This window comes from Acipenser ruthenus, chromosome 22 (genome assembly GCF_902713425.1).
Source record: "Acipenser ruthenus chromosome 22, fAciRut3.2 maternal haplotype, whole genome shotgun sequence".
Lineage (NCBI taxonomy): Eukaryota > Metazoa > Chordata > Actinopteri > Acipenseriformes > Acipenseridae > Acipenser > Acipenser ruthenus.
Genome location: NC_081210.1, coordinates 8,871 through 138,984, shown reverse-complemented (window position 1 = coordinate 138,984; position 130,114 = coordinate 8,871). Strand labels below are relative to the sequence as shown.

Here is a 130,114-nt window from a genome sequence, read left to right as displayed (position 1 = left end):
CAAACTGCATTGGGCAGCGTGTTTCCAGTGTGAGGCGATGATGAGGACGGTGATGGTGAGGATGATGCTGGCAGCGAGTTGTGGGTTAGTTACTAAATCTGTAAGGAATTTGCACTTTAGATCCTTGAAACAGTAAAACTAGAAGAAAACACACATTGCACAAACTATTTTCTGATCCTTTAATAAAAAAGAAAATTCAGACCACACATATATTGCAAGCTAAATAAAACACAAGACTAGATAACTTAGTATGATTGTCTGTAGGTCTTATTAATACTTTGTATTTTATTAAAATAATGGTTGCTAGTAATACAACATGTCAGAGCACTTGATATATGCAATAAATGCAAATGTGCAATATCACCAACAATGTGCAATGTTTATTTTGTCATTCAGTGACCTTGTTTTGAATCCATCTGTGATGCAATTGATTGAAACATCATAACAAACCGCCCTCAATGTGTTTTAAAGGACACACAGGCAACAGGTCAAGTATGAAATAGCGATTCTCGTTGGTTCCTCGTTGGTTCCTTGTTGGATTCCTGCTGGTTCCTCGTTGGTTTCTTGTTGGTTTCTCGCTGGTTCCTCGTTGGTTTCTCGTTGGTTCCTCGTTGGTTCCTCGCTGGTTCCTCGTTGGTTTCTCGTTGGTTCCTCGTTGGTTCCTTGTTGGAATCCTGCTGGTTCCTCGTTGGTTTCTCGCTGGTTCCTCGTTGGTTCCTCGTTGGTTTCTCGTTGGTTTCTCGTTGGTTCCTCGTTGGTTTCTTGTTGGTTTCTCGTTGGTTCCTCGTTAGTTTCTTGTTGGTTTCTCGCTGGTTCCTCGTTGGTTTCTCGTTGGTTTCTCGCTGGTTCCTCGTTGGTTTCTCGTTGGTTCCTCGTTAGTTTCTTGTTGGTTTCTCGTTGGTTCCTCGTTGGTTTCTTGTTGGTTTCTCGCTGGTTCCTCGTTGGTTTCTCGTTGGTTCCTCGTTGGTTCCTCGTTAGTTTCTTGTTGGTTTCTCGCTGGTTCCTCGTTGGTTTCTCGTTGGTTCCTTGTTGGATTCCTGCTGGTTCCTCGTTGGTTCCTCGTTGGTTTCTTGTTGGTTTCTCGCTGGTTCCTCATTGGTTCCTCGTTGGTTTCTCGTTGGTTTCTCGTTGGATTCTTGCTGGTTCCTCGTTGGTTCCTCGTTGGTTCCTCGTTGGTTTCTCGTTGGTTTCTCGTTGGATTCTTGCTGGTTCCTCGTTGGTTTCTCGTTGGTTTCTCGTTGGTTCCTCGTTGGTTCCTTGTTGGTTTCTCGTTGGTTCCTCGTTGGTTCCTCGTTGGTTTCTCGTTGGTTTCTCGTTGGATTCTTGCTGGTTCCTCGTTGGTTTCTTGTTGGTTTCTCGTTGGTTCCTCGTTGGTTCCTCGTTGGTTTCTCGTTGGTTTCTCGTTGGATTCTTGTTGGTTTCTCGCTGGTTCCTCGTTGGTTTCTCGTTGGTTCCTCGTTGGTTCCTCGTTGGATTCTTGTTGGTTTCTCGCTGGTTCCTCATTGGTTCCTCGTTGGTTCCTCGTTGGTTCCTCGTTGGATTCTTGCTGGTTCCTCGTTGGTTTCTTGCTGCACATTTCTGATACTTGAATCGAAGCACAGGTTTCTTTTTGTTGTTTGTTTTTCTTTGACACTTAACTTGAACAGACAATGTTGGTGCATATTTTTGGATTAAAAGCTCAATTTTGCATTTAATGGAATATCAGTTGCCAGCAGTTGCTATTTGCAGCCTCTTCTAGTCTTACAATGAAGCGAGCTGCTGACATAGTTGCTTCGTGTAAAGTCTTCTGTCGTTGGGATTCCTTCATCGTGTTCTTTTGCTTGTTTAGATGATAGCAATTCAGTGATCAGATCCTCCTTGCTGCGTGTCCTTCTCTCTCTTAATGGCTCCAGATGGAGAAGCCCTTGTTGTTTGCTGGTGATTATGGCTTTGGGGACAAATAAAACAAGAATGAAAGAATTAAAACTGCTGTTATCATGAAGTGTTTGCTGCACAGCTAAGCTTTCACACTGGAACGGAAACAACTGATCAGTCAACACACAGCATCTAAAGCAGTTGTTTACAGGCGCAGTGTACTTCCTGAGGGCCACACTCCAGATTCATGTTTAAACGGGAGCTGTGCCTTGAGAGGTGTGGTTTGTGTGCTCAGCAGTCATGACATCACAGTGATGCGTACACTGACTGATTCACCCCTAACAGAAAGTGTAGAGTTGTAGCACGGACTACAGGAGCTATGTGTGCCAGCTGTGTGAGTTCATCTGACGACATGCCTGTCCTTGAGAGGACTGACTTCCACCTCTCATACACGCAATGTTATTCATAGCAGTGCAGTGGGCCTGCGGGAATATTTCCATGCTGCTTTACTCCAGCACATGCTTTGCCAGGCTTGACCTATCAAGGGTAAACTGCAGTATGTGGAGCTGTATTTCCATTAATAAGAAGAGCTCCTCTTCTGTCATGAGGGCTGACAGTTCAGCACTAAGCACTGCTAACTATCTGCATGCATCTGCTCATCCATGCATGTTTACAATGGAGAGGATTGGAGTGAGTCACTAACAGCACTCTGCATTGCAATTCAGAGCCATACCTACACATCTAGATATTACACTTGTAACAGGATGCAAGCACTTCCACAAAATGATACAGAAGGAGAAGCTATAATTGCACCTCACAACATAAACTCATCTCTCTGCTCCACCCCGTAGAGCTGCACTGGAGGTACCGGGAGGGAGACTCTCAAGATAAACTCATCTCTCTGCTCCACCCCGTAGAGCTGCACTGGAGGTACCGGGAGGGAGACTCTCAAGATAAACTCATCTCTCTGCTCCACCCCGTAGAGCTGCACTGGAGGTACCGGGAGGGAGACTCTCAAGATAAACTCATCTCTCTGCTCCACCCCGTAGAGCTGCACTGGAGGTACCGGGAGGGAGACTCTCAAGATAAACTCATCTCTCTGCTCCACCCCGTAGAGCTGCACTGGAGGTACCGGGAGGGAGACTCTCAAGATAAACTCATCTCTCTGCTCCACCCCGTAGAGCTGCACTGGAGGTACCGGGAGGGAGACTCTCAAGATAAACTCATCTCTCTGCTCCACCCCGTAGAGCTGCACTGGAGGTACCGGGAGGGAGACTCTCAAGATAAACTCATCTCTCTGCTCCACCCCGTAGAGCTGCACTGGAGGTACCGGGAGGGAGACTCTCAAGATAAACTCATCTCTCTGCTCCACCCCGTAGAGCTGCACTGGAGGTACCGGGAGGGAGACTCTCAAGATAAACTCATCTCTCTGCTCCACCCCGTAGAGCTGCACTGGAGGTACCGGGAGGGAGACTCTCAAGATAAACTCATCTCTCTGCTCCACCCCGTAGAGCTGCACTGGAGGTACCGGGAGGGAGACTCTCAAGATAAACTCATCTCTCTGCTCCACCCCGTAGAGCTGCACTGGAGGTACCGGGAGGGAGACTCTCAAGATAAACTCATCTCTCTGCTCCACCCCGTAGAGCTGCATTGGAGGTACCGGGAGGGAGACTCTCAAGATAAACTCATCTCTCTGCTCCACCCCGTAGAGCTGCACTGGAGGTACCGGGAGGGAATGCGCTCTGCATACCTGCTCTGTGGAAGAGTTGAGGGCCTCAGTCTCCACTGTTGTCAATTCGGCACCTTTCGTGAGCACTAAATACATGACAGAAAATACACGAAAAAGTACAAATAAAACATCTTCTGTTTGAGGATACTATCAATTTAGCCACATTAGACACATTTTTAAAAAGTCATCTGCATATCTAATAAGAGACTCTTATTATGTTACGATGTAGAAACATGCTCAATGCAGCTCTCAAACCAGGCTAGCAACTGTTGCTGTACGAACACTCTTTTTAACCTGTGATAAACTCCACTTGCTTATTTATTGGATGGATCTTTTTTCAAAGCTACTGTAAGTACCGGATGTCACTTCACTTACTCAGCAAAGTACTTGGTCTCTTCTGGGGTGCTGCATTCCTCCCAGCCATTCGGTAACACTGAAAACAAAACCAGAAGCTGGTTCCTTTCTGGTCATTTCATTTTTCACACCCATATGAGACAGCACTCAAACACAATCCAAACTAGAACACCTACATCACACTGTGTACATTAAACACCCAGTGTTGCTCTGCAAATAAACCTGAGTGCTCATTGCACAGGCCCCTCCCTTTGAGAGCTCCTGCGCAGAGTCAGGACATCCTCACGCTGTGCCTGTGCAGCTGTACTCTGCAGTGGTCTCTGTCCTGGCTGCTATCACTACTCACTGTGGCTGGTGCTGAGGGAGCACGCACACTCCACCAGCTCCTTCACCTCTGCAACCCACAGGCCTGTCGGGTCAGCAGCGGCCCCTGCCTTCGAGTCCGGTAACTGCTTCCTCAGCCTTTAAAAACACAGAGGCACGTGTTCATGTTTGATTTATTTACTGGTACTGCCATCCTCCATCCGAAAACACGTGTACAGCTCTAATCTGGTTCTTTAAGCTTGAAGAACAATTCTGTCTTAATGGTAATATATAGAGAGCATCGTATAGGACGCTGCATGATTGATCACGAGTGACTAATCACTTATATCTGACGCTCACAGCACTGCAGACTGCATTGACTGTATATGGTTAAATAGGAATTATTATGCAGTGCAGCTAATCCTAATGTGACGTGATACAAGTCACCTGATACAAGGCATCTGATACAAAGAGATTTGGGACAGCTGTGTCCTTCAGTATAAAGTGTATTCTGATTCACATCAGTATAAAGTGTATTCTAATGCTTTCATATTAACAATGGCTGAAGCACATACCCGTTTTCTGGTGTTAATAGACTGAAGGATGTCAGGACTCTGTGGACATTCTGGGAAGGAGAAAGACGCAGTTTGAACTTTCTCACTTTTATCAAACACATTTGTTCAGCATAATGCTTCTTCCTCTCCACTGGAAAACAGGCAATGCACTCTTTTCAAGCTTCCCTGACTGCAGACATGAATTTGCAGCTGAAATGGTTCACTGTGCTGCAGATGCAGTGATGCAAACTCATACCAGCGTATTAACTACCACATGCATTCACATTCCTATTTGTTTCCTGATACAGTACTAATGAAAACAGGAACATCTATACTTTTTACGACACACCTTTGCATGCTTCCAGTTTAAGATTCTGATAGAAGCTGCTGCCTGCTTTATCTAACTGCATCCAGACAGCAGTAACAATGACCCTCTCGCACCTGAGCAAATACCAGCAGCTTCTTGTTGGAGATCTCAAGATGTTTTCTCGTGAGTTCAGATTTCCTGAGCTGGCAGTCAATGGCAGAAAGCCTTCTTTTGAGTTCCAGCACATCCTCCTAGTAAAGTAGCAGAAATGTGGAACAAAGCAGCCCATAGCAAACACAGCGGACACAGCATCAGCACATGCAGTCATTATTAAAGCACCACTCCAATGAGTCTGCATTTCACATTGATTAAGAGGTGCAAACCCCAACTACAAAGCCATATTCATGTTGTGCTTCTGCCATTTCTCAATACGTAGTGTTCTTGACCTTCACTTTTGTATTGGGGCTGCTTGCTGTCTTGAATGTGTTCAGTACCAGGGTGGATATCCACAGCATGAGGAACAGCGCCCCCGGTATAGAGGCAGTGCGCCTCAGCTGACCAGGTCCTGCCATTGCAGACCATCGATATGCTGAATACATAAGTACTTACTTTTGTGGCTTCGCTGCCCTTGGTGTGCTTTGTCCCTTCCAGTTGGGTTTTCAGATCCCTGATCTCAGCCTCCAGAAGCTGGATCACATCCTCGTAGTCCTGCTCTGCACTCTGGGTCTGCCGCTGCACCACCTCGGCCACCTGCAGCTTGCTTCTCAGGATCTTGTTCTCCGCAAACGAAGCCGACGCGTTCTGTAATCAGGGAGATCATTAACATTGAATTAGCATCGCGGTGCCAGCTCTGCCTCACCTTCTCTGTTTAACAGGGTGGGCATCCCCATCAGCCTGGTATCCGTCTCGAGTCAGTCTGACTGTCAGGCTCTCTCTGCTGCTGTTGTAGGGTTACTGTTAAAGGAAGCGAGCCTATTCCTATATGGATCAGGGATAGCCTTATGAAAGTTGACTTTAGTTAAAGCATAGCAATGTGTAATAGTGACATCACAGTAAAGCACATGTCAGCATTGTAAAGCCCAGAGAGGTAGAATGCATAGAATAACAAATAGGAAAAGTGTGGGAAAAATGCTAAATTACTGTGCACATTTTTAATTGAACTGTGTTGTAATGCAAACAGTTCTGGATCTCAGAAGACTTCTAGAATGAGTGTCCTTCCTGTGAACCCTACACTCTCTCATACTGACTGTGACTTCTAGAATGACTGTCCTTGCTGTGAACCCTACACTCTCTCACACTGACTGTGACTTCTAGAATGAGTGTCCTTGCTGTGAACCCTACACTCTCTCACACTGACTGTGACTTCTAGAATGAGTGTCTTTGCTGTGAACCCTACACTCTCTCATATTGACTGTGGGGCATTTCGAAGGGCGCTGGCTCAGGACTGGTTCCTGAATGAAGGCTTGTTTATTGTCAGGCACCTGATTGCTTTTCTGCAGCTCCTCCTCCAGAGTCTTCTTGCTGTTCTGTGTGTCTCTCAGTAGAGTCTGTGGAACAGACAGGAAACGTCACCAAGGTTGCTTTACAAGCCAGTGGTGTAGGAATGGACATCCATTTTAACTGCACACATTACCTGATACAAGTGCCTTATACATCATACTGAAGGGGCGCCTCTGATGTTGCAATGTTAAAATAAGTATATCCCCTTCAGCCACTGTGTATCTAATTTATAAACCATATACTGTATGTGTCCTTTCAGAGTTTTGACAGGGCAACATATCAAACTCCACAGAGTTCACACAGACTGTTTTAACATTTCTAAACATTCAAATAAGAAATGGTGACTGAAGGGGATATGCTGCATGTGATTGTATCAGGTGCCTGTTCCATATGAGGGATTCATGAAGCGTTTCCACAAACCCAGCCGGTTCCATCACTGACCTGTAACTGTTTCACCTGCTGCTGCAGAAGCATCACCTCAGACTGGAAGCGCTCCAGCTCCTCCGTGTTGTACCCACTCACCGAGTCACACGTCTGCAGAGCGAAGCAGGAGATAGTTACAATATTAAACCCCTTTAATTGTACCAAACACACGTTCCACAACACACAGAGCACACTGTGGCACCATTGCTAGAGCACAAGTCTGGATCCAAAGTCTTGCATCCAACTCTCTTATGAAATATGAACTAGTAATATGGTCACATCAAGTGATACAATCCAGACCAACTCCAAGAACTGAGAACCAAGACCTCCAGGGAGGCCCAGTCTGGACTCTGCAGTGATCCAGGGAGGGCCAGCCTGGGCTCTGCAGTGATCCAGGGAGGGCCAGCCTGGGCTCTGCAGTGATCCAGTGAGGGCCAGCCTGGGCTCTGCAGTGATCCAGGGAGGGCCAGCCTGGGCTCTGCAGTGATCCAGGGAGGCCCAGTCTGGACTCTGCAGTGATCCAGGGAGGGCCAGCCTGGGCTCTGCAGTGATCCAGGGAGGGCCAGCCTGGGCTCTGCAGTGATCCAGGGAGGGCCAGCCTGGGCTCTGCAGTGATCCAGGGAGGGCCAGCCTGGGCTCTGCAGTGATCCAGGGAGGGCCAGCCTGGGCTCTGCAGTGATCCAGGGAGGGCCAGCCTGGGCTCTGCAGTGATCCAGGCTGGAATAGGGAGTGGAACGTGTGTGAGCTCGCACAGTATTAATAGACTGCAATGCAGGCCTGGTTACTTACAGGGGAATGGAATGCAGATGTATCCATTAAGCTGGCTGCCTCGTGATAAGAGAACATGAAAGGGTCCGAGCCCAGACCCGCTTCCTCCAGCTTGTCATGCAGAACATCCTGGGCTGCCTCCACGAAATCTGAGAAACACAAGGGTGGAGTCCTGAGAGATTCAGACACACGCTCGGACTGGCAAACACAGTACAGTTCATCTCAGTTCTTTCTAGGGGTTTTCACAGGTGTAAGGAATGGACAGGACACTCTGAATGTCCATCTAATCACTAACAGAACTGCTCTGAAGAAGGCTGAATGCTAGTTAATGTCTTCACATCTTCACATAGTACGAATATCTATGCTTGTTATCAGGAATGAATCGTCCAACCTATCTGTTTGGAATATCTATTTTATCTGGGATGGTTAGTGTCAGGATTGCGTGAATCAGTTAGTTAGATGTTTGAATGCTTCTCTGATTCCAGCAGTAAGCTGCTTGCTTTCTCATTCCTCCATGAAAACACAATACAGCTCTTTATTTATACCACAGAGTTGAAGCTCTCTGCTGCTGCAGAGTCTCTTATCTTGTAATTGGTCCCTAAAGCATCATGCTCTGAAATGAAACTGCAGACATGCAACCTTACATCCTCCTGACCCTCGTCCTCAGGAACGCTTGCTAGTCTCTTTTAGCACATGGGGAGCCCCTGGGTTACAGCTCTGTGATCTTAAACTAACAGGACACAACACACAGAAGCAGCCTCACCTCCATACGACACAGTCCCTTGTGGATCCACAGTGAGGCTCTGAAGCAGCTTTCTCCTCTTCTCTTCAGGGACATCGAGCCCCAGGTACATCAGCGCCTGCAACAAGCAAACCCATTGAATACATTTCATACAGGAGCACACTGCACTGAGAAACACACTGAATACATTTCATACAGGAGCACACTGCACTGAGAAACACACTGAATACATTTCATACAGGAGCACACTGCACTGAGAAACACACTGAATACATTTCATACAGGAGCACACTGCACTGAGAAACACACTGAATACATTTCATACAGGAGCACACTGCACTGAGAAACACACTGAATACATTTCATACAGGAGCACACTGCACTGAGAAACACACTGAATACATTTCATACAGGAGCACACTGCACTGAGAAACACACTGAATACATTTCATACAGGAGCACACTGCACTGAGAAACACACTGAATACATTTCATACAGGAGCACACTGCACTGAGAAACACACTGAATACATTTCATACAGGAGCACACTGCACTGAGAAACAAACACACTGAATACATTTCATACAGGAGCACACTGCACTGAGAAACAAACACACTGAATACATTTCATACAGGAGCACACTGCACTGAGAAACAAACACACTGAATACATTTCATACAGGAGCACACTGCACTGAGAAACACACTGAATACATTTCATACAGGAGCACACTGCACTGAGAAACACACTGAATACATTTCATACAGGAGCACACTGCACTGAGAAACAAACACACTGAATACATTTCATACAGGAGCACACTGCACTGAGAAACACACTGAATACATTTCATACAGGAGCACACTGCACTGAGAAACACACTGAATACATTTCATACAGGAGCACACTGCACTGAGAAACAAACACACTGAATACATTTCATACAGGAGCACACTGCACTGAGAAACACACTGAATACATTTCATACAGGAGCACACTGCACTGAGAAACACACTGAATACATTTCATACAGGAGCACACTGCACTGAGAAACACACTGAATACATTTCATACAGGAGCACACTGCACTGAGAAACAAACACACTGAATACATTTCATACAGGAGCACACTGCACTGAGAAACACACTGAATACATTTCATACAGGAGCACACTGCACTGAGAAACACACTGAATACATTTCATACAGGAGCACACTGCACTGAGAAACAAACACACTGAATACATTTCATACAGGAGCACACTGCACTGAGAAACACACTGAATACATTTCATACAGGAGCACACTGCACTGAGAAACAAACACACTGAATACATTTCATACAGGAGCACACTGCACTGAGAAACACACTGAATACATTTCATACAGGAGCACACTGCACTGAGAAACACACTGAATACATTTCATACAGGAGCACACTGCACTGAGAAACACACTGAATACATTTCATACAGGAGCACACTGCACTGAGAAACACAATGAATACCTTGGCACTTCAGTCCAGGTTTTTGTTCCTTCATTATCTAATAAATGCAACCAATTGACCCACTGACTGGGTCCTGAAGCACCTAATCATTTATCTGCACCCATTAAACCTGTGATGGAACTGCAGTACCAGTTAGACCTCCCTTATAAAAGCATAGCGAAGTGTAATAAAGCATAGGGACAATATAAGCACTGTAAAGCCCAGGGAGGTATGCTAAATCATTTTAGAAAAACATGCAAACCATGATAAACACTATAATACAGCAATGGGAAAAGCCTGATTAACCTGAAAAATGGCCGTGCAAACGTAGCGTGGTAAAATGCTATAAAGGCTGTTTAATCACAATTAATTTAGAACATGTCCACATGGTGGCAGCAGAGCTCACGCATTTGAAAAATTAAAATGAAGGAGCTGTGTGATGCTTAATGAAGGAGCTGTGTGATGCTTAATGAAGGAGCTCTGTGATGCTTAATGAAGGAGCTGTGTGATGCTTAATGAAGGAGCTGTGTGATGCTTAATGAAGGAGCTGTGTTGGACATTTAGAACTGGCCTCCTGATCGTTCTTTTTCTTTCTAACTCTAAAGTCGAGGGGTGTTTTTTGTTTTCTTGGTTTTTTTTCCGCGTGAGGGCTCAGTTGAGACAGCGCTCTAGTTCCGCAGGTTTACCGTCTCTTCCTCTGAATATACTCTGCAGGGTGTTTGCAGGCAGCATTAAAACACTCCTCTCCTCCACGACACAATCCTATCAATGAGCCGGTAGATTAGGGTCACGCATGGGATTAGTGGGATCAGATTAAACAAGAGATTTGTGAAGCCAGCACACAAGCCCGGAGAGGGAGGTGCTTCATTCAGAACAGAATAGAGACCCAGCCCTTGACGTCAGTGCCATCCAATTCACTACCTGCTTTGGGAATCTGAAGCTCAACTGTTCAATCAGGATAGAAAATACATTTACGGAATGATATTAACAAAACTGCTGAAGCTTTTAGATCTCGACCAGTTTACCAACTCCAGTTTCTCTGACTTCAGTCTGACATGCGGGTCCAGTGACACTTTCTGTTTACTTCCAGAGGCAGCTTTGGAATTCAGTGATGTGGCGGATCCTGTACAAAATGAGAAATATCATTCTAGACGTATTACCATGGACACAAGTCAGTGCTGTACCAGTACTCTGTGAAATATCATTCTAGACGTGTTACCATGGACACAAGGCAGTGCTGTACCAGTACTCTGTGAAATATCATTCTAGACGTGTTACCATGGACACAAGGCAGTGCTGTACCATTACTCTGTGAAATATCATTCTAGACGTGTTACCATGGACACAAGGCAGTGCTGTACCAGTACTCTGTGAAATATCATTCTAGACGTGTTACCATGGACACAAGGCAGTGCTGTACCAGTACTCTGTGAAATATCATTCTAGACGTGTTACCATGGACACAAGGCAGTGCTGTACCAGTACTCTGTGAAATATCATTCTAGACGTGTTACCATGGACACAAGGCAGTGCTGTACCAGTACTCTGTGAAATATCATTCTTGACGTGTTACCATGGACACAAGGCAGTGCTGTACCAGTACTCTGTGAAATATCATTCTAGACGTGTTACCATGGACACAAGGCAGTGCTGTACCAGTACTCTGAAATATCATTCTAGGCATGTTCTAAAGAAGGGGTTACCATTGACATTGATACTAATAACCCTAATAATAACCCTGCTTGTGCGATCCCATCTCTGTGGAGAAACAGCTTCTTTCAATTGAATGAAATTGAGAAGGATCAAAACTACTACAACACAAAGCAGCCTGTTTTAAAAAAGCACATAATCTCTCTTAAGAGAACAATGACCAGGATAATCTGTTTGTCCTCAAGTGCATCTCAATGCTCCCACCAGAGACACATGTGTTCCAGTACCACTGAAAGGCAGAGTCCACTACATTATCCTGCGCCTTCCAGGAAACTCATGCAAAGGTAAAGTGATGGGAATACAAAGTGCACAGCTCGAAGAATGAACAAATGGTTCTTTATTTCAATGCAAGAACAGTTCAAGGGCAAGTTAGTACCATTTACCTCAGTTCCAATCTGGATTAGCCAGTGACGCACACACACAAGCACGTACTCTCTCTCTCTCCCACTCTCTCTCCCTCTCTCTCTCTCATGCACTCTCTCTCTCCCTCTCTCACACACTCTCTCTCTCCCTCTCCCTCTCTCTCTGTCTCTCTCTCACACTGTATCTCTCACACACTTTATCTCTCCCTCTCTCACACACTCTCTCTCCCTCTCCCTCTCTCTCTGTCTCTCTCCCTCTAGAGATCTTTCAAGGCTTATGAAAGGATCCAATTTGTTTCCAAGCACAACAACACATTGAAACATTTCTTTAGCTGTTGGATCAATGTCTTTATTTACCTGATGCTGTGAGCTCTGGAGGGCAGATATCAGGGGATGCTGAGGGTAAAGGCACTGGCACTGGCTCTTCCTGTCTTTTCTGGAAAGTGAAGAGAGTTGGGGTCTCAGCAGAGTGTATTACATTAGAGACAGCCATGTGTACCTGGCTGTTTCTGGGCTCGTGAGTACAGGGTGAGTGTGGGTGTGTGCGTACCTCAGGGGACCTCACATGCACCTTTAACCTGCCCGCGCCGTGCCCGTCCCCTGCACAGCACTGCGCTCCGCTGGGCACCGAGCTGCTCGCTGGACAGGACTCCTTCCCAGGGATGAACGCGATCTCCACCGTGCCTTCCTGCCTACACATGGACACACAGCATGGATTCCTGTAGTTTATTTAAAGCCTCAGCTGATGGATTTCTGTTTTGGCATAATATGTGTGTATGAAATATTCCTAAGATAGTGTGCAACTTCCTTGCAGTTAGGACAAGGTGTACAGACACTGTAATAAAGTCTATAGAAAACATTACTAACCCTGTTTTAAAATGACAAGATTCACTATTTTTGTGGCACAAATGGCTCTGTAAGAAGCACAAATAGTATCACATGTTTATCATTCAACTGCTGCATTTGTATTTTAGCGTGATTGTATTTTAACACTTAAACCCAAGTTATCATAATTCACTGGTTAACTGAAGGGCAGCTTTGAATACACAAAGGCACACTATACAGAGCGGCTGGCACACAACGGGACTTCTTTCACTCTTCAGTAATTAGGATCTGCAGATGCTGTAATTATGACAGCGATGACCTTGTGGGGAAATACCTGAACTTGGCTTTGTTAAGGGTACCCTTGGCCTCCTCGTGTGTCACACCTATCAAAGACTCCTTATTGATCGCAATTAACTGGTCTCCGGGTCTGAGTCTGCCATCCTGGAAAAATAAATCAAAACAAGACCTCACCAAACAGGGCTGTGACTCTTAAATGGTTTTTGCTATTTTAAAGGGGGACGTTCTGGATGCAAAGCCTGGTTACCCTGTGGCAGTCCCCCCCGGACAGGACGTCCTGTATGAACACCGCGGGTCCGTCAGGCCTGTTCGAGCCTCCGCCGATGGCAATGCCGAATCCTGAAGCCCTCGGGATGGAGATGAGCTGAATCAGGCCTTCACCAGGGTGACTGGAAAGAAACACACAGACCAGCGTTCAGAGAGAGGAGACTGAGAATCACACCTTCACCAGAGTGACTGACAGAGCGCAGTAAGGGTCCAGAGCTCTGAGACTGCAGACAGCAGCACTGTACCTGACAGAGCGCAGTAAGGGTCCAGAGCTCTGAGACTGCACACAGCAGCACTGTACCTGACAGAGCGCAGTAAGGGTCCAGAGCTCTGAGACTGCACACAGCAGCACTGTACCTGACAGAGCGCAGTAAGGGTCCAGAGCTCTGAGACTGCACACAGCAGCACTGTACCTGACAGAGCGCAGTAAGGGTCCAGAGCTCTGAGACTGCACACAGCAGCACTGTACCTGACAGAGCGCAGTAAGGGTCCAGAGCTCTGAGACTGCACACAGCAGCACTGTACCTGACAGAGCGCAGTAAGGGTCCAGAGCTTCCATTGTAAGCACTATGACAGCCAGCCGGACTCAGCAGCAGAGGACTCTGGGAGCGTGACGAGGACCCTGATGAGGTGCTGTGTAAATATCTACCTGACAGAGAAACAAAAAAAAAAATGTGAATAACCGGGGTTCCGGACTGACCTGATTTAATAAATCAAAACACAAGAGCCTCTTCACAATCAAACACTGTGCAACACACTGCATATAACAAGAGCCTCTTCACAATCAAACACTGCAACACACTGCATATAACAAGAGCCTCTTCACAATCAAACACTGCAACACACTGCATATAACAAGAGCCTCTTCACAATCAAACACTGCAACACACTGCATATAACAAGAGCCTCTTCACAATCAAACACTGTGCAACACACTGCATATAACAAGAGCCTCTTCACAATCAAACACTGTGCAACACACTGCATATAACAAGAACCTCTTCACAATCAAACACTGTGCAACACACTGCATATAACAAGAGCCTCTTCACAATCAAACACTGCAACACACTGCATATAACAAGAGCCTCTTCACAACCAAACACTGTGCAACACACTGCATATAACAAGAGCCTCTTCACAATCAAACACTGTGCAACACACTGCTTATAACAAGAGCCTCTTCACAATCAAACACTGTGCAACACACTGCATATAACAAGAGCCTCTTCACAATCAAACACTGTGCAACACACTGCATATAACAAGAGCCTCTTCGCAATCAAACACTGTGCAACACACTGCTTATAACAAGAGCCTCTTCACAATCAAACACTGTGCAACACACTGCATATAACAAGAGCCTCTTCACAATCAAACACTGTGCAACACACTGCATATAACAAGAGCCTCTTCGCAATCAAACACTGTGCAACACACTGCGTATAACAGATTCATGCACCTTGACCTGGTGGTAGAGACCTCTTCCCTTTTGAATGTAAACTCCTTGCACCAGCTGTCACACGTTATAAAGATCACATTTTGGGAGTGTGTGTAAACCTGTAAAGACCTGTTGGCTGGATCGAGTGGATTCTGGCACAGCAGACACCCAGCCCAGGGTCCCTGAACCTGGGGACTGGGTTCGATCCTCAGTTACTAGGAAAGCTGCACATACTGTAGATGATGTGTTTACAGGACAAGCACTTACTGCCACTGTGCTGGCTAGGGGAGCTCCTTGCAGAGCCTGTACCGCTGCTGGAGCTGGACTTCTCAAGCAGTTCAGCAAACTCCCTCCTGTCAAAAGCAACAAACCCACATTACTCTGAGAAATCCTCTTATAGTACAGTTTAATGTTGCAATCCTGCACCAAACGCATCTGCACCGCCAATAAACCCGCAAAACCCCACATAAGATGCCTTGAATGGACTAGACTTACGTTACCTGCACAGAACTAGTCCAACTGATTAGTGTTGCTTCATTTATTCTCTCAATCTGAAAACAGCATTTAGGTGATTAGAACGTTTTAAAAGGTCGAGGAGTCACAGAGATGAGATTGGAATGGCTGGAGAGATTAGCCGGGGAGAAGTGGAAATATGACAGAAGAAAGCAAGTCCTGTTCCTGGGCTTGTTCACATTCAGCATTGCAACTGGACCAAAACAATGGAACAGGAACTTTCAAGCAACTTGTACAGAAGCATGGTAGAAACCCATTAAACAATACAGAGAGACGATGGCAGTGAGCACCACTTCGCTTGGGGGCCTCTCCCTGCTCACTCTCACTCCTCCCACATGGGGATGGATATCTTGACTTGTGCTTAACCAACAATTTTACATCATTTGAGCTGCAAACACATGTTTGCTTCTGCATGTTTTTTTTTAATTCGACCCTTATCATATATCTAAAGTACAAGGTTATACAAGCTATTGAGATTCATTTGGAGGCAGTGTTCATGAATATATTATCTGCCTCTCCTCAGTCAGGGGAGCTGGCACAGCTGTTCCCAGGCACCGTTGTAAAGGTATTTGTATCTATTGGAAGGTATTGTTGTAAAGCTAATGGACAGCTGGCCTGATCCACTGTTTTGGGAGGCTGCCCAGTTCCTGAAGCACATTACAAGCTTTCAGATACATTATAAAATGACGACACAAACATTGTTTAAAAGACAAAACGAAAACACTATATATAAAAATATGATAACTAACAGAAGAGTATTGCTATTCAATCATTTGAACATCTGCAACATGGTCTCATCTGTAAATAAATACTGCTTATGAAATGGGTGCATCTTATCCAATATGATACTATGCTGCTGACCAGAGGGTGCAGGAGCTGGGTCTGAGAGCACTGCTCAAGCTCAACTAGGACAAAATAAATACCCTACAACGCTGCTGAATGCAACAGAAGCAAGGGCTGGCTTGGGTGGCAACAGAGAGCATGCAACAGGGATTGCTTTTATTTCCGTTTATGTAGGTCAACAAAGGTGAAGTTAGGCTAAGAGTATTACTGAGTGTATTAGCGTTGTGTTCGGAAGAGGTCATATAGGGCCAGTGATTGGGTCAGTACAGGACAGTGCATTGAATCCTCAATGGTTTTCTGAAGTGCTACAGTGGTGCTACGGTAGGGCATTCATTGGAAATCCACTGTGCAATACAGACAGTGTCCTAATTCATTACAGTTTCAATGACAAAGAGAATGCCGGCTTAGTGCCTCTCAAGCATATTCTTCAGAATCCACTGTATTTTCTGCATTGAGGTTCATTCATGGTGTCACTGAGTAATACAGCTCTACTGCTGCAAGAGCACGGGCACAGCAGAGCGGCACGTTCCAAGAGACGTCACCAAGTTCCCTTCTGTCTTTTCAATGTACCCATCAGCCTTTGACTGCTCTCAGACCCACTCTCCTGCCCTTACAGTGAGCAGGAACTATCTGCCGATTCTTCATTATTCATGCTTTTGGGTGCCCTACATTTACTCCACCTTCATTCTGCTATCAACGTGTGTTGCCATCTAGCCTGACCTCCTAAAGGAGCAGCTTGCTCCAGAGACTAAGAATAAAGTGGTTGCATTCAATCTCATGAGTTCATTACAGGACAGGGGAAACTTGGCATACCTTTGATTCTGGTTGAATTAACAGCAAAGCGACCTGTAATTGTGACCCCCACCTGGAGAGCAGCTAAGAGAATCACATCTGTTGCTGTTTTGTGATTGGTGCAAACAAGCCTGTCACCACGGATACCCCAAGTTTCCATGAAACTACAGATCAGAAGCATTGGCTCAAACCTGGAAACAAACCAACTGGCCTGGATTGCCTCTGATTACATCACATCAAACCTCCGGGTTACTGATGGATCCAATCTCAATGGGAATGTACCTGACCATCCCACGTGCCATCAAAGACAAGGGTTAACATTAGAGCCATCGTAACACTAAAACTAGTTCAATAGTTCTATATAGTTCCCTCTTAAATAGTATAGTCTACCCCATTCTATACTGTATTTGCAGTCTGCTTACAAAGAAGTAGGGACACAAATGAATGGCAAATAATGTTCTGTGATAAAAACTTCTTTAATTAAACTGCAATAACAGAGGCCACTCATCCCCTGGAGATTGACTCTTCACCAGCACAGGGAACCGTTTCTATGAATGATACCAGTGTCTTAATAAACTGCTACCATTTCTCCTGCTGAACTTTCCCACGTAAAAACATGCTTCCAGCTTCCTAGTTCCTCAGCTTGCATTTGTGCCCTCCAGTCCTCCAGGGGCAGCCTTATCTGCACCATGTGGGGTCTTTACCAAGCTTCATGGTCCAAATGCCAGATAAAGGGACCGAATGAACATTAATAATGCTCAGCACATCATGCCATAATATTCCTAGAAGAGCCTGCTTCCTTTGAGAAGATGCTTTTCTTATCCGGTCCCTGGGGAAGCAGAGTCACACAAACAAGCCAGCTTACCTTGCCTCATCATCCCTCGCTATGAGAAGGCGCATGTGATTGGAAGCAGACGCTGACCTGAGGATGTCCACCGCCCTAGAAAATAGAAACAGCAGCAGGATTTATCTTCTGATGCAGAATTCACGTACATCAGGGTGTACACAACTCTTAAAGGCAATTTGTAAAGGCATGTTTTCTCACACGATCGTGACTTGTAAACAGTGAGAATACATGCACTGGTCTTTACCTGTCGCTTGTTACTCCTATTAAGCGTTCCCCGTTCACTTCTAAGATCTGGTCCCCAGGCTGAAGACGTCCTGCAAGGGTCCACAGACAAATTAAAGAGAGCTCTGCTGGAGATGCTAGCACAGACCCATTAAAGAGAGCTCTGCTGGCGATGCTAGCACATAGACACATTAAAGAGAGCTCTGCTGGCAATGCTAGCACAGAGACACATTAAAGAGAGCTCTGCTGGAGATGCTAGCACAGACCCATTAAAGAGAGCTCTGCTGGAGATGCTAGCACAGACCCATTAAAGAGAGCTCTGCTGGAGATGCTAGCACAGACCCATTAAAGAGAGCTCTGCTGGAGATGCTAGCACAGACCCATTAAAGAGAGCTCTGCTGGAGATGCTAGCACAGTAGCGCCACGTGGATTTAAATATTTAAGACTGCTTACCGTCACTCGAAGCAAGGCCACCAGGTAGGATTCTTTTGACAAACACTCCGTATTCCTCGCCAGTTAATTCCTTTACTCCTCCAATAACTTTAATTCCTAAAACAGGCAAGAAAAACAATAGACACTGGATTTGTTGTGTGAGGAGAGACGTGAAGAATGAATGAGTTCAGAGGCTGCCCATGTCTGTGGGTGCTGATCCCCGCGCCCCCGGGTTACAATTCTTTACATGGCTGAACCCGCCTGACCTCTACAAACCCATGATACCATCGCTTTATTTATTTATTTTCATTCAGGGCTTACCTATGGGGATTAGGGATTAATGCCAGGGCTAAGAGTTTGTGTTGCAGTTTGTAATCAAAATGAAAGCGATTAAAGATTGCATACTCTCGCACAAGGAACTCTGACCCCATCCCAGCAGTGAAGCACTGCAGGCAGCACTCAGGTTTTAGTCCGTGACTCTTCAAGTGTACAGCCATTTTTTCTTGCATCTCTTTTACCTCCATAAATGCTTCATTGCAGCCACTGTCTTCTTTGTCAAACGGGCTGACACACGTTTTTCATGTTGACCCTGTCTTTAAATGCTGCCCTCTTTCTCATGAGGTCATGCAAGTTCCAAGGTGCATCGTACTAATACAGTCTGCCAGGCCCCTGATGGGGTTTCTGAATCATTAACTTCCTCCCTGAGTGACCAGTCATGTGTTGACGGCTCCTGCTTTATTTCAGGCGACAGCCATCTTTTTAAATTTCCTTCCCATCAATCACTTCTATCTTTATCTCCAGATATGACCTGCTTCTGCTTCTCCCAGTGGCAGCCTGTCCCAGTTCAGAGTGTCCAAACCAGTGGCAGCCTGTCCCAGTTCAGAGTGTCCAAACCAGTGACAGCCTGTCCCTGTTTAGAGTGTCCAAACCAGTGGCAGCCTGTCCCAGTTCAGAGTGTCCAAACCAGTGGCAGCCTGTCCCAGTTCAGAGTGTTCAAACCAGTGGCAGCCTGTCCCAGTTCAGAGTGTCCAAACCAGTGGCAGCCTGTCCCAGTTCAGAGTGTCCAAACCAGTGGCAGCCTGCTCCAGGTCAGGGTTTCCCGGGTCTCATTTTGAAATCTGCATTTCATTCATTCAAATCCAAAGACAGAATGACCGGTTGAAACTCACAGTTCTAAATGACACCATCGTGTTGCTAAGGAGAAGCAGAGTTTGACCCCTTAATATATATAGTTACCCTTGTATATAAATAGAATCCTCCTGCAAAGAGCAGGAGTGCTCCGGGTCTCTCCCGGGTTATTCAGATCTCCTCCTTTCAGGAATAACTGCAACACTTCATGAACTTCACTTTGTTTAACTAGGAACATTCATTGTGTGTCCTCTATATACACAACTAGTGTAAAACAATATTCATAGATTCTAAAAACCTACCCAGTCCATTCTCACAGTCTGTGAAGTCCATGGAATGCGCAGCGCGGTCTGCACCGTATGGACCCATGAGAGTCCTGAATAAACAAACAGAAAGGGAAGCACAGAGGTCACATTAATAACGGGGAGGAGGAGGAGAGTGGATTATAAATTCTTTGAAAATAGAAAGGCAAATGGGAGCTTCATGAATAATGAAGACTGTGACTTGGCTGCGCATTTGTTAGTAACTCAAATCCCACAGAAAGTGGGCTTGATGAATATTTCACTGTGTATTGCTGGGGGAGGTCCAACAATCATTTTTCTGTTACCCATAGAAAAGGCATTGAAGAGATGTGCCAGAACATGTCATCCCCCCACATCTCCCTGTGAGAATACATGTATAATGAGCCATATCTATTGAGATATATCTATCATAAGCATCAGCAGTATTTTATTCAGCAATGCCACACTTAGTGCTTTCAATTCTTTCAATACGTTGCTAATTTACTCATTATCAATGTCACCCAGAAATTGATTTTTTTTAATGAATTCTGCAAGGAGTTTATATGATGATTTTAAAAATGAACAGTAAGCTTTCATCAGCTCTGCTCAACACCCTGCTGTGCTTCGTTCCCCAGTAATGTTGTTGAAGCTGACACCCTGGGATCCTTAAAGAAGCTGCTTGATGAAATTCTGGGATCAATAAGCTACTAACAAACAAACGAGCAAGATGGGCTGAATGGCCTCCTCTCGTTTGTAAACTTTCTTATGTTCTTATGTTCTTATGTTCTTATAGGTCTGCTAAGCCTCAGAGAGTCATTACTGCACATGCAATGTGTGTGTGTGTGTTTGTGCTTGTGTATGCGTGTGTGCGTACTGGATGTGACAGAAACAGACAGCGTAGACGACAGGCTCTGTATTATCTTAGATTTCTAGATTCAGATTCTCAGTCACTGCAGATGTTTGGTTTGCAGGGGCTTCACTTATCAAGTAAGTCTTCATCCTCACAAGGAACAGTCTCAAAACTGAGGTCTCTGCGAGTCCTTTTACTGACACATGCAATCTCTGCCCTCCATGGGTCTCAATACTTTATTGACAGTGTTATGGCAGGTACTTGCATTCGCTGTATTCAGGAGGCATTTTATAAATCTAACTTCTCCCCGAGCTGTTTTAATAAACATTCTCTTTAATCATCGATCAAGCATTCACTTAACTGAAAGAAGAAAGAAGCAGCTCTGATGTAACGTTGATAACAGATTATAAACTTCTCCAGCACACAGAACACGAGTGGAGATGCTTCAACAGCACTAGCTTTCACACAAGGACATCAATGTATATTGTGATGCTATATTACACTATACAACAAAAACAACCTGTTCAATTAAATCAACAGACTGATGGAGCAGCCCTTCACACTGTGGAATAATACACATGCCATTACCCAATTCTCTTACAGCATGCACAGAGCTGTGTGAATCTGTGCAGCAAATACCCCGTGCCAACAAAGAGACCATCATGCAGTATTCTGCAGCCCTGACAAGACTACAGGGCTGGATCTCAAACACCCTGAACACGACATCAAGACAAAGCTTTATTCCCACATTACCTGCTAATGATGACAGCTCCTTTATACATCACAGAAAACGTTGGCATGTTGTTTTGCCTTCTTACCACCCAGCCACGGCAAGTATCTGCCTTTCCCCGCTGCCTCAGCGCCACACAGAGCTTCCAGCAGCAAGCAGACACATGATCCTCTCTTACGGCTGTTTAATTCCCCTCTCTATTAACAGATCATCCAAAACATTGCTAACTTTGCTGACAGATGATCTCTTATGCAAGTATAGTTACAATGCAGGCAGATGCTTTTGGATTTAAAAAGGCAAGGAAAGGGAGTGCACCCAGACTGCAAACAGGAAAGTATTCACACCGGCCCTTTATGTAGCGGGGTGGTCCTGTGGCTGTCCCACTGAAACCACGATGCAGCTCAGAGCCCAGCTGTCCTTGTGATAATGAAGGGCTGGTTGTGTAGTGCTGCAGGGTCTGGATTACAAATCTGAAGCACCTGCCATAACACTGTCAACAGGGTGTATGGGCCACCACCATGGGTGACTGCGATGGAAGTGAACCAGCTTGGCAGTGAGTCTGCAGGCTGTTTGAGTTGCTCTGGAGGGATGCTGTGCATTCTGAAATGCACTTCAGATCCCAGGGATTGAAATCTGAACCAAAATGTGTTTTACACAATCACAATCATGGGACTGTTCTACATGAAACCACAAGGGGCCTGCCTGCTTGCCCGCCCACCTGCCTGCCTGCCTGCCTGCCTGACTGCCTGCCTGCCTGCCTGTCTGCCTCCCTGCCTGCCTGCCTGCCTGCCTGCCTCCCTGCCTCCCTGCCTCCCTGCCTGCCTGCCTGACTGCCTGCCTGCCTGTCTGCCTCCCTGCCTGCCTGCCTGCCTCCCTGCCTCCCTGCCTCCCTGCCTGCCTGCCTGCCTCCCTGCCTGCCTCCCTGCCTGTCTGCCTCCCTGCCTGCCTGCCTGCCTCCCTGCCTCCCTGCCTCCCTGCCTCCCTGCCTGCCTCCCTGCCTGCCTGCCTCCCTGCCTGCCTGCAGCAAAGCAGCAAACTCTTCCTCTGCCTCTCAAACTCCCCCAAAACAAAGACTGCTTGAGAATACAGACCAGGCTGTAGACACCACCAGCTCAAGAGTTTCCAATCCTTTTTCTGAGCTCAACACAAACGGCACGCATCTTAAATGCAGACATTACATTTCAGTAAAGCAGATTATGAAATGTGCTGTTTGAGACGTGGGAGTGACGTCTCTCTCTGACCTTGCACTGCAGGAAGATAGCACAGTGGTCAGCTTCATGCACAGATACAAAGCCCTTGTGCATCTTCTGGACTTTAATAGCAGGATAGACAGTATTTAATGAAATACTTCCATTAGGAATTGTGTTTATTGGTACAGTACCTTCCAGTAGTGTGGTGCAGAATGAACCCTGACTCAGCCCTGTTTATTCTACCTTGACTCCTGCCATGCTCGCTATTCTCAGTATAATCAATCACTAGATGGCATTACGATATGTAATCAAACAAACAAGACTGACCCTGAAGTCAATTGTTTTCAGTCTCTTTGTGATTAGAGAGTAAATATCTAAATAAGGGAGGGCTGAAGCTAGGGCAAAATCAAAATGATTTTCTGCCATCCTGTTGCCGTAGCAACTGTCACTCGCATCAGAACTTTAATCACCAAATCTGCACAGTGAGCTGTTATCAGATTATAGGATAATCTGGGACATACCGGAATACCACAACAGCAACTCACTCCAGTCCAGTGGGAACCCTGCAAACAACCCCCTCAATAGGTGCTTAAGACAGGAGCTCGCTGGCCAGGGTCTGTGTCACTGCTGCTGCTGGGAAGGATCAGGGCTGCTCCATTAAGTATGAGAGCTATGTGAGCCGCATGTATCACAGAAACCAGCAGGCTTTGTGTCAAGAGAGGTCAGGGAAAAGCACAGGCTTGTTCTCAGACCCTCCACTCCCAAGCCTGGCAAGATGGATCAGGTTAAAGCAACAAACATGCCAGCAAAGTGAGAATTCACAACCCCTAAATAAAATTCTAATTTTCAGAGAGATGCAGAGTGGGCATGAAACTTATTGAGTGAGTGTTCTGCACATTTCCATTATCATCCACAAGCCTGTGCACTGTATCTGAAGTTAGCAGGGATCCCACAACGCTTAAACACTGAAGCTCCTGCCATCCCATCGACTGTAAATCAATGAAGTGCTCAGAGTGGGATTCTACACTCGATCTCATCTACTGTAAATCAATCAAGTGCTCAGAGTGGGATTCTGCTTCTGCTCCTCCTCAGACAGCTATTGAATTTCCAACCTGCTTGTCAAGTCAAATGAAAGAACCTTGGGGCTGCATTGCCTTCCTCACATGTATATAGGATTATTGTCTCTGCATGCACCAAGCTGGGTGTAGTTTAGTAAAAGTATGCCATTGCTGTTTGCATTTTGCAACTTCATAAATAACTTAAGAGAGTTGGTATGCGTCTGTTAATTCAGAGCCGCTACACCTAGCAGTTTAATAAAGAAGAACCATGCTTCAGTTCTTACAAAGCATCAGTTATTTGGGACAATGTCCCTAATCCCCACCCACTCCCTTTGATAAGGCAGACTAAACAGCTGGTAGGTGGGTGGAGGAAGTCAGGGAACATTAAAGCAAAAAAACACTAATATAGGTCAAGTTCAAGATCAGGGGAAGGTCATTCAAGACAAGTCCATTAGGAGCAGTGGCTGGAATATGAGACAAGTCTGTTAGGAGCCGTGGCTGGAATATGAGACAAGTCCATCAGGAGTCGTGGCTGGAATATGAGACAAGTCCATCAGGAGTCGTGGCTGGAATATGAGACAAGTCTGTTAGGAGCCGTGGCTGGAATATGAGACAAGTCCATCAGGAGTCGTGGCTGGAATATGAGACAAGTCCGTTAGGAGCCGTGGCCGGACTATGAGACAAGTCTATTGGGAGCCGTGGCTGGAATATGAGACAAGTCTGTTAGGAGCCGTGACTGGACTATGTCCCCTGAACTATAGTGTTAGCCTTTACACAACAAAACCGAAGATTTATATTTAACTTATAAAACACACTGTGCAAGCAGAGTCCAGAAAAATATTCTGTTAGCTTATACTGTTAATAAAACAAAACTAGCAGGTAATATTTTGGAAGGGATACTGAGATGGGCAGTGTCCAATGCTTGCAGTCCTGTCAGTAAAAGTATATTTTGTGAATTACTGTACAAGTAAAAATGATACATGTTTTAGAATAACAAAGCGTTTTCAGAGCATTGCACCATATGTTAGCCTAAGGCCCTGATAAAGCCCTGAGTTCAGCTTCCTATAATTGAGTTTCTTAGAATAACAACTGGCAGAACAATGTCTGCTGGCAACAGAAGCCAGTTTATAATGTCTATAATGCCATGTTTTCCACAGATGAGGATCTACGTCCTCAAGATGTTGTTCCTCTTCATTTAACAGAAGAAAATACTAGCAGTACTGAGTCAAGGCATTCTATTCCAGGATCACTTCCAAGTTTAGATTGAATTCAGCCTCATCTGAAAAAAATCTTTAAAGTCTGCCATTCAATGATTACAATGGGAAAGTCATGTATCTCGTCCAGAAGGAAATGTCTGACTGCAATGCAAACGCAATTACATTTCAGTAGTAGGGTTTCCTATTATAATATATGCTGTATCCCAGTCCAGTGCACCCTTAATAGAACACATTACTGTGTATATTGGAACACTTTGTAGGTGAAAAAGCAGTATGCTCAATTTCTATTACTATAGCAATAAAGCAACGTGTTTCTGATAACCAAATGAGCAGCTTTACCACTTAACCAGCTGAACTGATCCAACTCCTTATGAGTTATTACATGGATAAGAAGCTTAAAGTTAAACTATTTAAAAACAGGCAAAATCCCTTATGTATACACTGCTTAGAGTGGCTGCTTACACTGATAACAACAACAACAACAACATAATAATAATAATAATAATAATAATAATAATAATAATAATAATAATAATAATAATAATAATAATAATCATCATGATAATAATGATAATAATAATCATCATCATGATAATAATAATAATAATAATAATAATAATAATAATAATAATAATAATAATAATATACGGTATACTATGTTCTGTAAAAAAACAGTATTTCCACGAAACGTGGCGTGTTATCCTATCGTAACAAAATATCTGAAAAGTATTTTTGGAAATAAAAAAAAAAAAAGTTAAGAGGTCTTAGTAATAAAACTCAGGAACCGACAGTCTAATATCGTATGTAACTTGTGGCGCTGTGGCGACCTCAACCATTGTCTCAAGATGCAATAATGCCTCGATTCTTCATCAACAGCGCCCACACGTTTCATTCTATCATCGTTCAGTAATTGGAAGATGCGCACGGCATTGATTTGTTTTGTGAGTCTTCTTGCAGAGAAGATAGATATTCTTTTATTTTTGGTTAACTGAGCGTTTGGCAACACATAATGTTTCTTTATAAACAAGTATTTGCCTACAGTACGATACATGCCTTTATACAGAGTAAACTGGAAAGTCAGATGTTTAAGAATGAAGCCGAATTCTTCAGATTTCAACACATACTGTATTAGGGTTATTTTAATAGTTTGAGGGTGTACTTTGTCTAGTGTACCATTACAGTGTAAAGAATATAAATACTGAAATGAGTTGAACTGCATCAGTTGCAAGAGATTTCTGTTTATTTTTTACTGTGCATGTCCCGCTATGAAAGGATCGGTGATAATGAGGCGCCTGATAAGAGCAGCAAAGTCGCAGATAGTTTGTAAAAGCGTGTCAGTTTGCAGGACGTACAGCGCTAAACATTCACATTCGTGCTGAGTGAATGCGTAGAAATAAAGAAGACGCTGAAATGCGCATCTTACCAGTAAATGAGCGAGAGTCCGTCAAAGCGCTCAAGCAGCCTGCCCGGAGGTCTCAGACAGGACATCAGATCCAAAAATCAGATGTGTCAGAAAATATTACTACAGCAAAACTCTCAGGAAACAAAAGCCGTGATTCCTCAATCATTAAAAAATGATTTATTTAAATATTATCTGCGACGTCTTGGGCTCACTCCACGGGGCGCTGATTCAGAGAACGCGTCAGCACACATTCAGCATCGAATTGCTAGGAAGAGATTTGAACCGATGAGACTGAAGCCACGTTTCTAATCTGTCAGACACGTGATTCTGTCCTGACCGTCTGTTTTTGCACAGCTCATACTTCATTCATCATTGTTATTATTTTATGTCTAGCATGGTCAGATAATTCACTAAGCATTGAGACCTGATGGTGTGGTGTGGTTTATCTGCAAGCCGCCCTGTCGCCGTGCTGGCCAGCCCTGTGTACAGTCGCCTCGCCCTGCTGACCAGCCCTGTGTACGGTCGCCTCGCCCTGCTGACCAGCCCTGTGTACGGTCGCCTCGCCGTGCTGGCCAGCCCTGTGTACGGTCGCCTCGCCGTGCTGGCCAGCCCTGTGTACAGTCGCCTCGCCCTGCTGGCCAGCCCTGTGTACAGTCGCCTCGCCCTGCTGGCCAGCCCTGTGTACAGTCGCCCCGCCCTGCTGGCCAGCCCTGTGTACAGTCGCCCCGCCGTGCTGGCCAGCCCTGTGTACGGTCGCCTCGCCCTGCTGGCCAGCCCTGTGTACAGTCGCCTCGCCGTGCTGGCCAGCCCTGTGTACAGTCGCCTCGCCGTGCTGCCCAGCCCTGTGTACAGTCGCCTCGCCGTGCTGGCCAGCCCTGTGTACAGTCGCCCCGCCGTGCTGGCCAGCCCTGTGTACAGTCGCCCCGCCGTGCTGGCCAGCCCTGTGTACTGTCGACTGCTTGGTGTGTGCTTGTCGGTGCTGGTATTGTAAGAAACAGACGTATTAAAACTGTGCGTAACAATCCCAGTTGCTTGTACAAGCGGTACTAAAGCCCTTGTACTTCATGTGCGTAAGTGGAAACCCACAGGGTTATAGCAGGTATCCTATTTCACTGGCGCTCTGCAGTCACATTGGGTGCTGTTGTATACATTTCAGCCAGATGCTTATTTGGCGAGCAAGTGCCCCACTGGATGCAGGTGCAAGTCCAGTTAAGCCTGATTACCTTTACTAAGGTGCTTCCATAAAGACAGGTCCAGACAGCCAGCACAGGGCCCCTGAAAAGCAGAAGCCTTCCGACTCTCCAAACTCCAAAAGTCTGTTTTAACCCGACTCTAATCCCGAACGTTGTTTCCCGATAGGTGGAATGGGTGCAATTTACAAAAAGGTGTCGGAATAACTATTCATTATTTAAATGAGAAACATATATGTTAATGAGCAAATGACAGTTTTTACGTAATTTCAGGATTTCAATCCATGGACAGGTGGGATTGAAAGGTGAAAAGCGGAGAAAACAAAACAGGCGCGTGTTTCAGGAGATACAGAGAGAGAAGATGCATTTAATGGAACACAATAATACAGTACAGAGAGAAAAAGAAAGAGCTCGTTTTAATGTCATTTTCTAAATGTGTGTTCTGATAATAATAATAATAATAATAATAATAATAATAATAATAATAATAATAATAATAATAATAATAATAATAATAATAATGTATTCTTTATAGTTTCATGAACCCGGTTGCACTTTATGAAAATGATAAACACTTGCGTTTATAAGGATATCATAAGAATGATATGCTGCGCGTAATGCTGGCAATGCAAGACCTGCATCCTCTAAGTCTGTCACACAAATGCAATAATATCGCAGCTTTATCCACGCGATATACGAGTTGTAGCACGCGTTCTGCTGCAAGGTTCAAACAGATGGCTGTTTGACGATACACCCGCGGGTATACCTTCAGCGTCACCAGCGATTGCATACGGGAATTTATTTTAACACAGAGCCCGTTTGAAATATGTTCCCACCTCCTTAGTACTCCCTGAAACAGGCGGAAAATAGATGGAAAATACGCAACCACCTCCTCAACCCTTTAGATTTTGCAAAGGGGGTCATTTGCATAACATTGCTCATACTGTCGGAAGTGGGGTTGTGCCACTGTTCGCATCCTTCCTGGACATTTTAGATTTTTGCTCAGAACACGAAGAACAGTCGGGAAGTTAAACACGGCCACAAACGCCCGACAGGGAAAAGCTTTGATATCACCGTGTAACAATTTTTTTTTTTTTTGGTTCCTGGGTAGTAAGTGTTATTTCCTAATTGCTTATGCCTCAAAAGTATAGAAAATGGCTATTATTCCCCACAAACTTTGCTTTTGTGACCAGGACAGTGATATTTTGAAATTTACCTATTTCCAATGAGAAAACAGGCGAATTTGTGTCTTTTCGTTCACATAAAGTCAGAAAAAAACAACATATGAATCCAAATTAACATGTATTTATACTAAAGTAATACAAAAATGACTACAAAAGATTTAGAAGTGAGTAGTTTTTCGAGATTTACGATTATACTGTAAATCACTTTCATGAATCAGCCCCCAAATGTAGTCTCCCATCATGTTCTCGTTATACTGTCCTTAGTAGCGACGTTCAAAGTCCAGTATATCCTGGTGGAAGCGCTTGCCTTGCTCCTCCGAGTACGCTCCCATGTTCTCCTTGAATTTATCAAGATGAGCATCAAGGATATGGACTTTGAGGGACATCCTACAGCCCATTGTGCCGTAGTTCTTCACCAGAGTCTCAACCAGCTCCACATAGTTTTCGGCCTTGTGATTGCCCAGGAAGCCCCGAACCACTGCGACAAAGCTGTTCCAAGCCGCTTTCTCCTTACTAGTGAGTTTCTTGGGGAATTCATTGCACTCCAGGATCTTCTTTATCTGTGGCCCGACGAAGACACCGGCTTTGACCTTTGCCTCAGACAGCTTAGGGAAGAAGTCCTGAAGGTACTTGAAGGCTGCCGACTCCTTATCTAGAGCTCTGACAAATTGTTTCATAAGCCCCAATTTGATGTGCAGCGGTGGCATCAGCACCTTCCGGGGGTCCCAGCCGTACTCATCATACTTCAAGGCGTCCAGCAAGGTCTTGATGCTGTTGTAATCCTCTTTGAGGTGCACCGAGTGAGCCAGGGGAAGAGACGGGTACTTGTTACCATTATGGAGCAGCGCGGCTTTGAGGCTCCTGGATGAGCTGTCAATGAAGGACAGTATAACGAGAACATGATGGGAGACTACATTTGGGGGCTGATTTGTGAAAGTGATTTACAGTATAATCGTAAATCTTGAAAAACTACTCACTTCTAAATCTTTTGTAGTCATTTTTGTATTACTTTAGTATAAATACATGTTAATTTGGATTCATATGTTGTTTTTTTCTGACTTTATGTGAACGAAAAGACACAAATTCGCCTGTTTTCTCATTGGAAATAGGTAAAATTCAAAATATCACTGTCCTGGTCACAAAAGCAAAGTTTGTGGGGAATAATAGCCATTTTCTATACTTTTGAGACATAAGCAATTAGGAAATAACACTTACTACCCAGGAACAAAAATTGTGTTACATAGTGTATTCAGGGACAATATCTGGACTTCAAACACGTGGTGCACTAATGCCTTGAGTCACTCCTCCTGGTGGCTTGGTTTGGTATTGTATATGAAGACAATTTGCTCATCCTGATTTGTATTTTTTTATTTTGATGTGTTCCTTTAGTTATGCTGCCACCTGGTGGTGTTTATTGATAAACAAGATTGTGTAGAGCTGTGGTCCTCAACCCTGGTCTGCTGGTTCAACTGATAATTTGCTTAATAAACTGTTTTAATTGTTTTAGCTAATTTGGAATGCAACACAACATTCCACTGACGAGACTGCAACACAACATTCCACTGACGAGACTGCAGCACAACATTCCACTGACGAGACTGCAACACAACATTCCACTGACGAGACTGCAACACAACATTCCACTGACAAGACTGCAACACAACATTCCACTGACGAGACTGCAACACAACATTCCACTGACAAGACTGCAACACAACATTCCACTGACGAGACTGCAACACAACATTCCACTGACAAGACTGCAACACAACATTCCACTGACGACGCTGCAACACAACATTCCACTGACGAAGCTGCAACACAACATTCCACTGACGAGACTCCAACACAACATTCCACTGACGAGACTGCAACACAACATTCCTGATAGTTTAATAATCAAACTGGGGCAGAAGAATGGTTTCATTTGCATTGAAGGGCAGGAGTTTCCATTGCCCAGTTTCTGGTACAAACAGCCTTTGTGTGGAAACCACAGAATATTCCCTTTGTCTGCATGGCCTTTAACTTTTCAAAGTGTACACGGTCTGCTGGAAAGTCACGAATCACATACATTTTAACAACTTGCAAGTCTGCTGCATTTACACACACACTAGCACCCAACAAAAACATGCCTCAAAAGAGGAGCGAAGCAAGCATTGCAGACACACACAGGAGTGAAGCAAGCATTGCAGACACACACACAGAGGAGTGAAGCAAGCATTGCCGATACACACACACAGAGGAGTGAAGCAAGCATTGCAGACACACACAGAGGAGTGAAGCAAGCATTGCAGACACACACACAGAGGAGTGCAGCAAGCATTGCAGACACACACACACAGAGGAGTGAAGCAAGCATTGCAGACACACACACAGAGGAGTGCAGCAAGCATTGCCGATACACACACACAGAGGAGTGCAGCAAGCATTGCAGACACACACAGGAGTGAAGCAAGCATTGCAGACACACACAGGAGTGAAGCAAGCATTGCCGATACACACACAGAGGAGTGAAGCAAGCATTGCCGATACACACACAGAGGAGTGCAGCAAGCATTGCAGACACACACAGGAGTGAAGCAAGCATTGCAGACACATAAGAGTGAAGCAAGCATTGCCGATACACACACACAGAGGAGTGAAGCAAGCATTGCAGACACACACAGGAGTGAAGCAAGCATTGCAGACACACACACAGAGGAGTGCAGCAAGCATTGCAGACACACACAGAGGAGTGCAGCAAGCATTGCAGACACACACAGGAGTGAAGCAAGCATTGCAGACACATAAGAGTGAAGCAAGCATTGCAGACACAGAGGAGTGCAGCAAGCATTGCAGACACACACAGGAGTGAAGCAAGCATTGCAGAGACACACACACACACACAGAGGAGTGGAGCAAACATTGCAGACACACAGAGGAGTGCAGACCCTGGGAATAAATTGAGAAACACCTGAATACAGTCAAATTGGCACACACAGGCATAGTGGGGATGTATAAATCTCATTAGCAGTGCAGCCAGTGCAGAGTGTGCAAGTAAACCTGCAGTGTCTGTGTTGAGAGAGCTGACAGCATGGGAGGACTGCTCCTCTAACCATGCATTGGCTTGCTTTCTTCATCTCCACTCAGGCATGAAGAAACACCCAGTGATTACTCTCACAAATATGTTACTGCTCCTTATTTAAAAATAGAATCTATCTTCAAAAAGGAATCTAACCACACAGAGAATTAATACCATGTTTTTAATGTTCCATATCCCCTTGTATACTTGCAACATGTTAACTGTGGATACTGTGTATCCACTCAATAATGGCACTGTGGCTCCTCATCAGTACACCTTCATGCTGTGACCTGCTTGAAACATGATCATGATACATTTCATTGACATGCTTTGCCTACATACTTGCAGCACAGGCCAGGACTGAAGCTGAAGAAGCTGTCATCCAGGGAGCCGGAGCAGGGCTGTGTGCAAACAGGGCTGCAATGAGCCAAGTAGGGCTGGAGGGAATTGCATTATTAAACACACCATATGACATGTTTCAACAGTGAGGGAAATAAAACAATGCTTCAGAATACTAATAGAGTACAGGGGTTGGAAATGTGACAGACTACCAGCGGGCGATACAGAGGGTTTGCCAAGCAGATCTAACCAGTGAAAAGGACAGTCTGTTCTCCATAATAAGTTCAGGTAACCCTGCCAGGCTCGAGGGTCTGATGTAGCTGCAAGCTCTTGTCTGCTGGATGTCCTGCTGTGCACACACACTACAGCAGGCTCTGTAATCTGAACACACTACTGTTACCTGCGTTTGTAAACTGAGATAAGGAGTGTCACGTATTCAGACAAGGTGCTCACATTACTGTCAGGGTCATCCCATCCTAGTTTCGATGAAAGCCCGGTGTGATGTCACTTCCTGGATTCTATGTCTGCTCGTTACAATTGTGAATTTGAAAGTTGCTGGATATTGTGTGACTCTACGTTGTTCAGAGTGTGTTCAGATTGTGAATAGTGCAACGTGTGAACTGAGACCGGAATCACCCATGTTCTACACATTACAAAGTATTTATAATGAATTAGTCAATAAAAAGAAACATGTTTTTGCAAATATTACTCCCATGCCTTTTCAGTAAATAACCTTATGAAAGTTTCGCACTGTATTCTACCACAGTTTCGCACACCTTTCCCGCTGTGTTATGTATTTGCTTTATGCTTGACCACGTTTTTCAAAGCTTTGCCATACATTTCATGTTGTGTAGCTGTGTTTGCCATCATATTTGCAGGACCAGCTTGGAAACGAGACTGGATTTATTGCATTCTTGTGAGTGTAAGGGTGGGGCTGCACACCACAGCCCTGCTGCTGCCCATCCCAGCTCTCTGGGTTGCAGAACGGCACAGCAGGCCTGGCCAGTGGGTGCAGAGAGCAAGCGGAGCAGGTTTTAGCATTCCTCGTGCATATCTCATCAGGGTGTGTTAGTTACAGGTGTCACAATGACTTCAAAACAGGTGACTTTGGACTAGCTACAGCTAAAAGAATGGTAGTCATGACAACGTATAGAAACCAGTCTCATCACAGATTCACACTATTACTGAGTTAGTGTTACTGGCCATTAGTGATGGGACTCAGCACAGCTCCACTGCAGTGGCCAGCCACAGAACGCTGTGTTTTCAGGGGAGAAGTGCGAGGGGGAGGAATGGCATTTTATAAGAGTAACAAAAACATACAGGAAAAAAACAAGTCCTGCAGGAAGGAAACAAGCTTGAAACTGGCACACGACAGCAAGCAAAATGAACTGCTCTTTCAGTCTTTTTCAGTTTTAAGTCAATAAAAGACCTTCAAGACAAAATGTCAAATTTACTACTAAGAAACCACTTAGCTCTCAAATGAACTCCGAGACGTTTGAATCACTTAAACTGTATATGAACAGGAAGCTCGGTCGCTGCAAACCACCCCAGTGTTTCTTCTTTCCAGTCAGCTTGTCACTGATCATGATATGCCATGGTGTCCTGCACAGATCCTATCACACAGTATGGGCTTCCTGCCCACAGTCAGGGAGAGAAATCTTTCTATTCCTGAGAGTTTATTCTGCTGACTTCAGCTTTTGTTTGTTGCGCTCTAACTTAGACTAAACATAATACGATAGAAATCTAGTTATCAAGCCCTTCACTTTTAGACACGTGAAATAATGACTCATGTTTATGCTGCTGAAATACAATTTCAAGGGTCAATTATACTTGTTTACAGCGCTTGTGAAGTCAGCACCTGTGTCAGAAGATGCATTGTATTCACAGTGTTATTACAGTGCTTTGATACACTGCCATTGCTCATTCTGTCCTGTCTGCTGTCAGGGAGATGAGAGGTGGTGAAGAGCTCTAATGCAGATGAGCCTGGCTCTTTTGCACTGTGGTTAAGACGCTTGCTTGTGTTGTGAAGGGGTGCCGCATTGGGCACAGATCTGTTACAAAGGCAACTCAAGGCGACCTGTCAAATTCCATTCATACCTTTCCTTTACAAAATGAATATCCAAATAAGCTTTGTTCTGATAACACACATATTTCTGCTTTACGCTACATACCATTGTTGAGAAGCCTTCATCATCAATGAGGCCAAACCACCAAGTATTTGTGATTCATGGAAAAATACCTGCAAACAAGCACTCAGTTAAACACCCGGAGAGAATGGAATCATGGCCTCAATCCACACAGGGTTTCAATGCAGAAACCTTGCCATTCGTCTTCTCTTTGCTATACTCCAGGGCCTTGTGAAGTCACTCAATTTAGACTGTATGAGTTGGACTGTAAAAATCCTCAAACTTTCTCTCTATCTGCTCTTACCTTTGCAGGCTGTCTGCCATGGCAAGGTTGTGTTCAAGGTATGTGACCTGCAGCCTATCCTGACTTAACCCAACAGCGAGCTCCCCTGAGGAAGACTGCCTCTCAAATTCCAAACTAGATCATTCCTTAAGAAATTACTACCATAAGCACCCTTAATGTAGTGCAGCACTGAAGAAGCAGGGGTAAGCCGTGCTCAACAAACCTTGTAACCCTTCCACAGCAATCACAGAATGGGTGGCTTTGAACCACACAAGCCAGGTCTTTACATTACTCACATGGGTAATGTGGACTAGCTGCTGCTAAGCAGTGTGGCAGAGACCCAGCGGGGTGGGGGTGGGGTGGGGGTGGGGGGGGGTGGGGGGGACTGGAGATTCCAGGCAACAAGAAATATGCAGCCAGACTAACCTGTTCCTCTGGAATTCAGATTGCAACAAAGTTTCCTTTGTAAATGTTTGAACTCCTTTAGAGAGCTGTGGCTCCCAGTGGGTGGCATTGCCTTGTCATGAGTATAAAGGCTTGGCTCCCTGTAGCCTTGGCTTCATGCATCGAGACTGGCACTCCCATTTTACAATGAAGAGTTTCCACACAGACTGTAAAGGGGATCCCCAGACACACGAAACCAGTGAATAAACACACCACAGCACTGGGGGCTCTGCAGAGCTGTGGGTCTGTTCAAGTGGTTCAAATGATGGCGCATCCACTGCTGTTGAAATGATTCCATGTGTTTTTTCTGTTTTTACAGACAGATATATGCGAACATGGACTGAAATGGTAAACCTCAGTTAACACGAAAAGCCATTTTCTTTGTCATTTTGTCTATATCAGGTCAGGTGGCTAAGTAGATGATGCAGCCAACAGATGTGTATATAATTAAAAAGCCAGAATCACATCTGTAAAGGTTATAACGAATGACTCGCGGTCCAATAAGTGTTAATACCTGTAGTAGGTATTGGACCTTGCTGTGCTGTTTCCTATCTTCCTGAATCACTTGAAATAACTTTATATTAACTGTCACTTTGACTGCGGATGTGTAGACTAGACATTACCTTTTAGATTTGATTGCGCCGTATTCTGTCTTTTATTCTCGAATGAGGTCAGGACCACACATCTTGAAAACTCACCTCTCTTTGCAAATACTTATGGAATTTTATTGCATAAATATTTGGCTCAAATTTTATTCCCAGGACCTAAACTGAAAATGCACGAAGGATTCAGTCAGGTAACCAGAAATGGGAAAATGAAAAACCGCAAAACACAGCACAACATTTTTTTCAAGGTCAAATTGATTATAACTGAAAAAGGCTGCATGTATAACACTATGAAGGTTCAATGATGACACTGGATCTCTAAGTGAGATAATCTGTCAACCTTGCTGCTTCCTCATGTCATTAATCTGCTAGCTGTGTGACACACAGTCAAAGATAGTTATTAAAGCAATGGGACCAGGTTTCATCTGTGTCAGAGGTGAGTGCATTTCTCAGGTAAAAAGACAAGATCCCAGTCAGCCACTCTGAGCTTCACTTCAAAGAAAGCTCTGTGCAGTCTGTCTAAACTTACAGCCCTTTACTCTTGCACGAGATTCCTAAAACAAGCCTCAGCTGCTGCAGCATGGCTGGACAGTCCTGACTCTGAAAGGGTGCGTATGGGAATACTGACCCCTCAGTAGGACACTACACTGATCTACTGCACTTCACTCGCTCTGGTATTAGGGGTGTCGTATTGAAATTGATTTGCTTCTAGGCTTCTAGACCAATCATTCATGCAGTTTGTTTTGGAATTTAAACCTGTTTTTTTTTTTTATCTAATTGTGAAAGAATGTAGAAGAACCACCACAAGGTTCTTCTTCTACATTCATTGGCAATTAGATAAATTCCATTCATATTTTGGAAAATCCACAAACCAACTAAAGAATGGCATGGCTGCTATTTGAAACAGCTCTTTCCACTCCCTTTGTAACACCTTTACTTTGTTAACCCTGTGAAGACCCCACATAGACAGAGGTAGGCTGGACTGTGCATGGAGTGGGCAGCCACTCTGTCAATTGTGGGGGATTTAAAGGCCATCCCATCGTTATGAGGCACTGCTAGAACAAAATAATTTAGAAAGTAAATAGAACTTTCATCCACACAGGATCCCAGCCACACAGCTGTACTCAATCAAATAGCTTGATTGGTTATGCATCCAGTCTCACGCCTCTCTTTAACCTCTGGGTTTCCATTAAACTACAGATCAGAAGCATTGGCTCAAACCTGGAAACAAACCAACTGGCCTGGATTGCCTCTGATTACATCACATCAAACCTCCGGGTTACTGATGGATCCGATCTCAATGGGAATGTACCTGACCATCCCACGTGCCATCAAAGACAAGGGTTAACATTAGAGCCGTTGTAACACTAAAACTAGTTCAATAGTTCTATATAGTTCCCTCTTAAATAGTATAGTCTACCCCATTCTATACTGTATTCGCAGTCTCCTGAGCTTGGGCAAAGGATGGGCAGTGCTTTAATACCAGAGTGCTGAAGACAGATTTAAGTATCTTAAAATGATTTGTTGTATGGTATAAGGTTAATATAATAGTTTTCTATACATATGGTATAATTGCATCTGGTATAATGAGTGCTTCTGGACAGGCAAGTTGCAGTAGAGGTTCCTGGTGTTCAGTCCTTGTTTTTTCGTGTTGCAGTCTGAAGGAGAAACGCTCAGAAACAAATGGGTTGCAGTTTAGACAATAAAACGGTTGGTTCTGTTTCAAATCCATTTTTGCGTGACTCATATGTTTCCCTTCTTCTTTTCCCTCGTTGTGTTTGTGGGTGGGTTTAATTGTTTCCAGGTTTTTGACATGAAGAGTAAAAAGCTTCCAAAGTATTTCAGTGTTTTGTATGAGTCACGCAAAAATGGATTTGAAACAGAACCAACACTGTTTTATTGTCTAAACTGCAACCCATTTGTTTCTGAGCGTTTCTCCTTCAGACTGAAACATGAAAAAACAAGGACTGAACACCAGGAGCTTCTACTGCAACTTGCCTGTCCAGAAGCACTCATTATACCAGATGCAATTATACCATATGTATAGAAAACTATTATATTAACCTTATACCATACAACAAATCATTTTAAGATACTTAAATGCTATCCTATCCTATGCTATGCTATACAACTACACTACCCTATACTATACTATACTGTACTACTACACTATCCTATACTATCCTATGCTACTACACTACCCTATGCTATACTATACTACTACACTATCCTATGCTATGCTATACTGTACTACTACACTATCCTATACTATCCTATACTACTACACTATCCTATGCTATACTATACTACTACACTATCCTATAATATCCTATACTACTACACTACCCTATGCTATACTATACTACTACACTATCCTATACTATCCTATACTACTACACTACCCTATGCTATACTATACGACTACACTATCCTATACTATCCTATACTACTACACTACCCTATGCTATACTATACTACTACACTATCCTATACTATCCTATGCTATACTACTACACTATCCTATCCTATACTATACTACTACACTATCCTATGCTATGCAATACTACTACACAATCATATGCTATACAACTACACTACCCTATACTATGCTATACTACTACACTATCCTATGCTATACTATACTACTAGACTACCCTATGCTATACTATACTACTATACTATCCTATGCTATGCTATACTACTACACTATCCCATGCTATGCTATACTACTACACTATCCTACGCTATACTATACTATACTACTACACTATCCCATGCTATGCTATACTACTACACTATCCCATGCTATACTATTCTACTACACTATCCCATGCTATACTATACTACTACACTATCCTACACTATACTATACTATACTACTACACTATCCCATGCTATGCTATACTACTACACTATCCCATGCTATACTATTCTACTACACTATCCCATGCTATACTATACTACTACACTATCCCATGCTATACTACTACACTATCCTACGCTATACTATACTATACTACTACACTATCCCATGCTATGCTATACTACTACACTATCCCATGCTATACTATTCTACTACACTATCCCATGCTATACTATACTACTACACTATCCCATGCTATGCTATACTACTACACTATCCTACGCTATACTATACTATACTACTACACTATCCCATGCTATGCTATACTACTACACTATCCCATGCTATACTATACTACTACACTATCCCATGCTATGCTATACTACTACACTATCCTACGCTATACTATACTATACTATACTACTACACTATCCCATGCTATGCTATACTACTACACTATCCCATGCTATACTATTCTACTACACTATCCCATGCTATACTATACTACTACACTATCCCATGCTATGCTATACTACTACACTATCCTACGCTATACTATACTATACTACTACACTATCCCATGCTATGCTATACTACTACACTATCCCATGCTATACTATTCTACTACACTATCCCATGCTATGCTATGCTATAGAGCAGGTGTAACCCACCGATTTGAGGAGCCTCACCCTTTATATGAAAGCAGTGATTCAGAGCCTGTGATGTGAATACGCCTGACAGTTCCACTTCACAAACAAATGTTGTAGGAAATTTGCCTGCTTCTTCTTTGTTATTCAAATGCAAGTGTCTCCTAGCTCTGCTCCCAGCGCCGTGATCACTCTGTGGATCGGCGGGTATTTTCTTGTCAGTTTATCAACCACACAGAACCGCTTGGCTAATAACTAATCCCTTCTTTTTAAATGAAAAGTGCTTAGTAGCTAAATCGCTGTGCTGCTGTCTCTGCCAGGCTTTACATAACTAATACTATGCAACTGTGACCTTCCCTAATCCTGGACAATCACACTGATAGCAAAGAACTGGGTACATTTTGAGGGAAGCATGCTGTTAGCGGTAGTTTAATAAGTATAGCTGATTCTCAAGCTTCATGGACAGTGTTTAATAAAGACATGCATTACTGTGCACAAAAATGCATTTCCTTTCCCCTGCTCTGAGCTTTTATTTAGTTTCCATTTGGGTCCTAATCCATACTGTGAAATAGTACCATGGACTGCCCTTCATATCAGCACCACAGACTTCACTCTTGTAGGACAGAAAGCTAGAAATCATTCCACTCCCCGTGTGCCCCTTGAAAGCCTTTCTAAGAGGTGACACATGCAAGCAGGGAGGTGTGGGTGAGATCCGTCCGCAGTGTGAATTCAGTTCCACTCGCTGGGCAGAGAGGCAGCTGAACCAGCTCTGCCAGTACAGGCCCAGTGTTCATCAGGACGCCCCTCCCTGACAGCCACACCCGTCGCTAGGTGTAACGACAGAGAGGCTTAAGGAATTCCATAGAGGACACACTCTCTTTCTGATGCATTTCATTCATTTCATACGCTGGGCGACACCAGCATTTTTCACATAGTTTCTGGCCAGAACCAAGCAACAAACATCCCATTATCATCAATGAACAAGACCTCCTCCTCCCACTGCACCTGTAACTGCCTGAATCTTTGAACACTTGAGCAGTAGTTTTGTTCACTTCTGAAGCAACGGCAGATGGATTGTGTCTCAGTGATTGGGGACTCCAGTGTGACACAATAATATGGTTTCTTTCTCTCCATTATACCCCTAATCAATGCTGAAAATCCTAATAGATTTATTGAAAACGGGAAAGTCACCAGCAGCTCCCTCAAGGTCTGGTACAGGGGATGGCAGGGAGCATGTACTGCCCTGAGAGAAGAATTGTGCAGAATGACACTGTGGCTCAAGAGTGCTGCTTCACTGCTCACAGTGCTGTCAAACACAGCTCAATGTTAACACTCCCCCCAGAGACGCAGCTCCCAACAGCAAGGCAAAGCACTAACCCCCTCCCCCTCCCCCTCCCCCCCCCCCCTCCCCCAGGGACGAAGCTCCCAACAGCAAGGCAAAGCATTCTGTACAAAGTTAAAAAAAAACTTTACCACGAGCCCTGACAACCAAAAACACATGCAGTCATGTATGAAGCCTGCATACGCTTAGAATGCACCTCCCCTCTCCCGCCTCCCCATGAGGATGAGTGGATACAGATGTGTTCTGCTGGAAAATGCAGTGACTCACACTAAACACAGCGAATGCAACAAATGAGTACAGTACATGCTAGTAATAATGTGTTTTGAATTTTTTTAAGTTTGGCAAAAAAAAAAAAAAAAGCAGAAATAAATAATTGATGTGGTTTGGGTGCTCACATGCATTTGTGCACTGCATAATAATCCAGAAAAAACTCACAGGATATACATTTGCATATGTAACACGTGATGTAAACGGTCAAGGACACATTCTAGATGTGTACCTGCTCTGCATTGCCCGGGGCTGCATGCTAATGTCACGGCTGAGCATCCCACCTGTTCGATGATAGGCTGTACTGTGAGTGTGCACCGCCTTTAGGGGAGAGTCCAGTCCAGGTTTTAGTTGCGCTTCAGCTTTCTTCAGCGCACTGTTGTTGTTGACTGCAGAGTGACACACAGAGAGGAGTTTCCTTCTAAAAGCTTTTTCACAGTTTCTTCTGTCCTCCCAGACCTACCTGCTTCGGATAGAACACCCCTGCGCCAACTCACCTTTGAACACCAGGTCCCCGAGAGACTGAAACGGGGGAAACAGTGGATCTGCCAAAATGTTTAAAAAGAAGACAACGAAGTCTGCTGTTACGCCAAAAACGTGAGTTTTTAAAACGTATTTATTTACTGGTATATACAAAAACAAAAAGCAACGAGTTCCCATACGGGACGTTCAATTTCTGTTTCCTATTTGATATTTTCAGGTGAATAAAACGGTGAACGAAAACTACCTGCAGTGTAACGAAGTGTGCAAACTGCAGACAGACAGCGTATCCCCCTGCTTACTACCAGCCACTCGATTTCCATAGTGAAACACATACAGATAAAACAGAGCTCGATTCAGTGTGTATGTTCCGTTGGATCCGCACTGAATCGCGTTCTTCACAGGTGTGTTTTTCTTCCTGTCGTAAAGGGTGTGGCATGACAGGTAGCGTGCTGAAACGGCTTTATCACTCGAAACTCTGTTGAAATAAAAAAAGCATATATATATATATATATATATATATATATATATATATATATATATATATATATATATAAATTAAAAGACAGCCCATAGTAAGACCGATTTAAAAAATAAATAAATAGGTTTGCGTGTACTTTGTTGATCCAGCGAGCGCTTAATGCGTTGTGCTGTCTAACCAGGCAGCCGCGAGTTGAAACGCGTTTTTTACAGTAGTCAAAGTGGAGGTGTCTTCGCACGCAAACTGCAGCCCTTAGCTTCGTTGTCACTACATCTTGCGTTACTGGATCTTAGCGAGTTCTCAAACGCGAGGTCGGTTGTTTTTAAGTAGCACTAACATTACGCTTCTGGAAACGCATCTTGCTTGTACAAGTTGCAGTTTGCTACATTATTATTATGATTATGATTATTATTATTATTATTATGAATAATAATAATTTACCCCGTTGTACCCCAACATACTTATACCCAGATTTATTTTTTCAGTTCATGCCTGACATCCAATGAGAGAGAATAGACCAGACCTACAACAACATACCCACCCGGAACACCTATCTCGTTTACTTAATTCCTCTGTTCACCACAACCGAAACCTCGCCCATGATTTGAATTTTCTGGAAGCAAAACAAAAACGGGCGTGACTGGTGTTGGTTAATCATCTGGTCATTCGAGCTAATTTAATCGTTACTGTTTAAAAGCTTCTTGCAGTGTGTGCATTATGGGTTCTGAAGAAGTCCGTTTTTCACATAGAGAATGAAGGTTCAGTTTCACTGCAGTGAAAGTGTATGCATGAGCATGTAGTTAGATTGTAGTTGCAAGGCACTGTAAAGGTTTCCTTGTGGTGTTCCTGCCATTTGAGCTCTCTCTAGCCCCTTGCACACTGGTATGCTCTACCCGGGCCAAAACCTGCGTTTGATAAAGCAGGGTTGACCAGGGTGACACACCCAAGTGCACAATACGTGTGTCAGTGCCCAGGAAGCAGCTTCTCTGGTTTGAACCCTCAGCCCAGATGTGGCTGTTTGTTACTGCGTTGGCTCACGAACGTCCGTCATGCATTTTGTCTCGCTCAAGCCGGGTCAAAGCGTGTCGACCCACATCCTGAGTTGGGTCGCTGGGACCCGCGTTAACCCAGGCGTGGGTTGACAGTATGCAGGATTGTGACCCGGGTAGCAGTGCCAGTGTGAAAGGGGCTTTAAGATAATAGATTAGAAACTGCATTTAAAATGTAGCTAAGCCACAGTCTAACTGCAAGCTGATACTGCTGCCTTCACTGCACGGCAGTTTGAACCTGTTTTTTTTTGTATATATGTCTATTGGAATGTTATGTAACCAGATGATCACTGAAAGAACACTGCAGCCAGTTCCACCCTGGGCTGTGCAGGTGTGGCAAGCGTCTTCTGAGCAATGGAGAGAATGAGCTTCAAAGAGTCAAGCTGCACCTGTTCATTAGAATACAAGCAGCTTGTGTCTTTTCTTCAATGTGGACAGGAGGGGGTAGTCTATTAATATCTGATTAAAATGTCATGTTTTTTTAATGAAATTTTACAATAAGACTCCCATCGCAAAGCAGTTTGATCCATTCCTGGTTTTACTGTGAGTTTAATAAGACACACCTGAGCTTGTTGTGGCTAATCAAGCTCGCAGTAAAATCTGGAATGGGTAACGCTGCTACACAATGTGTGCCTTTTTTTCCATCCCTATATATCCTGTATTTCAAAGCTCCTCAAACTATACTTGATTGTAGAACTTTTGCTAAAGACTAAGCAGGTTGAAGTCTGTCCTTCCACTGTGTGTTTGTGATTGGATGAGAGTGTCCTCTCTCCAAACTAAACCCCTCCTGGAATGTGGCTTGTAACAGCAGGTTAGACGAGTTTTGTTTTATTTCTTATCTATCTATCTATCTATCTATAATCTACTAGCACTGCAGATTCCCTTCTAGTCCCCCATACACAAACGCTAGATAACCCTCTTCTTTTTAAATGCAGGTATTTCTTTTACTATTGGAAATGATTAGCGAGTTTTCATTGAAGTTTTTTTCCATTAAGGAACAGGACAAACTGAACTTTCCTTTCAAACTGATGCAGTTTGTGGGGGTCTGCTTACAGTGCCCTTGTTTGTGTATAGGCTGAACATGCAATTACTGAGTGACTATGGGTACGCTCCCATGTCTTAGAAACCGCCCTGCAGAAAATGGCTCTGAAGGAAACACCAAAGTAGTAAATCAAATGAATGGCTGGGGAGCTTGCAGAGTGCTGATGTGGAAACAGAGGGTAAACAGGACTAACCAGTTCTATTGGAGTAAGCACCACGCCTGCAGCTCACAGCTCAAGTTTTCAGTGCTGAACTGTGTCTATTAACATACACTAACAATCCCAACTCCCATTTCAAATGTAGCACTGCACGAAACCTGCAACTCTGACATCTGGCAGCTGTTCCACTAATCTGAGCAGCTGACATTTATAAATGGGGGAGAGGCCCTTTTGTCACAGCTCTTTCTTAAACAGAAAAGGATTCAAGTAGATTTTGGTATTGAAAAAAAAGGATGTTAGCTGTTTTTATGAAACTTTAATATCCATTTATCTAAGATGCCAACAAGACAGAACATGAAAATGTAACTGGAGTTTATTATTTTAAACAGACAGAATAAATCCATCATTAAAAAGCTCCTGACATGTGTGGGGAGGGCTGAACATCACTGCACCACTCAGCTTCAGATAGAATAACTAGCTTCAAGAAAGACAAGAGATTTTAAACACATAATCACGAGTCTTCTCTGTCCTCAAGGTATCCTATCTAAACAATCCCAGATTTCTCCTATAACGTACCTGGCTTGCATGAGAAGTCCTTTGGGTCGGAGCGAACTCCAGGATGACACGTATCTTGGTTCAGTTCATGTCATGTCAAATCCAAACCCCGATATTGTCCGTGCAGAAGCGTGTCAGAAGCATACAGAAGTCCCTATTTGTACCAGTGTGTTGGGCAATTATTCAGTGCAACAGACCGTTTATACATTCGGACCAGTTAGAGGTGCTTCATTGTAACTCGGCACGGCATTCTTTCTTATGCAAATTCAAGAAGCAGATGGTCAAATAAAGAGGATCGAGGTAGCGATTACAGATGCACAGGTGAATACAGTGTTGCTGTTGCATAGCATTTGTTGTCCTTTTTGATGACATTAGTAAATATGCAATGGGAAATGCATGCATGTATGTATGACAAGTCTCTGGACAGTATTTTTCTCAGGTTCAATCACCTGCATGCAAGGACAATCTGCATTGTCTAAAATAGCCTCTGGAGAACGGTAATATTTATAAGCAAGCTGAGTGAATGTGCATTGTAGCAAATCCAGAAGCAAGGCCTCCAGGCTGAGTGGTTTCAATGTGTTTCCTGTGCAGGGTCCAGAACAGCGAGCTCACAGAGGTGATCGAGAAGTTGCAGAGGCATGCCGACCAGGTGGAGAAAAACATCATCGACACCGAGGACAAACTGCAGAAGGTACGGATGCCTGGCTGTCTGCCTTTCTAATGCATTTAAAATACGGGTGTGGCACACACTCCCTGTCTACTGGGGCTGCTCTGGTCCAGGCTTTTGTTCCAGCTGGGGCTCCATGATGTCACGCTTCCCCGTGCACTTTAAAGGCAATGCTGACAGTCAGGGAGAGTAAAGATAGCCTGTAGTGTGTGTGTATATATATGTTACAGCATGGCTGGACTCGCCGGTTTGTATTACATTTAGAGACGACTGCTTTAGTGGAATGAGAAGGGATTTATATACACATGTAGGCCTATGTGAAGCACTAGATAATCTAAACCGTAGAGGTCAGTTATTTAGCACACGTGTACTACAGCATCATCAATGCAAATACATGCCTGTTCACGTTTGAAATGTGCCCCGTTTGCAGGATGTTAATAATAAAATGGATGGAAGGGCTCAGCTGTACCATGACGACACCAGCAAAAGAATCGGAAACTCAGAGGATCTGCTGAAGGGGCTGGGGCTCGATGCAGTCAGCGCCAGACGCCTCGGTCACCCGCAGGCTGAGATGATTGAAGAAGAGTTAGTTTACTTTGCACTTGGATTTCTTTGTATCTTTATTACGGATACAGGTGCACAAAACTGGATTCAATTCACGAAAACTTCAAACTGTGATCCTTGATTGTAAACTAAAACTGATCCTTGATTGTAAACTATAAACTGATCAGTGATTGCAAACTGTAACCGTGTAACTGTAACATCTGTTGATGCTGTTTTTTATTTTTGTCGGTTATTTTTAAGTGAAGACTCTCGCGCTCTCTTTGCTTTAGTATCAAGCAGCTGAAGGAGAGGGTAAGGAAACTGCGTCTGGAGCACGAGAGGGTTTACAACGCGTCTCGCTCGGAGAGCCTCCCCAACATCAACTGGGGGAAGATCATTGAGGAGAAGCAGGTGAGTGGACGCAAGGAACAGGAAGTGTGTCGTCTCCTTTGTGACATCACAAACCAACTATGTTCGAACGCATGGACTGCATACAGACACCCAAATTATTAATCAAATGGTTTTTGCGTTGATTCCATCTTCAGCATTGCCCATGCACAGCAAACCTCCATTGGAACTCTATTTAGAACGCCAGTCCAATACCTAATTAATAAGGATAATGTTCCTTTTTTCTACTTCATAGATGAACCTGAATAACAAAGGCTTTGGAAATGATCTGCCCTTGGTTGACAACCAAGTGGACGAGCACAACATTTTCCACAGTGAAGTGGAGGCCATCGGGCCCCACATTACTCAGCAAGGAGACCAGGTACAGGACTGATAAGGTCTGATAAGGAACAGTGTTCATGTGCATACATCACTCCTAAAACCTCAGCAGTTTAACATGAAGGATGATGCAGGAATTCAAAGATGAAAAAGGCCTGAAAATGTAACTATTATGTTACATTGTGGTTCACAAATGTGGACTGGTTTTTGACTTGGATGTTATAAAATAGTTTCTTTGAAACCAATATGACCCTTTTAACTTTGTTACAGGAATACATCAGTGGCCTGCAAGTGAAATACAACAAACTCCTGGTAAGCACAAGCAGGGGATTCTGATTGGTTTACAAAGTGTTTGATTGAATCTTTTCATGCTGTTAAGAAGCTGTAACTTTATTAAATTAATATATGACTCATGGTGCATTATGAAAAATGACCACACAGCATTGATTCTGTAGCTTCTCATTGAAACATGGTAAGTGCTTCTCCCTGGTCAAATACCAGTCTAGTAAGTTTGCGTTTCCCCTTTAGAACAACTCCCAGACGCGTCAGCGGGACCTAAACAGCCTGCGCGATTACATGCAGCGCTGCACCAACGAGCTCTACTGGATGGACCAGCAGGGACAGGAGCGTATCAACTACGACTGGAGTGACAGGAACCTGGACTACCCGACCCGACACAAGCAGTACGAGGTAACAGACTGGACTACCTGACCCGACACAAGCAGTACGAGGTAACAGACTGGACTACCTGACCCGACACAAGCAGTACGAGGTAACAGACTGGACTACCCGACCTGACACAAGCAGTACGAGGTAACAGACTGGACTACCCGACCCGACACAAGCAGTACGAGGTAACAGACTGGACTACCTGACCCGACACAAGCAGTACGAGGTAACAGACTGGACTACCTGACCCGACACAAGCAGTACGAGGTAACAGACTGGACTACCCGACCTGACACAAGCAGTACGAGGTAACAGACTGGACTACCTGACCCGACACAAGCAGTACGAGGTAACAGACTGGACTACCCGACCCGACACAAGCAGTACGAGGTAACAGACTGGACTACCTGACCCGACACAAGCAGTACGAGGTAACAGACTGGACTACCCGACCCGACACAAGCAGTACGAGGTAACAGACTGGACTACCCGACCCGACACAAGCAGTACGAGGTAACAGACTGGACTACCTGACCCGACACAAGCAGTACGAGGTAACAGACTGGACTACCTGACCTGACACAAGCAGTACGAGGTAACAGACTGGACTACCCGACCTGACACAAGCAGTACGAGGTAACAGACTGGACTACCCGACCCGACACAAGCAGTACGAGGTAACAGACTGGACTACCCGACCCGACACAAGCAGTACGAGGTAACAGACTGGACTACCTGACCCGACACAAGCAGTACGAGGTAACAGACTGGACTACCTGACCCGACACAAGCAGTACGAGGTAACAGACTGGACTACCTGACCTGACACAAGCAGTACGAGGTAACAGACTGGACTACCCGACCTGACACAAGCAGTACGAGGTAACAGACTGGACTACCCGACCCGACACAAGCAGTACGAGGTAACAGACTGGACTACCCGACCCGACACAAGCAGTACGAGGTAACAGACTGGACTACCCGACCCGACACAAGCAGTACGAGGTAACAGACTGGACTACCCGACCCGACACAAGCAGTACGAGGTAACAGACTGGACTACCTGACCCGACACAAGCAGTACGAGGTAACAGACTGGACTACCTGACCCGACACAAGCAGTACGAGGTAACAGACTGGACTACCTGACCCGACACAAGCAGTACGAGGTAACAGACTGGACTACCTGACCCGACACAAGCAGTACGAGGTAACAGACTGGACTACCTGACCCGACACAAGCAGTACGAGGTAACAGACTGGACTACCTGACCCGACACAAGCAGTACGAGGTAACAGACTGGACTACCTGACCCGACACAAGCAGTACGAGGTAACAGACTGGACTACCTGACCCGACACAAGCAGTACGAGGTAACAGACTGGACTACCCGACCCGACACAAGCAGTACGAGGTAACAGACTGGACTACCTGACCCGACACAAGCAGTACGAGGTAACAGACTGGACTACCCGACCCGACACAAGCAGTACGAGGTAACAGACTGGACTACCCGACCCGACACAAGCAGTACGAGGTAACAGACTGGACTACCTGACCCGACACAAGCAGTACGAGGTAACAGACTGGACTACCTGACCCGACACAAGCAGTACGAGGTAACAGACTGGACTACCCGACCCGACACAAGCAGTACGAGGTAACAGACTGGACTACCTGACCCGACACAAGCAGTACGAGGTAACAGACTGGACTACCTGACCTGACACAAGCAGTACGAGGTAACAGACTGGACTACCCGACCCGACACAAGCAGTACGAGGTAACAGACTGGACTACCTGACCCGACACAAGCAGTACGAGGTAACAGACTGGACTACCTGACCCGACACAAGCAGTACGAGGTAACAGACTGGACTACCTGACCCGACACAAGCAGTACGAGGTAACAGACTGGACTACCCGACCCGACACAAGCAGTACGAGGTAACAGACTGGACTACCTGACCCGACACAAGCAGTACGAGGTAACAGACTGGACTACCTGACCTGACACAAGCAGTACGAGGTAACAGACTGGACTACCCGACCCGACACAAGCAGTACGAGGTAACAGACTGGACTACCTGACCCGACACAAGCAGTACGAGGTAACAGACTGGACTACCTGACCCGACACAAGCAGTACGAGGTAACAGACTGGACTACCTGACCCGACACAAGCAGTACGAGGTAACAGACTGGACTACCCGACCCGACACAAGCAGTACGAGGTAACAGACTGGACTACCTGACCCGACACAAGCAGTACGAGGTAACAGACTGGACTACCTGACCCGACACAAGCAGTACGAGGTAACAGACTGGACTACCTGACCCGACACAAGCAGTACGAGGTAACAGACTGGACTACCTGACCCGACACAAGCAGTACGAGGTAACGCAATGCTCTTGCTGCGATGGATGCCAAAATATATATTAAGGCTTTGTTTTTCAATATTAAAGAAACATCAGCAGCTCCAATATAATCATAGTATTTGTTTTTATTTTAAAAGAACACATTTTAATTAAGCCAGCATGTCTTTCACGTTATTTAACTGCATTCATACCCTTAGACTGTGAAAAGGATTTTTGATAGAACCTGTGCCACAAAGAGCCCGGTGTTTTGTATGGCTGTGTGTTCACCTTTTGCATAATGTAATTGTTTTCCATTTTTATCCCACAGAATTTTATTAACAGAAGTCTTGAAGCCAAAGAGGCAAGTATCACGAAGCTCCATGAAGATGGAGAGAAGCTTCTGGCAGCGAACCACCCAGGCAGCAATGCCATCGAGGTAAGCCCTGCGAGCTGCTCTGCTCTGTGCTGCTGTGCTGCTGCGATGGACGTCAGGGCAGCGTGTTTAATAAGTCTGTGTCTCTCAGGCTCACACTGAGGCGGTGCATGCAGACTGGAAGGAATACCTCAACCTGCTTATCTGCGAGGAGAAGCACCTGAAATACATGGATGATTACCACAAAGTAGGTGAACAACAAGCAGCTACTGCTGTTACTGTGCATCCTGCACACATGCTTTCATTTCCATTCAATCTGCTTTCAGTTAAAAATAAAAAATAAAATATATATATATATATATATATATATATATATATATATATATATATATATATATATATATATAAATACCCCACTGTATTACAATGTAGTTTAAATAGTTATTTTTAAGTGTTTGACAGTAAAATGAAATCCAGTGAATCGTTTCGAATGGCTGCAGGGTTAATGTTCCTTGGAAGGCAGTAGATTTCAATCAGATTTTTTTTAGGAATGAAGATTAAGAGATAGTTTAAATTCAAATTAGGATGCAAACAGGTGCCTTTGTGTTTGTCATCGTCAACCCCCATATGACAGTGATATTGTAAGCTTGGTAAAACAACATTTTTTTTACCTTTTTAGTATCACAAGGATGCAAAGGACACTCAGGATCTACTGAAGAAACTGGAGACGGACCTGAGCCAGAAATACAACCCTGAATTTAAAGACATCTACCAGACGCAGGCCCTGATCGAGGATTTGGATGTCAGTATTAGATCTGTGGCAACATTAAACACACATTATTTCAGTATAATGCAGCGACATGTACACTATTTGGGAGAGGCCTTTTACAGAATATGTATTAGAAACACTCTTGGCATGTTAGTTAATAGCCGGGTGCTCGGAATGCATTTTTATGGTGGTTTTTCCACCTGACAGCAAAGTATATGAGTCAAGTTTTTTCACATCCCCTCTAACGATGACCCATAGCTCAGTCTTTTATGTGCCTCTTGGTAAACATATACAGTGCCTTGCAAAAGTATTCAGACCCCTGACCAATTCTCTCATATTACTGAATTACAAATGGTACATTGAAATTTCATGCTGTTTGATATTTTATTTTAAAACACTGAAACTCAAAATCAATTATTGTAAGGTGACATTGGTTTTATGTTGGGAAATATTTTTAAGAAAAATAAAAAACTGAAATATATTGCTTGCATAAGTATTCAACCCCTGTGCTGTGGAAGCTCCCAGTTTACATCAATGAAAGAAATTGCCCTAACGAGGACACAATTACCTTACCATTGGCCTCCACCTGTGAACCATTAAAGTTGCTGTCACATTTTCTGGATAAAAACCCCACTGTTGAAGGATCATTGGTCAGGCTGTGAATCTGAAGGTAAATGAAGACCAAAGAGCATTCTACAGAAGTTAGAGATAAAGTAATACAAATGCATAGATTAGGGAAAGGATACAAAATAATATCCAAGTGTTTGGATATCCCAGTGAGCACAATTGGATCAATAATCAGGAAGTGGAAGCTGCATCACACCACCCAGGCACTGCCAAGAAAAGGCTGTCCCTCAAAACTCAGCGCTCAAACAAGAAGGTGACTTGTGAGAGAAGCCACAGAGAGGCCAACAATCACTTTGAAGGAGCTACAGAGTTCAGTGGCTGGGAGTGGAGTAATGGTGCACCAGTCAACCATATCAAGAGCTCTGCATAACACTGGCCTGTATGGGAGGGTGGCAAGAAAGAAGCCATTACTCAAAAAGTACCATCTGAAAGCACATCTGGAGTTTGCCAGAAAGCATGAGAGTGACCCAGCTGCGATGTGGGAAAAGGTTTTGTGGTCACATGAGACCAAGATAGAGCTTTTTGGCCAAAACTCAAAGCGCTATGTGTGGCGCAGACCTAACACTGCCCATGCCTCAAGACACACCATCCCTACAGTGAAGTATGGTGGGGGCAGCATCATGTTGTGGGGATGCTTCTCATCAGTAGGGACTGGGCATCTTGTTAAAATTGAAGGAAGAATGGATGGAGCAAAATACAGGGAAATACTGCAAGAGAACCTGCTTCAGTCCGCTAAAAAAGTGAAGCTTGGGAGGAAATTCACCTTTCAGCAGGACAATGATCCCAAGCAAAAGGCCAAAGCAACATTGGAGTGGCTCAAGAACAAAAAGGTGAATGTCCTGCAGTGGCCCAGCCAAAGTCCTGATCTCAATCCCATTGAGAATCTGTGGCACTATTTGAAAATTGCGGTACACAAGCGTGGATCGAATCTGCCAAGAAGAATGGGCAAAAATCACTCCGACACTGTGTGCAAAGCTGGTACATACTTGCCCTAAAAGACTTAAAGCTGTTATTGCACCGAAAGGTGGCTCTACCAAATATTAATGTGTGGGGGTTGAATACTTATGCAAGCAAGATATTTCAGTTTTTTATTTTTCTTAAAATATTTCCCAACATAAAACCAATGTCACCTTACAATAATTGATTTTGAGTTTCAGTGTTTTAAAATAAAATATCAAACAGAACGAAATTTCAATGTACCATTTGTAATTCAGTAATATGAGAGAATTGGTCAGGGGTCTGAATACTTTTGTAAGGCACTGTATTCTTTAACCCGAAAAGCTACTAACTGGTCTGTGTTGCTGGCGTGTTCACAGCGTGTCTGTGTTGACGGCGTGTTCACAGCGTGTCTGTGTTGATGGCGTGTTCACAGCGTGTCTGTGTTGACGGCGTGTTCACAGTGTGTCTGTTCTCTATAGGATCAGTCCAAGGCTCTGGATCAGTATGACGAGGCAGTGAAGGCTCTGCAGAAGCGCAGCCAGCAGGTGGTGCCCCTGAAGTACCGTCGAGAGACGCCTCTGAAACCCGTCCCTGTGGAGGCGCTCTGCGAATACGACTCCGAGGAGGTGAGGAACACCGGCTCACACTTGTATTAACAGTCACTCCGCAAACTGGATCTTTCTTTAATTCTCTACCAAACCTTTATTTTGTATTTTTTTTAGTAAATGCCTTACTGCAGTTTGTTGTACGAAAGTAGACCACTACAGTAAACTCTTACACTGAATTATTATTTTGTTAATCATTTATTTCTTATTCTAGTTGTATTTACTTGAGGTTAGGAGCGGTTTGTCAGTGTAGTTTGTGATTTTGTACATGATCATGAACACGCCCCGGTCCCCCTGCAGGGTCAGATTGCCCGCGGAGAGAGGTACACTCTCCTCAAGAACAGCGGGGTGAAGTGGGATGTCTCTGATGCTGCTGGACGTAAAATGAGCGCCCCCGCAGTGTGCTTCATGATTCCACCTACAGACCCCGAGGCCCTCGCCATTGCAGACAAGTGAGTGTGTTTCTATCTATACCTGACGTGTGAATTCAATGCGTTCTAAAGAAAACCCAACAATCGGCAGGGAATTAACTGTCTACTCGTCGTTTCAGCCTGGCTAACCAGCACAAGAGCATCAAGAAGAAGAACGCCAGCACCAAAGCTGCCCTCATGAAGCGCTACGAAGAGCTCAAGAAAGAGAACACTGGAGGGTCTGGTAGGTGCTTGTATTTAATGTGATCCAGCGAGGAAGCCAAGTTATCTGTACTTCTCTTTTTACAAGGAGGTTATTAAAATCAGAAAACTGAAATCCCTTCTCCAGGCGATGACTCGTGTAAATAAGATTAAGTGGCTGCGAATGATTAATCCCTCTAACTGTTAGCGCAGGATCTGCTGTATTCCGTCAGTGTAATGATCTCGTCTTTGTGCTTAGTGTCGATTGCAGATAAACAGGAGCAGCAGTGTCGTCAGCTGATGTCTGGATTAGACAAAGTGTACAGTGACCTGGACAAGCAGGAGAAGGAGATCTACTCTCGCCTGCGGCCTCCGCTGGACCAGAGCCACCCAGTCCAGGACAGCGCAGAGCGCCTGCAGGACCTGAAGGTGACCAGGATCATCATGCTTCTCTCTCACCTGTATTCACAGACCTGCACAAAGCAGCCAGCTACCCCAGGACAGAACACAAGTGAATCAGATGCTGCGTTTCTTGGGCGACTGTTTAGGTTTCAGTGTGCTTTGCATAGAAAGCGCTTGTGCTAAACTAACATGCAACTGTCATGTGCCTCTTTCTAGATGATAGAGAGCACTGTTCGTCGTATTGAGCCTGAAAAGACCTCGAAGCTACGTGATGCCCAGGCCTTCCTTGCAACCAGCCCCAAGTGTGCCAGCGCTCCACAACTCTACAGCAAAGTAGATGAAACTGTCAACAAGTACGACAAGGTGGACCTGCTGCTGCGTTCTGCAGAAGACAAGTATGTCATTCGTTTGCTTTTCACGTCACAACAATAAATAGCGAAAAATTAATCAAAACAACCATGCCAGCTGTATAATAATAAATGTAACACATTGATTTTCTGTTTTGTTTTGTTTTTATTTAGGTTTGAGGCTTCAAACCGTCTTGAGAATACTCTGCATAAAGGAAAAAACATGTTGTCAACTTATGAGAATAAACTTGCCAGGGAAGAAATCGCCCCAAGCGACCTGAGATCACTGGAGAACACGCAACAAGAGCTGTCTGTAAGTGGCTTTATTCTACGACTGAGAATCCTTTCAGGGATCAAAAAGCACTGAATCTATAATTCTATTACCACCAATGTGCAGTAAATCTGGAGATTGTTACCTATCATGTTGTAGTCAGTAGGCCCTTGCTAACTGAGCCCCCCCACCCAGAGAATAAACTATGCAATATTTCTACAACCCCCTAATTTCCTTTTTTTAAAGGAAATAAGCCGGGAGCTGAAATCCCAGAGATCTATAATCACTGAAGCAGAACAGAACCTCCGATCTACCAAGGCAAACTGTGATAACCTAGCGAGCAGGCTCCAGGAACACTGCCCTGATATTGACCGTCAGGAGGCGGAGGTGCGGAAAATGAACAAGAGATACGACAACCTGAACAAGCAGATTGACAGCAGGTAAGGGTTTCTTCAAACTCGCTCTGTGCAAAAACATCTGTGGCTGTTACAAGTCAATCATAGCCTGCTGCAAAAGTATAACAAAAAAATCTGTATAACTAACGGGTGTCATTCATACAGATCGCAGGATCTACAAACAGCCAAGACTGCCTACGGTAACTACCGCAGTGAGTACGACAGCCTCAACAGTTGGCTCACCAGAGTGCCAAACTACGAACCAAGGGAAACTGACGACATCAGACAAATTGAGACCAAACTGGCAAATCAAAGAGTAAGTGCTGTACTGATGAGCAACTTTACAATTAAAAGCATGCAAACTGCAAAGTGGATTAAAAAGCTTTGAGAAATGTGTCTGTGCTTCATCATGAGCTGTAGTCCTTGCTGGAACAGACCTGTTTTAATCCAGTGGTCATGTAATCAAGCACAGACACAGCTGAACGACTCCAAGCTCCAAACACTGGGTGTGATGCCATTGTTTCTTTTTTCAGAATCTACTTACAGATATCTCTAGGAAAGAGTTTGAACTGGAGAACGTTTCAAGGAACTCTCAGCTGTACCAACAAGCTGTCAAGGTGAGACACAGTGCTGGCTAACATAGCTGCTTTAAAGAGGTCTTTAAGGCAGAATAACAGGGATGCCAGTTGTTTCATAGTAGAGAATGCTTTTTTTTTTGTACCTTCCAGATATTATTTTACTCTTACACAAGGATTAATAGAGTGCACTTTTCTCTTTTACTTACCTGCCTGTTTACAGAATTATGAATTGGAAGCTGACAAATTTAAATCCATTCTTGACCTTGAAGATGGAATAACCACACAGACATACAAGAAACACAAACTTGAGTCCCCAGCGATCAAAGTCAAGAACGAGGTAAGAAGCCTGCAATCCGTGTTGGTTGATTGTACAAGTGTGGAAGGTACTGAAACCTCCTGAGGGGGAAACTTGAAGAATGTATGCCTTATGTGAACAATGATGTACTGATCACCTTAAAATCATCCTCATATTAAACAGCGTGATAATCTATTTATTATATTTCATGACCACTTTGCTGTAGCGCATTCTGGGTTGAATTGTTTTCATGGATCACTATGAACTGTTATGTAGAACCTGTCCTCCCCTAAACAATTATAATTTCTTTCTTTTTTTTTTTTCTTTTCAGGAATCTGCTCTTGGAGCCAAATTTACTGAAGTAAATGCTGTAAACAAACAGAGACTGCAAAACCTGGAATTTGCCCAAAGTCTGGTGAATCAGGTAATTAATAGAAACTGCATTCTCACAGACAAGCTGGGGAGGATGCTTTTTAATTAAATCAGTTGTCCAGTTCCGTTTAGGTCAAATACATCTGAACTGTAAACATTAAATCCCTTAATCCTCTGTAGTTCTGTATAGGGTGCTTTCTTCCGGGATCAATCTTCTGCTATTTTGTTCCAGTGCATGATATGCTCCATTGGGGAAAAACTAAAGTTGCCTAGTAGGGAAAAAACCAGGTGATTCTAATGAACTTTAAAACATGCAGGTCCTGAGCATCGGTACAAGATTGGAAAGCCGTCTCTCTGTGAAGTCAATGTCACCCAAATACATATTTTGATGTTGCGATCAAACAAAAGCAAATAACTAAAACTGGTACATCTTCTCTTTTAATGTATTTCCAGCAACCTGAGGTATCTGTTATGCAACAGAACAGTGTTCAGACTCAAATGGCACAGGCTCCTGGGGAACAGCCCTGGAGGATTAAGAAACAGCTAGAAGATGAGGTTCAACGCAGACAACAACTGGAAAATGAAGTCAAGAACACCCAGGGTGAAATTTACCTCCTGGAGGGCCAGAGACCTCAAGACACGGTGGTCAAGAAGGAAGTGATCAAGAAAGTTCCTGATCCCCAGCTGGATGATGAGTTCTACAAATACCAGCAAAGAGTCTCGGAGGAGCAGAGGCTGACCCGAGCCCTGGAGAATGAGCTGGAGGCACTTCGACTCAAACTGCGCGGCTTCGAAACTGAAAAGAGAGAAGGAGCGCAGCAATATGTGGTCAAAGAAGTCCTCCGCATTGAAAAGGATAGGGTGCAAGAAGATGAGGTACAAAGGCTGAGGGAAGAGTTGGAGGAGATCAGGAGGCAGAAGACAGTCAAGGAGAATGAACTTACTCTTATTCGGAAACGCATTACAATTGTAAGTGAGGAGAAAAACAAGGAACAGGAAATAATAACTGAGAAGGAACTGGTTAAGATTCAAAATGATCCACAACTGGAGAGCGAGTACAGAATGCTTATAGATAATAAACAAAAAGAAATGGAATCCAGGAAGAGACTGGAGGAGGAACTCCAACTTCTTCAGGATAAACTCAAGCGGCTGGAGAAGGAGAAGGCCATGGCTGAGGAGAAGATCACGATTAAAGAAGTATTAAAGGTGGAGAAGGACCTTGCCTTGGAAAGAGAAGTAGAGCAGCTCAGGCATCAATATGAAGCTGAAAAAGCCAAGAGCATGTCCACTCAAAGAGAACAAAGTGACCTGCTGAGGAAGATTACCCTTCTCGAGGAAGCAAAATCAAAAACAGTCACTCAGGAAAAGATGCGGGAGATTGTAAGACCTGACCCGAAAGCTGAAAGTGAGTTGGGCAGGCTTCGTTTCGAATTGGTTGAACAGCAGAGAAGAAGCAGAGATGCAGAACTGCAGCTGAAGACCCTTTGTGATGAGCTGACAATGTTGAGGAACAGAGGTCCCCAAATAGAGTACAAGGAAATGATTAAGGAGGTCATCAAGTACAAGACAGACCCAGAAACTGAGAGAGAGCTTGAAAAACTCAGGAACGAAATTGTTGACAAAACACGCCAAACTGAAAGGTCGGAGTTAGAAATTGCGCAACTCAGAGAAGACATTCAGAGGTGGAAAGAAACCAAACCCCAGGTGACGGTAAAGGAGGTTGTCAATGAGGTTGTGCAGTACCGTGAAGATCCAAAAACTAGAGAGGAGGTAGAATCCCTTAAGATTAAGCTTGCAGAAGAACAGAGAATGAGAATGGAACTGGAAAGAGAAAGGTCTGCCAATGAAGAAAAGATCAAACTGAAAAAGATAGACCTTTCTGAGGTTAGGGAAAAGTTTGTCCAACAAGAAGTTGTGAAGATGGAAGAAGACCCAATTCTGAAATCAGAATGCACCACATTCTCTCAGAACATTAATAATGAACAGAAGCAGAAGGAGGTCCTCAAAAATGAGCTGTACGTACTTCAGCGCCGCAAGACCGATTTGGAGCAGCAGCTGGAAGATCTTGAGCGCGAGCGAAAAGCCCGACGTGAAGCTGAGCTTGAAATTCAGAGGCTGAGAGTCCAACTCAATGAGCTGGAGATCAGAGAAAAGCAGACCAGAGAGAAGGTGACTGTAAAGCAGAAGGTGGTCCTTCAACAAGATCCCCAGCAAGAAAAAGAATACTCGCTTCTCAAACTGGAAGTGGAGGAAGAGAAGCATAAGCGTATTCTGCTTGAAAAGGAGCTTCAGACTTTGATTGAAAAACAGATGACCCTGGAGAAGATGGAAGTTCGGGAGAAAGTGGTGTTCTCTGAAAAAGTTCAAGTGGAAAAAGATCCTGAAGCGGAATTCGAGATTGAGAGACTCAAGATCAGCCTGGAAGAAGAGTCCAAGCGCAGACGTGAGCTTGATGTGGAGCTGAGTCGTCTCAATTCAAAATTATCTGAAGCAGAATTTTCCAACACTAAATACTCAAAGGAGCTAGACTACATACGAGAAGAAAATCTGAAACTGCAACAGGAGAAGGTGAGGCTACAAAACGAGGCCAGGAGACTTCAGTCAGATATCCAAATTACTGTTAAAGAAACTAAAGAGATTACAGAATCTTCTTCGTTGGACAACGGAAGGAACCTGGAGCTAAGGCTGATGTCACTGCAGAAGGAGCTTGCCGAACTAAAGAACATAACACATGAGAAAGATCAAGAAATCCAAAAACTGAACAAGAGTATGTCTACAATAAAAACCAAGAGGGAGCAAAGAGAGAGCCACTTGCGGCGCTCTATTGTAGTCATAGATCCAGACACAGGAAGGGAGATGACCCCAGAAGAGGCCCACAGGGAGGGTCTCATTGACTGGAAAATGTTTGTCAACCTTCAGAGCCAGGAATGTGACTGGGAGGAGATCTCGGTCAAGGGTCCCAATGGAGAGTCTACAGTCCTTCATGACAGAAAATCCGGCAAGAAGTTCTCTATTGAAGACGCCTTACAGAACCATGTAATTACAAAAAACCAGCTGAGGCGGTATCAGAACAAGGAATTATCAATCCAGGAGTTTGGGCTCATGGTATCTGGTCGTGCCAAATAAAACATACTCAAGGTAGTAATGAATCTTCAGGAGGAGCTCTACAAGATGGCTGCATCTCCCCCAACTCTTCCTAAAGCCTATGTCCTTACATGAACTTATTCCAAAAAAGGCAGACCTTATTTAAGTAACGCACACAAAAAGCACCTACAGAACTGCTCCAAGCAACAACGAACGGACATGTTTTATTGTTTTTCTTCTTCTGGACGTTGGCTTGTTTTATATTGGAGGGTTTAAATGTGAAAATTAAGTCTGCAGGACAAGAAAATGTAAACTTTAAAAAAAATGTATATCCAAAGATTAAATGTTAGCAATAAAAGCGTTATTGGGGTGACCTGTAACTGGAAATTTAAATTAGCCAATACATTACCCCTCTATTTCTATATCTACATCGTTTAATATTTTAAGAACTATCTAAAAAAAATAATTACACATAACTAACAAATGCATCTTTTTTCCTTGACACAACATTCTGATACATGTGTTGTGTATAACTAAATGAGCTTACCATGGATTTATATATATATATATATATAAAATATAATATAATATAATTATATACCCCTTTTCCACTGGCACATCCCATATGGGTCCGGGTGCTTTTCCACTGGCTATTTGTCGAGCTGAGCAAGAACCAAACTGTGAAACTTTGGCCTCACAGCACATCTGAATCTGGCTAGGAGCCGATCAGGGCCAGGGGCAGGGTTAATGATTTTCGTCACTGTACACTGGAGGAAAATGAACACGGTGTGCAGAGAGTCGAGGAGAGAAAGTACAGCCTAGTGAGGAAGTATCTTGCTCTTCTGATCCAAATAACTGCTGTCTGTGAGAAGCATCCAAATGACTGCTTTCCCTTTGCGTAATTGCATTTTAGTTGTATTCTGTAATATATGAAGAACGAAAATAAAATAAAAAAACACAACCCTAACCTCTGGCTCCGCCCTTGTGGCTCAGGTGTACAGTGGAAAAGAAGTCAAACGTACCTACTAGGGACAACAGGCAGAGAAACTGCCTTAATTGCCAATGTATTTATGCATGTAGTTCTGTTAGTCTGGTACAATGTCTTGCTACTTAATGCATACACTCTACCTTCATTATGTTGCATTTTCCCTTTATTTTTTAAAATATCTGTACAAGGAGAGGGAATGTTTAAGGGATTTATTTTGTTTTATTTGTACACAACTTCAATAAAATATTGTGGTGGTTGTAAACTGTGCCTTGGTTCCTTTATTGAGATCTTTAGCAGGTGCAGCAGCAGTTTCAGTGTTTATTTGATCTGTGTGTTTATCTCATCCGAGTGCACAGGGATCCACTGTAATACAAAAGGGAGCACTTTCCATGACTTAGACGGATGGCAGCTTGTCATTTTTTAAAATTATTATTATTATTATTTTTTAATACAAAACATTTAACACTGTACAGGATTAACAAAACAGTTTTCATAGTCCTTGAAACCCAGCTTTGCCATTAAACATTAGCGTTGCAATGTAGCTGTTGCAAGTGCTGTTTTATAATGGCAAACCGGCATCTCTTCACACTCACATTTATATACAAACTGTTTATACATACTTTGTAAATGGCTCACAATGATCAACAATTCATTAAGTCCTGAGCTTTTACAACAGCAGAAGCGGCTCTCGCATGTTTAGAGGCTGCCGCTGCCCTCAAAGCAATCACAACTCACTGCAACTCTTTAAATGAGTGCGTTCACTCTATCCTCCCCCATTTACAGTGCAAAGATAAACCCACACTAGATGGTTCAGCACACCTTGTTTTTTAAAGGGAATCGCATCGTTCTGTGTGAAGACTGTGTTCCAGATGTTCTACGGGTATTTTTGGTTATACCATTCTATTCTGTTAGAGCACAAACAAAAAATGAAGAAGTGGAATTCTCCTGGAGGTTATAGAGCCACTGAAAAGACCTTCAAGTTCATCATCAAACATCAAACGTATATGTAAAGCCTTACAGTGTAGTGATCCTGTACTGTGTCTTCGATGTGAAGAGAGACATTTAGCAGCAAGGTCCTCTCAGTTACTCTGAGCTGCTGCCAGTATGCAAGAGCAGTGCTGGGCTTCTTTACTCATTAAAGATACAGTACACAGTGTTCTGCAGCACTTCCATTCCACTTCACTGTTAGGTTTATGCCTTTGCCCATGCATCTTAATCACTACCTTAGGGACCTTTGTTTGTGGGTACTCTGCTCTGTGTTCACGGGAATAGGGTACCCTGCTCTGTGTTCATGGGAATAGGGTACTGCTATGGCCAAAAGTTTTGCAACACCTAGAATTTTAGGATTGAGACATCATTTAGATCTTTTATTTATCATGTAATCAAAGAAAGTACAAGATGATATTGCAAAAGTCTCCCGGAAGCCATTATAGTAGTACAGTATTACATTGTCAGTTTTCCATTATATACAGAAAACTACAAAGCGGTGTGTAATTCAATATGTGAACGTAATATTATTCAGCGGGACTCACTTGACCTTATGAAATACAATGAGTTAATTCTATAGGGTGATGCTAAACTTGTGACCATAGCTGTACCATGAAACACCACATATTATTCTCTTAAACTATCTGACACTCCATTTATTATAGATCTTCAAAGGTTATTGATCAATTTATTCTCATCAGAAGCAGCCTTACAATATCTTGGTCCTTGTAATATACATAGAGAACATTTTAAAAAGCACAACAGTTTTAGTGTCTAATATTTCCTGCAGTAAGAACAAGGCTCACGTTTACTCTCCTGTCTGTTTTGAGAGATAAGTTGAAGATTAAAGTGAAAATAAAGTATTCCACAATGTTAGCTGATAGTCATTTTAATGCAGGAGCATATAAAACCATTCGTTTATAATACCCTCCAAACGTTAATGTAATCGTTCGTGCTACAGTTACCAGAATCCGTGTTCATTCTGGAAGAAGCATCACTGCAGTTTTCGCTGTGCATTTGAGCTCCCTCCATGGATTTGACTGCCATCTGAAGTACAAAAGGATACATACGTTTTACTGAACATAATGCAGCTAACCAACCAGCAACACAAACAAGCAGATGTTTGCAACCTATAAACACAGCATGTAGAATAGCATCTCATGATTAATACCCCTGCATTATTCCACTGATTGGTCTGGCTGTATATTTTAAGTTCCTTTTAAAATATAACTAAAGTAAGTATGACAGTTGTACATATGGGCATCCACCCTATATCCTGTTGCCCCCATGGGGGATAGTCACTATTTAACCTGTAATCTGGAACGCTAATGAACTGCTGTTAATGCAACTCTATAGTTCTGTATGTGTAAACAGAGACAGACAGACAGACAAAGAGTTATGATGAAGTGAGTTTTACCCACGGCAAAGCAAAGACCAAACAATAGAACCAAACTAAATCGGCTGAAACAGCTGCACAGCTGCTCCGCTAACCAAGAATGACCAGACACAAAGGACACACACAGGTAATGCATGGGGCCAGTTACAGAGCTGCGCTGCTAACCAAGAATGACCAGACACAAAGGACACACACAGGTAATGCATGGGGCCAGTTACAGAGCTGCGCTGCTAACCAAGAATGACCAGACACAAAGAACACACACAGGTAATGCATAGGGCCAGTTACCTTGCAGACTTTGCTGTAAGTGGGTAGACTGAGTGGGCTGTGGGAGCTGTGTTGTGTGGTGGGCGCTAGCGTGCAACCCAGCAAAAATACCTAGAGGAAGAGGAAAGAAAACAAGTGCTGACAAGTAAAGAGCCTGTGTGTGCATGCACTGCCCACAGTGACTGTTCAGGCTTGCAAAGCAGTCTACATCCCCACCCTGCAGCCCCACCCTGCAGCCTCGCCCTGCAGCCCCACCACGCCGCCTCTCCCCGCAGGCTCGCTCCGCAGCCCCACCCTGCAGCCTCAATCCGCAGCCCCACCCCGCAGCCTTGCTCCGCAGCCTCACCCTGCAGCCCCGCCCTGCAGCCTCGCTCCGCAGCCCCACCCTGCAGCCCCAGCCTGCAGCCTCGCTCCGCAGCCCCACCCTGCAGCCCCGCCCCGCAGCCCCACCCTGCAGCCTCAATCCGCAGCCCCACCCCGCCGCCTTGCTCCGCAGCCTCACCCTGCAGCCCCGCCCTGCAGCCTCGCTCCGCAGCCCCACCCTGCAGCCCCACCCTGCAGCCTCGCTCCGCAGCCCCACCCTGCAGCCCTGCCCCGCAGCCCCGCCCCGCAGCCCCAACCCTGCAGCCTCGCTCCGCAGCCCCACCCTGCAGCCTCGCTCCGCAGCCCCACCCTGCAGCCCCACCCTGCAGCCTCGATCCGCAGCCTCGCTCCACAGCCCCACCCCGCAGCCTCTCCCCGCAGCCCCGAGTAAAGGAAAGACATCCGTATCCAGGTTATAAAAGTGGACAATACTGTTGAACTCCTTCAGCGTTAAATAACTTTCTGAAAGACGACACTTGGATAACTAAATATATAGTTTAATTGTCTTGTACTGTAAACAAATTAGTAGACTAGTTTACTGGTCTTCTGTTTTGAGTGCAGTAATCTATCCTGTACTGCTGAAGTGATCTGTGTTGAGGGCTTTCCTAGAATTGTACAGTATGCAGTGCTGAAAGAGTTAAACTGCATGACACACACAACAACACAACAGAACTGGAAAAACCCTGCAACACATAGAACACACAACAAAAGCACATCATATTGTGAGGTGGGACAAGCATGTGTGATTTGGATCTACATTGATGAACAATCTCGAATTGTAAAGTTAGGAAACAAAGACATGTCTGCTGTGGGTTCCCCTGGTACTGCCTGCAGTCAGGCACAGCACTCACTGTGGGCGAGGCCATGATGGAACGTTCCTGGCGCAGGCCCCGTCACGACTGCATCTTTAGTCCCTCCTGCTTTAGAGTCTGAGCCGAACGAGAGGACGGGGAAGCTGAAGGTGTGCACTGGGACAATGCCGGGCAAGATGCTCAGGGTTCCAGGTGCCAGCGTCTGCCCAGAGGAGGTGAACGATGGGGAGAGAAGACTCAGGGATGGAGAACTGGACAGTACCGCTGCTCCTGAGGCATTTAACTTCTTAATATATATATATATAAAAAAAAAAGTTTTTAATATACTTCTTGTATAAAGGCTACAAGCATATACATGACATTCAACAGGATTTCTGTAATGCGTCAATTTAATGTTAATAATAATAAACTAGGAGATGGAATATATATTTAACGAGCAATGCATTCGACTGCGTGTTAGATGCATAATATTGGCAGAGTGAAGCTAAACATTATTTTAGTCTTAAGATCTTCATTTCACTTACCGAACTTGCAGGAGCAGATGCTGAACAGCTGGTATCCACTACTGGTTTGAGGGACGATGTCAAAAGCCTTGCCACACCTTGTGTGCCCATAGTGGAGTCTCCGCTGGAACCTCCCGGAGGAGCAACCAGGGTGAGTTTCTGAGAAACAACGGGCTTCTTAATGGTGGAGCTCTGAGACTGCAAGCTGGAGGTTTGGTTTGGAGAAGGCGACTTCCTATTGATTAAAACGCCAGTGCTGACAGGGGCACTGTGTGCTGAGCTACTTGAAAGAACACTGGACTTTGTCATTGAAGGCAATGAAAAAGTCGGCTTGTACACCTGGCTGGAAGTGCTGGACATATAACTGACACAAGATCCTGTTGAAGAAAGAATTTTAGACATAGTAACAGGGGAAGCTTGAACAGCACTGGGTAGAGATGAGTGGGGAGGATGAAAAGTCTGTGTCTTTGCAGCTGTTTTTGATTGCTGCATGCTGGCACACTGCTGAAGCAGCTTCGATGCTTTAGACTGAGACGGGCTTTGCAGTTGGCTGATGTTGAACTGCGCGGACAAAGGAAAGCTTTTTTGTGATTGGCTGGTCTGGTGAAAAGGCTTGAGGCTCTGCACAGAGCTGGAAGTTGTTCGCAGTAAGCTGAGGTTCTTGTGCTTGGTCTGCAGACTGTCAGACAGGACTTTGTTACATGCAGAAGTCTGCGACAGAAGCCCTTTGTATCCAGTCAAAAGAGCAGTGGAACAGTTTTGAGATTTCCTCTCTTGTGAAAGCTGTCCAAGCGCTAATGCCTGTTCTGCTAAAAGATTTAGGGGTGACTGTGATGATGCAGCAGAAGTAGCGACAGATGTGGCATGAACTGGTTTGGGAAAATTCTTCTTCTCATCAGATGATGTTAATACTGGCAGGCTAGCAGAAGTTGGATTATGGACAGCAGAGAAACAAAAATCAGGACTTCCCCTTGCAGCGCTGTTCAGGGCAGCCAGTTCCTCAGAAACGCCTTCCAGCGACGGAGGGTTGTGGATCAAATCTTCATCCAGAGAATCATCCCTAGTGAAGGAGTGCGGGGCGCTGGGGATGCTGGAGCTGTGTGCAGTGGCGCTGGCTGGTATGAAGAAACCCACGGGGCTCAGTGCATTACTACCAGGGCACTGTGCCAGGACTGCTGGGCCTCCCGAATGCAGCTGAGAGGTGCTCATCGAACCCATTAGTTTCACAAATGGATCCTGCAAAAAAAAAAAAGTGAAAATATAACAAAGAAAGAAAAAAGCAATGCATGGCAGGCTTTACTTGCAGTGCATGGAAGTTACTGTCAGTGCTGCAAAGATCCCGATTATATACAGTACTGATGAGGTACATGACAGAGGTGTGCACTTCTATTAAAGCAATGCATGACAGGCTTTACTTGCAGTGCATGGAAGTTACTGTCAGTGTTGCAAAGATCCCGTTTATATACAGTACTGATGAGGTACACGACAGAGGTGTGCACTTCTATTAAAGCATTCCATGGCAGGTTTTACTTGCAGTGCATGGAAGTTACTGTCAGTGTTGCAAAGATCCCGTTTATATACAGTACTGATGAGGTACACGACAGAGGTGTGCACTTCTATTAAAGCAATGCATGGCAGGCTTTACTTGCAGTGCATGGAAGTTACTGTCAGTGTTGCAAAGATCCCGTTTATATACAGTACTGATGAGGTACATGACAGAGGTGTGCACTTCTATTAAAGCAATGCATGGCAGGCTTTACTTGCAGTGCATGGAAGTTACTGTCAGTGTTGCAAAGATCCTGTTTATATACAGTACTGATGAGGTACACGACAGAGGTGTGCACTTCTATTAAAGCAATGCTTTGGGGTAAAGTCTGCGAGTTTGCGATTTCAGCTTTATTACATTCATCACAATAAAACATACCTTCATTTTTATTTTTGGGGGATTGATGACCTTCTTTTTGGTCCTGTGAAAACAAGATATGTCTTAAAATCAGGTCTGAAAAGATGATATCAAACTGAATCAAAGAACTGAGGGATAGATAAAGAGACCTATGGCTACTACAAGAGAATAGGCCATCTTCTTTTTGACACAATCGTGGTACTTACGGTATGGAAGTGATGTAGCTATGTACCCGCCTGCTTTCCTTAAACAGCATCCTAAAAGGAAGATGAAATGAAAAGAAATAAAACAGCACAAGATTGGCGTGCTGTTTGAAGCTCTGCACAAGAACCGAGAATGAGATCAGCATCTGTGTGTGTGTCCTGCTAGAGCTGGGAAACACTGAAACAGAGTGCACTTAAATAAAGAATGGTTACATTGTGTAGAAGCAATCAACTATATGAATATCTGTAAATAAATACAATTGAAATACTAATAATGACATACATGCAACACGGTCATTACAATAATAACCACATTTACTTATGCAGATTAACCAAAGGGATTCCAGTGGATACAGTACATGAGAAAATGACACTCGTTATTTCTTTCTTTCTTTCTTTCTTTATTTATCATGCATTTTCTTAATTGTTCAACAGCTGCTTACAGACCCTCACATCTGTGAATATTAGAAACAGCCACGGTTCTTTACCTTGCCTGCATCCACCCCTTAGGCCACAGTGGCTTGACCTCCGTTTCCAGGAAAGCCTTTAGATATTCTTCTGCAGATTGGGACTTGTTCCTCTCCAGCTCATAACTGCCCATTTTTATTCTTACAACGTTGCAAAGAAATTCCCTATAGGAAAACAATGAAAATGATTCAACACACAGTGGAAAACAGAATAACATTTTTCAAATTGCAGTTGTGTTATTACCAGTATGAGAGAGTAAGTGGTTCTGTAATTTAAATATGTGCTTTTCATCTTCCAGATTCATTAATTTGTACTTTTCTGGGGTTAACATTTTCCATGCCTTGTGCATCTGCCCCTGACAGTTCTACGCAAATCTCAAATCTATATTAACCCTGCTGGCGTTTTCCCCAAGGGATGTTTTATTAACACACTCAACTTTAATAAACAGTCACAATTACAGACCTGCGGCGGTTAGATCAAACAGACTGCACTGGCTTCCTGCAACACGCCTGCAGTGAGGGGTGCACTGTGGAGTTCAGCTGGTACTGCTGAAACAGAACAGAGTCCTGAAAATGAATGTGGACTAACCTGCGCTACCAGAGCCCCCGAAACTACACTGCCCAGTAAAAGCTAAACCCTGCAAACCTGATCTCGTCGTTCCACTGGAACTTCTTCCGAGGACTCATCACCCGCTTCCCACTCTTCTCTTCATCCCCCTCCTCCTCCTCCTCCTCGTCAGAGCGTTCCTTCTCTTTCCCTTCTTCCAGCATTCTGAAAAAACAAAAACGAAAGCTGCATGTGTTTGTTATGGAAACTCGTGCGAGTTGTGAAAACATTCCCTACAATGCACAGTCTGATTACAGCTTGATACGGTTTAGTTGGATAGACTGAAATTTGTATTTCGTTCAAAAACTGTAAATAACGAAGTATGCCTGAGTATGCATATCTTTATTAAAGAATACACATTATACATTATTTATTTATTTTCAAATACTATATATATGAGGAATGTTAACCTACCAGCATGGAAGTCTAAATACACTGAGGCAATTTAATGATTTAATGTAACCCTGCTGTGTTGCTTACAGCCAACCCTTCTGATTCACACATACTTGGCAAACTTTGCCTGGGTGTGCGCTTGGCAGTCGTCTTGGTACTTGGCGCTCTGGCTGGGCATGACTCTACCAATAGCTGCTTTTAGTTTGTACAGTGGTTCTTTAAGACGCCCGTCCTGAAACACAAGGGAACACCCATATAGCTGGGATTTAGCAAGCTTCACCATGTAGCTGTATGGTGTTCTGGAAGTGTTAAACAATGCAACAGCTCCTAAATGTTTAGAACTTCACAAGCTGCCCACCTGCTCATGTAAATGCAACTTCTTTGCCCTTTTTATTAGAGTGTCCTTACTGCAGGGAAGAAAAGAGGCCAGATGTGCATAAACGGCAGAACGTGTCAGGTTATGCAATTCTCTGGACTGAAGCTCAACACTAAGGGTACAAAAATGTGAGATAGTGTTAGAACATCTTTCATAACACGAACAAACTTACCATGAAAAGCATACTGATCCAGAACAAGCCACCGCCCACATAACTGAATAACAGGAGGCAGGGTTTCTGCTCCCCTTCAAATCTAACAGGAGGCAGGGTTTCTGCTCCCCTTCATATATAACAGGAGGTAGGGTTTCTGCTCCACCACTTCAAATATAACAGGAGGTAGGGTTTCTTCTCCCCACTTCAAATCTAACAGGAGGCAGGGTTTCTGCTCCACCACTTCAAATATAACAGGAGGTAGGGTTTCTGCTCCACCACTTCAAATCTAACAGGAGGCTGGGTTTCTGCTCCACCACTTCAAATATAACAGGAGGTAGGGTTTCTTCTCCCCACTTCAAATCTAACAGGAGGTAGGGTTTCTGCTCCACCACTTCAAATATAACAGGAGGTAGGGTTTCTTCTCCCCACTTCAAATCTAACAGGAGGCAGGGTTTCTGCTCCACCACTTCAAATATAACAGGAGGTAGGGTTTCTGCTCCCCCATTTCAAATATAACAGGAGGCTGGGTTTCTGCTCCACCACTTCAAATATAACAGGAGGTAGGGTTTCTGCTCTCCTTCAAATATAACAGGAGGGGTTTCTGCTCCCCCATTTCAAATATAACAGGAGGCTGGGTTTCTGCTCTGCTTCAAATATAACAAGAGACTGGGTTTCTGCTCTCCTTCAAATATAACAGGTGGCTGGGTTTCTGCGCTCCTTCAAATATAACAGGAGGGGTTTCTGCTCTCCTTCAAATATAACAGGTGGCTGGGTTTCTGCTCTCCTTCAAATATAACAGGTGGCTGGGTTTCTGCTCTCCTTCAACTATAACAAGAGACTGGGTTTCTGCTCCGCTTCAAATATAACAAGAGACTGGGTTTCTGCTCCCCTTCAAATATAACAAGAGACTGGGTTTCTGCTCTCCTTCAAATATAACAAGAGACTGGGTTTCTGCTCTCCTTCAAATATAACAAGAGACTGGGTTTCTGCTCCGCTTCAAATATAACAAGAGACTGGGTTTCTGCTCTCCTTCAAATATAACAGGTGGCTGGGTTTCTGCTCCGCTTCAAATATAACAAGAGACTGGGTTTCTGCTCTCCTTCAAATATAACAGGTGGGGTTTCTGCTCCCCTTCAAATATAACAGGTGGCTGGGTTTCTGCTCTCCTTCAAATATAACAGGTGGCTGGGTTTCTGCTCTCCTTCAAATATAACAAGAGACTGGGTTTCTGCTCCGCTTCAAATATAACAAGAGACTGGGTTTCTGCTCTCCTTCAAATATAACAAGAGACTGGGTTTCTGCTCCCCTTCAAATATAACAGGTGGCTGGGTTTCTGCTCCCCTTCAAATATAACAGGTGGCTGGGTTTCTGCTCTCCTTCAAATATAACAGGAGGCTGGGTTTCTGCTCTCCTTCAAATATAACAAGAGACTGGGTTTCTGCTCTCCTTCAAATATAACAAGAGACTGGGTTTCTGCTCTCTTTCAAATATAACAAGAGACTGGGTTTCTGCTCTCCTTCAAATATAACAGGAGGCAGGGTTTCTGCTCTCCTTCAAATATAACAGGAGGCAGGGTTTCTGCGCTCCTTCAAATAACACAACTGGGAATTTCAATGAAGCTGCCATTGCTCTGAAATAAAACTGTGCTTTGAAATGCAGCTTTATTTAAAAAACACAGGCTGTCTATTTCAGAAAACATATAGAAACACATTTAAAAACAGAAAAAAACCTAAAGTCATTCTAAAAACTGGTTACATATTGACAGAGGATTTGAAGTTCTGCGATACTTACTCTAAAAGCATACTGTTGATATCTTGCGTAAAAAACTTCTGTTTTCCCTCTCCCTCAGATGCTTTGGCAGCCTAACATGCAAGTAAAAGAACTAGTTAGTCTTGGATGGTCTATGAAATGCACAGAAACCATCAACCATGTGTGTTGAGAGAGAAATGACTGCTGTTTCAATGATCCTCACCCGCCTATCACAGCCGTCCCTCATTTACCAAACATATCAATTTCCAATGTCATGAATAACATTTCTATCCTTTTTTCTGCAGTTTTACAATGCTTTCATATGTTAGTTATACACAGGGCCCTGTGAAATTCACAGGAGAATTACGGCAGGACAGGACTAACCTGCAATTCAGTCCTAAACCTCCAGGTGTCCCTGTAGCCAATCCAGCTAAACTGATCTAAAGATTAATTAAGGAATCAACACATTAAATTCTGGACATTAAATACCCCTAATTATGAGGGACAATTATGGCCATTCTAGAAATTGATACGTTTAAAGAAAAAGCTGTCAAGACTTGCTGTTTTAAAAAGAAATAGATGCACCAACAAACTCAAAAAGCATTTCTTTGAGATCGCATGCAGCAATCTCCACTGGTGTCTCAACTCTCCCTGATTGCAGTGCATAGTAAGGGACTGGTGGATCTGATACAGTAGTTTGAAAGCCGTGATGTCAGAGTTCATCAAACATATAATAAAGTTACAGAATTAATAAATTCACACCGAGCACTGGGACAAGAGCTGCACAGCACAGATGCCAGTATAAACAAACGGTGCGTTAAAACTTTCCACAAAGTTTATGAAAAATTGATGAGCTACTACAACCCTGATCAATGCAGAATAAAACCATGTTTTATTCAACCAGCTCACAAGTTTCTGAAGGCAGGAAGGAAGGATTTTCGACCCACAACAAGTTTGTAGTTTGGATAAAGAAACCCTCCCATTAGATTCTATTCCAGGGTTTGATGCTTACTGTAAATCAGGGATATCAGCTATATGGAAAAGGAAACGGTGGTGGAATTTCTTCGACCAAATTTTGGAGGAATGCAGAATAACTATTTCCCAACTTATCACGAAAGGCTAAAATAAATGTGTCAGTTGTTACCAGTTCTATACGTATTCACAGGGATGCAAGGGTCAAATAAATGTCAGTCGCCATCGACAGCGTTGTGTTTATTAATCTGCTGATACGTACTGTAGTAATGGCATGAGCAATTCAAATGGTTAAAGTAATGCAATGGGATGATTGTTTAATGGTTGCTTGTTACGTTAGCGGACTAAATTACAGGTTAAAAAGTGTCATGCTCCCGAGTGGCGCATCCGGTAAAGGCGCTCCACCCGGAGTGCAGGATGTGCCCTATAGCTTGGAGATCGCTAGTTCGAATCCAGGCTATGTCACAGCCGACCGTGGCCGGGAGTTCCCAGGGGGCGGCGCACAATTGGCCCAGCGTTGCCCAGGCAGGAAGGGTTAGGTCGGCTGGGGAGTCCTTGGGGGTTGCAGCGGTGAAAAAATGTGGTGAAAAATGCAGAGCCCTGGTTATACAGTACCTCTCCATTCAACAGCAAGCAGAGATGTAACCTCCCTCGTCATGGTCACTTTATTCATACTTACACATGTACCTCTCGACTCAGCACCTCTTTGTGATTGTGCCTAACCTCCCTTCACCTCGGACTCTATTCATTATCGTGCTGCTGTTGGTTCTGAATGCTGTGCTGAATTTATGAATGGTTGTCTTCTACCTGGTTCCCTTTCGCTCTTTACTATCCTGGATCCCTAACCTAATGTGTTCATAAAAACATACAGCAAATGCGCATTTGAATGTGGCAGGTTGATCCATCTCTTCATGGGAACGTTCAAATAATATACAAAACTAAAATCCCAACTGAAAGCAGACACTCACAGTAGCCCAGCTCTGGGTCTCAGAACTGCCTTTATTAATGCATATAATTTAATTGATGAGGAGCCAGGAGTCTGATGTTGAAAAAACAAATCGTTCTTCCCTTACAGTCACATGAACAAGTCCTATTAGTAAAGCTACAGACTTAGTCATGCCGTGATCAACTGAGAGCAGCTTTAGCAGGGGCAGGATTATTCAAACTCCTGGCACCTGCTCATTCTAATAATACCCCTGAACAAGAACGTTCTGAACCCCAGAACTGGGAGCCGAGAGAGCTGGGGTTTCAACCCCTGGCACCAGTGGACACTGCTTTTGTTTGTCACTGTACCTGAGTGAGTTCTTTGATGCGCCTCTCCAAAGGGCCTGGCAAACCTTCAGGCAGCACAGGGCTCTGTTTGAGAGCCTGACCCGGACCTCCTGTGAGAGGGTCGCTACCCTCGTCCAGGTCAAGGGGGCTTGCAGCTGGAGAGTCATAAAGAAGTTTCTCCAGATCGATGTCACCCAAGTCGATAGTGCTAGCTGCATGCAGTAGATCACTTTCGTTAGCACAGCCAATAAGAGAGAGCAGAGGATCAGACACACTGAGGCTGCTGTCCACCGCCCGAGCTGGCACAGCCACAGGCTGGAGGCTGGACAGAGGCTTCCCATCCTCCTTTTCAAAGGCTTCCTTCTCCTTCTGGAACTTCTGCAACATTTCTTTCACACTCAGCACTCCAGTGAACTTTTTCTTTTTCTTCTTTTCTTCTTTACTGGGATTAAGTGGCATAATTCTGATGAATTACAAAAAAAAAAAAAAAATGACATTACATTTTGCAATGTTGGAAAGCATACCAGTTCTTATTCTGTTGTCCCCATCCCTGACAGTCACGTCAAACAACTTACTCAGCTTTAGCAATCCGGGATTGTTTATGCTGACCTGCTTCTTTCTTCTTCTTTTTCATGAGCTTTTCACTTCCATCCTTTAATTTTCGTTTCTAAAGAAAAACAATCATGTGAAATTGTAGTTCACATCAATGCATACACAACCTATTTATTGTCCACAACACTTGAACTCCCATAAATATTTAGTCTTGCTCTGTAAAATATCACTGCTGTTTAAAGATGTATTGATCTTTGAGACCATACTGATACCTGGAGAGATACTGGAAACACACACAAACAAGTCCTTTTCTCCTAACTTGCAGATCCAGCCCTGTGTGGAGCGCCTGGCTTCACCTCCACCTCTTGTATTTCTCCTCAGTGTTTTCACTCACATGTTGTAAGTACAGATCACATTAACTGGCAGGAATCCAGTTTGTATTTACATTTCTTGTTTAATGAATGTCTGCATGGGAGAAACATGATGACCCCCTCATTAAATCTCAATTCTGGACAACTATTCACACCTTTGGAGACTTCAGCCTCTTTTTCTCCCTGGTTAAACCGTCGTCTGGTTCAGAGTCTGATGCCTGCCTGAATTGCAGCGTTCCAGAATTGATGTAAAATCCCCCGTATTTTGTTGTGAGCGAAGCCGGCACAAGCTCATCATACTGGCGCAGGAAAGAAGGAAAGCAGAATTATGCAAAGTTTACACTTAAAAAGAGAACTAGGTTCCATTGCAGGTTTTATCAATTGGATGACCAGCCCTCTACAGCAGTCAGTGCAACACACTGACCAGACTGCTTCCTGCTCTCTATACCCCCACAGGAGACAAGAAAGGGAAACAAAGAAAACATTGCATTACGTTTCATTGCAAGCCATAAATTCAATTTGCGTTTTCCCATCACACTAGGGGATGAACTGTATATACTTAAATCTCTTTTAAACTTTTCCTGTAAACCCTCTGAAACCAAAACCGACCCTAAAAAATGGTGAAAATGGTACAATATAATATTTCATTCATGCTCAAAAGTAGCAGTTGGTTCCATGGCTATTCAATATTGAGGATATTAAAGCGCTGGAGAGGGAAGGATGGTCTTCCCTGCTGATACCAGGTTAAAACTGACAACAGTAAAACACTTACAGCCTCTGAGTTGTCAATAAATGGATCTGTGTCATCATATCCATAGCCCATATCAATTAAGTCCTGCATACGGTCCTTTTTACGCTTCTTCGGGCCCTTACATTAAAAAACACACACATGAAAAGAGTTACCCAAAACACATCCCTCTGAGGCTGAACGTAGCCAGAACCTCACTCCTCATCAAAACTGTATTCTGAGGATTAGGATTCTGTAATCTCTCTCCCCTAGTCATAATTATATCAGAAACACCCACAGAAGGTTCTTGGAAACACTCACGTATCTTTCTTCAAACTTTTCAGCAAGCACTTCAAGCTCCAGTCTCTGTTTCCCCTCATCTTCATCTTCCTCAAAAGGTTCCTGAGATTCGTTCACAGAATCCTTCTGCAAACCAAGGGGAAACCCATTAAGCATAACCTTATCCAGGATCATATGCAGCAGGATTTGAACAGCACTAATCTGAACATCCACTATGGTATTCTTTAAGCAGAAGTTTGTCATTCTCAATGTTACTGTTGGGTAAAGCTATATTCATGTATAATCTGCAAGAGTTTAAGAGGAGGATCAGTGCATTTAAATGGACTTATCTTACCTTTGTTTTCTTTACCAGTTCAGGATAGTTAAATTCTGGACAGTGTCTTTGGTCTGGTTGAAAGAGAGCGAGTACCAGCCGTGCCGTTGGGTCTCTGTCAGTCCTTTCTGGGTCCACAGGGGTAACGACTGCTCCTTCATTCTGTGGTTTCTTCAGTAAACTTGTGGGAAGGCAGGTTTCACTGCCAGAGAGCGTGGTCAACTGCACCCTCCGTGGTTCAGCCATAACAATGAGATAAGTCTATAATCGCAAAGACACTAACTACGCAGAAAGCATGTGGGTTCAGTTATAACAATGATATAAGTCTATATCACCCTCACACTAACTATGCAGAAAGCAGGTGGGTTCAGTTATAACAATGATATAAGTTTATATCGTCCTCACACTAACTACTCAGAAAGCATGTGGGTTCAGTTATAACAATGATATAAGTCTATATCGCCCTCACACTAATTATGCAGAAAGCAGGTGGGTTCAGTTAGCAAGTGTATTAAATACTGGTACTGTAGTTCTACATTATAAACACTTATTAAACCTCTGTGCATTGCTAATGGTCCCAGATCATTGATGCAGTTTGGAATATTTCCAAGTACATAGGACGTAGCTTAGCTGCACAGAGCAGGGGGGCTTGTAGTAAAAATTCAAAATAAGATGATGTACCATACAGCAGAATGTCATGATCTGTCACGGTTTAATACCATAGCACAGGTGGCTGGAATACAATGTCAACAATAATACTTGTTCACTCAGTGCTCTATTTTTTCTTGCAAAGAACATAGATTTTTTTCTCAATTAAATAGTTCACCAAGCTGGAAAATACACCACGTATTTACGGTCCATAAACAAAAGACTACTTTTTATATTTATTATCGTCCCGTCGTGTTGCATTGATATACTTGACGAATGACGCGATTACTCAAAGAAAACATTTGTTTGATCTACACATATAAAACCAAAACAGCTTACGCACCGCTCTGACTAATTAATATGAAATTGGTCTAAAATCCAAAAATTTGATACTGTTTTATCTCTGCACAGTAGGACCTCCATTAAACCGGCAGTTGCGTCATCAAGAAGCGCCGCAAAAAAAATACCTGCGAAACCAAAAAAACAATGCAATTACTTCTACTGTTTCTGTGGATGCAGATGGATGCACTGCAACAGGAACCGTGTGTGCATAGCCTGCTATATCAAAACGTGCGAGATTTTAACACTGTTACTAAGCAACGCGTATTTAGATGTACAGTACACACAACAGTTAAGAACGCCACCATCTTGTCAACCATTCACTGCCACAGCTGCAGTGCAAGCGGCACTGCACATACAGAAACAGCTGCAGTGCAAGCGGCACATACAGAAACAGCTGTGCCTGCAGCACCCCGTGGGGTTTGCATTTCATAGTGATACCGCACAGGCACTAGCACGGGTTTCATCTTACGGGCGACATAATACACGTGCATTAACCCAATGACGGTGCCAATTTCTTTCTCCCTTCCTTCCGATTTATTTCATGCTCGATCATTATTATTATTATCAAAAACCCTGACAAAACAAACAGGAAGTGGGGTTGACTTGTCAAAATGGCATTCTGAAGCTTGTGCTGGGTCATGTGATGTGAGTGGGTGTGTTCTCCTTCCCAGGATCCTGTGCGACGTTTACCTTCATTTGTAAAATGGCGACAGTACATTTACGGATCGGAGATTTGGTGTGGTGAGAATTGTTTTCTGTTTTTTTAAAATGTATTATTAATAATTCATTCATAATAGTAATAAATGGCTCATATTATACATGTATATAATTTTTAAACAGAAGCCTACCACATACTAGTAATATGGAAAGTTTTTTTTTTTTTTTTTTTACAGATCCCGTGGTACATGTAATTTGTGTAATGGAGGTTTGTTTTGATTAAAAAAAATAAAAAAAAACACTGCCGTGGGAATTGCGTTAACTCGTGAAATGACCATTACTGAATCTTTGACAACAGCATAGAGCAGACGGGGTGTAAACGTGAGACCCCAAGGTGACACTGTGAGTGAATGTATTCAGTTTGGGTTTCAGTACTTGGATTGCGTTAAGAAGTTAAAATTCGTCGAGGCGATTAAGTGATGTACTGCTTCCTCCGTCCACCAAACAGCCGACTGACGACGGTCTTGTTTGATCTCTGATGATGTTGATGGTGGAAATCGACCCAGAATAAATCCGACACGTTGAAGCATTTGCATTGACAGCTGTCGTTTTCTGGGAGCATGTGATTGGACCGTTTAATCGAAGCTGTGTGACTTGATCTTATGCAAGCCACCTAATTACTGCGGTACTATGACACTGTTTAATTAAATTAGCGCGGTACTTTAACACCGTGTTTAATTAAATGAGCGCGGTACTATGACACTCTGTTTAATTAGCGCGGTACTATGACACTGTGTTAGTGCGGTATTACACCAAACCATGTGATACAAATGAGTAGATATATGTTTACTTTCTGAATGGTCTTCTTTTTCTCCAGGGGTAAACTTGGTCGGTACCCACCCTGGCCAGGAAAGGTCAGTGGTATTTAATATGCTATCAATCAAGAAGTTACTTTAGCACCTATATAAATGTACAGTATACTACTTGCACTGAAACGAAACCAAAGTTTATAACAACCATTCTTGATAAACTGACACACTGAATTACAGTGTTAGCATCCCTTCTTTGTTTGAATATGTGTAATTGTTATGAGAAGAACACATCCAAACATGATGTTTAATATAGTATTGGGCTGCAGAACAGACAGGGCAGTGTCACACTTCAACTCCAGCTTCAGTTGTAACTCCTCTACTCATTTTTTAGAGGTTGATTCTCTTTGTTTTTGTTGTTGTCAGATTGTAAGCCCTCCCAAGGATTTGAAAAAACCAAGTGGCAAAAAATGTTTCTTTGTGAAGTTCTTTGGAACTGAAGATCAGTAAGTATTTGTTTATCTCTGAACTCCTCTAAGATGCCAGCACCACTTTAACACAGCAAGCAGTTGCATGTTCAATATACCAAGCATTTGCTTTTGTGGGGTTTCAGTGCTTGGATAAAGGTGGAGCAGCTCAAGCCATACCATCCCCACAAGGAAGACATGATCAAGATCAATAAAGGCAAGCGCTTCCAGCAGGCGGTGGATGCAGTGGAAGAGTTCCTCAAGAAAGCCAGGGGAAGGGAGCAGGTGAGACAGAGCGGGGATCTGTGCGGCAAAGTGAGCTTCACATCGGGCTTGTCTGTGCTTTGAGAACTTTCTGAAGCCAAATCAAATCCTGCAGTGGCAAATAACTCCCCTTCAATGTGATCAAACCATGAGTTTAACTGTGACTGTGCAATATTGGTTTATTTTTGGGTAGTGCAGAACATCCCAGTATTTAATACATGTGCGTTACTCTCTGTGCATGATATGCTGCAGGTGTCCTGCATTCAGTTTTCTCTCAACATGTTAATAAGTAGTGTCTCATGGCTGGGAATTGTGTTGCAGTGAAATTGAGAGACCGAGATGTCAATTGTTTTTTATGTTTTAGGCATCACACAACTCCGCAGAAGAGAACAGTAAAAGCAATTCCGATGATAAAACCAAATCCAGCTCTGCTGAGGCGAGAGGCAGAAAAAATTCCACAAGCACTCTTAAATCATCCCCGGCTGGAGAGAGTGACGATCTCAGCCCAAAGAAACGCGGCCGCCCTCCCAAGGATGAGAAGGTCGGTTTGTGAAATCTGAGTCTGATTGAGCACAGCCCCTGTTATATTAAACTACATGTCTTTGTGTTTAATATTACTCATGATTGAGCACAGCCCCTGTTATATTAAACTACATGTCTTTGTGTTTAATATTACCCATGAATGAATTTCTTCCTTTGTTTTTGTATAGGAATTATCCGACCCAGAGCCTTCCACAGTACACAGAACGATGTCAGGAGCAGTGTCAGGTTTCAAGTGGCAGAGTAATGTAGGTTTCTGAAAATATTTCTTTTATTAGGATACCCATAGCTGTGACTCTCTGAGGCTATAATTTAAATACAATGTAGATACAAACCACTGTTCTTCTCTTAGGGGCCTCTCTAACCTAGCACCACAGGTAGTTCATTTGTCCTTGATCTCCAGCACTGCACTACCAAGGGGGAGCGCTTGACTCCTGCTAAAAAGCAAAACTAACAGTGATTTTAAAAATAAGACTTTCAGATTTTTGTATTCTTTCAGTTGTGTGTGCCTAACGTTTGATCCATTGTATCAGATTAGTAGAACTATTTCGAGAAATGTTTCAGATTGAACTTTTTTCCATTGTAGCAAGTAAAGGAGGACCCTCACTTCCATCACTTTCTGCTCAGCCAGTCTGAGAAGGTAAGAGCCGTGATTGTTGTTTGGAAGTCCAGCCTCTTTATCCAGCAATGCTAAGGGTCCCTCTGAAAGCTTGCTCGCAGGCGTTGCAGCTCTTTATCCAGCAATGCTAAGGGTCCCTCTGAAAGCTTGCTCGCAGGCGTTGCAGCTCTTTATCCAGCAATGCTAAGGGTCCCTCTGAAAGCTTGCTCGCAGGCGTTGCAGCTCTTTATCCAGCAATGCTAAGGGTCCCTCTGAAAGCTTGCTCGCAGGCGTTGCAGCTCATCCTTTTTCTGGTTCTTGATACGGGTCTGTCTGCGGCAGCACACATACCCCAATCCCTCCTGGAGGCAGGGAGCGGCTTGAATCTTAAACTTGCTGTCCACTTGTTAACAAAACAAATTCTATTGATAGATCTGTTTTAAAAGGAAAAAAGGTTGCGTTTTTGTACATTCACATTGGCCCTTTGGGCATTATTTGTGAGGGAATGTTTGCATCTTGCACTTCTGTATATGGGTGCTTTGTGTCCTGCCCGGGGGTTTGCAGTGTGACGGCAGGTTTGCGTTCTCATGCTAACTCTCTCTTTGTGGGAGTTGTGTCCTGCCCGGGGGTTTGCAGTGTGACGGCAGGTTTGCGTTCTCATGCTAACTCTCTCTTTGTTGGAGTTGTGTCCTGCCCGGGGGTTTGCAGTGTGATGGCAGGTTTGCGTTCTCATGCTAACTCTCTCTTTGTGGGAGTTGTGTGCTGCCCGGGGGTTTGCAGTGTGACGTCAGGTTTGCGTTCTCATGCTAACTCTCTCTTTGTGGGAGTTGTGTTCTGCCCGGGGGTTTGCAGTGTGACGGCAGGTTTGCGTTCTCATGCTTACTTTCTCTTTGTGGGAGTTGTGTCCTGCCCGGGGGTTTGCAGTGTGACGGCAGGTTTGCGTTCTCATGCTAACTCTCTCTTTGTGGGAGTTGTGTTCTGCCCGGGGGTTTGCAGTGTGACGGCAGGTTTGCGTTCTCATGCTAACTCTCTCTTTGTGGGAGTTGTGTTCTGCCCGGGGGTTTGCAGTGTGACGGCAGGTTTGCGTTCTCATGCTAACTCTCTCTTTGTGGGAGTTGTGTCCTCCCCGGGGATTTGCAGTGTGACGGCAGGTTTGCGTTCTCATGCTAACTCTCTCTTTGTGGGAGTTGTGTCCTCCCCGGGGATTTGCAGTGTGACGGCAGGTTTGCGTTCTCATGCTAACTCTCTCTTTGTGGGAGTTGTGTCCTGCCCGGGGGTTTGCAGTGTGACGTCAGGTTTGCGTTCTCATGCTAACTCTCTCTTTGTGGGAGTTGTGTTCTGCCCGGGGGTTTGCAGTGTGACGGCAGGTTTGCGTTCTCATGCTAACTCTCTCTTTGTTGGAGTTGTGTCCTCCCCGGGGGTTTGCTGTGTGATGGCAGGTTTGCGTTCTCATGCTAACTCTCTCTTTGTGGGAGTTGTGTCCTCCCCGGGGATTTGCAGTCAGCTAACTCTTTGTCTTTGTTTTCCATGCAGCCAGGTTCTTCATTGGAGCCTATAAGCAAACGGTTGAAGATTTTCGAAGAGGTAAGAATGAACTCAGTAGGTGTTGTCACTATTCATACCTCTAGAGATTCTACACACACACACAGCTCTGTTTCAGAAGCATGTCTATTTCCACATTCTGAAAAATCGTGGTATCTCTGGGTTTTTAATGGAGTTCAATTTATCACCTTCCTCTGTACGTGGGCTTGGATCCCTGATTGTTAGATTCAAGTACTGTTTTCTGTTCTCAAAGACAAACTCGCATCACCATGTACTGACTGGAACGCCAAGTACATTGTTACAACAAAGGAGGCGTTGCAAGCTTCAGAAAGAGGATTCAACAGCACAATTAGTAAAACATGCACAAACAAGACATGCTGTTAGAACAAGGGAGGCAGCAGCAATAACAAGGGCTGTATGAAAAGTTTAGCGACACAATAACAAAAAACGAAAGCCAGGTGAGGAACACCATGCGTTTTTTTAAGGATGGACTGACATGCATTTTCTCTGAACAGGACACGGGCTCAACATCAATTCAAGCTGCAGACAGTACAGCTGTGAATGGCAGCATCACCCCCACAGACAAAAGGTACCATTTAAACATGATGTTTGTGTGATTCAGTTAACCACACTGTTATGATGACTGAGTTTGTTTATATAAGTTAATGCCAGTTCTTTACAAATGAAATGTTAGGTGGCATGTTATTTTGCTAATTTATTGATGAATCGTATTTCTCCACAACAGAATAGGATTTCTTGGACTAGGACTGATGGGCAGTGGCATCGTTGCAAACCTTTTAAAGATGGGACACATTGTGATGGTTTGGAATCGCACTGCAGAGAAGGCAAGTCACTACATGAGATTCTGTTAACGGGTTCACATAACTGGTACGCGTGCGCATCAATAAAATAAAATGCAGACTTCCATGTTGTTTTTAAGGCGTACTGTCAGTCCATTTTTATCAGGAAAGCATTTTTCATAAAGGCAGCGAGGGTGCATATTATCTGGCTGTGAGCCATACCTGCCTAACCTCCCGATTTTCCATTGAGTCTCAAGATGTGTTTGACTTCTAGTGAAATTAGAACGTGTTTATATATATATATATATATATATATATATATATATATATATTACAAGTATAATATGTTTTTACAATATTTATAAATGTCAACAATCTAGCTCCAAATTTGCACCCTGGTCTTTGACATCCCCAATTGTTTGAACTGTCGGAGGAGGTGGAGCTGGACAGCGACTTGGATGATGATTCCTAATCTTGGTACCAAACCATTTCTGCTGGTACTCCCATGAGAACCTAATGATAAAAGTTATGTGAACCCCTGTCTATTACAACATGAAGGCACTTGTTCCAGTCTGTTGGCACTTTCGGTCACAAGTCTGTAATTCATATCATATGATTGTTTGCTGCAGTGTTATTGAGTCAGTATTTATAAGGTGTGAGCTGAGCTTCACTGTGATGAGATACAGGCTTGCCAGCAGACAGTACTGATGTGTTCACAAATCACAATTCTGCTGTACTAATACTTATTTTGTAACTAGCAGCTTGGTTCCTTGCAGTGTGACTTGTTTATACAAGAAGGTGCAAGGTTAGGGCGCACTCCAGCCGAGGTCGTTTCTACGTGTGATGTCACTTTTTCCTGTGTTTCCGACCCAAAGGCTGCCAAGGATGTAAGTGTTTAAGCTTTATTAATTCTGTGGAATTACTCTTCAAGATAAGCATGGGGGGCCAGACAAGTTTGTTTGTCAGTCATTTTAACAAAGTATGTGTTATGTTGGTCAGAGATTCAGCTTCTATTTCTCAAGTTGATGTCCTTGTTTAAAGTTAATATATAAAAATCAATATCCTTAATCTTCAGGGTTCATATTCTTCAAGGCCTGTAAATAACGTGTGTTTCTTTCTATTCAGTTAGTGCTTGGTCCCAGTGGTGTTCTGCAGGGAATAAGACCAGGGAAGTGTTATGTAGAAATGTCCACTGTAGATCCTGACACTGTTGCAGAATTATCCCAGGTAAAGACTGCGATTTTGTTTTTTCACATGGTCGCACCTGCAGTGCACTAGAAACCACGCAGCCTTTATCTACCAATCAGGAAGCTCCATTAATGGCACTGCTTCACAGACAGAGACACTTCTAATTTAATAATAAATACCTAGACACAGACACGGGAGGGGCAGTAGAACACAGCTAGATATTTCTCAGATACGGGAGGGGCAGTAGAACACGAATAGGTGTTTCTCAGATACGGGAGGGGCAGTAGAACACAGCTAGATATTTCTCAGATACGAGAGGGGCAGTAGAACACAGATAGGTATTTCTCAGATACGAGAGGGGCAGTAGAACACAGATAGGTATTTCTCAGATACGGGAGGGGCAGTAGAACACGAATAGGTATTTCTCAGATACGGGAGGGGCAGTAGAACACGAATAGGTATTTCTCAGATACGGGAGGGGCAGTAGAACACGAATAGGTATTTCTCAGATACGGGAGGGGCAGTAGAACACGAATAGGTATTTCTCAGATACGGGAGGGGCAGTAGAACACGAATAGGTATTTCTCAGATACGGGAGGGGCAGTAGAACACGAATAGGTATTTCTCAGATACGGGAGGGGCAGTAGAACACGAATAGGTATTTCTCAGATACGGGAGGGGCAGTAGAACACGAATAGGTATTTCTCAGATACGGGAGGGGCAGTAGAACACGAATAGGTATTTCTCAGATACGGGAGGGGCAGTAGAACACGAATAGGTATTTCTCAGATACGGGAGGGGCAGTAGAACACGAATAGGTATTTCTCAGATACGGGAGGGGCAGTAGAACACGAATAGGTATTTCTCAGATACGGGAGGGGCAGTAGAACACGAATAGGTATTTCTCAGATACGGGAGGGGCAGTAGAACACGAATAGGTATTTCTCAGATACGGGAGGGGCAGTAGAACACGAATAGGTATTTCTCAGATACGGGAGGGGCAGTAGAACACAGCTAGGTATTTCTCAGATACGGGAGGGGCAGTAGAACACGAATAGGTATTTCTCAGATACGGGAGGGGCAGTTGAACACAGCTAGGTATTTCTTAGATACGGGAGGGGCAGTAGAACACAGCTAGGTATTTCTCAGATACGGGAGGGGCAGTAGAACACGAATAGGTATTTCTCAGATACGGGAGGGGCAGTTGAACACAGCTAGGTATTTCTTAGATACGGGAGGGGCAGTAGAACACAGCTAGGTATTTCTCAGATACGGGAGGGGCAGTAGAACACGAATAGGTATTTCTCAGATACGGGAGGGGCAGTAGAACACAGCTAGATATTTCTCAGATAAGAGAGGGGCAGTAGAACACAGATAGGTATTTCTCAGATAAGGGAGGGGCAGTAGAACACAGATAGGTATTTCTCAAACCCAGTCGATAAAGCAGCCTGGTTTGTGTGCTGACTGGTCTTGTTTCTTCACAGGTGATCACGTCCAGGGGGGGCCGCTTTCTAGAAGCTCCAGTCTCTGGGAGCCAGCAGCTCTCCAATGACGGGATGCTGGTCATTCTAGCTGCTGGAGACCGGTCGCTGTATGAAGACTGCAGCAGCTGTTTCCAGGCTATGGGAAAGACGTCGTTCTTCTTGGGTATGGACATGCAGCAGGAGCAGGCCTGGCGCGCTTACACAGTGATGTCATGGCAAGATGTGTTTTACGGGGCTAGAAAGTTTACACCTGAACCTGCTTTGGGGAGGGGAGGGGGAGGGGGAGGGGGGATTGCAAACAGGCTGCTTTCTAAAAAGTAAAAGGGTAAAGGTTGAGTAATGATGATTTTACTATTGAATTGAATGGGTTTGTTGGACACTGGGAAGGTTCTATGCTGGTATTCAATTTCACATGCAAGGTTTATTTTGATCCTGTTTTGCAGTATTTCTGTAGCCACTGGGACACAACATTGATTAATGGGGAACCATACGTGCTGCATGTACAGTACTGTGCAAAAGTTTTAGGCAGGTGTGAAAAAATGCTGTAAAGTAAGAATGCTTTCAAAAATAGACATGTTAATAGATTATATTTATCAATTAACTAAATGCAAAGTGAGTGAACAGAAGAAAAATCTAAATCAAATCCATATTTGGTGTGACCACCCTTTGCCTTCAAAACAGCATCAATTCTTCTAGGTACACTTGCACAAAGTCAGGGATTTTGTAGGCATATAGTCAGGTGTATGATTAAACAATTATACCAAACAGGTGCTAATGATCATCAATTCAATATGTAGGTTGAAACACAATCATTAACTGAAACAAACAGCTGTGTAGGAGGAATAAAACTGGGTGAGGAACAGCCAAACTCAGCTAACAAGGTGAGGTTGCTGAAGACAGTTTACTGTCAAAAGTCATACACCATGGCAAGACTGAGCACAGCAACAAGACACAAGGTAGTTATACTGCATCAGCAAGGTCTCTCCCAGGCAGAAATTTCAAGGCAGACAGGGGTTTCCAGATGTGCTGTCCAAGCTCTTTTGAAGAAGCACAAAGAAACGGGCAACATTGAGGACCGTAGACGCAGTGGTCGGCCAAGGAAACTTACTGCAGCAGATGAAAGACACATCATGCTTGCTTCCCTTCGCAATCGGAAGATGTCCAGCAGTGCCATCAGCTCAGAATTGGCAGAAAACAGTGGGACCCTGGTACACCCATCTACTGTCCGGAGAAGTCTGGTCAGAAGTGGCCTTCATGGAAGACTTGTGGCCAAAAAGCCATACCTCCGACATGGAAACAAGGCCAAGCGACTCAACTATGCACGTAAACACAGGAAGTGAGGTGCAGAAAAATGGCAGCAGGTGCTCTGGACTGATGAGTCAAAATTTGAAATATTTGGCTGTAGCAGAAGGCAGTTTGTTTGCCAAAGGGCTGGAGAGCGGTGTACACGAGTGAGTGTCTGCAGGCAGCAGTGAAGCATGGTGGAGGTTCCTTGCAAGTTTGGGGATGCATTTCTGCAAATGGAGTTGGGGATTTGGTCAGAATTAATGGTCTCCTCAATTCTGAGAAGTACAGGCAGATACTTATCCATCATGCAATACCATCAGGGAGGCATCTGATTGGCCCCAAATTTATTCTGCAGCATGACAACGACCCCAAACATACAGCGAAAGTCATTAAGAACTATCTTCAGCGTAATGAACAACAAGGAGTCCTGGAAGTGATGGTATGGCCCCCACAGAGCCCTGATCTCAACATCGAGTCTGTCTGGGATTACATGAAGAGAGAGAAGCAACTGAGGCTGCCTAAATCCACAGAACAACTGTGGTTAGTTCTCCAAGATGCTTGGGCCAACCTACCTGCCGAATTCCTTCAAAAACTGTGTGCAAGTGTACCGAGAAGAATTGATGCTGTTTTGAAGGCAAAGGGTGGTCACACCAAATATTGATTTGATGTAGATTTTTCTTCTGTTCACTCACTTTGCATTTTGTTAATTGATAAATATAAACTATTAACATGTCTATTTTTGAAAGCATTCTTACTTTACAGCATTTTTTCACACCTGCCTAAAACTTTTGCACAGTACTGTATGTTTGAACCTAGTGTGACTCCCGCGTGTTGGAGGCCTGGCGGGGGTGGTACTGACACAGGCTCCTGTCTCTGTCGTTCTGAAGGTGAAGTGGGGAACGCAGCCAAGATGATGCTGATCCTCAACATGGTTCATGGAAGTTTTATGGCAACGATTGCAGAAGGGCTGACACTGGCACAAGTAACTGGCCAATCACAGACGACCTTTCTAGACATTCTCAGCCACGGGCAAATGGCAAGCACTTTCCTGGACCAGAAATGCCAAAGTGAGTATTTCATTAAATGTTTCTGATGCATGCTGTATTTTTCTTGAGCTGGTATTTAGGAACAGTCATTGAAGCCTGTTCAGTTTCCAATTTCAGACACTACATCATGTGTTGTAATTGCATGTTTGTGTTGGTTAGGGCTCCTTCACACACCCTTTGTAAGCAGGTTTGCATCATTTCACAATAAAGAAGCGATAGCAGTATGCCTCCACGGTAGTGCGTGTGTTCAACGAGAATGTTATCCTGCAGCATTTTGATTCTCAGAGGTGAGACTGCATTGTTTTACTTGCATATTTGTATGGGAACTTTTCTTTGTCATTCCAGATGTTTTGCAGGGCAACTTCAAGCCTGATTACTATTTGAAACACATTCAGAAAGATCTCAGGTTAGCGATCGCAATGGGCGACTCTGTCAATCATCCCACTCCAATGGCAGCTGCAGCCAATGAGGTAGAGTGAAAAGCGAGCCTTTCTGTATTGTGAAGCCTGCCTGTGACCTGGAGTAACTGGGGTGTGCACACGGTGTGCTCGGGTCAGGTGACTGCTGTGTTGTCTGGGGAGGCGTCATCCCCATTCGATTATATTGGGTATCTTGGCACAGTAAGTTAGTATGTATTGAGTGCAGCAGGATACCCCATGAGCTCTACCGTGTGCATATTCCATTTGAATGGGGACTGGGTTGAATGGAAGGCAGAGGGGTGTAGACAGCACATGCTTGTTCCTTCTTTCTAAAGGAATATATTAATTCATGTTTTTTTTTTTTTTTTTCATACAGGTTTATAAAAGAGCAAAGGCATTGGACCAGTCTGATAATGATATGTCTGCAGTTTACAGAGCCTACATTCACTAAACTGCAGTTGTAATTAAGTGTGGACCACATTCTTGCTGTTGTGATCATTTCCTTTTCTAAATGAATCTGCTATTTCCCCGAGTCAGAGGGAGAAGCAGTGGTGACGTGTCCAAGCCTCCCGAGCATTGCCCTGTAAAGGGACAAATGAAGTGGCCAGCTGTGTGCTGCTCCTTTTTGTTTTGACCTTGTTAAAGCTTGATGGGAGAAGTAATGCAGTGTGTCGGGCAAATTGAAATCCTACCCATTGCAATGGTTTACTTGTGTTTTTTAAACCAATTCAAACTTCTGGTTTAGGTTCCTTTTCCAGTCACACATGTACCATCCACTGTTACATGCACATGCTGTATTTCCTTGTTGCTATGTTAAAGATATATATTTCAGTGCTGCAGTTGTATTTCATTGTCGGTGGAACACTTTCCTGTGAATGGGTCCAGAGTTCAGCATTTTATTTTGTCCTACTTGAGTATCGTTTTGTTATGAAATACAAGACTGGAGAAGCACCAAGGAAGGAAGTACCACTGCAGTGCCTTAATAAAGTCTCACCCTGATTAGCAGAGCTTATTTATTTGAAGAGAATATATAGAGGGGAGCAGAGTGATACTTTATTGGTGTGTTTTACTTGTCGATTATTTAAATACCTTGAATGCATGTTTTCAGTAATTTATTTCCCAGACTAGTTATCAGGATCATTTTCTTAAGGGCCAGTTGTTAATTATTTCTATAAAGCGAATGCTCAAGACAGATTTGATCCTGTATGTCACACCATGTCAAGCATGATTCTGTATTAGTAGCACTATGAGAACAGGCTGGAGAACATACAGGGCTACCGTTTTCTGGATGTCTGTGTGTTTTGAGGATGAAAACATCCATAATTATATATATATATATATATATATATATATATATATATATATATATATATATATATATATATATATATATATGCGCAGAACATGTTTCTCCTTAACAGTATAGCTTTTATTAGAACCACACTGAAAGGGTTCATTTGAATAGATCACAATAATAGTATTAATAACCTTCCTATTTTGTATTTAGTCATACTTGTGTGAAACCAAGTCATGGGTAATATTGGCTATAAAATAACAAAACAGACTGCATTACTTTGAACTGGAGAAAGATAATTCATACTCGGAGCTTGCACCACTATAAATATTTTGATACAGAATGCTTCATTTCCTGTGCAAAAAAAAAAGAAGTACTTTTTGTAATTGTTTTTATAGATCTCTTAATTTTAGTAAATCTTGTTTACTAATCGGGAGCTGTACATTGAGCAGATAAGTTAAATAAATGGATTTTATTGTTTTGCCCTAAAGCAACTCGTGCTTCCTGCCTCAGATCTCTGTTCATATTGCTTCTTTACTTTTGCATGTCCGCAGCACCAGTGACTTCACTCATCCTGCCGTGATTCCTTTGATCAGTCTTTACCACAAACCCAACAGACCCTAGCTGACTTACCAGAGTAGGATTGCACTGCTTCTGTCTCTACTGTAGCCCTTCAGTATTTTTATATTATTATTTTAACCAATCAATTGAAACCATTAATCGTTGGTGTCTTAATACTCTAGGCGGTTATTGCAAGGTTTCCTGGTTCTTCTGTTTACTGCTGTGTGGCATACATGAGCAGCTTTGACAAGAAGTAGCCACTGCTTCATAGCAAGTTTGCTGATACATGACATTTTGTGTAAAAGAGTTTTGCCTTTTGTTCATAAGCAATGTTTCTCATTCAGTATGTAAGTGAAAAATGTGAAGAAAAAAATGATTTTGTGCAATTAACAAATCCTCTCAATTAAACAAATAAATAAATACATGTTTGTTTGTTTTTTTGGTTTATATTATTTATTTCTTAGCAGACGCCCTTATCCAGGGCAACTTACAGTCGTAAACAAAAATACATTAAGAATCACAGTACAAGTAATAATACAAATAAGAGCAAGATAAAATACAATGACTTTGGTTCTAGCAAGTACAAGAATGACAAAATGCGATTCAATAACGGAGCAGATAACAGTGTCAGTGATAGTTGCATCAGGATATAATTAAATACAAAATACTACATTAATAATACATAAATATATAAAATCAGGAGATGAAATGGTCCTTCTAGTTGTGCTGCTGGCATATGTCTTTCCTGTTATCTGCAGTGAGAAAGCAGGTAGGTACTGAAACACCCCTGCCCAGGTACCTAGAGGACCTGCTGCTGTTTAATCAAGTCAGTACTGTGCTGGTTTGAGGAGCGCTGGTGCCCGTGCTGCACACAGAGCTGCTGTTTAATTATCAGTCAGTACTGCGCTGGTTTGAGGAGCGCTGGTGCCAGTGCTGCACACAGAGCTGCTGTTTAATTATCAGTCAGTACTGCGCTGGTTTGAGGAGCGCTGGTGCCCGTGCTGCACACAGAGCTGCTGTTTAATTATCAGCCACTCCTCCATACCTGCTTCCATACCTGGCTCTCCCGGCTATCCTTCAATGGTCTGCTGCTGGCCAGTGCTTTCCAATTCTACCTCCTGCTATAGACACACCAAAGCCAACAACCCCAAGCTGCCCTTCATGACTGGTTAGTCCAAATGCTGCAGGTAATTCACCAGCATGCTTTCACACTGAGGCCTGGCTTGAAATGATGGGGGTGCGCTTAGCCTAGCCACAGTGAACTTTAATCCACAGACAATGCCATGCAGTGCCTGAGAGCGCCTCCGGGCTGAACTTGAGGGGTGCACAGGTCAGCACTGGGAGGTCTTATGATGGTCCAGTCACCTTGCCTGACAGGAGCACAAAATGCACATCATCTTAAAATCAAAAACGCAGAACTCGGAACTCCTTTCTGAGACTCCAGTATTTGGATGTGTAAAGTATGCTTGTGGTAAATAATATGTTTCAGTATATCACTAAGCCAAAATAATATTTTGTAAATCTCTCTTTTCATGTTGTATGATACCAGTTAACCAAACAGAACAATTGAAACATTTTTAAGCAGTCCAAAATTAATTGAAAACTAGAAAGTACAGCTTCTACACGATTCGTATAACGTTGCAACGGACTGCCTCAGTGTTACGTGCAGTTTGACAAGGGGTGATAGTAGGTGCAGATTTCTGAAATGATATCAGTCATCCGCAGAAAGGTTCTCCGTAGGGCAGTGTATACAATAGTGATGTACACATTTGCACAGTATTCTTTCATGCATATCACCGCTGGGTAGCCCCTGCGGTAAACCGGAGCCTGTTTTTGTTGCGCAGTTGCTAGACTGGCGCAGGCGCAGCAGACACTCGCCATACGCAGTACGGAAAAATAATAAAAACAGACGACACGAAGTATTGTTGTACTGGGACTTCTATTTCAGGAGCACAACGCGGAAGTAGTTTTTGTCGCGTCCTTCAGAAGAAGGGAGGGGGAGGAGGAGGAGTATTTTGATATCAACAAACCAGGATTTGTGTGCGCGGGCATTGCTGCAAGACTGTCTGCTGTCTGTTAGCATTGATTGAATCACATTGCTGTACAGAGAGTGTTTATTTACAGGTCAGGATGGCAGCGGCTAGCCAAGCGGAGAGATCCGTACTGGTAAGAGGAAAAACAAAATTAACAAATGCATGACATTGCACATGTGCAGAATGTTTAATTAAAACGAAATGTAATGGTAATGCCATAAGATATGTGCAGAGTAGTATTTATTTTAATTAAACGCAATTTAATTGTGACATGTTACAGCAATTGCGTTTGAAGTCTTTATAACATGTAAATGTTAACATGATCGTGTATTAATCGCGCTAACGACGTAATCCCAAGAAAACATGTTAAGAGACGCATCCTTCGTGCCGTAATCATTCTAGCAAACATGCGCATTCATGATACACGCACAAATTAAATCGAATCAAAATACTACTGTTAATTAATAATATTGACACTTGTTTTTATTCGTGGAGCGCTATCATTGTCGACGTGTTAATGTCTCTTTTTAACGATATAATTAAATAAAGCACTGGTTGAATGCAGATGCATTGCATTTACAAATATACATGTATGTGGGAAAAAACCCGATTCTCACCGCATTGTGATGCTTGGATTCATTCCACTTTGCACGCCTTGATTGCAACACAACGCTTATACTTATAGAGGAATGATTGTAGTGATGAAAAAAATATTTTAAATGACTGTCCAGTGACTGAATTTTAACCAACGATGAAGCTGTGTAATTCAATTGAAAACGGTGTTGGTGTTTGTGTAAACTGTAATGTATATCCGGAACACCAAGGGCAACATCTAGAAGTCATGCGAGTTTCTGAGGTGGTGGTGTTTGGTTTCTAGTTATAGCCTATGAGTACTCTTTAATAAGATTGAAAATGCCCACTTGTCTTTGCACTGCCTGTTCTTCTAAGACCAGCCCGTCAATGAATGATTACAGTGCCTTGTGACCTTGGGGAGTTTGTAAGGCAAACAAACTGCACACTGCAAACTGCACACTGCACACAATATGCAGCTCATGACTGTTCTTAACAAGCAGTCTGTTTCTGTAATCACATTCAGAGTAGGTTTCACAGGCCCCAGTTAGCAGCAGTCTTGGCTACTCTATTAGTGCTACCCAGGGTCTGTGAAACCAGCACCTGATGTCCTGGTATGTTGCTTAGTTAAAGTAGTTTTAATTTGAAAGAGATTCATTTAGTCCAGTCTGAATGGTTATCCGGGGCACAGTAATACATGTCATAGTGAGCTGGAATGTGTTGATGCTGTTGAGTGGTTTAGTAGACAGGGGGCATGAGAAATCAGTAGCTGCCTTATCAAAGTGGGTTCCCATTCTATTCCAGGAGGAAGAGTTTCAATGGCTTCTGCGAGAAGAGGTTCACGCTGTCCTCAAACAGCTACAGGATATTCTGAAGGTAACGCTGTGTGAACTGGAGCAGTATTACAGGCAATACTTTGGCACATCCCACGCTTGCTCCACACTGGAGCTGTTGTTCATATCTAATTCAACTTTCTTAACTAAAAAAGTCACTAATAATAATAATAATAATAATAATAATAAGGTCTGCTGCTAGGTACTTTATATACTCAGCAAACTGCCTAAAACCTGAATAAACATGTACAGATTGGAGCTGGGTGGGGTGCTCACCACTACAGCCTGAGCGAGTTTAACATCATACAAGATAAAAACAAGGAAAATAATACACCAGCATACAAGATAAATACAAGGAAAAGAATACACCCCAGCATCTCAGATATGGAGGGGGGGAGGGGTAGAGAGTGGTGCTAAATGTTTCAACATAGGATTTCAAAAATCAAATTTCAAAAGAATAATTGTTTTACAAAATAACGGTGTCATTGCGGTTTACTAAGTGAATGCACTTCCCCTCTAATGCATCAGTCCAGCTTATTGCTGTGTGAACTTGTGTAAGGAACCAAGGTTGTGGGAAGGGCAGCTAAATCTCCACTAAAAAGGATACATGTTGAAGTTCAGTGTGAGCCCATAAGCAGGCTTAGAAAGACATGTGACAACAGTTTATTTTTTATAAGTCACAACATCCTTCAAGTTCTGTGCCAGGAGAATGTCACTCCTGTTCCCCAGTGACAGCTTCTCCTGCCTGGTGCACAGAAGAGACTGAGCTCCAAAGGGAGGTCAATCTCAACTCCTTACTGTTTGTTTGACTTGGCTTGGCTGTGTTGGCTTGGCGTTTGTAACCTTGGTGTAAGAGTGCTGTAGTTGGTGAATGTACACTAACAACACCATCATTGCGTGTCCAGCTGTGTATTGACTGCATCTCCTCTCACAGGAGGCCTCACGTCGCTTTGCTGTGCCTGCAGGGGGTCTCGAGAGCCATCTTAAACAGGAGAATTTCATACTCGGCAGCTCAACGTAAGCTGGGAATTGCTTTAACACACAACCTGCTAATGCAACAAAAGAGTTTGTGTTTTGTGTTGGTTAATATCACTTTTCAGGTGGAGGACCCTTTTATTTATGTTTTATTTATTTTCAGAACAATACTATCAATTTGCCAATACAGTTGTGAGATTTATTTGTATGTGGAACTCCCAAGTTGTTCAGTTTGGAACAGAACTACAATGTACATTTGTTATATGTTATGTGATTTGCATTTTGCAGATAAATGTTGAGAATTGAATGCAAGCTGTTCTATACAGATGTTTAACTGCAGGTATAGAAAGTGTGGGGGTGGCTGCATTGGGTTAGCTGCAGGTATAGAAAGTGTGGGGGTGGCTGCATTGGGTTAGCTGCATTGCCAGGGTTCTAATGTGTGTCTTGTTTCAGGATGGACCAGGTGAAGGGGGTCCTGACGCTGCAGGGGGAGGCTCTCACACAGGCAGTGAGTAGAACCATGAGGGTCCTGCTGTAGCTGATGCTCCTATATGGAGTGTAGCTGGGTACAGATTAACTCTCAAATAACCACCGATTAAGGTTACAAAATGAATAACTCCCAAATCAGCCAGACATACCAACAGCAGAAAACACAAGGGACAAGCTCTGTACACAATGAATAACTTTTTATTGTACTATGGTGTTTATGTTCCATAACGGCAGATAACTCACCATATACAATAAATACTGGCACACGTTCACCCGTGACCCCAGCAATACAAAACAACTACATCAGCAAACAACCAGACAAACCAACTAACAAGTGCAGCACATTATGAACACAAGTCAAGTCAGCTGGAAGTATCTGAGCAGCTAGAGTTCAGTTTGGTGCTTCCTCTACCAATTGGTATTAAAGCTAAAACAGTCAGCATGAAAAAACAATCCTTTAATATCTTTTGAGTCATTGTAAAGAAACTGAAACAACCTCACCAGTCTTCCGGATGTTTAACCAGCTGCTTAGTCTGTTCTCCAAAACTCCAAACAATGATATCCAGAAACTGAAGCGTGGTAGATTTATAATGCACAGCATTATACTTGTGCATACAAAATACAATAAAACACGTTTCTAACTAGGGCCCCAGTAGATCTATTTTATCAAAAAACCTTAACGAAAAATAGTTAATGCAAGTCAAGCTTAACTATAACGCAATCCTTGTATTCCAGATAAGATTGTATGACTTGTAATCCACCCGCTTGCTCTCTTCACCAGCTCCCTGCTGTTTGTCGTCTTCTTTTTCCCCACTGCCATTTTAAATAACAGCAGCCTATAAATGTTTCTCTCATTGGTTAAAAACAGCCCAATGAAATTAAGCCGTACTGCTTTATAAATGCCATGCCTTCTGGGTACTGAAGTTCTTTAACACTGCTATAGGATAAAACTACATTTCATTAAATTAAAAGACAACATTACTGCCATCAAAGTCAGTACTATAGCCAAGCCTTCCACTTTGTACTGCACTCATGCTGCTCATCTTCTGTAGCTTACACTGGAATACATTAGTCAACAATCACGGGAAAGCAAAGGTTTCTTGTGATAATATTGATCTCGTTGCTATAATGAAGATGATTACATGTGTTCCAGTCTGGTAGTGAAGTTGAAAACGTTTCCTTCGAGGCCGCAGCGTTACAGTAAGATACAACGCCTGCTAATCAGGTCTTTTTTTTTTCTTCTTTTTTTTTTATAAAGGACATTAACATTAAAATGGCCAAAAGTAACCAGGTTTTCCACTTCACATTCCGAGAGGACAAACAGTGGAAAATGCAGCAGGTAATGATTTTGAACATGCTTGATTCATGAGGTAATGATTTTGAACATGCTTGATTCATGAGGTAATGATTTTGAACATGCTTGATTCATTAGGTAATGACTTTTAATATGCTTGCTTGATTCATTAGGTAATGATTTTGAACATGCTTGATTCATTAGGTAATGATTTTGAACATGCTTGATTCATGATCCTTTCTGGTTTTGAGGGATTGATTAAGTGAGAGCTGGAGGTCCCTTAAGAGGAACAGTCCTGGAATAAAAACTAAAGTTAAGAAGTCTCTATTGCTCTTTATTTGTGCATCAGTGGCATCCCGTTTTATTGGAATATGTTTTTCATAATGCAGTTAAATAACGGAACGTCAATCTGACAAGGTTTGAAAGATATTTCAATATACACCTGCATACCATTTCCACAGTCTGGCCTATTCTGATTATTATTTCCAGTGAGTCGGGCAGTATTTTGTGTCCCTGATTGGAATGGCACATTCTTTCAATGTTCTGTTCTTTTGAAGCGATGCGTTTGTCTCGACAGATTCAGGATGCTCGAAACCATGTGAACCAGGCTCTTCAGTTGTTAAGCAGTCGAGATGAGAGCTACCGTTTCAAAACAGGAGCTGAGGTCGATAAGGTCAGTACCAGGTTTTTGCTGCCACACGTGCCTGGAGTCAGTAAGAACCTGGAGGGGGCTGCATCGTCCAGACTGCAGCATGACAAGGCATTGCTGGAAGATACCTGCTTTAAAACAGCCCTGAAGGTTAAACTGTCCACTCAGTCTGCAGTAGATCTACAAACACTTCATTGAAAATGACAGTGCTGTGCAGTGTGTAGAGAAGCGTTTCATAATACTACACACTGTTTGTTTATCCTGAACTAAATCAGAACATTGCTGCTTCTTCCCAATGCAGCCATGTGTCTCGGTCGTATGATGCTGCTTGTGCAAGCTAGTTTAATTGGCTTTTCTATAATAGTATTACATGTGTTTACATTTCAGTTCTGCCATGTCTTGTGTACCTGGCACACTGCTGGGTTATTACAGGAGGCTTGTGTGGGATGTTTAGAAAGGGGAAGATAGTCCCAGTGATTGGTCTTGGAGCACATGATGGAGGTCATTAATCCACACACTGCACACAGTTCATCTCGCTTCCAGTAGGGGGCCCTTTAAATGTGTGTGTGTGTGTGTATTCTATTTTTTTTTTTTCTCCACTACTTGATCAATGCTTATTTTGAACAGTTTCAACGAACGAGTGGCACTGCTAACCTCTGCTCTCTGTGAATTGTAGCTGATGAACGAGTGGCACTGCTAACCTCTGTTCTCTGTCAATTGTAGCTGATGAACGAGTGACACTGCTAACCTCTGCTCTCTGAATTGTAGCTGATGAACGAGTGACACTGCTAACCTCTGCTCTCTGTGAATTGTAGCTGATGAACGAGTGACACTGCTAACCTCTGTTCTCTGTGAATTGTAGCTGATGAACGAGTGGCACTGCTAACCTCTGCTCTCTGTGAATTGTAGCTGATGAACGAGTGACACTGCTAACCTCTGTTCTCTGTGAATTGTAGCTGATGAACGAGTGGCACTGCTAACCTCTGCTCTCTGTGAATTGTAGCTGATGAACGAGTGACACTGCTAACCTCTGTTCTCTGTCAATTGTAGCTGATGAACGAGTGACACTGCTAACCTCTGCTCTCTGTGAATTGTAGCTGATGAACGAGTGACACTGCTAACCTCTGCTCTCTGTGAATTGTAGCTGATGAACGAGTGACACTGCTAACCTCTGCTCTCTGTGAATTGTAGCTGATGAACGAGTGACACTGCTAACCTCTGCTCTCTGTGAATTGTAGCTGATGAACGAGTGACACTGCTAACCTCTGCTCTCTGTGAATTGTAGCTGATGAACGAGTGGCACTGCTAACCTCTGCTCTCTGTGAATTGTAGCTGATGAACGAGTGACACTGCTAACCTCTGTTCTCTGTGAATTGTAGCTGATGAACGAGTGACACTGCTAACCTCTGCTCTCTCTGAATTGTAGCTGATGAACGAGTGACACTGCTAACCTCTGCTCTCTGTGAATTGTAGCTGATGAACGAGTGACACTGCTAACCTCTGCTCTCTGTGAATTGTAGCTGATGAACGAGTGACACTGCTAACCTCTGTTCTCTGTGAATTGTAGCTGATGAACGAGTGACACTGCTAACCTCTGCTCTCTGTGAATTGTAGCTGATGAACGAGTGACACTGCTAACCTCTGCTCTCTGTGAATTGTAGCTGATGAACGAGTGGCACTGCTAACCTCTGCTCTCTGTGAATTGTAGCTGATGAACGAGTGACACTGCTAACCTCTGTTCTCTGTCAATTGTAGCTGATGAACGAGTGACACTGCTAACCTCTGCTCTCTGTGAATTGTAGCTGATGAACGAGTGGCACTGCTAACCTCTGTTCTCTGTCAATTGTAGCTGATGAACGAGTGACACTGCTAACCTCTGCTCTCTGTGAATTGTAGCTGATGAACGAGTGACACTGCTAACCTCTGTTCTCTGTCAATTGTAGCTGATGAACGAGTGACACTGCTAACCTCTGCTCTCTGTGAATTGTAGCTGATGAACGAGTGACACTGCTAACCTCTGCTCTCTGTGAATTGTAGCTGATGAACGAGTGACACTGCTAACCTCTGCTCTCTGTGAATTGTAGCTGATGAACGAGTGACACTGCTAACCTCTGTTCTCTGTGAATTGTAGCTGATGAACGAGTGACACTGCTAACCTCTGCTCTCTGTGAATTGTAGCTGATGAACGAGTGGCACTGCTAACCTCTGCTCTCTGTGAATTGTAGCTGATGAACGAGTGGCACTGCTAACCTCTGTTCTCTGTGAATTGTAGCTGATGAACGAGTGACACTGCTAACCTCTGCTCTCTGTGAATTGTAGCTGATGAACGAGTGACACTGCTAACCTCTGCTCTCTGTGAATTGTAGCTGATGAACGAGTGGCACTGCTAACCTCTGCTCTCTGTGAATTGTAGCTGATGAACGAGTGACACTGCTAACCTCTGTTCTCTGTGAATTGTAGCTGATGAACGAGTGACACTGCTAACCTCTGCTCTCTGTGAATTGTAGCTGATGAACGAGTGACACTGCTAACCTCTGCTCTCTGTGAATTGTAGCTGATGAACGAGTGGCACTGCTAACCTCTGCTCTCTGTGAATTGTAGCTGATGAACGAGTGACACTGCTAACCTCTGTTCTCTGTGAATTGTAGCTGATGAACGAGTGACACTGCTAACCTCTGTTCTCTGTGAATTGTAGCTGATGAACGAGTGACACTGCTAACCTCTGCTCTCTGTGAATTGTAGCTGATGAACGAGTGACACTGCTAACCTCTGCTCTCTGTGAATTGTAGCTGATGAACGAGTGGCACTGCTAACCTCTGCTCTCTGTGAATTGTAGCTGATGAACGAGTGACACTGCTAACCTCTGCTCTCTGTGAATTGTAGCTGATGAACGAGTGACACTGCTAACCTCTGCTCTCTGTGAATTGTAGCTGATGAACGAGTGACACTGCTAACCTCTGCTCTCTGTGAATTGTAGCTGATGAACGAGTGGCACTGCTAACCTCTGCTCTCTGTGAATTGTAGCTGATGAACGAGTGACACTGCTAACCTCTGCTCTCTGTGAATTGTAGCTGATGAACGAGTGACACTGCTAACCTCTGCTCTCTGTGAATTGTAGCTGATGAACGAGTGGCACTGCTAACCTCTGCTCTCTGTGAATTGTAGCTGATGAACGAGTGACACTGCTAACCTCTGCTCTCTGTGAATTGTAGCTGATGAACGAGTGACACTGCTAACCTCTGTTCTCTGTGAATTGTAGCTGATGAACGAGTGACACTGCTAACCTCTGCTCTCTGTGAATTGTAGCTGATGAACGAGTGACACTGCTAACCTCTGCTCTCTGTGAATTGTAGCTGATGAACGAGTGACACTGCTAACCTCTGCTCTCTGTGAATTGTAGCTGATGAACGAGTGACACTGCTAACCTCTGCTCTCTGTGAATTGTAGCTGATGAACGAGTGACACTGCTAACCTCTGCTCTCTGTGAATTGTAGCTGATGAACGAGTGACACTGCTAACCTCTGCTCTCTGTGAATTGTAGCTGATGAACGAGTGACACTGCTAACCTCTGCTCTCTGTGAATTGTAGCTGATGAACGAGTGACACTGCTAACCTCTGCTCTCTGTGAATTGTAGCTGATGAACGAGTGACACTGCTAACCTCTGCTCTCTGTGAATTGTAGCTGATGAACGAGTGACACTGCTAACCTCTGCTCTCTGTGAATTGTAGCTGATGAACGAGTGACACTGCTAACCTCTGCTCTCTGTGAATTGTAGCTGATGAACGAGTGACACTGCTAACCTCTGCTCTCTGTGAATTGTAGCTGATGAACGAGTGACACTGCTAACCTCTGCTCTCTGTGAATTGTAGCTGATGAACGAGTGGCACTGCTAACCTCTGCTCTCTGTGAATTGTAGCTGATGAACGAGTGACACTGCTAACCTCTGCTCTCTGTGAATTGTAGCTGATGAACGAGTGGCACTGCTAACCTCTGCTCTCTGTGAATTGTAGCTGATGAACGAGTGACACTGCTAACCTCTGCTCTCTGTGAATTGTAGCTGATGAACGAGTGACACTGCTAACCTCTGTTCTCTGTGAATTGTAGCTGATGAACGAGTGACACTGCTAACCTCTGCTCTCTGTGAATTGTAGCTGATGAACGAGTGACACTGCTAACCTCTGCTCTCTGTGAATTGTAGCTGATGAACGAGTGGCACTGCTAACCTCTGCTCTCTGTGAATTGTAGCTGATGAACGAGTGACACTGCTAACCTCTGCTCTCTGTGAATTGTAGCTGATGAACGAGTGACACTGCTAACCTCTGCTCTCTGTGAATTGTAGCTGATGAACGAGTGACACTGCTAACCTCTGTTCTCTGTGAATTGTAGCTGATGAACGAGTGGCACTGCTAACCTCTGCTCTCTGTGAATTGTAGCTGATGAACGAGTGACACTGCTAACCTCTGTTCTCTGTGAATTGTAGCTGATGGACGCAGTAATGCTTCAGCTATCGAGGGCTCGCAATCGCCTCACTACTCCAGCCTCCATGACCCTGCCAGAAGTGGCCTCTAGCAGCCTAATGGTAAATCCATCACAAGAAGTGGCATTAACAGCATCGATAGTCAGATGTACCGGCTGCATTTTACACTTGGATTTATTTTGTTCCCTAGAAAATGTTCTCCCCGCCACTGCCTGGAGACGTGCTGGTAAATTTCTACATTAACCTCAGTAAGCTTTGCCTGACAGTCTATCAGCTTCACCTCCTGCAGCCCAATTCAAACAAGGTACGTGGATAATGAGCTTCTAGGAAAGCATTAGGAACTCTCACAGTGAACTGATTAACTGTGACCGCTTTATGTATAATTAATTATATATATATATATATATATATATATATATATATATATATATATATATATATATAATATATATATATATATTTTATATAAAACGCTTTCAGGAATTTCTAAATGTTACTGTTTGCTTTTATCAGGTTTTAATACAGGCGTTTGAATTGTATTATATTTCTTACAGAATTTTAAACCTGCTGGAAGTTCAGTATTACATAATCCTGGTGCAATGTTGTAAGTATGTACTGTATGTCTGTATGTACTGTATATATGAAATGTAAAAAGCAAAATAATTTCTTGCATATGGCCACTATAGCTTACAGAATATGCTGTTACTTTATTGTGCTGTTTCCCATATTCATTGAAATAGGGCTTTGAAAAGTACATCTCCAGTGTTCCTTTTTCTTTTATCAGACCCAGCACAGTAAGTGTCTGTGTTTGTTTGTGTGTACAGTGAGGTGAACGCCCTGAAGTTTGAATAGTCACATAAAAGAATACATTTGTACAGCTTGGTAGTTCTTATATCAGACCCAGCACAGTAAGTGTCTGTCTTTGTTTGTGTGTACAGTGAGGTGAACGCCCTGAAGTTTGAAGTGAGCCACGTCCATAAAGTGGAGTGCGTGGTCCCCTGGCTGAACGACACCCTGGTTTTCTTCACCATTTCTCTGCAGTTGTGTCAGCAGCTCAAAGATAAGGTGGGTGTGGTTTGTAGCACCGGATGAGGCCGCAAACAAAGCCAGTAGTTCTTTTCTTTCTTTTTTCCTCTCCACACGTGATTATTGAAACATTGCAATTAGGGAATTAACACCTTCTTGCCTCCTGGTATATCGGCTACATTGCTCACTGTTTTGAATCCTGTTTTTTCAGATTTCTGTGTTCTCCAGCTACTGGAACTACAGACCTTTCTAATCCAGCCTGCACACTTCCAGTACTGCCTGAGCTGTGGCGCCATGCTGCTCCTTTTACTGACACTAATGATTCTTAATACCTATACTACTCAGATACACAGGCGGTTCAATGCATACTGATTCTTTACAAACCCTTTTTCAAAATGGGTTGAGTGACTAAAAAGTCTGTTGATGATTTTCTCCTAAATGGACCATGCGCTCCTTGGCTCTGTTGTGTGTGATGGACCATGATGCTCCTTGTCTCTAGTGTGTGTGTGTGCGTGATGGACCATGATGCTCCTTGGCTGTAGTGTGTGTGTGTGTGTGTGTGTGTGTGTGTGTGTGTGTGTGTGTGTGTGTGATGGACCATGATGCTTCTTGGCTGTATTGTGTGTGCGTGTGTGTGTGATGGACCATGATGCTCCTCGGCTGTATTGTGTGTGTGTGTGTGTGTGTGTGTGATGAACCATGTGCTCCTTGGCCGTATTGTGTGTGTGTGTGATGGACCATGATGCTTCTTGGCTGTATTGTGTGTGCGTGTGTGTGTGTGTGATGGACCATGATGCTCCTTGGCTGTATTGTGTGTGATGGACCATGATGCTCCTTGGCTGTATTGTGTGTGATGGACCATGATGCTCCTTGGCTGTATTGTGTGTGTGTGTGTGTGTGTGTGTGTGTGTGTGTGTGTGTGTGTGTGATGGACCATGATGCTCCTCGGCTGTATTGTGTGTGTGCGTGTGTGTGTGTGATGGACCATGCGCTCCTTGGCTCTATTGTGTGTGTGTGTGTGTGTGTGTGTGTGTGTGTGATGGACCATGTGCTCCTTGGCTCTATTGTGTGTGTGTGTGTGTGTGTGTGTGTGTGTGTGTGTGTGTGTGTGTGTGTGTGTGTGATGGACCATGCGCTCCTTGGTTCTACTGTGTGTGTGTGTGTTTGTAGGTCCCTGGGAACAGTGGCACCCACAGGCATGAGCTCTATATGTTTCATTGTAACATGTGCTCTACACTACTTTACTGGACCTTACAGTCATTTTACATTTAAATATAAAAACTAAAAGGGAACTTGTTCAATTCCAGACCTACTGTGTAACGGGAGCCCTAAGCATGGCCTGGTGCAGCTCACTGGTTTTACTGGTGTCTTGAATGAAAGCGTTTAGAAGATTATGAACAAACCTCAGCCCTGTTGAATAGCTATTAAAATTAAGGTAGTTTTCAGATCAGCACAATCGTGAGAAAACATTCCGCCCTTAAGAGGGACAGTGTTTAATTTATTTTACAGAAAATGTACGTTTCTGTTATTGTGGACCGTGATTCCAACCATTCAATTAGCTTTGTTTATTTTTAAAATTGTTTGTCAGTGTTTAAGATAATGAACAATCTTCTTCTGTTAAACTGCTTCACTTTCTTGAGTCACACTAATTGTTGTGCTCTGTCACATGAATGCACTTTTGGTTGTAATGTTAAAGTATGGATTCACTGTACCCCTAATTCCTCATTTATGAATGTTGAAAAATGTTGTGTTGAAATAAGCTATTGTGAATGCATTGCACAATGAGTGTGTGAAGCAACGCTCTCCAGTTTGTGTGCAATAAAACAAAGTAAGAAAACAGAGTTTCATTGTTTCTTCAAAAAAAATGTTCTTGTGTACATGTTATCCTCTGTTTTCAGGTAATATTAAGGGCTAGGGATAAAAGATCTCCATACAGCCTGATCCAGCTCTAATAGGTCTGTGGCAGTATCTGAGAAGTGTGTATTTCGTTTGTCTTTGGCAGCATAGTGTAATAGTGCTGCTGGGTGTATATTTATACTTTACTTTTGTATTTATAGTAGCTCATCAGAAAATATGACAAAGGCTGAAAGACTTTAAAAGTTGCTCAGTTTATTTCATGTAGTTAGAAAAGAGTAAGCTCATCATGCAAGTCTATTAGTGTTATATTCATGAGATTCAGTTTCTTCATTTAAAGATATCACATGCTTTACATTGCTAACAGCATCACATGTAATCACTAACAAAAAGTGCATATAATATCAACATAAAACTATGAAATGTCTTGCTTTTAAAAACAGTGCAATAAGACAGATTAAGTAGCATAAGGTGTTACAGCAAGAAATAACAATGAAGTCTAATTAATGCAACAAATTTCTTTTGATACGAAAAATGTTGTTTTAAAAAAAAAAAAAAAATCAATTTCAGATCTTAATGCTGACCTCTTACAAAGGTGCAGGCCCACAGGTCCCCTTTCCACCCCTCCCCTATGCTGTAGTTTCAGAGTCATTTTCACTGTAAACTCCACTCCCAGCATGCTGTGCTGTCCTGGTTTGCTGTGGAACAGAGATAGTCGAGTTCCAGCGACAGGTAAAGTTGGACAGAACAGTGAAAATGGTAATGAAGCTACATAAAGACAGTAACATGAACGTCAAGCCCCTGGATACCACCCCTCTAGCAGGTGCATGATGGTCACAGTGTCCTGTTCCAGGAAGGGGCCGCACTGTTGTCTCACTAAGGCTCAAGAGCTAAGTTGTCGTGGCCCACTTTCCCCGTCCGACGCTGCAGGAAGCAAGAAAAACAACTTAATCCTGGGTCATGTTATTCCTATGTCAGTTCATTCAGTGTCCCTGTGACAGGTTTGATCTCTCCCCTCCTTGTCTGGCTGCCTTGTTAATGGGACCAGTTGCTGGGAGGATGAGTTACTGGCTCTTACAGCACTTACTGCCCTCTACATGAATCATTTCCACTACAGGTGAAGGAAATGCAATTGACTTGATTTGACTCGGGTCCCTAACTCTGTTCTGAAGACAGCAGGTTGTATTTGACTCTGATCCCTAACTCTGTTCTGAAGACAGCAGGTTGTATTTGACTCTGATCCCTAACTCTGTTCTGAAGACAGCAGGTTGTATTTGACGCGGGTCCCTGACTCTGTTCTGAAGGCAGCAGGTTGTTTTTGACTCGGGTCTCTGACTCTGTTCTGAAGGCAGTGGCTTGTCTTTGACTCTGATCCCTGATTCTGTTCTGAAGACAGCAGGTTGTCTTTGACTCTGTCTCTGAATTGTTCAGTTCTAGGAGATTTCAAATCCCCCCATGGCCTTATTGAATCAGCTTCCTACCCGCTTTGGTGTGTCACAGCAGCAGCAACAACAGCATCGAATTAGCACCAGAATAATGAGCAGAAACACAGTCCCTAAAAATGATGAAAGAGCAAAATGAATTACTACACGAGTCACTACATTTCCACTGTTGAAGTTTTTAATATAAACCTAGAATTACCCTCTTTAAATGTGAACTACTGAAGGTAACACATTAGACAACTAGATTACCACTCAAAGCTTTGGCAACTATCAAGATGCATGTTAGCTTGACAAGAACATGTTGTAATTACCTACATAATCACTAACAAGAAAATTAAGTAATCTATTTATTTAACTTTTTTATTTATTAAATATGATTCCAAGGCAGTTGATGCCTTTGCCACATCTTAAATCAGGACAAGAAAATTCCAGTTTTTATGACCATACTGCTGAGAAGTATATGCAATTGGGAAATATGTTACTTATAACCCTGTAGCTCTGGGCAATTAAGCCAATTGAAAGCATGAAGCAATACTGTGCTGCCAACACTTTCCATTTACTGTTATTGCATCTGATCTGCTAACAGGCAACCCCAGACACTCTGCTCCAACACTGTAAACCAACACTCCACTTATTCCTATCAGATTTGTATCAGCTTACCAACAAAAATGAAGAAAATGGCACAGGAGGCGATGTCCCAGTCAGATTGGAAGAATTGTTTGGAACTCAGCCTGCTCACAACATCCTGGAACTGAGTCTGTATCTGACCTCCCAGGTCTCTCTGTTCCGAGCTCATCTTCAGACCTGCAGAGTCTACCAGGAGCACAATGCAGATGTTAGCAAGAATATGAACTCAACAGCAGCAATGAGGGTGTCATTGTTCCTGCACAAGATATGAATCCAGCCAGTATCCTACTCCTGCCACGGATATAAACATAACATTACAGGCGTATCATGGAGAATGTCACAACCGTGCACCGTGTGTATTGCTTATACTTAAGTTTCTTTGTATCTCTGCTTTTGCATCGTGTGTATGGGTTATACTTGAGTTTCTTTGGGTCTCTGCTCTGTGTAGTCCCACTGCATCGTGTGTATGGGTTAGGGTATGGAACGAGACAATTGATAACGTGCCCCAGCGGCCTGGGAGGCAGCTGCAGCAGCAGGTCACTGCACCCTCCATTCTGATGAATGTGACTGCATGGAAGCGGTATCATTTTCGCCAGTAGGCACAACATGGCCCAGAACAGAGTGAACTCTGCCGTGTGAACGTGTGCACGGTACAGGTGTTTACAATCTCCTGGACCGTATTAGAAAGCTCTGCGTTTCTTTACAATCTCCTGGACCGTATTAGAAAGCTCTGCGTTTCTTTACAATCTCCTGGACCGTATTAGAAAGCTCTGCGTTTCTTTACAATCTCCTGGACCGTATTAGAAAGCTCTGCGTTTCTCTACAATCTCCTGGACCGTATTAGAAAGCTCTGGGTTTCTTTACAATCTCCTGGACCGTATTAGAAAGCTCTGCGTTTCTTTACAATCTCCTGGACCGTATTAGAAAGCTCTGCGTTTCTCTACAATCTCCTGGACCGTATTAGAAAGCTCTGCGTTTCTTTACAATCTCCTGGACCGTATTAGAAAGCTCTGCGTTTCTCTACAATCTCCTGGACCGTATTAGAAAGCTCTGCGTTTCTCTACAATCTCCTGGACCGTATTAGAAAGCTCTGCGTTTCTCTACAATCTCCTGGACCGTATTAGAAAGCTCTGCGTTTCTTTACAATCTCCTGGACCGTATTAGAAAGCTCTGCGTTTCTTTACAATCTCCTGGACCGTATTAGAAAGCTCTGCGTTTCTTAACAATCTCCTGGACCGTATTAGAAAGCTCTGCGTTTCTTTACAATCTCCTGGACTGTATTAGAAAGCTCTGCGTTTCTCTACAATCTCCTGGACCGTATTAGAAAGCTCTGCGTTTCTTTACAATCTCCTGGACCGTATTAGAAAGCTCTGCGTTTCTTTACAATCTCCTGGACCGTATTAGAAAGCTCTGCGTTTCTCTACAATCTCCTGGACCGTATTAGAAAGCTCTGCGTTTCTTGACAATCTCCTGGACCGTATTAGAAAGCTCTGCGTTTCTTTACAATCTCCTGGACCGTATTAGAAAGCTCTGCGTTTCTTTACAATCTCCTGGACCGTATTAGAAAGCTCTGCGTTTCTCTACAATCTCCTGGACCGTATTAGAAAGCTCTGCGTTTCTCTACAATCTCCTGGACCGTATTAGAAAGCTCTGCGTTTCTTTACAATCTCCTGGACGTATTAGAAAGCTCTGCGTTTCTTTACAATCTCCTGGACCGTATTAGAAAGCTTTGTGTTTCTTTTACACAAGCAATGGTATATGGAGCTTTACAAAAGTTGCTTTCTTTAGATATTCAGCTGTTTTATTTTTATGTATAGTTTATTATAGTTGTTCTATTTAAATCTGTAATCTGTTTCAATTCATTGTTTTCCTTGTACACAAATACATACCGTGCAGTTTTTAGAGTGTTTTAGGATATCTCCACTTCCGAGTTCTGTTCAACGCCTTGATTAAAAGGCGACAACGTCCAACACACAATATAAATAGTTATCGATAAACGTTCATATGTGGTAATACCATATGGTAGATTCTCCCATGAGTTCATAAGAACAAATACACAAAGAAATAAGTTAAATAGATTTCTAGTAAATCCGTATACTTTCTCTGTGGCCTTTCAGCGAGTCGCTGCTAACGCTACTTATCTTTAGGGAGGAGCACGGCACATAATTCACAAACTTACTTACTCGAGAGAAACTATTAGAAATGATGAATACTCTCTGCAAACCAGGCCATAACTGAACATCTTCACTAATAACACTATACAATATAAATAAATGCCGTATTTATTCACCTTAACCTGCCAGATGTCCGAGTTCTGAATTGGTCTTGTGTTTTTTGAAATGTTTTTCCTGGTTGTTACCTGAATCACGCAAGAGCACATATTTGCATAAAGGTTCAAAAGGACGAAGGTGTGCGGATCAGATAGGATTTCACATCCTGGTTACACAGGGTCTGCGGCTGAAACTGAAAGCACTTGACCCAAGCACTATACGTGAAATACGAGTTACAACACAAATACAACCCTGCAGCTCAATACCGCTCATCTTTGTAGATGATATTAGATTATCAGGTGAATGCTTTTATTAATAATCTCTTACTCTATGCCTTTGTGCATTAGAGACACTAGACAGGAAATATATCGAAACGAATGATAACAATTAAAAGGCGATTAACATGTATTTGCTTATAACCAGTATTTAACCCTGATGAACTAAACATATTATATTTACAGTATTTGGTTTACACAAGGTATGAATCTGTGTCCACATGTGAAGAATGTGTGCCGGATGGATCACACCAGATCCCAGATCCAGTATATTTTTTATCTGACAAGTGAGAATGAAACAGTTTGCAAATGATAAAATAATTAAATTAAATTCCATGAATTCAATTAATAAACAAAAATGCTAGGCCTGTCATTGCTATTGATTGCCTAGATGTACAGTTAATACATTAGCAGCATAGTTTATACCTCAATACAAATAGTTTATTGTGATGATAAAATCCTGTGCAGCAAATTAGGAGGTTTGTGCTTCCAGAACAGTCCCATACTGTAGTGTATTGCTTGGACACAAGGTGGTGCTGTTACTGTCTATTTCAGTAGCCCGGTTTCCAGAACCTGTTCTGCTGTGTTGCTGTCCAGGGTTCTAGTGTTACAGTCTATTTCAGTATCCCGGTTTCCAGAACCTGTTCTGCTGTGTTGCTGTCCAGGGTTCTGGTGTTACTGTCTATTTCAGTATCCCGGTTTCCAGAACCTGTTCTGCTGTGTTGCTGTCCAGGGTTCTGGTGTTGCTGTCTATTTCAGTAGCCCGGTTTCCAGAACCTGTTCTGCTGTGTTGCTGTCCAGGGTTCTGGTGTTACTGTCTATTTCAATAGCCCGGTTTCCAGAACCTGTTCTGCTGTGTTGCTGTCCAGGGTTCTGGAACAGGAAGTCCATGAGGGAGCCAGGCACACGCTGTGTTTAACATGCGACTCTGAGGAACGATAAACACTCAAGAAAGTCAAAGAGATTGTCACCTGCAGTGGAGTGGGAAGGTTTTCACATTACTGTGGGCATCTTTTCCCAGGAGGCAGAATTAGAACTCCTGCAAGCCTTCAAATGAGAAAAGCAATATATTACACAGTCTCTATAGTGCTCTAATGAATATATGCATTACACCGTCCCTGTAGTGCTTTAATGAATCTATGCATTACACAGTCTCTGTAGTGCTCTGATGAATCAATGTCCCCTTCATGCCTCTATTCAGTTTTATGTAACTAACAAAAAAAGAAGAAAAAAAATCAGTTTCATTCCATATTGAAGTCCCTTTTATCACACTAATTACACTGTAATTGCACCGATGGTTGTGTAGCTACCAGGCACTTACATATGAAATTAGCTGCTAGCTATTATTATACAAAATTAGGAAAACAAACCCCACTTTGAATCATTTGAAGAACTAGAAATGGTCGTCAATTATTATAGCTTGTGCAAGGCCATCTTTGCTAAGACTTGCTGTTAGAAAATCAAAATAAAGACTGTTTCTTGTGAATACAGAATACAGGCTGGCATCTTCAGAATACAGGCTGGCATCTTCAGAATACAGGCTGGCATCTTCAGAATACAGGCATGGCATCTTGGTTAGCTGCATGTCATATTCCTTCATTGTTACTTGTATTGCGGATGAAATTAGGTTTGTCTTTGATATTCATGGCTGTCAATAACCATTCAATAGGTCAAACTGGATTCCTAACACAGTGGGCCATTTACCCAAGCATCCTTACAGTGACTCCGGAGAGTAAAGAACTGCAGCACATGGGCTCCTAATCAGGTCTGTATAAGAAAACACCATGTGCAGTTCTGTTCTGCTTCATAATGGATTCTCAATATACATGAATATCAATGGACTGTCAAACCGATAGCACTGCACACACTGCTGACTGTCAAACTGATAGCACTGCACACGCTGCTGACTGTCAAACCGATAGCACTGCACACGCTGCTGACTGTCAAACCGATAACACTGCACACGCTGCTCACTGTCAAACCGATAGCACTGCACGCGCTGCTGACTGTCAAACCGATAGCACTGCACACGCTGCTGACTGTCAAACCGATAGCACTGCACACGCTGCTGACTGTCAAACCGATAACACTGCACACGCTGCTCACTGTCAAACCGATAGCACTGCACGCGCTGCTGACTGTCAAACCGATAGCACTGCACACGCTGCTGACTGTCAAACCGATAGCACTGCACGCGCTGCTGACTGTCAAACCGATAGCACTGCACACGCTGCTGACTGTCAAACCGATAGCACTGCACGCGCTGCTCACTGTCAAACCGATAGCACTGCACGCGCTGCTCACTGTCAAACCGATAGCACTGCACGCGCTGCTGACTGTCAAACCGATAGCACTGCACGCGCTGCTCACTGTCAAACCGATAGCACTGCACACGCTGCTGACTGTCAAACCGATAGCACTGCACGCGCTGCTCACTGACAAACCGATAGCACTGCAGGCGCTGCTGACTGTCAAACTGATAGCATTGCACAGGCTGCACACTGTCAAGTCCACTGCATTCCACAGGAGTGTATTTAAAACAACAGACTAGATCAACAAGAACACTTTTCTCAAAACATGCTCATATGCTTTTTCTTCTTTTTCTAGCAGCATATGACATAAAGTCTATTGCAAGTCAACCTTTAAACATGTGTCTGATGATTTAAACTGCAAGGAGAACATTGTTTGAGGTGAAATGTCAGTTTTGATTACTATTAGTCACTCTATGAAGAGGTCTCTTTTCACATTGTATTATTGTATTATATGCTTTTCACTCTAATTCTGCTCGAGGCGCAGGATCTATTTTAGGAATGAAGGGCTTCAGAAAATCTTTAGCACCCAAGTGACAAGAAAGTGGACTCCACAGGCTTTGATTAAAGAGCACTCAGGGGTTTTCGCTTGGCTTCACAAGCCCTGCACATTATAAACTGCAACCCAATTAAAAGCTGTTGTAGAGTGATTAGGAATCAGCAGGATTTTAATAGAAAGGGTTGCATTTGAAAAACCTACATATTTGAGAAAAGCAAGAAGCCCAAACCAAATGATCTGCAGCGGAACCGGAGACATGCTGTAGTGTTCTGCAGCGGAACCGGAGACGTGCTGTAGGGTTCTGCAGCAGAACCGGAGGCGTGCTCTTGGGTTCTGCAGTGAAACCAGAGGCATGCTGTAGGGTTCTACAGCGGAACCGGAGGCGTGCTGTAGCGTTCTGCAGCGGAACCGGAGACGTGCTGTAGGGTTCTGCAGCGAACCAAGGCGTGCTGTAGGGTTCTACAGCGGAACCGGAGGTGTGCTGTAGGGTTCTACAGCGGAACCAGAGACGTGCTGTAGGGTTCTGCAGCAGAACCGGAGGCGTGCTGTAGGGTTCTGCAGCGGAACCGGAGGCTTGCTGTAGGGTTCTGCAGCAGAACCGGAGGCGTGCTGTAGGATTCTGATCAAATGCTTTAAGAGGTCAGAATGGATTCTGAAGCCTTGGCTATCTCTCATTTAAAGTCTGTACCACTGATGTGCTGTTGCCCCTTGCCCATTCACACAGAGCCCATTATGTGTTGGTTACAGGAAGGTCAGATTACTCACTGACATGTATAGAGAATCTGTATCACTGTCAGCAGCTTCAGTAAAATCACCAGTTTACTCTGCTTCAGGATTAACATATTTTTATATTTACTTTATATTAATTGTGTTTTTTTTTATTACTATCAAGACGTTTTGGAACACATTGCACCTGGTGATAGAAAACTAACTAAGCAGCTTCAGTCATTGCAACATTACCTTACTCTGATAGTACAGAATATAGAGAAATCAGTGTGTGATGTGTTTCTTCTATGACACATTGCATTGAATATATTCATATGCACTGCCACCTCTAAAGCACTACAGGGCAATGTCTTGTTAATGTAATGAAATAATGCTGTTTTTTGGGTTTTTAGTGGTGGTGTAATTGGGAAATAGCACTGAGTGCCCGGAATGCATATTTAATTAGTTAATGGGTTAAGTAATGCATTCTGTAAAGGAAGTGTTTAATTGATTATGTAACAGGAGTATGTGTGCAGAGTCTGAAGCACTGCATTCAGAGCAGACAGCGGAGCTGTGTGTCACAGAACAGCACCTACACACACACCCTGCTGCAGGAAAGGAGGGGTGCGAGGGGTTAAATAATCCCCCAGTGAGTCTGAAGCAGAGCAGCCCCAGATCCACCCCTGATTTATAGGAAGGCCTGTGAGTTACAGCCTTGTGTCCTTAAATACAATCCTTTTCAGAGAACATGGGGTTCTGAATTTAGCAGACTGAGACTTTAAGTGATTTTCTTTCAGCCTATTTTGCTCACCAGAGTGCAATGCAAACAAAAAGTAAGGAAACTGGCTGAATTACCTGCTCTATGGACCCTATCATGTCCAGTCAAGGCTGCTGCTTTACCTTTGATTTCTTCCGAACTTACACTATGCCTCTATTTTCAATTATATTTTTCTAGCTTGAACAGAACCAATTTGATTCATATCAATGTGTTATTTTGTAAACTGCTAAGCAATTTCAAAAATCCATTCTTCCAGATAGTGATTGAAAATTTATTAGAAAATCAATCTGTACTAATATTAAAACTTGAGACATCCTTAACCCCACAACTCTCAGGAGCTCAATCAAAGCAGTCTGGTTTACTTACTAAATCTATTACCATGCTGTGCCTTTCAGAGGGGCTGGCTGTTCATTGAAATCACTCCCTGTCTCCCTTTCAGAGGGGCTGGCTGTTCATTGAAATCACTCCCTGTCTCCCTTTCAGAGGGGCTGGCTGTTCATTGCAATCACTCCCTGTCTCCCTTTCAGAGGGGCTGTCTGTTCATTGAAATCACTCCCTGTCTCCCTTTCAGAGGGGCTGTCTGTTCATTGAAATCACGCCCTGTCTCCCTTTCAGAGGGGCTGGCTGTTCATTGAAATCACTCCCTGTCTCCCTTTCAGAGGGGCTGTCTGTTCATTGCAATCACTCCCTGTCTCCCTTTCAGAGGGGCTGGCTGTTCATTGAAATCACTCCCTGTCTCCCTTTCAGAGGGGCTGTCTGTTCATTGCAATCACTCCCTGTCTCCCTTTCAGAGGGGCTGTCTGTTCATTGAAATCACTCCCTGTCTCCCTTTCAGAGGGGCTGTCTGTTCATTGAAATCACGCCCTGTCTCCCTTTCAGAGGGGCTGTCTGTTCATTGAAATCACTCCCTGTCTCCCTTTCAGAGGGGCTGGCTGTTCATTGAAATCACGCCCTGTCTCCCTTTCAGAGGGGCTGTCTGTTCATTGCAATCACTCCCTGTCTCCCTTTCAGAGGGGCTGTCTGTTCATTGAAATCACTCCCTGTCTCCCTTTCAGAGGGGTTGTCTGTTCATTGAAATCACTCCCTGTCTCCCTTTCACAAACAATGTGCTTTTTTATTTAGCTGGATCCAATGCATGATGTAACCCTGATCCGATGCGAGTTTCAGCTCTGAAATGTGTTCTGCTGTATCTCTGGATCCAATGCATGACTGTAACCCTGATCTGATGCGAGTTTCAGCTCTGAAATGTGTTCTGCTATATCTCTGGATCCAATGCATGACTGTAACCCTGATCCGATGCGAGTTTCAGCTCTGAAATGCGTTCTACTATATCTCTGGCCCCAATGCATGACTGTAACCCTGATCCGATCCGAGTTTCAGCTCTGAAATGCATTCTGCTATATCTCTCATGAAGCCTGTTTGTCTGTAATTAAGCTTTTATGCGTGTCAGTGGTCATCTTTAGATGTTTTTTAAGAGATGGTCATTAATAGAAACCACACACCAAGCATCACGGTGTATGTAACCATTCAGCTCATTTATTAACCAAAGTCTAATTGAACACATTTTGACTAACGGAGAACCTTGCTACTTTTAGAATCTGGACACACAATTCACTAAGAGAAATTAATTATTGGCTGAGCAGCATTGACTAAGTGCCTGCACTGATTAGATGCACATGGCAGACCCAGTCGAGGCGAGGCCAGCTAACCAATTACAGGTTTAGAGCTGACCAATGAGATCACTGTAAGCACTGTCAAAGAGGAAGTGATGCTGTCTCAAGCACCTTCCGATTCTTGAAGTTGGTTTGGAATGTTCTTTCCACTGCACAATTCTCACATGTAATTTTTTGCAGTAATGTCGTCAGAACCTTTTGAAGAAAGATGAAAGAGTAAAAGAAAATGCTTTCAAAGATGATATCGATGTGTGTTTTCATATGGGACCTGCATGCACTCTGTATGCGGTCCTTGTACCATCTATACAGTACCTCAGACTAGTTTGGAATCTGTGTTCTCTCAGGCATTTCATTGAATGTAGCATATTGAGTCTTCAGAGAGTGTACTGAATATACTGTTCCATTAAACATATGATTGATCACAATGGGGAAATGCTTGCTTACAGCAAAAAATAAATAGTCAGCATGTTTAAATGACTATTCAGTAAGTTACAGACAGCACTGACTGACTCTAAAGACAGTTTGAAAGGGCAGAGAAAACAATGGAAATGGTTTCACGGAATTACAGTTCAAACACTCACTCTCTTCTTGTATTGCACATCATATGAACGTGTCTATTTTAGATTCATCAATAAAGTGCATTAGAGAAACCTGACATGTCATGCTGTCCGGCTTCACTGCCATGAGATTGGAGTTCAGTGTTTCAGAGTTCAGTGTTTCAGAGTTCAGTGTTTCAGAGTTCAGTGTTTCAGAGTTCAGTGTTTCCTCTAAAGGTACGTTGTGTTCAGCACACAGGGATCAGAGTTCAGTGTTTCAGAGTTCAGTGTTTCCTCTAAAGGTGTGTTGTGTTCAGCACACAGGGATCAGAGTTCAGTGTTTCCTCTAAAGGTACGTTGTGTTCAGCACACAGGGATCAGAGTTCAGTGTTTCAGAGTTCAGTGTTTCAGAGTTCAGTGTTTCCTCTAAAGGTGCGTTGTGTTCAGCACACAGGGATCAGAGTTCAGTGTTTCAGAGTTCAGTGTTTCCTCTAAAGGTACGTTGTGTTCAGCACACAGGGATCAGAGTTCAGTGTTTCCTCTAAAGGTGCGTTGTGTTCAGCACACAGGGATCAGAGTTCAGTGTTTCAGAGTTCAGTGTTTCCTCTAAAGGTACGTTGTGTTCAGCACACAGGGATCAGAGTTCAGTGTTTCAGAGTTCAGTGTTTCCTCTAAAGGTGTGTTGTGTTCAGCACACAGGGATCAGAGTTCAGTGTTTCCTCTAAAGGTACGTTGTGTTCAGCACACAGGGATCAGAGTTCAGTGTTTCCTTTAAAGGTACGTTGTGTTCAGCACACAGGGATCAGAGTTCAGTGTTTCAGAGTTCAGTGTTTCCTCTAAAGGTACGTTGTGTTCAGCACACAGGGATCAGAGTTCAGTGTTTCCTCTAAAGGTACGTTGTGTTCAGCACACAGGGATCAGAGTTCAGTGTTTCAGAGTTCAGTGTTTCCTCTAAAGGTACGTTGTGTTCAGCACACAGGGATCAGAGTTCAGTGTTTCAGAGTTCAGTGTTTCCTCTAAAGGTGCGTTGTGTTCAGCACACAGGGATCAGAGTTCAGTGTTTCAGAGTTCAGTGTTTGCTCTAAAGGTGCATTGTGTTCAGCACACAGGGCATTAAGGCTTGATGTATTAACATTCAGTGTTTTTTGTAATGTACTGTACTAGAACACAAGAAAATAAACACATTTTTTGTGATGTGTATAGGGCTTCCTGTTTGCAATGATCGACTATTCCTAAAATAATTGAAAAGAATATATTGTTTAATTAGACAAGGAATACTTTTCAAGCCAAGCTCATCAGTACAGTAATGACATGGCTTTTTGGTTCGTGCTTTTGCAGAGGCTTGACAACTTCTTGTTGGTAATTACAATTCATTAGAAAGCTGCTCTGTCGTGATCCTTTGCTGTTGTCTCGTTTACACGATTCTCCAAACACAGGCTTTAACATGAACTACATTTAAAATAATTAGCATTGAAATGGGGACTCTAATGAAGCCTGTGCTTGAGCCTCTTTCAGAGGGATTGGAGAGTGTGCTTACAGCTGGCAGGGTTGCAACACGCTGTGGCTTGTTTTTTTTTCTTTCTTTCAGAGAAACCATTTCCTGGGTCACAGCTTGTACAAGCCTGTATGATTTGAATTACCCTCCTGCTGTGATTGATCTGTTTACTGTGAACAGCAGAAGGAAAGGAGCTGTGACTCACACTACAAAAGAAATGATATCTTTACACCGGTGGCAGTGTGGAATAGTGGTTAGGGCGCTAGACCAGAGGGTTGTGGGTTCAATCCCCGGTGGGGACACTGCTGCTGTACCCTTGAGCAAGGTACTTTACCTAGATTGCTCCAGTAAAAACCCAACTGTATAGATGAGTAATTGTATGAAAAAATAATGTGATATCTTGTAACAATTATAAGTCGCCCTGGATAAGGGCGTCAGCTAAGAAATAAATAAAAATAATAACCGCCTCCTGCTATTGGCAGTATCACTGGTCCCCTTCTCTTCTGGAGAAGCCTCCTTCTGTTCTTTCACAGTGTTTTATACAGAGGAGCTGATTTGCTTATTTATTTCGTAACTCACTTGGTTTCAATATAATATTAGAAAAAAGAACCACTGCAAACACATTAACAAGCAATGACTACATAGGATAAAATAATCCGATAAATAAATAACCAACATCGGCATTCTGCCACTGCCAACACAGACACCAACTTATCTTGGAGCCAGGACATTGCAAAACTATATAACATCCATTTCTACAACTACAGTCCTCTGCCAGTATACAGCATCCTCTTAGCACCCAGATCCACATTATATTCCAACCCACCCCCTTTCACAGTCCTCTTTCAGTATAATGCATACTAATGTATGCTGCATATCATCGAGGTTATCTCTAATGAAGGTATAGAGTGTGCCTTTCTTTGTGTAGTAAGATGTATGAAGGATTTTGTATCTATGTGTTTGTGTGCCTTTGCCATTTCAAAGCAAAGCAAGACTGAAATTATCTTTTGATGCATACTCATCTATTCCCAATACATTTCCACATACTCAGTCTGCATAATAAGCCACTGTAAAGACTGCTACCCACCCGACGCAATGTGGTAAGCGAAACTGTGCAGCGTTGCAACAAAATGAATAGAACTCTATACTTTTGATAAGTATCTTTCACACCACAGGCAACGGGACAGACGACCCCTGTCCTGCTCCACATGGAGTTTCCTTTTGAATTACAATTAGCCATAGCCTTTGTGAACAAAATCAGTTCTACAAATTATCAGTAGATTCCTTATCAACACAAAGACATTGTTTTTTGGATGCTTTGGCTAAATATTCCTCTTGTATTGCACTTTGCTCCCAAACAGTGAAATAAAATATAAATAAATAAAAAAGCACATGTCTAATGAAAAATGCATTCTCATCTGTTACATGGTGGAAGTGCCTGAAGCTTCGCTAGCTAATTAACAGCTGAAACATAATTAAAGTGCAGTCATTGTGGATCACATGCCGAAGCACATCATCACTTTCATCCTGTCTTCCTATTCAGAGTGTAGATGGCAATACATATTTAATAGAAAAAGTCCTCACTAGAAAAAGAGCATTGCCCAAGAGCCACAGGGAAAGCTGCTCTGTTTGAGAAGAGCTGGGAGTAGTTATGATTAGTTAGTGGAGGTGGAAATGCTGGAAATACAGTCTGGTTTAGACTTAATCTTATGATAATGGTGTTTTCAAAGTCAAACTAACAATTTACAGCAATCCAGTGTTTATGACTTTATGGTTCATGCGCAAAGCAGTATCTAAACTTTTTACAACCCCTAATCCTGGCTCAGCTCAGAAGATCTCACACAGAACGGTTAATACAGAACATCTACTAAATGCAATAAAATGATGTTGCTCTCTTAATTAAAATTGTGATAAGATGCTATGGATAGAAATTAATTGAGTGGCTGACCAGGGGGAGAAGTGGCTGAAATTGTATTTGAAATGCATTAAGCTGTCAAGACTACTCTAATGTTTATTTGCATAAACATGTATAATAGGTTGTCTTATTGATTTTGATTGAATGTATTGTGCTTAGACAATCAATTACTGTGAGTGTTCATTTTGTTGGTAGTATGAGACAAAGGCTGGGTCAGTAAAAGAAAATGAAATGCTATATTATTACGGGTGTTTTCATGGTTCCTCTCAATTTAATATATAATAATTACAATCGACAGGCTCATACAGCTACTCCCCCTTATCTTCTATTCTGATGCAATTTTACAGTCTTTCAATATTAAGTCTAAGTATTTCTATCTTTCCATTTTAAAAGCTGGATGCTGTCAATCCCCTGCTACCATTGTAAGGGCAATAGTGTGATTCTCAAAACGGGGTGACCACCCAATCCTTTCAAACAGTCTCCAGAAAGACTTCCCCTGTAGGTCAAGCTGACAGCTGTATGAATGGCAGGTACTCTTCTGAATGACAGCTGTATGAATGGCAGGTACTCTTCTGAATGACAGCTGTATGAATGGCAGATACTCTTCTAAATGACAGCTGTATGAAATGGAAGGTACTCTTCTGAATGACAGCTGTATGAATGGAAGGTACTCTTTTGAATGACAGCTGTATGAATGGAAGGTACTCTTCTGAATGACAGCTGTATGAATGGAAGGTACTCTTCTGAGTGACACCTATATGAAATAAAAGATACAAAAAATATTGGGTATACCTTACCACAGGATCCCTTCTGAACGACAACAAGAACAAAAAGGAACATTATAGAGTGCGCATCTCAAACATGTAGTCTGCCAGATACAGTAAGCAGCAACTCAAATGAGAAAGAATGGGTTTTGTTTTGTGGGACACAGCAACATGTCTTGATGTATTTCTTTTGCTTTTAATTGGGTAATTTTACAGTATTGAAGGACATTTCCAAAATGCACATCCTTCTCATTCCTTATCTCTGACAGGTTTTAAAATCCTGATGCCTCTTCTACAGGTAACTGTGACATCAATCTTGCACTAGCATCAATATTCACACAATGAAATGCAACAGTGGCCTTTTCCTAAAGCTTTCCTATCTGCTTAATCAATAAAGGAACAATGCTTACCCTTCGGACTCACTACATTCACCAGTCGTTCTAGAGCCACTAGCGTGTTCATATTTCGTACAGTAATCAGTCTCGTATCCGACTGCACTGGGACCAGAGTAAGGGTGGATATGTATAAAGGCAGATAAGTGAATCATGTTTTAAATACTATTATACACAGCTGTAACAATTACTATATTCACACAATTATTGTTTTGAGATTCAGCTTTTATTAGGGAGCATCTAAACCCCTTGTTTAGAAAGATAGGGTATTAATGCTTGTGACGGAGTAGCTGTCTGCTGTGTGGGAGTGACAGGCAGGGGATCGAGACGGAGACAGTCAGACCAGGAATTCTGTCTGCTGTGTGGGAGTGACAGGCAGGGGATCGAGACGGAGACAGTCAGACCAGGAATTCTGTCTGCTGTGTGGGAGTGACAGGCAGGGGATCGAGACGGAGACAGTCAGACCAGGAATTCTGTCTGCTGTGTAGGAGTGACAGGCAGGGGATCGAGACGGAGACAGTCAGACCAGGAATTCTGTCTGCTGTGTGGGAGTGACAGGCAGGGGATCGAGACGGAGACAGTCAGACCAGGAATTCTGTCTGCTGTGTGGGAGTGACAGGCAGGGGATCGAGACGGAGACAGTCAGACCAGGAATTCTTGACATCAAACACATTTTGTTTTCCCAAAGCTTCTTTAACCAGACTTGTGAGAGCTTTGTACTGCAGTGTGGTTTATATGTGGCTGTGTTGTAATTCCAGCAAGCACAGTGTTTTTCAGTCAGGAGCTATAGATGTGTTTTAATTGGTAGGGGCAGTACAAGAATGTAGTTCAATGTTCACGATTCAGCCCCTTATATTTCAAGGATTTTGGCTGTTGTGACTCATAGGTATGTCTGTGATGTGGAAGACTACTGGCAACTCTTAAGAAGTGCACTTCCACAATCAAGTGCAATATACAGGCATGTGGGTACAAAAATGAAATTAACTGGTGCAGTCTCTTCTTTTTCCTTAGTACATTGTGGAGTGCTGCGACGATGCTGGTGTTGAGAGCAGCAAGAGTGCCTAAGTGTGTACTTGCATATATTACTGGCGGAGCACAATCTTTTAAAATTAAAAATGGGCAACCGAATTTGAGAACCAAAGAGAGCCTACCACTCCCCTTTAACTGCAAATGTTAAAGAACTTGATTAGATGGAAAATTGTAGACTATATCTTTTCTAGGAATTATAATGTAGAAATATATTTGGTATATTTCTGAAGTAAATAAAAACGGTAGTCATGCCTTTTCTACTGATGTCTACTTTGACAGTCTATTCATCCTATGATAGGGCGTTACATACAGTGATCACACCAGAATGCCAAACACATTTTACAACAAATAAACATGTTTTATTTATGTATTTGTTACATCACTTAACCACTATTCGCATAGCATTTTGATAAGAATGATAAGCCTATGCATTTGCTCTTTCTAAACTGTATGTAAATCCTATTTACAATCTTAACAACAAGAAATCCTACAAGAATACTTAACACAGGCTAACCACAGTACAGTTGCGATGCAATTAAAATACTTGTACACTTATAGAATAGCATTTCACAATCCCTTGATTATAAAATGAAATGAAAGAATTATCATGGCACATTTGTTGTTTTCAAAGTTTAAATACACATTCCTCTTAGGGTAGGAGTAATGAGACACAGTTTAAAAAAAAAAAAAAAAAAAAAACTTCCAACTGCACAGTTGAGTCCATACAGTTGAAAATGATTCATCCCAAGTCTTTAGTGCATTGCACGTGTTTCACATTTCTAAGGCGCGTGTTCTTTCAGGGCTGCTGCTGGTATGGCAGGGTGATGGCTGCCGTGTTGTCCTCAGGAACAACAGGAGTTCTGCAGCCCATCTCGCAGGCATTCTGTCTTCTGTTTTCCTCATTAATGTGCGACACCTCTGTGGATCCTGCTTCAAAGCCAGGCACTGTGTTAGCCACGTGCACAACATGAACCTTATTCCTAGCCTTTTTGATGAGAATACAACTGAAAACCTTTTTAAAGCCCTTGCGGAAATGCTTAGAGACCAGTGCATAGACAATTGGGTTGAGACAGGAGTTGGCATAGGCCATGCAGTGGGACAGCAGCCTGAAGGCATAGGTGGTCTGGTTGAATGGGAAATCTCCATACAGATAGCAAAGTATCACAACATGGTAGGGCAGCCAGCAAAGGCAGAAAAGCACAGTGACAATAATGATCATCTTAGTCACCTTGCGCTTTGCTTTCTTTGATTCTGACATTCCATCCAAAGGGTCCACAGCTGTCCAGAGGTATTTTATTGTTCTTGTGTAAGAGAGGCTTACAATCAAGACTGGAATGACATAGCCACATATAAAGGTGCAGGTGTCCAGGACTTTGCGCCTCCATTCTTCCCATCCTGGTATACACACATTCACAGTGTCAATGTCAGTAATGTCATAGTAGCTCAGATAAGGCCCTGCAAATATGAAGGACAGGCCCCAGATCACAGCCATTGCTGCCACTGCATTACATGGGGTTCTCAATTCCCGGGACCTCAGAGGGTACCGGATTGCCAAATACCTGCGAAGAATGACCCAAATGGTTAGTTCCATCCTGTATCAAAACGAAGCATACTGGAGAGTGTATAACAGCTCTTTACAACAGTACTGAGAGTGTTACCTTTACCAAAGTGTGTCAGATAAATTATGGTTAGCAGCTGAAAACATCACATGCTTCAATTGATATTTGCTGTTGATAAAACCCATAATCACTGGATTTGCTGTTGATAAAACCCATAATCACTGGATTTACTGTTGATAAAACCCATAACACTGGTTTTACTGTTGATAAAACCCATAATCACTGGATTTACTGTTGATAAAACCCATAATCACTAGTTTTACTGTTGATAAAACCCATAATCACTGGATTTGCTGTTGATAAAACCCATAATCACTGGATTTGCTGTTGATAAAACCCATAATCACTGGATTTACTGTTGATAAAACCCATAATCACTAGTTTTACTGTTGATAAAACCCATAATCACTGGATTTACTGTTGATAAAACCCATAATCACTAGTTTTACTGTTGATAAAACCCATAATCACTGGATTTACTGTTGATAAAACCCATAATCACTGGATTTACTGTTGATAAAACCCATAATCACTGGATTTACTGTTGATAAAACCCATAATCACTGGTTTTACTGTTGATAAAACCCATAATCACTGGATTTACTTTTGATAAAACCCATAATCACTGGATTTACTGTTGATAAAACCCATAATCACTGGATTTACTGTTGATAAAACCCATAATCACTAGTTTTGCTGTTGATAAAACCCATAATCAGTGGTTTGCAGTTCTGAGAAACATGATGCCTATTTTTAAATATGATTATCCCCATGTTTTATCCATGTCACTTGTATTCAATTTAAATTCCCATCTTTTAATCTGAAATCTTGGAAATGGACGGGATCTCAGTAGAGATTTGATAAATATATTTTGTGCCATTAGGATGCCTTAATGGTAAGATTAATGCAAGAGGCTGTATGCATCCAGGTTGTTATGGTAACTGCAGATTAAATTAATATGTAAGTCAAGCAATCAAGTTTTCACAGCCACCCCGGTGCCTTGATCAGGTGCAAGGGGAAGCCAACGTGAGTTTGAGCCATTTCAAAGTACATTCATCTCTGCCAATTCGGATATTCTTTCAATGACCAAATGAGCACCCATTCATATTCAGTACATGTTGATTAGGGATTTACTGTAAATAAATATGGAATGTGACAAACATCTTTCAGTCCACAGGTTTTTCATGTTAATGTTATAAGATAAACTATGTGGTGTCTAAATATGGGACATTGAAATGAATGGGACTGTGGTAAGAGTGGTAATATCATTGCTGCCTTTTTCACAGCTCTCCTAACTCCAATTAAATGAATTGTTATGCATTAAATATGAATAGCAATGCTTTATTAAGGAATGCAGAGATGTGGCAGTTGCTTTAGGTATGAAAGACAAACTAGACACCAGTGTGTTTGCTGCTGCTTTTAGTTTTCAGGCATATTTTTGCAGCATCAGATCTAAAAACAGTATTTAATAAACCTTTCTTTTACCAATGCAAACCATGCAAATGAAACATTTAAAAAGGAAAGCACCTACCTGTCAACTGAGACGGCTGCCAGTGTAAAGCTGCTGGCATACATGGTGAGATTAATAAAGAAGTGGACCGCCTTGCACATAAATGAACCAAACACCCAGCCCTCTAGGGAGTAAATGGTAGCTTGAAATGGCACACAAAAGACAATGAAGAAAAAATCAGCAACACTCAGGTTTAAAATAAACAGGTTAGTGGTGTTGTGGCCCATTTTTCCATTCCGTAGCAGCACAGCTAAAACCAAACTATTCCCAACAGTGCCAAGCAAGAAAATGAGGGAAAAGACAACAGAGACGATCACACTGGCTGGATTGAAGGGGTAATTCTCAGATATGTTTCCATGGCCAGACGTTTCAGAGAGGTCTTCATGCTCAGACATCTTTGTGATCAGATCTGAAAAATACAATAGATAAATACATTTAGAAAAGTCTGGCAACAGAAATAAGTAGCACCTACACTAGTAAATGATTGTGATAATTTACAATAAGCTTTATACATCATTGCTAGACACTTAACATGTTACAGCCTCCTCAGTACAAAGTGCATTAGTTCAAGTCAAAGTGGATTAGTTCAAGTCAAAGTGGATCAGTTCAAGTCCAAATGAAGTGATATCCATCAATCACATCCCTGCAAAACCTCTATACCAAATGTAATTAATGTGATCAGTTAAAGAAAAGCATCTCAGATCTGTGTAAGCTAATGAAGGGCTAATGAAGGGTTAGGCACCCACAGGGTTATGCAGTGCTGATGAAGCCACAATGTTACCCTTGGGCAGATTCTGTAACCAGCAATACACAGCACCTGTAGATCTTCAAAGACTTTGTGTTACAGTAAGTATGATTCAGTACAAACAACTGTAATCAGATGATTGCTGCTGTAAAAAAGCTAACCTTGAATAGAGATGAAATATTTGTCAGATTTTAGTTAAGGATCCATTTCATAAAACATCTCTATCTGTGTTGTTTGATGGTATTAAGAAGATAAATCCAATAGAGTTTTAATGACACATTACAAATGTAAAATGCCACATTTGTAGCCCATCAATTTCAATTATTTTACAGAAAAAAAGAAATTAGCAGAAAATGGATAATGAATTATTGTGTCTGAACAATTATTTTTGCCAGGATGCCATCGATCTGTAAATCAGTTCGCTATATACTGCTGCCCAAACCCCACGTATTCATTTTGATGCTTGAAAATAGAAGCTGCTTGATATTCTTTACTGACATCAAATGATGTTGTGAGACTACAGAATATTTACACACAAGCATATCTTTGTGTCGCTGCCTTTACATGCAGCTGACACACGGAGAAGAGCACACACATCAAATAAACCCAACTTGTTTAAGAATAATACATTAAATACAAAAGATCCTTTGTAATGTAAATAAAATCTCTATACCAATAAACATAGGACTTATACATATACCAAACTGAACATACAAAACTGAACATATACCAAACTGAACATACAAAACTGAACATATACCAAACTGAACATACAAAACTGAACATATACCAAACTGAACATACAAAACTGAACATATACCAAACTGAACATGTACAAAACTATAAATATACAAATCTGTACATATACAAAACTGAACATTTACATATAAGATTACCCAAAACGGTGTAAATAATACTAGTTGAGTGTGTTTGAAAAGCCTTGATCGTGCTGCAGAGCGCTTGAAGTTGCTGTCTGACCCACACGGCAATGAAGGACCAGATGGTGGCTGAACGTCTTGACTGAAGCTGAATTAAAAGGTTACCTTAAAGTCAAAATGTCCCACTCGGTTATTCAAATAATTACACATTAACAATATGCTAAGCGACACCACACCAGGTTCCTTTCCAAATTGAAAATACAGTATTCATCATTTAACTCATGTCATGAATGTGATGCTCAATGTTGATAGATAGAGTTTTCATTCATCTAAATTCTGCTGCCCTTTATTGTCACATTATTAACATCCCTAATGAAAACTCGGGGAACAAAGGGCTGTGATATATCAGGGTTACAGTTTTAGGATGGCGGTATTTAGATCATTAAAATCAGCCCCAGACATTGTTTCTCAAATTCACTGGTCTTTCTCAAGGAAGCACGAGTTAAGAACAGTGCTCACCTCCCAATTTAAGTGTCTTACTGTCTGATCATTCATACTAAATAGATTCAGAAATGCAAATGCTTCCATCCAGACACAAAATATATACAGTAAGACAGCAAACTAGGAAAGGTAATACAAAAAAATGTAAACAAAATAGTGCATTAATGAATTATCTATCTTGAATCCATATGAACATGCAGGAAGACTTACCACTGTAATTCGTACAATAGACTGGAAAATTGTTCTTACTTTCTGGATTGGTGTTTCCAGAAACACATCTGCAATGTAACCCTCCTGCTGAAGCATCGCTCTCTCTCTCTCTCTGTCTCTCTTTGAAAGGCTCCTCCTACACTCTTGTGTGTTAAATATCCACACTCCATTGCAGGCAGAGATCACCGCTTCCACAGAGGAAATAGATATTCCAATTACACCACTGCTTACACTGCAGCATGAAATAAATACAAAAACACCAGACAAGATTATATTATTGCTTGAAAAAATGTAAACTTAAAGAGAATTCATTAGTCTGGTGCTTGTAGCCGCAGTATACGCAGGTTCAAATTTGTGTTGAGCATTTCTTTGATTTGTATGGTAGTTGTTTTTTTACAATTTAGGGGACACTACTAATTACTCAGAACTCTACACAACAAGTCATTGGTTAACATTTTACAAGTACAATAATAAATATATTGCAATATAATGCATTGTCATCAGATATAGTGCAATATAATGCATTGTCATCTGACACCTAGGCAGGCAGTGCAATGTAAGAAATAGGAAGACAATGCAAGTTTGGCATGCAGATAGTAAATGCAGACATGAGGATAGTAAATGCAGACATGCAGATAGTAAATGCAGACATGCAGGTAGTAAATGCAGACATGCAGGTAGTAAATGCAGACATGCAGGTAGTAAATGCAGACATGCAGGTAGTAAATGCAGACATGCAGATAGTAAATGAAGTTGAAAGGTTAGAGTTAGGGTTAGGGTTGGTGATGGGAACGTTTCTTGAAAAGGACGGTGTTCAAAGAGCTCACTTCACTCCCGCAAAGCCAAGACATTGAGGCTCTTGTGCTGCTTTGCTCCCCAGTGCCCAAGTGCTTGCTGGCAGTGCTGAGGCACGCTGACCCTGAACAGCAGCGCTAGCTTTGCCAATGAGGAAGGATTGGTGCTCCCGTTGGTTCATCAGTAATAATGAATTAGTGGAGACAGTACAGTGATAGGGGGGATGAAAGTTTACATCAGATTAGAAAACTTTGCACAAAGTCAACCTCCTAGAAGTGGAATCATTTCTGCTGTGCATTAGTTTTTATTATTATTTTCTCCCCAATTTGAAATGTTATTTTTAGGCTCAGCTCACCGCTACCACCCCTGCGCTGACTTGGGAGGACGAAGACGCACTCTGTCCTCCGAAGTGTGTGCCGTCAGCCGACCGCTTTTGTTCACACTGCGGACTCACCATGCAGCCACCCAAGAGCTACAGCGTTGGATGACACTGCAGCTCTCGGTCAGCTTACAGGCAAGCCCGCTGGCGCCCGGCCAGACTACAGCGGTCACTGGTGCGACACCCTGGCTGACCTAACCTTCCCTTGATCCGGGTGACGCTTGGCCAATTGTGCACCGCCCCCAGGGGGCTCCCGTCCATGGTTGGCAAAGGAATAGCCTGGACTCGAACTAGCGACATCCAGACTATAGGGCACACCCTGCACTACATGTGGAGTGCCTTTACTGGATGCACCACTCGGGAGCCCTTTCTATTGTATCTTTGACAGGTTCAAACAAATAGACATTGTGGGAAAAAAACAAGCACGCAACACAAGGTTTCAACCACAACTCTGGAGTTCATTAATCAATTATTATTTTAAATCTCTTAATCAGAGAACACCAGTCATGCTGCATCATTGTGTTGTGGGTCTGGTTTCAAAGAAACTCCTCATATCTATTAATCACGGCACACTAATGATCCAAGCAGAAACTGCAATAGAAATAAATATACAAAACAAATACCATGTCATATTAAATGGGAAGAAATTAAATATTTGGAAAAAAAACATTTAATAAATAGAAATATTGAGCTACGTAATATTTTCATACCTTGCCTGGTTTGCAGATTTGACACTGGAGGGTAGCATAGAGATAGGATAGAGCGAGATGGAAAGTGGAAATCAAAGAGCGAAGATGCAGTGTGTTAGGCAGCAATCAGCAATAAAATAGAATCTCGGCATATGATATTATTGATAATAATGTCCCAGTTTAAGGACTTCACAGAGAGAGAGAGAGAGAGAGAGAGAGAGAGAGAGAGAGATTGAAACACATTTGGAAAGACCTGCGTGCTCTTCACAATTCAGAAATAATAAAGATGATATGCTCTAAAACACTAATGATACTTCTACAAAATAGATGCTAACAAACAAGAAGATAACAGATCATTTAAAAGGATGTGAAAACCTACAAAAACAAATATAAAGGATGGCAATATATATTTTGAATTATATGTGAAAATACAGGGTGGAAATCCAGTAATTAAGAATGTGTCATGCAAGACTAGCAAGTTTATAGATGTTATATTTTACCAAAATATAATGAAATAAAACATGTGGGAGAAACCAGTACAACATTATAGCAAACACAAAATCACTATTAATATAAAATAAAAAGACATACCTTGAATAGATTGTAGTTTTAGAAGAGAAAATATATAAATAAAAGGAGAACAAACGGTACAGGGGATGCGGAGTGGAGAAACAGCAGCGCCTGCACCTCCTGCATTCCTAAACATGGACAGCATTCCAAAATAGCCTAATGCTGTCATCTTGTGGTCATTTAAAAGAACTGCTGGTTCTAGCAAACCAACATTTCGTTTTTAAATCTGGACAGCTCAGCAGCCCTTTGAAATGACTCAGATTAACATGGACCCCCCGCTCAAATATAAAGACATTGCTGAAACACACCAACTCTCCTTAACTCTCACTCTGTGTGTGTGTGTGTGTGTGTGTAAATATAGTAGTGTGTGTGTTTATTGTGTTCAGGTTACCTTGTGTAGCTGCTGCAGACTCTCACTGTGTGTGTGTGTGTGTGTACATAGCAGTGTCTGTGTTTATTGTGTTCAATTTACCTTGTGTAGCTGCTGCAGACTCTCACTGTGTGTGTGTGTGTATATAGCAGTGTCTGTGTTTATTGTGTTCAATTTACCTTGTGTAGCTGCTCCAGACTCTCACTCTGTGTGTGTGTGTGTGTGTGTGTAAATATAGTAGTGTGTGTGTTTATTGTGTTCAGGATACCTTGTGTAGCTGCTGCAGACTCTCACTGTGTGTGTGTGTGTGTGTGTGTGTTTGTATATAGCAGTGTCTGTGTTTATTGTGTTCAGGTTACCTTGTGTAGCTGCTCCAGACTCTCACTGTGTGTGTGTGTGTGTGTGTGTGTGTGTGTGTGTGTGTGTGTGTGTGTTTGTATATAGCAGTGTGTGTGTTTATTTTGTTCAGGTTACCTTGTGTAGCTGCTCCAGACTCTCACTGTGTGTGTGTGTGTGTGTGTGCGTGCGCGCGTGTGTGTGTGTTTGTATATAGCAGTGTGTGTGTTTGTGTTCAGGTTACCTTGTGTAGCTGCTGCAGACTCTCACTGTGTGTGTGTGTGTGTTTATTGTGTTCAGATTACCTTGTGTAGCTGCTCCAGACTCTCACTGTGTGTGTGTGTGTGTGTGTGCGTGCGCGCGTGTGTGTGTGTTTGTATATAGCAGTGTGTGTGTTTGTGTTCAGGTTACCTTGTGTAGCTGCTCCAGACTCTCACTGTGTGTGTGTGTGTGTTTATTGTATTCCGGTTACCTTGTGTTGCTGCTCCAGACTCTCACTGTGTGTGTGTGTGTGTGTGTGTATATAGCAGTGTGTGTGTTTATTGTATTCCGGTTACCTTGTGTAGCTGCTCCAGACTCTCACTGTGTGTGTGTGTTTATTGTGTTCAGGTTACCTTGTGTAGCTGCTCCAGACTCTCACTCTGTGTGTGTGTGTGTGTGTGTGTGTGTAAATATAGTAGTGTGTGTGTTTATTGTGTTCAGGTTACCTTGTGTAGCTGCTGCAGACTCTCACTGTGTGTGTGTGTGTGTGTGTGTGTGTGTGTGTGTTTATTGTGTTCAGATTACCTTGTGTAGCTGCTGCAGACTCTCACTGTGTGTGTGTGTGTGTGTGTGTGTGTGTTTATTTTGTTCAGGTTACCTTGTGTAGCTGCTCCAGACTCTCACTGCGTCGGCAGGGCTGAAGTGTTTGTTTAGAAGAGCAGGCAGGCTGTGCCACACTGACCCGGGGTGAGGCGAGGAGTGAGAGGAGGGGTGAGGCGAGGGGTGAGAGGAGGGGCGAGGCGAGGGGTGAGAGGAGGGGTGAGCTGTGCTGTGCTGTGCTGTGCTGTGCTGTTCAGCCTACCTGCCAGCGCCTTGCCTTTGTAGAGGAGTCCCTGTTGATTGACAGGTATGTTGAGGCTGTCAGAGATCAGACTCCAGACTGTGGAGACCTTCTCATCCTCACAGACCTGTCAAGAGACAAGAACACACAGACACACAGTGAGGGGATGAGCATTAAACACTGAAACTACATCTTCATCCTCACAGGACAGGCGAGAGACAAGAAAACACACACACACACACACACACACACACACACACAGTATCAGAGCAATCTAGCGAGGGGACGGTCGAGTATTGTCAAGAGCAAAAACACACTTTCATAAAAACTGCTGCTTTTGTATTATTATGGTCTGTATGTGTGGCATGCTATAGAAATGTATTGTGTTTTTTTCTTTTTTTGTGCTCTGTACTGTACAGTGCTTTGTGAAACGCTTGTACAAAAATCGCTATATAAATGCAATAAAAAAATAAAAAAATAAAAAAATACACTGGAAGTGCTTCACATTGTCACAGAACAGTATTATGAATTTTCTCTTGGTCTACAGACATAATATTGTCTGAGAATTATTTCTCAGTCTCACAGATGAAGCGACATTTAATACAAGTGCAGAAAAAAATGTGTCAATTTAAACACAATAGCAACACTGAGGTGAAGAGACAAGCCCAACACATTTCTCTTAGAGGTAGTCGAGCAAAGCAAGAGGCGAGGACGGATACATCTGCTGGAAACGCATGGATTTGAATTTGTTTCCAGGTTCAGT

At 43.1% G+C, this 130,114-nt stretch overlaps 7 protein-coding genes and 2 long non-coding RNA genes across 23 annotated transcripts; 3 read left to right on the top strand and 6 right to left on the bottom strand.

The window, feature by feature from the left end:
• Window positions 1–845: 845 nt before the first annotated feature.
• si:dkeyp-72e1.9 (syntaxin-binding protein 4) lies at window positions 846–26,873 on the bottom strand. 2 transcript variants are annotated; one of them, XM_058995686.1, is made up of 23 exons: window positions 26,451–26,873; window positions 20,004–20,077; window positions 18,595–18,690; window positions 18,164–18,233; window positions 17,938–18,012; window positions 15,192–15,277; window positions 14,009–14,132; window positions 13,464–13,605; window positions 13,254–13,360; window positions 12,645–12,786; window positions 12,452–12,530; window positions 11,048–11,145; window positions 8,556–8,652; window positions 7,814–7,941; window positions 7,043–7,135; window positions 6,583–6,648; window positions 5,711–5,902; window positions 5,236–5,352; window positions 4,816–4,865; window positions 4,284–4,399; window positions 3,959–4,016; window positions 3,605–3,669; window positions 846–1,927 (listed from the first exon to the last, which is right to left on the bottom strand). In XM_058995686.1, the coding sequence occupies exons 1-22, from the start codon at window positions 26,513–26,515 to the stop codon at window positions 3,630–3,632; spliced, it is 2,115 nt and encodes a 704-aa protein (XP_058851669.1). In that variant the 5' UTR covers window positions 26,516–26,873; the 3' UTR covers window positions 846–1,927; window positions 3,605–3,629. The 2 variants fall into 2 exon arrangements, with proteins under 2 accessions (XP_058851669.1, XP_058851670.1); XM_058995687.1 differs by lacking the exon at window positions 26,451–26,873 and adding an exon at window positions 21,586–21,715.
• Window positions 26,874–41,132: 14,259 nt separating this feature from the next.
• ppl (periplakin) lies at window positions 41,133–60,426 on the top strand. Of its 2 annotated transcripts, XM_034926815.2 has the most exons (22): window positions 41,133–41,377; window positions 45,136–45,235; window positions 45,642–45,796; window positions 46,045–46,165; window positions 46,398–46,523; window positions 46,751–46,792; window positions 47,009–47,170; window positions 49,837–49,944; window positions 50,033–50,128; window positions 50,561–50,683; window positions 52,696–52,842; window positions 53,122–53,273; window positions 53,372–53,475; window positions 53,692–53,861; window positions 54,051–54,229; window positions 54,356–54,494; window positions 54,699–54,892; window positions 55,013–55,163; window positions 55,381–55,464; window positions 55,646–55,762; window positions 56,052–56,144; window positions 56,546–60,426. In XM_034926815.2, exons 1-22 carry the CDS (start codon window positions 41,334–41,336, stop codon window positions 59,216–59,218), a joined length of 5,280 nt encoding a protein of 1,759 aa, XP_034782706.2. In that variant the 5' UTR covers window positions 41,133–41,333; the 3' UTR covers window positions 59,219–60,426. The 2 variants fall into 2 exon arrangements, with proteins under 2 accessions (XP_034782706.2, XP_058851658.1); XM_058995675.1 differs by lacking the exons at window positions 41,133–41,377; window positions 45,136–45,235; window positions 45,642–45,796; ... (2 more) ...; window positions 46,751–46,792; window positions 47,009–47,170 and adding an exon at window positions 49,286–49,384.
• LOC117418038 (ubinuclein-1-like) lies at window positions 60,007–76,457 on the bottom strand. Of its 6 annotated transcripts, none has more exons than XR_009308087.1 (18): window positions 74,873–76,456; window positions 74,560–74,664; window positions 74,284–74,379; window positions 73,667–73,810; window positions 73,164–73,255; window positions 72,610–73,051; window positions 70,387–70,457; window positions 68,424–68,553; window positions 68,179–68,297; window positions 67,712–67,837; window positions 67,087–67,230; window positions 66,602–66,652; window positions 66,417–66,459; window positions 64,514–65,728; window positions 64,029–64,275; window positions 62,836–62,925; window positions 60,984–62,198; window positions 60,007–60,527 (listed from the first exon to the last, which is right to left on the bottom strand). XR_009308087.1 is itself a non-coding variant. In XM_058995677.1 (18 exons), the coding sequence occupies exons 1-17, from the start codon at window positions 75,095–75,097 to the stop codon at window positions 62,146–62,148; spliced, it is 3,393 nt and encodes a 1,130-aa protein (XP_058851660.1). In that variant the 5' UTR covers window positions 75,098–76,457; the 3' UTR covers window positions 60,007–60,527; window positions 62,117–62,145. The 6 variants fall into 6 exon arrangements, 5 of the variants coding, with proteins under 5 accessions (XP_058851660.1, XP_058851659.1, XP_058851661.1 ...); XM_058995677.1 differs by having other exon boundaries at window positions 62,117–62,198; window positions 74,873–76,457; XM_058995676.1 differs by having other exon boundaries at window positions 60,007–62,198; window positions 74,873–75,133; window positions 75,843–76,456.
• Window positions 76,458–76,463: 6 nt separating this feature from the next.
• Window positions 76,464–89,221, top strand: glyr1 (glyoxylate reductase 1 homolog (Arabidopsis)). 5 transcript variants are annotated; one of them, XM_058995684.1, is made up of 17 exons: window positions 76,534–76,582; window positions 76,735–76,766; window positions 77,376–77,412; window positions 77,734–77,813; window positions 77,921–78,059; window positions 78,403–78,579; window positions 78,749–78,826; window positions 79,165–79,218; window positions 80,710–80,760; window positions 81,234–81,307; window positions 81,464–81,563; window positions 82,280–82,405; window positions 82,644–82,745; window positions 84,191–84,353; window positions 86,365–86,544; window positions 86,869–86,993; window positions 87,319–89,221. In XM_058995684.1, exons 5-17 carry the CDS (start codon window positions 77,973–77,975, stop codon window positions 87,391–87,393), a joined length of 1,392 nt encoding a protein of 463 aa, XP_058851667.1. In that variant the 5' UTR covers window positions 76,534–76,582; window positions 76,735–76,766; window positions 77,376–77,412; window positions 77,734–77,813; window positions 77,921–77,972; the 3' UTR covers window positions 87,394–89,221. The 5 variants fall into 5 exon arrangements, with proteins under 5 accessions (XP_058851665.1, XP_058851664.1, XP_058851666.1 ...); XM_058995682.1 differs by lacking the exon at window positions 76,735–76,766 and having other exon boundaries at window positions 76,464–76,582; window positions 82,295–82,405; XM_058995681.1 differs by lacking the exon at window positions 76,735–76,766 and having other exon boundaries at window positions 76,464–76,582.
• Window positions 89,222–90,725: 1,504 nt separating this feature from the next.
• rogdi (rogdi atypical leucine zipper) lies at window positions 90,726–102,181 on the top strand. 2 transcript variants are annotated; one of them, XM_034926854.2, is made up of 11 exons: window positions 90,728–90,963; window positions 92,205–92,276; window positions 93,168–93,250; window positions 93,662–93,716; window positions 94,956–95,036; window positions 95,569–95,664; window positions 100,122–100,220; window positions 100,309–100,422; window positions 100,673–100,722; window positions 101,057–101,183; window positions 101,356–102,181. In XM_034926854.2, the coding sequence occupies exons 1-11, from the start codon at window positions 90,928–90,930 to the stop codon at window positions 101,395–101,397; spliced, it is 855 nt and encodes a 284-aa protein (XP_034782745.1). In that variant the 5' UTR covers window positions 90,728–90,927; the 3' UTR covers window positions 101,398–102,181. The 2 variants fall into 2 exon arrangements, with proteins under 2 accessions (XP_034782746.1, XP_034782745.1); XM_034926855.2 differs by lacking the exons at window positions 101,057–101,183; window positions 101,356–102,181 and adding an exon at window positions 100,943–100,985 and having other exon boundaries at window positions 90,726–90,963.
• Window positions 96,966–97,960, bottom strand: LOC131699388 (uncharacterized). Its single transcript, XR_009308088.1, has 4 exons — window positions 97,891–97,960; window positions 97,750–97,843; window positions 97,186–97,467; window positions 96,966–97,044 (listed from the first exon to the last, which is right to left on the bottom strand). It is a non-coding gene; the product is annotated as an uncharacterized LOC131699388 (long non-coding RNA).
• On the bottom strand, window positions 99,547–100,057 carry LOC131699389 (uncharacterized). Its single transcript, XR_009308089.1, has 3 exons — window positions 100,006–100,057; window positions 99,724–99,864; window positions 99,547–99,629 (listed from the first exon to the last, which is right to left on the bottom strand). It is a non-coding gene; the product is annotated as an uncharacterized LOC131699389 (long non-coding RNA).
• A 1,052-nt stretch (window positions 102,182–103,233) lies between the features above and the next one.
• On the bottom strand, window positions 103,234–107,509 carry smim22 (small integral membrane protein 22). Of its 2 annotated transcripts, none has more exons than XM_034926744.2 (4): window positions 107,358–107,509; window positions 105,101–105,253; window positions 104,480–104,553; window positions 103,234–103,922 (listed from the first exon to the last, which is right to left on the bottom strand). In XM_034926744.2, the coding sequence occupies exons 2-4, from the start codon at window positions 105,234–105,236 to the stop codon at window positions 103,875–103,877; spliced, it is 258 nt and encodes an 85-aa protein (XP_034782635.1). In that variant the 5' UTR covers window positions 105,237–105,253; window positions 107,358–107,509; the 3' UTR covers window positions 103,234–103,874. The 2 variants fall into 2 exon arrangements, with proteins under 2 accessions (XP_034782635.1, XP_034782636.1); XM_034926745.2 differs by lacking the exon at window positions 107,358–107,509 and adding an exon at window positions 106,957–107,249.
• Window positions 107,510–120,051: 12,542 nt separating this feature from the next.
• Window positions 120,052–127,908, bottom strand: LOC117973813 (galanin receptor 2b). 2 transcript variants are annotated; one of them, XM_034927085.2, is made up of 5 exons: window positions 125,998–127,908; window positions 125,210–125,402; window positions 124,478–124,607; window positions 122,858–123,245; window positions 120,052–121,266 (listed from the first exon to the last, which is right to left on the bottom strand). In XM_034927085.2, exons 1-5 carry the CDS (start codon window positions 126,144–126,146, stop codon window positions 120,504–120,506), a joined length of 1,623 nt encoding a protein of 540 aa, XP_034782976.2. In that variant the 5' UTR covers window positions 126,147–127,908; the 3' UTR covers window positions 120,052–120,503. The 2 variants fall into 2 exon arrangements, with proteins under 2 accessions (XP_034782976.2, XP_034782977.2); XM_034927086.2 differs by having other exon boundaries at window positions 127,055–127,908.
• Between the last annotated feature and the right edge of the window lie 2,206 nt (window positions 127,909–130,114).

Bases quoted from the DNA above. Each gene is read 5' to 3' on its own strand.
- LOC117973813 (XM_034927085.2), bottom strand. From the start codon at position 126,146: ATGAACCAACGGGAGCACCAATCCTTCCTCATTGGCAAAGCTAGCGCT. The intron at 123,246-124,477 runs GTAATCTTATAT...TGTATTTTTCAG, and splicing joins TATTATTTACACCGTTTTGG to ATCTGATCACAAAGATGTCT. The intron at 121,267-122,857 runs GTAGGTGCTTTC...CATTCTTCGCAG, and splicing joins GCAGCCGTCTCAGTTGACAG to GTATTTGGCAATCCGGTACC.
- glyr1 (XM_058995681.1), top strand. From the start codon at position 76,545: ATGGCGACAGTACATTTACGGATCGGAGATTTGGTGTG. The intron at 77,413-77,733 runs GTCAGTGGTATT...TGTTGTTGTCAG, and splicing joins ACCCACCCTGGCCAGGAAAG to ATTGTAAGCCCTCCCAAGGA. The intron at 86,994-87,318 runs GTAGAGTGAAAA...TTTTTCATACAG, and splicing joins TGGCAGCTGCAGCCAATGAG to GTTTATAAAAGAGCAAAGGC.
- LOC117418038 (XM_058995677.1), bottom strand. From the start codon at position 75,097: ATGGCTGAACCACGGAGGGTGCAGTTGACCACGCTCTCTGGCAGTGAA. The intron at 68,554-70,386 runs GTAAGTATCGCA...TTGTACCCTTAG, and splicing joins ATCAACAGTATGCTTTTAGA to TGTTGAGCTTCAGTCCAGAG. The intron at 68,298-68,423 runs GTGGGCAGCTTG...CTTGTGTTTCAG, and splicing joins AGTTGCATTTACATGAGCAG to GACGGGCGTCTTAAAGAACC.
- si:dkeyp-72e1.9 (XM_058995686.1), bottom strand. From the start codon at position 26,515: ATGTCCTGTCTGAGACCTCCGGGCAGGCTGCTTGAGCGCTTTGACGGA. The intron at 18,234-18,594 runs GTAAGCAGTCTT...GGACCCTTGCAG, and splicing joins TGGCCTTGCTTCGAGTGACG to GACGTCTTCAGCCTGGGGAC. The intron at 4,017-4,283 runs GTGAGTAGTGAT...TTTTGTTTTCAG, and splicing joins CTCCCTCAGCACCAGCCACA to TGTTACCGAATGGCTGGGAG.
- ppl (XM_034926815.2), top strand. From the start codon at position 41,334: ATGTTTAAAAAGAAGACAACGAAGTCTGCTGTTACGCCAAAAAC. The intron at 45,797-46,044 runs GTTAGTTTACTT...TCTTTGCTTTAG, and splicing joins GCTGAGATGATTGAAGAAGA to TATCAAGCAGCTGAAGGAGA. The intron at 53,476-53,691 runs GTAGGTGCTTGT...CTTTGTGCTTAG, and splicing joins AGAGAACACTGGAGGGTCTG to TGTCGATTGCAGATAAACAG.
- smim22 (XM_034926744.2), bottom strand. From the start codon at position 105,236: ATGAGCTCGGAACAGAGAGACCTGGGAGGTCAGATACAGACTCAGTTC. The intron at 104,554-105,100 runs GTAAGCTGATAC...CATCATTTTTAG, and splicing joins CATTTTCTTCATTTTTGTTG to GGACTGTGTTTCTGCTCATT. The intron at 103,923-104,479 runs GTAGGAAGCTGA...TGCTTCCTGCAG, and splicing joins GCTGTGACACACCAAAGCGG to CGTCGGACGGGGAAAGTGGG.
- rogdi (XM_034926854.2), top strand. From the start codon at position 90,928: ATGGCAGCGGCTAGCCAAGCGGAGAGATCCGTACTG. The intron at 93,717-94,955 runs GTGAGTAGAACC...TTTTTTATAAAG, and splicing joins GGGAGGCTCTCACACAGGCA to GACATTAACATTAAAATGGC. The intron at 100,423-100,672 runs GTACGTGGATAA...TATTTCTTACAG, and splicing joins TGCAGCCCAATTCAAACAAG to AATTTTAAACCTGCTGGAAG.